Genomic DNA, 144,179 nt, shown 5'->3' on the forward strand with positions numbered 1-144,179 from the left:
TCTGACTTCACTGGAAGAACAATAGCCTTCAGGTCACCTTTACTGTCAGCCTCTCTTTATTGCTGGAATAATGTTGAGAGGAGTTTGGTTTGATGAGACATCAAAGCACATAAAGTTTAAATAATTTAAATATTTTATAATCGCATTTGAAACTTGAGATCAAACCTAAAATTCATTGTCTGCCAGTATATAAGGCACAAATCTCAGAGACAGATTTGAGTCACAAAATAAATTCAATACAGTCTCAGACTGGCAGCTTGCAGCAAATTAGAGGGAACTACTTTTACTGATTTTAATTGTTTCAAATTGATAAAAAATATTTTGAATTCACTGACCATGTGGTATTTGGTTGTTTTTAAAATCTTTTTTTTAAGCTCTGCTCACTGCATAGACCAGTTGCTTATTTATTGAGACATTATCTCTGATACTTGGTTCTGTGCTAAATACCTGTAGAACAAATGTGAAAAGCAAAATAATAGACAGCAATAAAAAGATTCATATAATACTGTCGCTTGATATTCAGACTGAATTACAGAAACATCGTCATCATGAGCTTTGCCTTTTATGCTGAGATAATTTGTTTACATTATCGTCCATGGTGCTATCAAGGTAGAAACGACTCTCCTCCCAACCTATTTCCCACCAGAGAGGCAAGAGGAGAGAACACCAAAGATGCCTTTCTAAAGTATAGCTTTCAATGTACAGTGTGATTTAAGAGTTATTATTTCAGATAGTTAATTCACAACAGCCTTAATAGCTACAGTGATTCTCCATTCATGAGAGGCAACACTAAGTCGTTGAATGTGAGGTGTGGGAAGCAGTTCGGAAGATGGGACGCGACTGTTGTTTTAATTAAGTAGATCAAAAATGGTGGGAGAGGTAAGGCATTTTTCAATAGCGATTTTTCTCAGCCACTTGGGGGCAGCAGAAACAATTGGTGAACACAACACTGACATTATAATTTGTTAGCATACAGCTGCCTACACATCCAATAAAATCCAATATTCACTCTCCTTTTTAGCTCTTTAGCTGCTAAATGCTCCACTATGTTGAATGTTCACCGGCTAGTTGCTAACTTTGCCTGATGTTTGGTGCAATGAGGGCTGTAGAGCTGAGGGGAACTGCAGAAACGATTGATAAGATTGATAATGCTCTATAGGTTCATCACTGTGCTACTCCTTTTACATACAAGTATAGTAGTAGATGTAGCAGTGTGGTCCATTGTTACTATAAAAATATTGATCATTGCAATTGTATGAATACGATAATCTTAGCATAATAAGTCAAGCAAGTTTTTATAGCAGTGATGCATTTGAGGCACATAGTAGAAGCCGCCTCTGCACCAGAGTTAATATTCATAACTATATCTTGACCGGAAGAGGAATGTCAAACACTTTGACAGTGTGTCAAGTAGACAAACCTATATGATCAACTTTCATATCCCACAGAGATATCACTGTCCTTTCATCTGCTAGGGGAAAAAAACGATGTGCCTCTGCTGTGAGGTAGCTTGTTGAATAAACATAGATGAGTCTAAACATGCGGACATTTTTCTGTCATGGCTTGGGACAGGAGTGTTGAATCAATCCCCCCCCAGGCATTGAACAGCCTCAGGTTATTTTATGGAGAGCTTTTACTGTCAAATCCAGAGGAGTAACAGTGCAGACAACGGTACTATTGAATCAGATGCCCAGCTAAAATGTTGACGGATTGAGCATCCCTTTTTAAATACTCATGTCGGCAGCACCCCACACATTTTTGCACCTTCACTGCAGTAAGCATACTCTAAGCAAGATTAATGGATTTGAATATAGTGCCTTAGTTGCATGTTGACTTTTAGGGAAAGTGTGATGAAATCCAGAGAAATCTTGAGAGCAATCTTATGCATGTTCACAAAATGTGGTGGATAGTTCATTTGCTGCCTTTTTTTCCAATCCAAAGTATTTTTGAAGTTTATAATGAGGGCGCCAGGGAAACGATTCTAATGCAGCAATCGAGATCAAATGAGAAACAGATGAAAAACAGCACACAAGTCAGCATCATATGAAGGCCCAGTTGCCGAACTGAAGGAGTTACAGGAGTGACTCTTCCATCAGTGACATTGCAGGACATAAGAGGGGCTCAGTTCTATGGGGCTCAGTCATAGAAAGAGCAAGCAGACTGGAAGTCAATTTGTTGCATCACTTGTCACATTCCATGACACTGTCATTGTCATGGTATTTTAGTGAATACCTGAACAGATAACTAGTGAAACCATAATGGTTGAGGTTTTTCTCATTGTTGACCTAAACATGACTGAAATATCGTCCAGGCTGCCACCATTGTTTTCTGTTTATTTTATGATTATTAAAACTCAGATAGGACATATCATATTTTTGTTTTATCTTTATTGTTATTGCCGTGTGCTGCAGTTGTGATCAGCTGTGTTTCAGGCAAGCTTGTGACAATCAGTGTGCTGCTGTAGAAAAGATTAATGTCGCTTTTTTAAGTTGCAATGCAGTGTTCGGTGGGGATTAGTTTTCAAAAAAGTCTCGGTTCACAACTGCAACTAACTTTTACACAAAAACGAAGGAAGTAAGTTGTTTACTGTGATGGATTGCCTATCTAAAGCAAATTGGGTTGTTTTTTTTTGGATGTTGAAATTAACTGAAACTAATGGCTGTCTGGCAGGTAGAAAATAAATCTAGAAACTTGGGGTGTGCTTTGGAAAATGGTTGACAGCAATGTAAAGTATATGCAATTTGTAGTTAATGGTCCAAAACTTGCAAAACCACTGGTGAAGTCTTTTAAATCCACCTGGCTGATCCATTATTAGTGAAAACAACACTACCACAGTATCAAGATTTGTTGACATTTCTATGAAATCTTTAGTCAGCAGTTTGCATTTGTTCCCCAAGGATGATAATGCACATTGTCAACAAAAAATAAATGAATACAAACTTTGACCACAAGTGGGGCTGAACAGTGCTGGAACATTTATTGTAACTGAGAGATATGTCCCTTTAAAAAAAAAAAAAAAAAGTCTTATATTCTTTAAATCAAAACCTTTTACGACTGTAATATAGGTTATGTGCATAGATTTAAGTGTGTGGACATCTATTCTACCAGTTTTGATACTTCCAGCACCTTATTTAAGATAAAGCCGGGTGAAGCGGTGGTTATCCTGCATTTACCTAAGATTGTAAAATAGAAAAGATTGAGATGATGATTTCTTACTTCAGTCAATGGAAAGAGAACTCACCATCATCTAGTTCTATGAGGCTGTGAGCCCGTGGTGTAAAATCACATCATGTCTTGAAAATCAAATAGATGATAAAGGAAGAATCGGGTGACCATGCAATCCGACCTTAGTCTATCCATTGCGCACATCCCCTTATTTTCCCTTTGATGTGCTCCAGTGTCCAAGGACAAATCTGTGAATCATTCCTCCTGCTTGCCAAAATGGACATGGCTTGAAAATACCGATTTGATGTGTGTTGCTTAAAAAGTCGCTCTATTTTAGACAAATTATTGTAATGCGTATGTATATTTTTTTCCATGTACTTTAACTTTATTCTTTAACACTGAGATATTCAGCCATCCATTCGGACGACATCTGTAACTCCCCCCAGCATTTTAACAAGTATCATTATTATTATTATAGTTATTGTGCTGTTAATAATAAAACTGGATTTACAACAATTGTTGTCCTTTCTTTTTTCCTTCCAAAATAGCTGACAATATTTCTGGGAGGCTTTGTTTGCAGAGAGACTTCTTCTATTTTAAATTCATCCAGTTTTTCCTTCAATTGTTTCTCAGTTGTTCTTTACTCTCCACTACAATCTCCTCTGTGAACAATTAACAAATTGTATCTGGGAATTGTCTTTTTCTTCAATACGTTGTCCTTGTCTTGCCTTGTCTTATCGCTTCAGCATCATTGTGTTTCTCCTCTAAAATAATTCTGAAGTTATCTTATACGATACTCTTGTTATCTGATGTCTCTTGTCGCCTCTTTCTCTGCCTTCACATGTGCTTCACTCTTTCTCCAAATCTGCTTCCATAAGTAGCTCTCTCTCAGCTCTCTGTTACCTTTCTATTTGCTTGACATAATGACTAGTTTTCAGTTTCTGCTCTCTGTGTGCCTGAACATCTTGTGCCAGTGGGTTTTCCCATTTCCGTCTTTGCTGTTCCATTTTCCTGCTCACCTGATTCTGACCTTTACCACATGCAGCGGTTTATTACCCGGAAGGCCGTTTCTATTTCCTCATTTTGATTATTTTCTTGCAGTTTAACACCTATAGATTTCCTCCCAGGTTGCTCTGTTAACAAGGCAGTCAGAGGATCTCATGGCCTGCTAACATGCATGGTAAGCCCATAGGTCAAAGTCTTGGATTTGATCATATCTCAAAGTCCCACTGAGCATTCTGATGCATTTTGTTGGCTGACTCTGTTAACATTTTTATTTAATTTTTTTTAAAGCCTGAGTGACTGAAAAATATATGCATTTGATTAAAATTAATTTAATTATTACTGTACTGACTTTTCAAATATGGTTTCTGTTTTTCTTTCATTTTCATTTCATTTTTTCATTTCACTATTTGAAGTGATAGCTGTTGTTTACATCTATGGCATATACAGATTAGTGCTGTTATTTGCTTCACATGGTATTTTATGATATTGTACAGCTTGCTAAAAACTTGCTATCAGCATGAGCAGCCACACATCTGCGCCTTGTTCTGAAAAGAATGAAGAATATCCTGCTGTTTGAACAGGCTGTCATTAAGTTGCACCTGTTATTGAGCAGAAATTGGCAGGGATCCCTTCAGGAACATTTGAAAACAGCTCAAAACTGTTTAATGATCTCTATTTAACCATTTGATGTATTTAGTTAATACTGCGCTAATCAATATGTCTATATTAACAATGGAAAAATGATTATGAGTAATGTCAAAACCACAGATAAATATTACCAGACTTTGCAGTTTCCTCAGCTCTGTCATTTAGCTCATTGTTTTGGGTTTCTGCAACTTTACTGTTTATTGATTACTCTATTTAAAGTGTACATATTCTATATTAAGTCTGTGATGCAATAATTCAGAATCTCTATGTTCTGTCTTCTGTTCTGCTGCTAGTTGGCCATGACACCCCTGTAACACAGATTAATCTCGGTGAGGTACGTTCCTGTTAAATACAAGTTATGCATAGTATTCTAATGTAAATCCTCTGTGTGAGGCAGGTTCAGTGAGGATGTGGAATTTATGAATGGACATAAATAATAATTTTTTTTGCAGGTTTCATAAAGGTTCATTGTTCCTCTAATCACCCTGGTAATCTTAGTTTTTTTTAAATTGTGAACCAGGTCCAAGATGAACTCACCTATTTAGTCTGGGCTCTTAACCCTGTAAGATCACAAACTGATGAACTGATGAATGTGTTCATTTATATTTAGATGTGTGTAATCTGAGTGTTAGCATCCATCCTGTTGTCTTTGTTTCTAATCCTGTCCCACTGTAATAAAGACAGATTCATGAGGTATCAAACCTTTTTATGAAGCTTAGCTTAAGTTCAGTCAGGAAGACTCTCTTTACACTTCTTTTCTTTCATAGTCTCTGTCTCTCTCCCTGTGACTATTCTATCAGCTGATTGTGGGCGTTCACCAGTTAACCAACCAGATTTTGCAATTTCCTTAAGCCAATCACATCGTTGCTGTCAAACTTTAAAAACGTTCTCCCTGCTGCTGTCAGTTGTCGTTGCAGCACAATCGAATGCGACCCTCCTCCAACCCACTCACCTCCAGTCGGCATCACAGTCATTCTCCTCATTCATCATCGGATTGCAGAAACTCCCTTCATGACCACCACCACCAGTGTCCTCCAGGGGGATTATGCCTTATCTGACCTCAGCATCCCTACCCCTCTATTATACTACTTCACGATGGAGTCCAATCGCCACAGACTTTTCACTATTCATTTATTGTGCATGTGTAATACATTATTGTTTATCCAAATGAAGTCTCTCGAAATGGCAAATGTTGATAGAACAGCATAAAATGACATCGTGTTGGTAATAAATATACTGCTTTATGTCTTCCAGGAGAGGTTTCTGTCTCTTGCATTGGTATTGTACCTTTCATGGATCAACAGGATCATCTTTCTTTTGAAAGGAGTCCCCAGCGGCCATGCTTGTGTACATTGCAGTATCTACTGTAGGCTGTAGTCTCAAAATTAAATCGAATGAAAACATTTTTCACATATTTTAAACAGATTTGCCTATTTATGTATAATTGATACATAAATGACTATATTTCCCATGTCCTGTGCAATTTCCTGGATACCCTAAAATTGACCATGTTATGTCCATTTTTGCTGTGTATGTACATAGATCTAACATTAGCTGATTTTCTTTATTCTAAGCTAATTGCCTGGCTCTATCTTCATACATGATGTTCAGACATATGAGTAGTATTGAATGTTAAACTATTCCTTCAGTTGAATAGTCAGTCCCCTCTGAAATAAAAGCTGGCCCCATGGCTGGCCCCTTTGGTTTGAATGGGCCACAACTGCCACTGACACACAAACAGAATGCAGTAACTAATCATAACCCTGAGAGAACAGACAAAAAATCAGTTTGTCTCTGAATGTAGACACAGTTGTGACAAATCTCAGGTCATCAGCCAGTTTGTTCCAGAGAGCATGAAAGAAAGACGAAAAAACTATCTTCCTCCAAAACCTCAAATACCTTGAGGACCCATAGCAAGGAATCAAACTGATCTGGGAACAGTGCCAGCCATTGAAAGTCACGCTAGGGGAGGCTCCTCCTCACACCTGGCTGACTATGGGTCTGATGGAGGATGTTGAGATTGCCTTGGTGGCCTGGCAGCCTCATAGCCACAGAGATCATAAACCTTCTCAAGCCTACTGTGTGCATTGCTGCAGACACCAAACCTGGAGAATGGACTCTATATAACCTTAACATTCCCATCAAAAGAGAAGAAAGGAAAGTCAAAGGAGCTGAAGATGTGTCTGCAGTAGAAGAAAGCAGAAGCCAGAGAGAAGGTCTTCTCTGCAGAGATTGTTACAGAGCAACCAACAGCAGCAGAGCCTGAAGGGAAAAAGAAGAAGTCGAAGGAAATACTCCCTTGGTTCTATAAAGCAGGCAGGTGGAGGAAGACACAAAGGCAGCAACCCAAAGCATCCAGAGCTTTCCACACGTTAATAAACATGTTTATAGTCAAAAAGTGCATTAAATACGTTGATTCGGATTTGCACTGGGAGCTAATGACTTGAATGAAGCTCTGGAGTAATATGTTCAGATTTGCAGTGACATACACATAATATCACCTCAACAGAAGATTAAAGATGTCGATACTTCCTGCACTGATTAGATATTGATAGGTACTAAAAGCTAATTGTTTCAAAGACATGAATTATTAAGTTGAAACGCTTTAAATTGATATATTTATAAAGGTTTACAGCTTCACTAGTCAATATGTATTTGTAGGTTATGGATCAAATGCATAGTGTGCGATTCCCTCAGCTGTGCAAAGCATTGTATCATCTTCCAGCTCATTAAAACATGAGTCCAAATGAATTCATCACAATCCCTTTGTGAGGTGATATTATGTCAGACTGTGTTTATAGGTTGTTATATTGCCCCAAAGGGGCCAAAAAAAAACAATCATTGCTGGTTTAAGAAATCATTTTAGAGTGCAAACAGTCAGCTCTACTGGTTATCATGTGAAACATGTCACTATACTGAGCCTATTGATTCATTCATCTACATATATTTAGTCTAACCCACTTGCCCTCAACATGATAATTGGGAGAGGTAGGGAACAGTCTGGAAAAATCAGCATTCTATCTCATGGCTGACACATATAGATAGACAACTCTTACATTTACATGGACACACCAGAAACTCACCTAACCAACATGTCTTTGGACTGGAGCACCTGAGGGGGAAGCCATGCAGATACAGGAAGAGCATACAAACTTCAAACTAAAAGGCCCCAGTTGAGACTTGAGTTGAGGTGTTTTGTAGCGTAGACTGCTTTCTCAGTTGCTTTGACTGGAATAGAGGAAATGGGATGCGATAATATTAACAATGTTAGTAGTACTATGATGTCAAATGAATACTTATTTCTTGTCATGCAGCTCTTACTGTAAGTATACATCAATTATGCACGCAATCATACAGCTGTTTTACATAATGTAATTATTGTTGTGTATTGGATTTGATTCAGCCAGAATATACCTCAGCAACAAACTTATCAGAATCTGTGGTTTAATGGTCTGAGCATTTCTCTACATATTTTTTTTTTCTGTTGGTGATTTCAATTACTGATTAAAGTTTCCATTGAACCTTTAATAATTTAGAGAATGAAAACAACATGAGAACAGCAACAACAAAACAATATCTATTGAACTCCTGTACACTACGTTTTAGTGATTACACACTACCAGTAGAGCTAATCATTGTTATTGCGTATCTCTACATGGAGGTACTTCAGAGAGTCCTAGTTACAGTAAGAATTACAGTTGTCAATGTAACAATTGACCAAAACCTCATTTTTACTTTACCAGTGTAGGCTGTAGTTATTGGTTCAAGGGAGAACAGCTCACAAGAAGAAGGAAAGCAGGCATAATAGGTTTATTGTTATTGACTCAAATCTTGTAAAAGCTGCAGACAAAGAGTCCGACAAAAAACCCATTGTGCCACCACACCACAAGGTCAGAGCTAATGTGTCTCCCCTTCAGATTGGCATGTGCAAAAAGTAGACTCATTGACTGACATACTGATCTCAGCTCTGCCTAGAAATCAGAAACAATATCTGTCTTGCTGCTGCAGATGTCACAGATCATTTTAGTCCTGTTGAATAATTTAAACTCATCCCAGTAATATGACATGCACACATGGCTAGTACCTGTAAAGGTAATTAAGGAACTGCTGTATCTATAAATTCCTGGTAGTTGTCTTGGCTTATAAAGTGAAAGTCACAGACCACTAACCAGACTCAGGCAAGCTAGCAAGTTAATATTACCCCAGAGCTCTATGAAAATTGTAGTTAAAGTAGTAAAAGTGGTAATACTTACTGGCAATACAGTTTTGTCATTTACTTTCTTTTGCTTGAAAATGGAGTGGAGCTCCATTGTTGAACGGTTGAAAATGCTTAATAAAATGAAGAGAAAATCCCCCAAAACAAAGTCAGAATTCTATCAAACCCACACATACATATTATGATCACTTTGTACGGTAAAAATCATATTTATTTTTACTGAAATTGGAATTATTAAGGATAAACATGAAGGAGTGTAGATAATGCTGTTTACGCTGCCGTAGCTGCTGTTTGACATGAAGTGCTTCACTTGCACTGATACAGTCACTTGACTGGCTCCAAGCACAAATACTGGGAAAGAAAACAGCCTAGACATTGAAGTGCTGGATTTCTGGCTCTTCCGTCTCTCATCTTCTGCTCTCTTCTGTCTAGTGTACACTTATTAAAGATAATATGATTAGATTTTATCTCAAGCAGAAATTGTTTGGAATAAATCAAGACCAAATAAATAAATCAAGCATTCAGTACCACACCGCTGTATTCTTGACAGCATGGCAAGAGCTCTGAAAATGCATTAATACCATTGGTAGGTTAGTCCTAGGAAGTCTAGGAAGTTTCCTGGAAATAAATACAGTTTGTAGTCTTGTACTAAGTATAGGTAAATAGTGACAATGTTCTGAGATAGGTCTTTCACTGTGAGCTAGAGACTGAATTTATAAGCTGTTGATTTATATTGGACGGTGTAAATTATATATTCAAATAAATCTTACAAAAAATGCAACCGAACATATAAGCAAATTTTCCAAATAATAAAGAAACCATTTTTATTGTCATATAAACATACACGAAATTTGCCTTCTGCATTTGACCCATCCCTGTATATAGGGAGCAGTGGGCTGCCAATGATAGGCGCCCGGAGAGCCGGGGGTTCAGTGTCTTGCTCAGGGACACTACGACACGTGACACGTCCCAGTCAAGGATCGAACCGTTAACCAGACAACCCTCTTAACCCAGTGAGCCACGGTCGTCCCCATTGCAATGTATGAACAATCCAAATGGTAAAGAATGGGACTTAACACAACCTCTATCCCCTGTATGTAGCCATTCTGGAGATCATCTCCATTTTATCCAAAGCAAGTTCATTACTCAGTCAAAGGAGCAATGATCCTGGGGTCCAGAGGCTGTCAGGTGCTTTGTCCTATAGATTCTTCAGCATCCACATAATCAACGAACACACATAGATGTGTACTGAAATCCATTCTACAATACTCCTGCAAGAATCCGCTGCAATGTCTAAATAAGTAAATACACTACAAAGCAACACGTGACCGAGGTTGTGTGTATACACAGTGAAGACACATAGGCCCCACACAAATCACAGACAAAATCACATGATCATAAAAAAGCAGAAACAAAAGGATGAAGATGGACTCTCTTGCCAGATTTGAGGATTGTCAGTGGTGGGGGGGGGGGGGGGGGGGTTACGCTGGTTCTTCTCCTCCACAGTCTGGGGGCTGCAATAAAAGGTTTATAATGGCTGCCACTGCAACTGATTATTCTACCATGTGTCTGGAAAATGAAGATGACATTACGGGAGTAAAACAAATGAAAACAATGATGTGTGAGTTTGCAGTGACACGTCGTAATATGTCGACTGATTACTTGGGATCTCTTGCGCAGCAATAGTAATATCTTTTCCCTGTAGCTCTGACAAGACAACAAAAAGCAGCGATAACATCCCTCCTTATGCAAGCCTCATATCTGCAGTTAATGTGGGGAAACATTTACTTTGTCTTTGTTCTGATGCAGACTTCAGTGAGCAACAGACAATATCGTCGCAGACTCTATTGTTTACCCAGTGCAACCTTCTCCTGGTGATTATTTATAATATTAGAGAGTATGTTTTTTATTTTGCACATTTGATGGAGTCAAATGTTATCAAAAACAATGCATATACAGTGAATGAGCAAACGTAAAGCAGCAGCTAGCAGTGATTTTTGCAAAATATCAAACATATTAAATAATGACCTCTGCATCACCTCTTACTTATTGTTAGATCAGGTCAGATTAGCTCAGGTTCGTGTGTGTATTCTGCAAGAACCAATACGTTTTTGGCTGATATGGAATTGATTTAGTCTGCATTAGATGGTGTTGGATCAGGGTACTTTAATTATTTTCATCTGCGATATGTTTTGCAGACTGAACACAAATGAATCACTCTGACATTGCAGGGATTGACTTGCATTGATATTTTCCATGCAAATGGATTTTGATTAAGGGTATTTCACAGATTTCTTTTTAACAACCCATTAGCTTTCTAAAAACTTGAATGAAAGGTTGCTTTTATGATTACATTAGTGTCTTGCCACTTCATTTATTTCTTCACTGGCGACGTGGAGAAAGAATTCTAAACAGAAGTATTACGCTACGCTGTGGAAACAAGAAAATATTAAAAAACTTTCAAAATGTTCTACTTCAATTCGACATATAATCCAAACTCCTTCGATGATAGATATTCTTGATTTTTTTATTTTACCTCCTTATTTATGCATTACTAATGTATGCATTGATGGAGTGAAAACTACAATGTTTACACTTCATACTTGACTGTTTTGCATCTTTATTCTAATACCCACATATCACATTCCTTCTAAGACAGACATTAGTAATTACTATACAAAAAATTGATAAAAACAAGGCATAATTGTCTAATTTATTTCATCATGTATTATTCTCTCTTGGTATATTTTCTTTTGATATTACTCACTTGTATTTTGTGTGATGATGCAATGTAGTCATTACTCTTCGGTATACTTGGTTCATAGTAGCCAAAGTGGAAATTCTCCTCTAGTAATAATCAAGTCTCATCCTGATCAAATTCACTTTCACCTGCTGCAGACATTTCACTTCAGTCCACTTTACTCAATCTAAACATTAAGAACAGAAGAAAAAGGTTGGCAGAATAGTCGACCTCGCGAGTTAGAGACTTTATGAAAGATGATCAAACAGAAATACATGAAAGAGAGCAATTTAAGAATTTAAGAGATCCCTGGTGTATCCAATAACTGATTCTGCAGGACACCTGTATTGGCTAGTGCTAGGTTACCATCTCCCCCTACTGGAGAAACACAATTTGTACTTGAGAACACGATCAAATAATGTGCAGTGGACCATACAAGACTAATATATAGTCTCTCTACTGTAGATTACTTTATAGATTGCAATTTGCAGCAGGCACACTGCAGTGTAAAGAGGTTGAACAGCTAAATTGTTGGACAATACAATTTATAAATAAATGACTTAAAGTTTGCACCAGTTTTAATGCGATACAGACTGTTACACATCAGGCATGGCAACTACCGTGTTTATTTGTATTCCAGTCCATGCCTCTGTAACCCTTCAAGCACTGGCATATGAAGCTCACATGGGGACCAGGTGGGAGAACTGCTGCTGGGCCTCTCACCTTTCTATGTCACAAAGTGGGTGGACTGCAATCCAGTTAAGGAATAAGTTACAGATTTTTAATTATTAATGTTTTCCTGGGAATACAAATTGAAACTTGTAAGACTATAATTATTAAGGGAGGAGAGGGGAGTTAATGATGTGGATGTAAGGATATGATTTCTATTTAAATATCTTCTTTTTTCCTTTGCCATACATTTAATAGTGACAGAAACAGCTACATCAAAAAGACTACTTTGGTTCATAAAGGTGCGCTTAGCCATAGGCAGATGGCAATAGTTGTGTGTCTGTGCTGAATCAGGGTTTTTATATTGAGTGCATTGGTTGTGCACATTAGGAGGTCTATTGAGATAGTAAGTCCCTAATTTGATTAGTCTCCATGGTGGCAAGCCCATGGTGCAGTTGCACCGTTTGGAAATTAGAGTGGTGCCTTCATGAACCCTTGACGAATAAATGTAAAACACTTAAAAGGTTTCCACTCTGTAATACCTTGTACGTAAACATCAATGCACACACACGTCTCATACACAGTGCATTTTCTTCAAGCATCACAACAGTCTCCCCTACATTTAACTTCAGGGGCTAACAGATAAGTATGTCCTATATGTACTTTACAGACAGATTCTTCCTGAATAGCCTCAGATCTCGGCAGGGAAAGTGAAAGGAGACATCCCGCCAGCCAATATCACACCCCTTTACCCTGCTGTGTGCAGATTGTATTTAGTCATAGCTTCCAGTCCTCTTTTTTTCCAAACTCCACATCATGATACCATACTGTGGGTTGCTCATTTCGAGGGCCTCCCAAACTACAATGAGATGGCATCCACAGAGGTAAGATGGCGATGCAGGCTGAGGGGAAAGTCAATAATGACCCACCGGACCAGCAGGCGAAATGCCCTGGCTGTTGACTGCAACTTCTGCTCATAGAAGGCAACTGAGCTGTAAACTGCTGAGAAACATTAAGGCTGGGTCACACAAATGTTTCCCTAAAAGGTTCTCCTCATTTACAAAGTTATTAATCCACAAAGCTATAAGAATATTACATTTCAACTATATTAAAGGACACAACAGTCTTTAAAGATCACTAAATCCCTGCTGATTGAATTGCATATTTAAAAATACCAAAAACTGACAATAAAAAGGCAAAGACCTGATTGCGGTGACTTTATTGTAAAGATTTATGCATTTGGCTTGAAAGCAACCCAAAAATGAATCATCCCAGTACTTGGTCATTAGCTTAGTGGCTTAAGCTTTTATGTGATGGCAAATTGGAAGTATACAGTGGTAGATAATGATCAGTGGTAATGGTCCTACTGACCAGCAGAGGACAGTGTCAACCTACAGGGTGGAAACCTGTGAGCACGTCAGAGGGTGGAGGAGTATCCAATATGTTTTGTATCTGGAGTTAACCTCCATTACTGTATAGATTTACCTGACACTCTCACGCCATGCAAGGAACGCACATGGAATCTGAAATGGACATGTTTGATCCTCTGGGAAGCCTAAATGTGTTCAACAGGTTTTATGATAGGCTGCCTGTTGGATTTTGATATTTGTCATGATTGTGTTGCTGGAGGAAAGGTCAGGGCTCATTCCAGATACCTTGTCATAGAAGGAAACGTTGGTCAACTTAACTTTGACCTGATGGTGGTGTGAGACAAACGATCAAACAGGACACTGCATAGATTTAATCATAGCCAGACAGTCAGAATCGACATTCCTTTAGCAGTCGCTCAGGTGCGAGTGTCCTGAAAGAGTTAACATACAGTAGCTTATTTCATTAACGACTCAGTTGCAAAAGCAAAGCAAAAGCTTTCTTGGATCAATCTATTATTAATATCTGCTATAATTAGAAGTACAACGTGTATTATCATAGAATCCAGGTAGCTACCTTAGCCATGCCATTTCGAAGTCATTTGTCATGCATCAAAGCGCCACAAAGCTACAGCTACGTGTACCAATTAACTGCTATCATGCTTTTTCAAAGAGGTCTCATTTTAAAAGGGTATGGTCTCTAATTTACAAGTGCGCCTGAAATATAATGTTGATTCATTTCACACAGAGTCCACAGAAAGATATCTTTTTGCTGTTTGAAATTGCATAATGCTGCTGTTTGTCATTGAGGTATTTTTAGTTGAGGCTGCACAAGAGGATTAAAATGTCTGGATGTTTTGCCTTCCTTTCTCTCACATACATATGTCACAGAGATGTATCCAAGGAATCTTCCTCCTCTATCCTGACAATGTCTACATTCACCAACACATGTCTCCTTGCTGTCAGTCTCTCCGACTCATTTTTCACGGTATCCTGCCTGCTTTACATTTGCCTGAGGCCTTCAGGCTTCCGTCCAGCTCCGTATCTACCCTTTTCCCCACAAATTGAATCCCCTCAGGCAGCACAACGACAGAATGAATACATGCTCAACTTGATTTTCATGGTATGAATCCACTTTTGAAGGGGAGAAAATACAGCTGAGCAAGCAGAGGTGAAAGACTCGAGGGCAAAATAGGCTAAAAGAAAACCTCACCACGCAGGTAATAAAAACATGAAATGCAACTTGAAGACATTTCTCATCAAGGCTGTGTATGACAGCTGAAAACAGCACTTTGTCTCTGAGACAAAACAGCTTCAATCATTCATAATTCAGTCATTTGTTAGTGTCTACTCATATCTTAGCTCTAAATACATCTAATATAAAGTCATTAGACCATAAACACTCCGTCAATACAGGTTCAGCCTGGTTCTAGCTGTGTATACACACACACACTATGTTTAGAACAGACACTTAAAGTTGTTTCACTGTAACAATCATCTTGTTGCCACCCTCACTGTTTTGGGTGGCCTCAAAGTAAAGTCCAAATGTGCATTAAGCTGATAAAGCTTGTACCTTTCTTAAGTTAAATGCACTGAAATGGAGATAGAGGCGACTGAAAATGTACTGTAGTCTCTCACATTGAAGAACCATCAGTTATGTATCTATCCCAAGTGCAATCGTAGGCTACAAATCCCACCTCTTCTTTTATTCAGTCCAAACAAAAAATGTATTGAACACATTGCATCAAACAGCAAGTATAATAAGCTCCTGTTAAACCTGCTAAAAAAAAAGCTAAACCCACACAATCTATTAATAAATGCTCGCTTTCAAGGTGAAACGCTACACACATGAGAAAACAGTAGAAATAAAACCAACACAGAGGGTCATCGCTGGAATGAGAAATTATGGGATATGTGATCGACCCTGAGGTACACAAAACACCAGCAGGCTTTCTCCCATTTCTTAAATTTTACAAAGACAGAAGAAAACATGAACTAGAGTGTCCAAATACAATGTCTGGGTGTGTTAGAAACACCTGCTTCTCAAAACTACATTAAAGGAACAACTGAGCACAAAAGAACAAAGAAGAATGCTATCGGGTTCATGTTGCACAACAATGGATCGCAAATGCTAGTCGGCAAATTTCCATCAAATTTGCAGTATTCATGATTCCCATAGAAAGTAAATTATAAAGTTTTAGGTGACTCCCATGACAGGATTATTAAACGCTAATGGTCAGCTTATCATTAAATTCCCTGAGTGCCTTCTCATGAGCCACAGACTTCAGTCTTGTAATCCTGTTAATATAAGAAAATTGATGTCCTTGTTGTTTACAGCGCAGTTCACCGTCTTTCATAAACTGCATACTGCAACTTTAACTTCATGCATGCTTATGCAAAGTATACATTTCCCTTTTAGATATGCGGAGTACAGTTTGACCCCCAGTAGTTCCACCTCTCTTGTGTGGGGTATTTTAATGCTCAGTCCAGCCCTGGTGGGCTCATCTTCTGCTGACACAACTAAGCACTGCAGCTGAGGATGAAGGTGGTTCACGGTCCAGGATTACATTAATGCAATTGACAAATATATTAAATGTTTGGTTTTTTTGCATTTTTCACAAGTGGATTTAATCAAGGAATCTATTTGCTACACTTGTGTTAGTGCACTTTTTTATTGGGGTAGTGTTCCGAAAGAGATTTTAAACTTTTGTGTCATCTATCATCTACTGTTCTTCCAATCTTCAGCTGCCTCAATTTCAGGTAAGTATCTGCTTACTTGAGCTGAGTTGGACTCTGCCAAGTGCTTTTCTCCAAAGATACAAACAGAAAAAAGAGATAGGAGAAAGCAGCAGGAAGCAGCAGGAAAGACAAGCAGGGGGGAGAGCATGTGCAGGGTTTCTGGAGTGCCTCTAGTGATTCTGTGTCCCTGCACTATCGAGAGAGAGCGAGAGAGAGAGAGAGAGAGAGAGAGAGAGAGAGAGAGAGAGAGAGAGAGAGAGAGAGAGAGAGAGAGAGAGGAAAGGAGGCAGGGAAGAATAAGGGGTCAGTCCAGGGATTGTCCTCGATAGGAGAGGAACTACTTCTGTATGTGTGTGAGGAATGAGTTTCTGTGTGTGCGTGTTGTGTTTGTGTACTGATGTTTAAGGTCATTTTTCACCCTGTACACAGAGGATATAATAATAATCCACCGCCATGAGCCGGACCACCTTTTTTGAGGTAAGTCTAAATGTAAGGTATAAAGCTTCGTGCCGTAGAATGCATTTAAATGAACTGAAACTTTTAATTGCCACTTTCCGATAGATGATTTAAAGTTTGAGCTTACTTTGCTTCACAAGGCCTCACTCAAGTATGACAGTCACTTTGAGCAGTATTTGGTAGGGAGATCAAGCTGAATTTGGGAAATCATTAATAAGGTTGCATTTATAATTGAGGTGGGTTTTTTTGCAAACACTGTTCTGTCAGGTAAACTCAGACATTTGCTTGCGGAGCATCATTTTGTTTTTTGTTAATGAATGCCTGTCCAGCTGACAAACTACCACATGTTGACTCTCATCTGATCAGACACTGAGGACAACACATGGAGGGATACTTACAGTGAAGAGCTAACATCGTGACTTATAATGATATTAGAGCAATCCCTCTGCTCAGCAGCTTTAGGATACATTTCTGCGTCAGAGTAAACAAAGCTGAGCTGGGGCCCTTTTCATGATATATCTATTGTCTTTTAGTCTTGTCTCACAGGGCCTTATGAGCAGCCTAGTAATGGAGAAGTAGACAAGAGGCCTTTCAATTCAAGTTCATTTACAACATGCTCTGGGATGTGTGCCATGCTCTCAGTAACTGTCACATAAAGGCTGCATGCCAAAATTAGCAAATATTTAGATTAAGATATAGATTTACAGTATTTTTCCAAAGTCTGATCTCACAAGTTTTTAAATGAAAAAATGGATACCATTCATGTCTGATCTTCTCATCGAACTCTCCAATGAATGTGAACGTGTGTGGACAGGCAAGAACTTTTCAGGATTTAGCATTTGAACATTTTTTAAATCCCCCTCACCTACACAAAACCCTCACAAGCACGTACACATGTTCTGTATGACCTGTGATGTTATATGCTGTCAGCAGTGCCCTGTGTTCCCAAGGGAGTCTGATAATCACATTTACAAGGGCACAGCACAAACGAGTGCACACCGTTTTACAGCACACAGCCCTAATGACACCCTTGATGCTCTCCGGGAACACGCAGATGCATCAACATGTGCCTCTAGAATGCAGTTGGGAAGGTTAGCGGATGGAGAGCAAAACAAACCCGTCTCCCAGGATGCCCTTTACTGAGACGTCAGCATGCCGTGCTCAGATCCTGCAAAGCATGAACACACACCGCAAAGAGTGACAAGATGTCATACTCGTATTATAAATCTATAGGCGCATTGCAGGGTATTTTTCAGAATCAAGAAATAATTAATGAATATTGTAAAATAACTCCTGGCACAAGATTAAATGACTTACCAAACTTGTGTTTTTTGCAATGCAAAACAGCAGATGGTATAGAGCTCTTTCTCTCCCATTCTCATTCTCTCTTTCTCAACCGTGCACTCAGCAAATCTTTAGGTATCCATTAGCGGGTTATTACACTGTCCAGTAAGGGAACCAATTTAGCTAGGACAGCTCTGCTGAGCAGCACAGTATGGAGTGCTTTCAGGGCAAATTGTGGGCCGCCACCCACCATCCTCCTTGCATATGCTGTACGTCACCACTGACATGGTCTAATTAAGATGAAAAAGATGTGTGCAAGAGAGCAGCCGGACAACACAAATCCTTTCTTCCTTCCAGACTCAAACAGCCTCATCATTCATATTGAGATTACTGTACTTGGTCAGGGAAACTGGACACACTTGGCAGTAGGGCCACTGAGAACAGTGTCAGCTGTGCTTAGCAATATCATATTTCATTCATATTTCTTTGGTTGATTCGAGAATAGTGAGGAATCGTATTGCTTTTAGAAACAAGTATTTCATGCAGGGGACAATTATTTTTTCAATTGTCCATATTATATTCATAGGGGCTGTGATTTGATTTAGAGTTTTTAAAATTGAGACCACGTTTCCTACAATCCCTATTGCTTGCTCTTGCAAAAGTAGCAATCTAAAGTCAGTTAATATGTCAATATGTAGTTCCATGTAGTTCAAACCGTGTATGTTCTTAAGTGACAAAATTAATAGATTTTTAATTAAATATTTGTGTTTGAAAATATGGAGGTTTTATAAGAGAAGATAAAGTGTGGCTTATGAGAAAAAGTGATTGTATAAATCATCAAAGGTGTATATATATATTGTGTGATAGAGATGTATATAGAATCAACTTCTTTACATACATACGTATATTTCCAGCCTTCTGGTAATGGATAGGCCCACTCTTTACAACTTATTCTGAGAGAAAGGTGAAAGTAAGTCAAGCGTTTACTGCCTGTGGCTTTGTTGCTGAGGTGGCATGTAGAATATACAGATCATCATTCTATTTAGCACATTCTGAATTTTCAGTGAATGAAATTCTCTCAAATGTTTGTGTGAAATCTACCTGTTGTGCTTTCTAAAGGCGGTGCATCTTGTGTTTTCTTCAGGTGAGGGTCCTGGATGCCAAGACCAAAGAGCAGCTTTGTTTTTTAGATAAGGTATGCTGACATATTGTCATGGCTACACTTTTACCCTTTGGTTTCTCCTCAGGTAGCCTTAAGGTTGGAAAAATAATTTACGACAATATATATTCTGTATCAGCTTGCAAATCTCAATAAAACTATATTACGTTTACACTGAGTGAAATATTCCATCCCCAGATTAATGTTTTCTGGCATCATTTGAGATACATTTCTGCACATTTCAGCCTGACATATGTGCTATTGTTGGAAACCTTGTGATCTCCACTAGAATTTGAAATAAAACTATTTGAGTTGGAACAGTTTTCGGCTTCAGTGATAACACAACAAGGGTTTAATATTTGGTATCCCGTTTAGGTGGATCCCCATTCAACAATAGGAGACATCAAGAGCCTCTTTCACAAATCATGTGAGTGTTCATGTGTAGTTCTATAATATATTGTTCAGTGTTTTTTGTTTTTTGCTGGCCTTATGTTTTATCTTGATCCCTGATAGTGACAGTAAAGATATCTTGTAAAGAACTTGCCGGATTTGAAAAGTTAGCTCATTATCCGAGATATCAATTTGAATTGATATATTACTGTATTGTTTTTTTTTTTTTATTTTATTGCACATTTACTCTAAACTACAACTTCAATATATAACTTAGATAAAATTGACAAATTTGCCAGTCTATTGAGTGAATCATCGTACAATATATCATATCACACCACCCGAGAGAGAGAGGCCCTCTTAAAAACGATTTCTTAAAAACGTCTTCCTCTGAAGCCTGCAGTGGTTCTGTCACCAGTGTGTCTGGTCAGAAAAGTCACCAAATGTTTGCCAAAGCCTGACGCCATCAGAGCAGCAGTGCTCAACGTTATTCCGTCGTGATCAATTATTATTGGGCTTGAGGCCAAAATCTGTGTGTGCAATGCCAGCTCTATCCAACCCTGTATCTGTGTGTGTGTGTGTGTGTGTGTGTGTGTGTGTGTGTGTGTGTGTGTGTGTGTGTGTGTGTGTGTGTGTGTGTGTATATGCGTTCGTGCGCATGTCTTTGTTCTGCTCAGATCCTCACTGGTATCCAGCAAGACAGGCCCTGATGCTTGATGCCAGTAAGTAGCCATATTGTGATCATTTACTATATTTGTTTGTATTAGTGTCGCATAAACAACATTGAAGCGGCACTTGGCAACTAGGCTCCAAATTGCAGTGGGTGGTAGCTATTTATGTTTAATACTGAACAATTTGGACTTCATCAGCCACAAATACTTCATGGTGGTATCAGTAAAATGCAGACAGCATTCGTGTATTTACCATCCAGTGTTTGATGCTTTGTACAAAATAAAAGGGGAGGTGTTCTTGCTACTAGAGTAGAGTTTATGTTTCGTCTGTAGACTTTTCCCCAGGATAGGACAATCTATTGTGTGGGAATATGATGCTGTTGTAGTCCCATAATGTGATTTAGCATCATGATTCCAAGATCTTGTTTATAGTCTTTAGTGTGTTTATACTTTGACTTAAAAGCAATTATGTTCGATTTTTTTTTCTGCAAAACGCAGCTATAAATGTCTTGTGTAACACAAAACATGTTTCTATGCAGCTGTAATAATCATTAGAGAGCAAATCTGAAGTAAGCACAGGCATTAAGTTTAGAATACAGATGGACAAGGGACAGTTATGCTTTTGTTGTTTATAAAGAGTTGACTGTGAAAAAGGGGTGCAGAAATTCAACGGCATTTTTAAAGAAATGTATATGTCCCATCGGACAAAGCACTTCTGTTTTGTCATGTGATACTGATGCAATTTGTGTCATGAGACATGTTCAGCTTCGTACACCAGTGCAGCAGAGATCCAGCAAAGCTACTGAAATAACCGGAAAATGCATCCAATGTAATCTCAGGCCTAATGACTCCACAAGCCTAATATTGATGACAGCTTGAATAAAACCTAGATGTGATCAACTGAATGGGAGATTTTGAAATGAAATCACCCAGAATGTTCAATAACATTTGCAATGACCTTCACTCTGGAGTGGAATAAAAGCCTTAAAAAGCGCCCTGAATCATTACATAGCCACCATTACCGTGGATACACTGTCTGTTCTTCCTTTAGTTTCACTATAAAAGGTAGACTGCTTGATGTTAATAATTTTTTCATTAATTTTAACCTAATTAAAACAGCAAAAGCAAATGCAGCACATTAAGTACATAAAGAGAGACCTAACATGAGGTAGGTAATGTTGCAGGGCTTTGAATGGACTATGAGGGTTATCTTGTCAATAAAAAGCACAGACTTTGGTTAAAAGCCATCTGGGCCAGTTCCCCCCTGATGATATTCTAAAAATGTCATCCAATTAGCACAATATATTATCTGCGGCCGTGCCCCTGTGAGCTGCAGGTAGAAAGAACGTGTGCTGAAAAACTGATCACACATTCATTAGAAACACTCTTTATTAAACCACTATGCTTTGCACTCGACTGCTTAAATGTACATATTCATAATGAAATTCAGTATGACTTTTGGAATTCTGTCAATATGGTGATTTCTTAATTCTACAAAGCTTGATAGTCTAAAGACTAAAGATTTCCACCGGATAGCAGAACTATTTATAGTACAATTTCTGTTAAAGTTGAATTTGTACATACAATATTTGCCAGTGGTTTTTTTTCTTCCTTCTTTTTAGAGGAAAAATCACTCAGAGACGAGGAAGTCTTGCAGAATCTACCTGTTGGGACTACTGCCACGATGTACTTCAGAGATCTTGGTCCACAGTTAGGTTGGACCACGGTAGGAAGAGTACACCCAAATATTACTGATGTAATAGTATCGAGAAAGCTGAACAAAGAGATCAATGTCTGGAACTGCAAGTTTATATACTTAGAGTCGGCTGACATAATATATTGGGGTAGTTTATTCTGGGAGCAGCTGGCTGATTTCTTGTTTGTAATGACAAGACTATATCAATCAAGTGATTCATCATTGGTTCAAGATATCTCAAGGTTTAAAAATGTCAGTAAAGGAGTATAGAGCCCGGAAAGTGTCATGGAGAGAATATGTATATATATATGGGCTCCACAGTAGTAAGATAGTATGGTGTTAACTTTGTATCTGCTCTTGTTTCCAGGTGTTTCTTACAGAGTGCATCGGGCCACTTCTCACCTACCTCCTCTTCTATTTCCGAGTCCCATGCATTTACTCATACAAGTATGCCTTTACCTCCAGTCCTCATCCTGTTGTCAGGTAAGTGGAAGAAATATACTTCCAACTATAGCGCAGGTTTTTACAGGCTGTGGGTTTCAACCTGCAGACAGTAGGCAAGTCTACTTGGATTTAATTTTTTCGAACAATGACCACATTTAAAGGAATAGTTCCATGTGTTTAGAAAATATGCAAATTCACTTTCTTGTCAGGACAGATGAGAAGATTGATACCCCTCTTGTAGCTGGTTAGCGTAGCTTAAGCTTAGCAGAAAGATTGGAAAAAAGGATCAAGAGCTAGCCTGGCTAGCCATCAACTAGTCCGGTACATGACCAGCATAAAACCGCAACACTTTTTTGTGCATATTAAATAGAGCCACAGAGCCAGGGTATCTGTCTCTCCCTGTTTCCAGTTGTTGTGCTAAGCTAAGCTAATTGGCTACTTTCTCTAGCTTCATATTTATCATACAGACATAAAACTGCTATTAATCTTCTCATCTAATTCTCAAAAGGGGAATAATTAGTATTCATTAAGTCTTTGATGTTGTGTTTTTTACTGCATGCTTCACTACATATGGAATTACATCTATTGTGGAGTAAAGGTCTCTGTACAATGAAATCAGCATCTGACAACTAACTGCATTAGCTCCTGTCAGTGTACACTGGCAGGAGATAATATGACTTTTGAAAAAAAAATCTATATTTGATGCTGCTGTTACAGGATGGTTTGGACAATGTCTTCTATTCATGTTGATTTGCTTATCGATCTACACTCTCTCCCTTAGGGTTTGTCATTTTATTGTAGTAGCCTACCTCAAGGAAACCTTACAAAAAAGGAGTTTTAACTATTGCCATCCATTTTTGTTTGTTTTGACATCTTTTATACTGTATCATAACTCCTCAGTCATTTTTACAATTATTCTCGATATTGTAGTCTTGAATCGAGCTGCGCATGTTTCTATTATTCCAGTGTGTTCTATTATTTAATGTAGGTTGCACTTTCTTTGCTGAATCACAAAAGTGTTGTTGCAACAGTGACCCACTTTGTCACTCATGGACCATTTGAATTTAATCTTTACTCATTTCAACTTTTAAATCTGCTGCATAAAATAGTGTGGTGAAGTCGCACACTACAACAAGAATGTAAGCGCCTGAGTTAAATGTACATACTTGTACTTCCTACCTCATCCTCACCTCTCTGTCTCTCAGACTAGCCTTTGCCTGTCACACCTTCCACTATATGAAGAGGTTGATAGAGACTATCTTTGTGCATCGTTTCTCCCATGGGACCATGCCTCTCAGGACAATAGTCAGGGTGAGGACATGACTACCCTTGAAAAGAAGAGCCTCTGATAATGTGCTCAACTCTTTCTCAATGTGTAGCCCCTTTTCCCTGTCCCATGCAAGCTGTTGTGGTACTGATTTTAGCCTCAGGACAACCTCTGATACAGAATGCTGCTCACAACAGTCTCAGTGCAGTGTCCTGATAAGGAGAGTTACTATAGGTCTTCTATTGTTTGTCTTAGTAATTAAAAAATAGAAATTGTATCAAAGTAAGAACATGTTAAGTTCAATTGACAGGTTCATTGTACATCATATTTATTTTTTATTTTTCATATATTCATACGTCTGTTTGTTTCCTCTCTCAGAATTGTGTCTATTACTGGGGTTTCTCAGCTTGGTTGGCCTACTATATCAACCACCCTCTTTACACACCGCCATGTAAGTCAACCCATGCGCGCGCGCACACACACACACACACAATTTTCTGCAGCTTTTCAACACCAGTCTATCTCTCTTCACAGCATATGGAGAACTACAAGTCAACTATGCATTAGTCATATTTGTGGTACGTATAGCGGTATTCACTCAGGACCAACTTACATTAAGTGCACATGTATGACAGTAAGGTGTGAAATGCTTATTTCTGATCCAGATGTGTGAGCTGGGAAACTTCTCCATTCACTTGACTCTTAATAATCTCAGAGGAGAGGGTAAGTTTTTATTCTGTTTACTTCCACACTACTTAAAGGAGGAATTCATCACGTTTTGAAGACATTGTCCAATACATCAGTTTAGATGTGATAAAATTATTAAAACCATCTTAAACCATTCACTTGTTCCCATTTGATAATTTGCTCAGTACTCCATGCCAACACTATTTTGGTTGATCCATCATGGAACATGGATATGGGTTATTATATAAGTTCTATTATTAACTTAATCATACATTTTTCACAAAACCATTTCTCAGGATCCAGTGGCAGACGGTTTCCTGAGCCAACAAAGAACCCCTTCACATGGCTATTTTTCTTTGTATCCTGTCCAAATTACACGTATGAGGTAATAGAAAGCATTTATAGTCATTCATCATGGCAATGAATGTCAACCATACTTGTGTGTTTACCTCACTGCCTGCCTGTTTATTTGACACATACCGTAGGTTGGAGCTTGGGTGGGCTTTTCCATTATGACCCAGTGTCTGCCAGGTATGTACAGCACATTATGTTCTGTCGATATAAATCCACTTACTGCACCAAAATGTGTTTGTTTTAATACTTCAATGGTTTGTATTCCAGTGGCGTTTTACACATTACTGGGGTTCATTCAGATGACCATCTGGGCCAAAGGGAAGCACAGAGCCTACAGCAGAGAGTTCAAGGACTATCCCAGCCGCCGGATGGCCATTATCCCCCTGATTCTCTGATAGAGATCAAAACAGGAACTATTGTAGCATATACCGCGTGTATAGTCACTCGCCACAAGTGTTTTTCACTAAAACAAAGAAGTTTGCTGCTGCTGAGGCCAGCATTATGCAAGTTTTTTATATCTATAAACTGAGGACTAGGAGTGGAAATGGGAGTGATAATAGTGTAGCAATGTACTGGAGTATTTAAACATAGCTGGGGTCATTTGTTTATTTGAAACAATGGGTTTTAGTTTCTTCATGGGAGTTTGATTTGGCATTGTGATTTGAAGTTGATATTAGATATATATACTGTATCTTCAATGCTGCCATAGACTATTTTGTGTTAACATTGGTTACACCATGTTGTTTTATATTTGGCTTTTTCAGGACGTGACTTAAGGTTGAAAATGGCACCTCAGCATTTTAGCAACCCTTATTCAAACAAGTGAATAGTTCTCATTGCAAGTTGACTTATTCATCTACAGGTTGTGCCACTTCTTTTCAATTTTGAATGCTTACAGCACTGACAAACTTTTCAGGCTAAGTGAAAGAAATAAAACATAATCTAGGTCATAATGAAGTGCCTGTCCAAGCAATCTAACAGATTAGAATTTAAAAGTCATGGCATCCAATTCAAAGTGCAACATCACTTTTAAGCTCTCAGGAGGTAAACTGATAAAGCAGACATTTAATTATGCAAATATTAAGCCACCATACATCTCAGATTGTGTTCTTCAGAGAAAAGGATACTGTAGAAGTGTAACTTCTGTCATTAATGTGTAGAGGGCTTATCAAATAATCAGTGATAATTGCTGTTGTTCTTCAGCCCTTACTGTCTAATCTCAGGTTTTATTCAACTGTCAAAAACTGTTTTGTACAAATGTGAACGTGAGTAATCTCAAGCAATTTTCCTGTAAAAGAAATCAAACAGAAAATCTTAAGAAAAAAGGGCCACATCGTCCGGAAAAATGTTACTTTATTTGACGTGATGCCCCTCTCAGAAACATCACTTTTGTGCAATGACACCAGGTGTTGGTGGAATGCAGATCAAAGTTGAACATATATATGATAAAGCGCATTGACTGAAAAGACATTGGCAAGAAAATATCACACAATATCAAAATGATTGCATAGCAGGAGGACTTTGTAAAAATCATTAGTTGTATTGCACTAGCAGAACATCTTTGTAAGAATTATGAAGCTTCAGTTAAAGCTGCCTCAATAAAGTGCTTTGACTATGCTTCTCTGAGTGCTTATTACACCCATCTACAGAAGGCAAAAATGATCTTGCTTGGCAACTGAAAGCAAAAAACACACAGGACCTATGCCTTATTAACTTTTATGAGATGTCATCAATCAAAGTCATGGTCATAAATCTCAAGCTGTTTCATTTAGTTTGCAAGGCCTACAAGGTGAGCAGAACGTGGAACATATAGCAGGCACACAAATGCTCCACACTTTCCAAATTCACAGCCCACCCCAGTTACTAGAAAAGCTAAGTATTGCCACATGTCGAATCATCAGTCAGACATGACATGTGTCATGTCCCATTTGCTGCCTCATTCACAGACTGCCTTTCAAGGCCTAACACCACACAATAGATTGGCCCATTCCAAAGGCTCGTCCAAATGCAGATAAGAAAACCTGTTCATCCTCTGGGTTTTTAGGATCCCCAAACTGATCATGCACCAGTCGCTTGTCTCTACCAGGCAGGACATCATGATGACACTGTAGAGAATCTTCTACTTTGTTTCATTTGAGGAGAAAGTTTTGCCAACTAACTTTCAGTCCTTGGAAGCACACATACATACCGCGTAGGGTGCATTCTTTCAACAGAGCGGCTTCTAAAATGAATTGAAAACCAAAGAAAGTCTTCCAATTGGGCTCATTGAGATACATTCACTTCTCCAAAGACTTGAAGGGTGTGGCTTCAATATATCGCTGTGCTCCAGCAGCTTTTGGATGCAACACAATGGCGTCATCCTCTCTTGGCTGTTGCTTGGCGAAATTCACAAAAACCTACAAGTAAGTACAGAGAAACATTAGGATCAAGCTATACTATAATATTTGCATGATATACTATATTATGACATTTTTTATGAAATACTATGCTATGACTTTTTTATGATTTTTTATATTTATTTACATTAACATTATTAACAATTTGATAACATCAAATATAGTACGACAGTATTATGATACTTTAAATTGGTATTTTATGACATAACTATAGGACTGTACCTAATACCATATTGAGGGCTTTGAAGCTTCAGTGAGAATTATTCAAAGATATTCAAAGCCTTTGTTTACTTTAGTTGTTTGGCTTCACAGTGGCCTTTGACCAACCAAATGTAATCAGTTCATCCTTGAGTCCAGGTGGATGTTTGTGCCAAATTTGAAGAAGTTCCACTGAGGCATTTCCAAGATATTATGTTAACGTGAGAAGACCGGACGGACAACCCCAAAACATAATGCTTCCGGCCACAGCTGTTGCCGACGTAGCAAGATTTGTTTGAACTAAGTTGAAAGATGACGTATAATGAGAAATTCTCAATATCTATCTCGTAAAAGAGCTAATCAAAAAACAAATGGAATGAAATATAAGGCAAGTGGATCTGTGAGGCTGTATTTCGGCATTGCTGTGTTTCAGCTAAATGCGTAGAGCCAGGTTAGCCCGGCTAAAAGTAAAGAAATAGTGAGTTATTCACAATTTGACTAATTTGACTGGTTTTAAACTGAGCCATCTGATCATCCTGAAAGAAGTGTGAAAGGAATAAATGTAAACCCCTGTTCAATTCCCATTTCATAATTCGTCATGTTTTCCTATATGTATTTACCTGGTCAAGGGTGGTTTGTGACACTGAGTAGTCCTCTATCTTGAGCTTGTCTTTGTTAGCAAGGACCATTTGAAAGACCCTCCCGAGGGAGGAGGAGGAGATCTTGTACTGGAGAGTGTTGTAGTGTTTCTCTCTCTGGATGCAGCCAGGGAAGGTGCTCTCCATGAAGGCTTCGGCAGGGTTCAGATCTGGAGCACACCCGGGCTTAGCTGCCCTGATCTTCATGGTCACCACGTAGCCATCACCAAACCTACGTTAACATTGATGTGAGACAAAAGAAAAAATCAAAAATCGGCAATTTCGTAGAATGCTAATATGATTGGATTTGTGTTTAATTGTTACATGAATGTTGCAGAAATTTAAATATATTTAGAAATTTGATACGTGATATGGGATGAAGTAAAATCACTTACTTGTACTTAAGGTGCTGAATGCTTCCCAAACACTTAAAGGATCCATTAACCATAATTGCTAAGCGGGTACACAGCGCCTCACATTCCTCCATACTGTAAAGACAGATGGCGAAATTAGAGCTCATAAATGTGCATGCACACACACAGTCAAACACCCACACCAGAGAGTTTACCTGTGTGAGGTGAGAACCACAGCTCGCCTATCCTGGATAACACTCATGATGGAGTTCCACAGAAAGCGTCTGGACAGAGGGTCCATACCTGTTGTGGGCTCATCCTAATACACAGTAATAGTAACAACAAATACATTAACTTACACACAGAAACACTTAGCATCTTGTCTATCACCTATCCCCGTTCCCCATCCTAAACCTCTAATCCACACCAAGCACTGTCATAAGTGTGCGCCTCACCAGCAGCACCAGTGCAGGGCAGCCTATCATGGCGATGGCCGTGGAGAGTTTCCTCCTGTTGCCTCCACTGTAGGTTCCAGCACTTTGGCCTACATACTCTGACAGACCCAGCTTCCGGATGGCCCACTCTGCAACCTGAGCATGAGGAGGATACTGTAAGTGCCTCCTGTTATAATTAAGTCAAACCAAATGTGTCAGACTTATGGATTTAGACGACACTATGCACACTATGTAGTTTCCAAATGCACAGGGTTTCTACCGGGACTTGTTGCGTTCTTTGAACGACAGTATTACATTATGACTAGCTGATCATAATGGCTGATTGCTGGTATCTCTCCTCTGTCCAAATCTTGGCATTATTGAAATTATATTGCTGCTTTAATGCCCCCCTACGCTCCTCTCTTTATCAGACCGGCAAATTTTTTCTTAATGCTTACAGTGAAAGGATGTGCTACTTTACTCTGCCTGCAATGCAAATAAAAATATCACCTGTTGTATTCGTCTTTCTTTTTTAATTGACATAATTACAAGGGGTGCCCAATAGTTAACAAGTTAGGCTCGTGGACTGTGTTAATTTTACACACAAACATTATATATACTATGTAAGATACAGTCATCACATTAATCATTTCACAGTGCTCTGTACAACTGTTATATCCTGGCAAAAGCTGCATCTCACCTGGCTGATCTCCGACTCAGGAACTCCACGGAGGCGGGCGTAGAGGTGCAGATGTTCTCTACCTGTCAGCAGCTCATCTATGGCATCAAACTGTGGGCAGTATCCCATGTTCTGGTGGACATCCAGGATGTTGGATAAAATGCTGAAGATTTAGGGGAAAACACTTGCAGTAAACAAAGAGAATGCTGATTACAAGCGTCAAAATGTCTATCAAATTACATATTTGTTAGTTGCTATATGTAAAAATAATATATTACTAACCTGTGACCAGCAACTGATGCGGCTCCTGAGGTGACATCAATGTCTCCAGTCAACATTTTAAATGTTGTGGTCTTCCCTGCTCCATTCACCCCAAGTAGACCAAAACACTGCAGAGGGTTAAGAGAGAAAACATGATAGATGAACAATGAAGTGACCAGAATAAGTAAATTGCATCGGTTTAACCACACAAACCTCTCCAGGTGATACTGCAACACAGATTTGGTCCACTGCAGGGATGATTGTTCCTATGTATGTCTAGTAAGGCGAGATGAAAACAAAAATGCAAGTATATTCTTTGGCGTGAAATCTTTTTTTTGATCATCAATTTTAGCATTTTGTCCAAAGACAAATGTCTCACCTTGGATAGGTCTCGTATGCGTAAAATGTCATTTGTTTTTTCACTCCTATGGAGTCGCTCTCTTTCCTCTGCCACATCTACATCTTCGTCCACAATAGGAGGCTTTGGGCGATCTGATATCCTGCCAATAGAAGAATTAAAATTCAGTGAATCAACTTCAAGTCATTCTATGCAGCAGTCACATCACAATTAGAATGTGTTATCTTGGAATTGTATTACACACATTGTAATTTTTAAGGAGCAATTACTTAAGTACATCTGGCAAATTTTGTTTCTTAATCCAAGCACTACTACACTTACCAGTGATCCATGAAGAAGCGATACTGGAACAAAATGTTTAGGATGAAATAGACAAATCCCTCAACAGCCATGCAAAATAGGTTCTTCCCAATAAAGTCCCAGTTATAGGGGTCTGGACTGTAGTCCTCACCTGATGAAACACATAACATACCTTTCAGTCACGCTTTCACACTTTTTCATTTACATAATGAAGTTTCAATACAATCTTAGAATAGTTTATCTTGAATATATAACAAATTGGTGATTGTAATTGTATTGTATTAATTCATATCTAGTCCTTTCAACTTCCGAGAGTTATTCTTCACCGTTACATAATCTGTTGCAGAGCGTTTGGTGCAAAAGTGGAGTCTTGAGTGTGACAACTCTGCAGCTGTAAGCAATCAGATTTGTGATGCAGCCAGTGACCCAACATTCATTCAGAGTGTTGAGATGGTGGCGGACAGCTGGAGGCTGGTCTGTGAGGTGTAAAAGTAGCTGTGTGTACTTACCAAAACGAGCGTAGATATCAGTAACAGCCTGGTTCATGGCCATGTCTATGAGACCTCGGCCCAGGCAGTAATGGGGGAAGATGAGCAGCACAGCCTTTAACAGCTGGTTCAACTTGTACAGAGCCTGAACAGAAATCCAAATTAGGATGATGTGGTGATATGCAAGAGGCATGGGAGATGGGATTTACAGAGACACGCCCTGTGGTCTTACTGTGGTGCTCTCAAAAAGGTCCAGGATGAAGGTGAGGGCACTGCTGTTGATGCCAATGAAGAGGTTGATACATGACAAAGAGACGTAGGCTGTGCTGGGGACACTGAATATGAAGGACATGGGGTACATCATGGGTGTCACAGACCATCTAAAAGAGAAAGAGATCAAAAAGAGCATCAGTTAAGCACAATGAACATCATGATCACCAGACACCAGTGATTCCTTACACAATGTTATACTAGACACACTTGTTTTTTGCAAACCAGCTTTGAGCATTACTGTAAAAGAAATAAAGAAAAACAGGATGCACATTTTGTAATATGTATACATATGCATGTGCAGTGTAAAAGTATAGATTTTATAGCATATATCAAAGCTGATATTTTGACTGTTGCAGGCACTGGGCTGGGTGTGTCGGTAGCTATCGTGAGCTTTGGTGTAAACTTGACCCACTGGAGTGTAACAATAATCCGGCGATGACAGTAGCTCACATTAAGGCTGGATGGTGAAAAATATGCGTTTAAGAGAGGCATCTGAAAATATCCATGTGTCCAGAACCAATCAAGCCAGTCAAACAACTGATCGTTGTGGGAACAGAAAGAAAAAGGGTAGTAAATCCTGTATTACCTCGTTAGTGAAAAATCAGCCAGTTTTTGTAGAATCAATTCAAGCATTCAGCTTTAAATTTCATTTAAATGGAAAGATCATTTGTTCTTGATTTTCCACAATATTTCAAAATAGAACAGACCCAGTAAAGCTAACAGAGGAAAATGCTGGAGCTTACAGACATTTAATTATGTAGCTTTTATAAATGACAAGAATGTGAAAATATTGCATATTGGCAGAAAATATGCAATATTTATTGGCAAAGGTTATCGACAGTGTAAACATAGAAGCAAGGCTAGGATATTTTAATTCAGCTTTATAGTTTGGCCCCATTCTACATCCTTTTGACTGAACAAATACAGTTAGAGCTTTAGAAAGATAAATACCTACCCATAAAGCATAAGCAGGGAAATAAGTGGTTGGAGGTTGGTTGGAGAGGTGTAGCACTTCTTATCAAAAAAGATGAATATTTCCACCACCATCGCTGCACTGATGGAGTAATTCAACTGGAGAAACAACAATAAAAACAATGCTCATGAAGAGCAGAAAGCCTTTTGACATGTGGGTGTCTTTACCTTGGTTGTTCTTATAAACATCATTGTTTCATGTAATAGGGTCACTGTACCATGTCCCAGAGAAAGTTGGCCATCCAGTAAACCAATGGACTGACACCACTGACAAACTGCAGGTGTTTGGCCTGGGTGACCCTCTCCTGAATTAAATAGAGGACAAAGCTGGCTGGAACGAAGGACATGGCAAAGATGACACAGATGGCCACCACTGCATCCACTGAGGTGGTCAGGCTGGGGAAAGGACAGAGGAAAATTTAAAAAAAAAACTGACTGGATCACTCTGAGCTAATCTAGGTGTCACACCCATGTGACACTACTTATTAGAAACTCCTTACTTTTCCTTGCAATCTCCTGGAAAAGTTTCAGACTTTGAAATGTAATTGGATACATGTCCAGCCATTGGTCACTCACACAGTGATCTCAGAGAGCTGCTCCTTGGTGAGGTTGAGAGGGTGGTTGATGGCAGTGATTCCATATTCGTCCAGGTTAGCTCCTTTGGGCAGGTTTGTACGGAGGATGGCGTTGTTGGCCACGTTCATGAAAGAAACCATGGCATGCCAGCCCTTATTGTTGTACCAAACCTGTTGACGGATGAAATAAATGTATGATGTTAATAACACAGACATTAACTATAGCATTTACTTTTGAGAAAATGATGAACAGTCAATGAGGCAGATGGATCACAGTGATGAAGGTTTCATCCTGATGGTGAGGCTTTATTGGACTGACCTTGACACTGTCTTGAGTCTCCATGTACTGGAGGAATGCCCCTATGTCCTTCAGCATTTGTTTGGAGTAATTGCCCTGCAACCAACAATTGAAGGCCCAATTCCAAAAACAAATCACAGAAAAGCCAGGTGATGAACACAGAGAGACCAGGATAAAAGTGCACAAAGACATAAGCATACACATCATTTTGCATTTTAAAGCCATACCCCAGTAACATTGAGCAGTCGTCCGAGCTGTGCTGCTAGATCCTGGATGGTCTTTGGCTGCAGCTCTAAAACAGGAAGCCGTCCTCCCACTGATATACCTCCATACCTGGACATCACAGAGAAAACCCTGCTGACATCTACAGCTACAGCTACTCAAGCCCAAAGCTGTACCAGACCATAACAACCACTGGAGGGAGCACTGCACCACCACACATAACACATCCGTCCATGTAATATATTTTAAAATGCTTATAAAATAGCCCTATTTGGACCCAACTGTAATCCGACAATAAAGCTAGATAAAAACGTGAAATTACCTTTGTTCGTTCACCCAATATTTGCTCTTCAAGCTGAAAGAGATAAACATTTCAACTTTACAAAAATACTTTAACTACTAAAATGAAGACTTTTGTACATTTACATTAACAATACTGTACATTTCTTTGTTACATCTTAGATAAACCTTTGTGTCATAGAATTGTAGTTTTTCTCTTATTATGCAACAATAATTTATTTCAACATTCTAAAAGTTAAGATCCATATGGAGGAGAGAATGTATAGTAAATCTGTGATTTTTGAAAAAGTAACATGCATTTCATCTCAGTTTGCATTCAGTATTTACTTTTTGGACAAGAGTGTAAGTTCTTCCTTTTGAATCGGTGCGCAGAATCTCATACCTGGTTCTGATGAGGCTGGGGTAGGTCTTCACCAGGTAGTCAGAGATGTTTCTGCCTGTTAGGTCCATGAGAACATCTCCTGTTGACTGGATCCTCTAATACACCAAATAACGCACAGTGTATATTTAATATGAGAAACTCATCAGCAATGGTGGACCTCCAAATGTATGATTTCTGATACAGATGTTTAATGCACAATACAGAATGTAATAATGCACGGTGAGGGTTGATGGTGTGTGTCTGTGTGTGTGTGTATATACGTTTATTGTGGCCGTTTTCAATATTAGTGAGCCAACCTGTGGAGGTGGCAGGCCTCCAGCTCCTGCAGGACACACGGGGAGCATGGTGAGTTTCCTGGCTGTGCTGCACTGACAGTTTGGAGATGGTCGGAGGAAGTTCCATTTTGGGCTGGCCAGCATATCTATTAGGACAGGATTTACCAGGGGCATCTCCCACTCCGTGGTGATGTTGTTACATGGGAAATCTCTACCAGTGGGAGAAAATGACTGATGTAGTTAAACAAGACAGCAAAGAGCATAGTCTGGGTAAAAAATGATCTAAAGTTATGAGGGATACTCACTCCAGTGGTTCATCCGCCAAGCAACGTGTCCCAAAGCCAGGCTTGTTCAACAGCACCTCACCAAAGTATCTCATCTGAGCATCCGTAGGACGCTCATTACTGCAATGGACAAAATCAGAAGGTGTATCTGGAAACATTTTTGTCCAATTCAATAGAAAGTATTGTTCTGATCTCAATAAATTGGCAAGTCTCCTCATAACAGCTAAATAGTGCTAGGTGACCTCATGTCCATTATTCCCACCTGAAGAAGGTATACTGTCTCCCATACATCCAGGGACTGAGAGTCAGACTTTGATACTCTCCGAAAGGTGGAACGATCAGCGTGAAGGTCAGTGCCAGGAAAACAAAACTGGCTGGTAGCACAATCTACCAACGACAGATACATAACCGCCATTTAAAAAACAGACAAAATATGCAACTCTGATTAGGATCAAGGCCCTGGTAGTTGGATATTCAACTCAAACTGAATAGCAATATAATGCGGCAAGTAACTATGTGTATACCCCATTCCCAGCCTATTTTTCAAATTTAGATCTTATTCCAGTAAATACAAGTACAACATCCCATATAGCAACTCTTAAAACATGAAATGCTATCAAGATTATTTACAGTGCTGCATTAGATTAATTAGTTTGATCAATTATAGCAAGGTTACCTGGGCAAAGAAGTCTTTGTAGGAGCGTGTTGCGTGATGCAACCTCTTGATCAGCAGAGCAAAGAACTGTTTGATGGTGAGACACAGGCCTCTGACCTGGTGGGATCCCCTGCCTGCAGTACCTTCTGGGACATCACACGGGCCCTGGCCATTGGTGTGCAAAGCCCCATCTGTCTCTGGAATATAGAGCTCAAGTCAGGTTGCACAGTCTTACTAGCACAGGGAGTGTACATGCTATATTAAATAGGCCAGCCAGCAAGCCAAGCACGACTTCTGCGAATAGTGATCAAAAAGCATTTACCAGCAGTGTTCTACTAGCCTCAGGGATGTGGTTCATCATCTTAACATGTTACTAGTGTGCCAGTGAAAGCTCCGGAACAAAATATATATTTATGATGAATAGCCTACATCACCAAGCATAAGTTATCTGCATTACACTGTTGTCAGGAAAAACACATTTGCCAAAACATGTTTTCAGGAATGAATTAAAGAATGTATAAAGCAATAGTTTGACATTTTGGGAAATATTCATTTTCTTGCGGTGGGTTCGATGAAAAGATTGATTGCACATTGTGTTTGTACAATAGATATGAAGCTAGAGCCATCAGTCGGTTATCTTAGCTTAGCACAAAGACTGGAAACAGGAGAAAACAGCTAGCCTTGCTCTATCGAAAGGTAATCCCAAAAAACTGCCTGCTAGCAGCTCTTACTCATTTTGTTATATTGCGTTTGTTAAATACATTCAACAACAAGAAAAGAAGTGCAGAAACGTTATGTTGTACCTTTACAGGGTGCATTTTTTGGGAATAATAACTTTACAATACACAAACAGTTTTATGCAGAGATTAATAAGGAAAGAACTATACCAGCTAACAGTCGGTGGCTAAACTAACCAGCTACTGGCTGTATCCTCATATTTACTGGAAAGACATGTGAGTGGTATCAATCTTCTCATCCAACACTTGCAAGTTGAATTTAGAGGGCATTTGCAAAAGTGTCAACTTCTAAGTTGACCTTCACTTATTCTTGTTTTTCAACGAAGGAAGGTTGAATGGTTTCATTTTATGATACATTATGTTCTGCAAACCCTCTTAAATCGCATAAATCAATTTGCTTTTCCCACAACAGCCATTTGTCCAGAGCTGTTAGCTAAAAGCTGAATGTCACCTTTTGGTGGTTCCATATCAACTGCCACTCTGTTGAATCCACAGAGACTAGCTCGACAGATCTGAGCTAAGAAAGTTAGAGAATGGAAAACAAAGCATGTAGTCCACATTAGGGGGCTACGAGAGCTACAACTATACATTCAGACACACAACAAATTAGCACACAACACAACAGCACGAGAAAGACAACTTAAGGAAAAGTGCTACAAAAACTTTGAAGATTTTTTTTTTTTACCTGGTATACATTTCCTGTTGGTTGCATTCCCATTACCAGTGACCTTTAGGAAAATCTACAAAGAAATAGCTTATTTTAGTTGTCAGGATCCAAGATTAAGAGATGCTCTTCACTACATAGCCTCATGTAACGGAACCTAATCGCTGTAAAGGCGAATGTCAGGAAGAGTCTGTATGACAGATTGTCCCAATAAAACTCTCCTATCAAATTGCCGTTAAGCAGAAAAAATACATAATAGTTTGTATTTGTAATATAAATCATAATCTGTGTTATTCAGGGGCAGTAATTGTCAGTTTGATCTATTGCCTCGTTTTTTTTTATTCCTGGGACTAAAGTGTACATTTATAAACATAAATAACCTTTTTTCATTTTCCTAATGAATCACAATTGCATGTCGTTTTTAAATACAACGCAGTGTGATTACTACAGCTGCTCCCATTTCATTTGTTATTATTTTCATGCACCTCCTCCAGTGATGTGTCAGACACACCAAAGCTGCTGAGGCCAATGTCCACCAGGGTTTCCTCCAGCTCCCTGAAGAGGCTAGCGTAGGCCCTGGGCTGGAAGTTTCGGTTTGGCAGCAAGTAGGTCAGCTCCTGGCCAATGGCCTCGATGAGACGAGCCTCTGGCACGTGATGGTGGATCAGGGCTGTGATGTTTTCCATGTTACCTGGAGATGAGAGTTGGGAAATGATTTTGCTTAACTTCAACTTCCATCACACATTAATGGCTTTGATTGTTTAGTTTAATATCTTATTGCCTGCCCTTTACCTCTCTTATAATGAAAATGTTAAGCAGGCCGCACCAACACTATTAGTAAAAAGATGCAACTAAGAAAACAGAATATCTGACAACTGACAGGTGACGAGTAAAAATGTGGTGTGAGAAAATTAAGAGTGTCCAAAATCACAGCAGTGAATGAAGAAAAACGCATTACATTATTAATAATAATAATAATAATTATAATAACTTTATTTCAATAGCACCTTTAAAAAGAGAGTTCACAAAGTGCTTTGACAGACAAAGCAGCAAAAACAATACAGCATTGGTTGCGCAAAACTGATGTTGACCTTTAAAAGGTCTACAGTAGTACATTGAGTACAGTCAGTAGGGTGTTAGGTATGATGGCAGCAGCTACAGTAAGTAGACTGACTACAATCCAGTGCAAAAGAGACAAAGGATTTGTGCTCTATTGCAAGTTGACAAGACTAAAAACAGGTTTAAGGAGATTGACATGAACTTGGCATAACACAGTGATCTCTAAAATTACAATAACAAAATAATTAAACCTACCATCCATCTGTCTGTCTTGAGGCTGGCTCTCTTCCTGGTCCACTTTAAACTTTGAACACTTTGAACATGTACAGGAGCAATCATCTGTACAATCACAGCTGGCCTGCAGGACAAAATGTTATCAGAAACCATAATATATTGTATATACTCGTGTATTTCTGGACTCATTAACATACAAATCATTAAATGCTGTTTCATATACTCTTCTAGCCAGATAAGAATTACATTCTAGCACTATAATAACTACATCTTCAACCCAAATTCATCATTCCACTTCTAAAGCTACCACTCTGGACCATTTAAAACCTAATGCACAAAAGCACACACAAAGCTCCAAGCTCGCACCTTTGGAGTATTGTCTTTTATTCGTCGTACAAGAGTGAGGTAGAAGCCAGCGCCAAAACAGTTCTTGAGAAAGATGGGGGAACCGCAGCAGTAGAGGCGGCCCTGAGACATGATAGCCACCCTGTCACTGAGCATGTCAGCTTCATCCATGTGGTGGGTGGACATGATCACTGTGCGCCCTGCAACGTGAGACAGACAGGGATGATGAGGAACGGGTAAATAGAGACACATGAAAGAAGGATAGATGTTTGATGATTCTGATTTAGGACAATCTTTCTGTTTTAGCTCAATCCAGACCATCAAGATTAAAGGCAGCTGAGCTGGCCTGAATATGGTATCTTAATTTCAGAAGGGCAAAGAATATATGACATAATTGCTATACTGAATGCATCTTTCACAATTTTAAGACAGAGTCTTTTATTGTGTACAACAGATTAAGTTCAGAACATTTTTAGAGATCAGGTTTCGTGGAAGAGCTGTCAGACATGTTGTCGACAGTGTCATCAGTGATGCGATGTTTAGTTTATGACCCAGGTTGAATTATTTTTGGCCTGACTAGACAAACCTGTCAGGTTTGTTCATCATCTCAGCTCTACATGTCATGTAATATAGCATGGCAAGCTACACTGCTACTTTGTTTATGATTATTTTCACCCCAGATCTCTTCTAATCGGTTTATATGCAAGGTTTAAAAGTAGTTGGCAAGGAAACCTGATAATGCCACATAATTCATAATTAGAAGGTATAATTAAGCATACTAATATCTAATAAATGATATTCACTTAATTATCTATTTTCCTGCCAGACACCATTTAGCCGACTACACATGTTTGGCAGTTATTACAGATACACCATTGTGTTAATGGGACAAAAATGAACACAAATTTTTGAAAATATTTTAAATAATACAAATAACACAATAGCATTATGAACTGCAACCTATTTTTAAAAGATGGATGGTGTCCATGGCAACTCACAACACATTTGGCGTCTAACTGCAAGTGCATAATGATTTCATATAGAGGATAATATAAGACAGTTAAAGTTGGTGATTTCAAGGAAAAACTGAAACAGTTTTTTGTCTTTTGGGATTGGAAAACACTTGTGTGTGTCTATCTGAGGGGGCAAGGCCTCCACAGCACCATGACATTAGGGTTCTATACCTTCTTCTAGCCAGCAAGGATCAGTCTTACCTGCACGGTATTTGAGCAGCAGGTCCCAAATGGAGCGCCTGGAGTAGGGGTCCACCCCTGAAGTGGGCTCATCCAGGATCACCACCTTGGCCCCACCAACAAATGCCAAGGCAACAGATAACTTCCTCTGCATGCCCCCTGAATTAGAACATCATAAAGTACTAACAGCGCTCATATCATTGTGTGTGTGGTTTGTGTGGTAGTAAGCATAAATACATTTGTACATACAACTGTTCATACACCAGCATCCTGCACACCAGCTTTTAAAAAAAGTACTTTGCAGCTGTTTTGATGAAGAAGCATCTTTACAGACCTGAGAGGTTCTGGGTCAGTTCATCTCTCTTGTGGGGAAGACCCAGATCCTGCAGCATGTTCTCCACTTCCTCCTGGGCCTCTGCTATTGGACGGCCTTTCAACAGCGAGTAGAAGAGGATATGTTCTGCTACAGTCATACTGACAGAAAACAAATGAAAGATGGGGAAATAATAATTCAGTTACAACAATATAATTGTGTAAACGATACACAGCAAGCATGTTTTTTTGTTTTTTTATCACAATGTGTTGAGAGTTACATACTGCTGAAAAAGGATGTTGTATTGAGGGCACATTCCTAGAGACAGACGGATGTTGTCCATGTCTGTGCGGATGTCCTTGCCATAGATGGTGGCTGTCCCTAAGGTGGGAGGGAACATACCGGTCAAGATGGACCTAGGATGAGGAGACAGAAAGAGAGAAGTAAATGAAGACTACTTTAAAAATGTTCAGCTCTTGCAGTTATTGTGTGTGAGTATGCATATGTGTGACATACATGGTGGTGGTCTTCCCAGCACCATTTTGGCCCAGAATGGCAGTAATCTGGCTCTCATAAAAGCTGATGCTAAGGCCATCCACGGCCGGTGTGGAGCTACTGCCGAACACCTTGACCAGGTTCTGGATACAGACACCCTTCACCAGGTCAGCTGGCTCTGCTTCAAAGAATGGCTGACCTGCATAAAGCAAAGACAACCAGATAACCGACCACAACCAAACCATATTGCAAAAAGTGACAATTGCGTCTACATATCATATTTCTTTCCCTTTTGTGAAAGTAAAAAAAAATCTAATTTGATCTCACAAATGTTTACGAAAGACACAAATGAGATCAGGGGACTGGAATGCCATAACAGTTAAAAGAAAAGTTCCAATCACTTATTAACTAAGCATGATACTGACAAGTTAGCAGTATGTGTGTTCACATATACCAGCAAGTGCAAGCACACACACACAAGGACACTGAGTTCCCACACAATGACTCTGACTGGCAGAGAGGGAAAGTGAGAGCAAATAGAGAGAGGGCTTGAATCCCAAGTGAGATAAAGTGTTGGCTTGGAGAGATATTACATCTACATAATCAATATATTATGTAATGAATTATATATGGAAGAATGCTGTAATTGCTTTTTCAGAATCAAGCAGAGATGCTGATAGGCAATAAAATGCAGCTGTAATGTGCAATAATGAAATTGTGATATAACTGTGTATCTATTATACCCTGGGGTACAATGCAGCCAGCTTTGTACACACCGTCTTTGATCTGGTTCTCCTCAGCCTGGCTCTCCACCAGCCTCTCACCCTGATCCTGGTGATCACATGACACTGTCTCTTCCAGAGTCTTGGGTTTCTCTCGGTCTTTTTCCTGATCTTGGTTTTCCACCTCTTGCTTCTGCTGCTCTCCTTGGTTTTTGTTTGTCAGGTTATCAAAGCCTTTTGTATTCATCTCCAGTTTGCTGTTGTCTTTGGAGACCAAATAAAGGATTTTAAAACTGACTTAGGATTGATATCGGTACATTATGTCACGAGATAACAGTCTCTCCTCTAAGCATACATATTTTATTATGCTCAGTACGTGAACAGGAAAAATAGTAAGCAAGTAAGCTTACCTGAAGCAGGAGCCACACTGTTGAGCCAATAACAGGGCAGGAGGGGGAAATAAAATGGTCGACCAATTCCATACTGGCCTGTAATAAAAAAAGATATAATACATGAGCTACAGTAAATTAATCAAAATAGTATCAAACCGTTCATTTTTCTGCTATACACTGACCAGGGAAGACATTGTCCAGGTACCAGGCCAGCACAGCATACAGCACAGCATCCAGGCCCATCATGCAGATGGAGGTGAGAAAGGAGAACTCGTCCCCCTCTAGAGGGCTGGTCTGGATGTTGTCCCACTGCAGACCAAGGCCCTGCTCTTCGTACCGCGACAGGTACTCCGTCCCAAAGCCAAACGCCACTTGGGACAACAGACTCTGCGAGGAGAGGCAATGGTAAACTCATCTTTTTTCTACATTTAAGGCTCGTACTTCTACCAACTGCCTAAAATTAATTCATTCTGTGTTTAATCTAAGACTGTGACCAAGAAGTTTAGACTGTGTGAATGTGTGATGGGCCTCTAAATCACGTTTAGTGTTGAGTTTGGCATAGGTATAATGCCTTGGGATCTAATAAATCTGTGATACAATTAAGGAACAACAATTAGTTGTGTTTTAAAATGTTGTGGTAAAATCCAAAGATCAGTTCCTGTATTTGATAATACACGTAGAAGAGTCAAGAATTGAAGATTGTGAGCAGTTAAATCCTGTGCTGTAGCTAAAATTGATTAATTACTGTATATATGGTATTTTTGGTACATTTTTCAACTGAAGCATGTTCCTTTTATAGTGAGAGATGCTGAGATGGGACACCCACCACCAAGATCTTCATGTCCTTGGTGATGTGGTCTTGCCAGGTGAAGCAGAAGACGTGCGGGAGGTAAAGTGCAAAGTAAATGATGCCGCAGCAGGCAGCTGCTAGGTTGGCCTGGTTGAAGAAGACACTGAGGAGGAAGCATTGCATGATGGTAGCCGTGGTGAAGGTGAGCAAAAAAAGGAAGAGGATGACACCGTTGCTGTAGTTTAGTACCCTTCCTCCCTATAGGCCGGAGACGGAGAGAAATTGGGTTTTCAGTTGCAATTCCCTGAATCTGCATAGGAATTATACCAAACATACATACTCTGGATGTATTTGAAGGCATAGGGATTAATGTTGGGAACCAAACATTAAAGTTGTCTTCATATATAACTGATTGGTTGTTCAACATTGATTTTCAAAACAGAAGATTTTCCACACTGTATGACAATGTAACATATGTGAAATATGTTATTATTATGTACAAAACTGAGTGAAATATACCAGTCCAGGAAATCATGTTTTACAATCAATGTGGAATAATCTACAGTGTTCAAATGGCTTTTGCATAATAATTTGAATCAAACTAATTTTTGTTCATAGTCTACTTTAAACATATAGAAACCTTGTAATGTTTAACAGCATTGTAAAAGTAGTTGCCATGTGAAATCAGGGCTAATAAATACCATATTGGTCATACACAAATATACATTATTTGGGTAAACTTAAAACATTGCTGAACACTTATCGTCCGCTAGAGGTCAGAATAGCCCATCTTACAACAATATGTCAGTTGAGCCACTGGCTGGCAACAAGAGATGACTTGTGACTCTTACAACATAGAGGAGTTAATTATTGACTAGTACATTCCTCCAAAGCTGTTGACATAATTCCCATGATGTCATGGTATTCACAGTTTTTCCATCAATGATTTACATGTATGCAATCAGTAAGCCACTATCGTTATTAGTTCAAGGAAAAAGATCTTGTAATGCCTCAGAGTAAAACTGGGTGATAGTTATCATGATCATGCTGAATTTTTTATTTTAACAGACTGATTAGCTTCACAGAAAAATTTGGTGTTTCTGACAAAAGATGGAATGTAGTCCAAAATGGTATAGCAAAAATGGCAACGAAATGTAATTTAAGTGAAAATGAAGGTAATCAGAAATGTCACAGGACATAGTAGAGGATAGCCTGCACTCTAGGAGCTCCATTCATATACTGTTTACTTTGCATTATCAGTCTTCCACCTACAGTGGCATCAGGTCTTCTGCCCAAACATACAGTGTCTGTATGGAACAAATTAGGTGGCGCAGGAATGAGGATCTTTAGAAGCTTTTTTGGAAAATTCTTCCTCACCATGATGATGGCGGTGAGGAGAGCAGTGCTAGTTCCCATCATAAGGAAGCTGTCAATAAACCAGGTGGACCAGATGACGCTGTTGGTGACCCCCATGGCCTTCATGGTCTCCTTCAGCCGGAGTTCCTTCTCCAGGACAATACTCTTGACAATCATGGACACAGAGTAGACCCAGGCCAGTACCATAAAGATGGGGAAACAGCGGTTCAATGTCAGCATGAAGCTGGATAAAGAAGGGGAACGAGAAATAAGATGAAGGAGAGGGACACAGTTACTGAGTTGAGGAACCAGAAATGTGTGATTCTCAAAATCTATCAGGTTACTATAAAAGAGTAGTTTACTAAGTGACGAAATGCTAAGTTGTGACTGTACCTTGAAAATCAAAAACTAGAAGAAAGTCAACAAAACATCTGCAATGGCTGTTAAATCTGATTGAATTTTGTTTAAATTGACTAAATGATCAACTTTTCCACTTACAGATCATCGACATAACAAGGGTAGGGCATCTGCTGTAGGTAAACACCTAGTGGCCACTCCTTTCCCGTCTGAGTCTTGATGATCCCATGTTCTATTATGTCCTGGAGGTAAGCAAAGCCGCCCCAAACATAGCGGAAGTCATCCATAGGATCAGCTCTGGGGCCAGGATCCCAATACCTGAGCAATACACACATAATTAGTCTTTACGCTTATCATTATACTAAACCCATCATTTCCATTTGACTTTGATTCTAACCTGTCTTTGACCTTATTGGTGCGCTCCACTGCATCAATATCCATACGGATCTTGAACTTAACATGAGGTGGGACATTGGTGGTCCAAGGGTGCATATTTACAAAGACAAGGCCTGCCCAGAACTTGCTGTCCTTCAACAAGTCCAAGGCCCAATAAGTGACGGTGTCTTCGTCACGCACAGCCACAAACTTATCCAGGAGCACACACTGAGTGAGGGAGAAGGAACAAGACAGAGACAGTCATATCTGTTTAACAGAATATTGGATTTTACTTAAAAAGAACACAAAATCAGTTTCCCTTTAGATCACTTACTTGAGTTTTACATACACTGTATCAAAATTGTAGCCATGAAGGTCAACAATCCAGCAATCAAAAGCAATTGTTAAGGATTTTTAGAAACATGCCTAACCTTGATAAATGAAACGTATAACAAGTAAATTGACTTTTGAAAATGTACAGTATTAAATGTAAACTGATATGATTACATGTGAAACAAGAGTTTCTTGCACAAAAAGTACTCCGAAAGAAGACCTCAAAATGCCCTCAGTGGTCAATTCTTTGGTTGTAGAATTTAGCTAAACCATCGGTCATTGTGAATTGTCTTAACAGCCATGCTAGCACCTTTGTGAGGCTGTACTTATTGTAGGCACAGAGGTGCTGTGAGCTAAATGCTACTTCAGCATGATAACAAACTGACAATGACAATGGTAACATGTACCAGATTTTATATTATTTATGCATCCAACAGTTGGCAAAATATTTCAAGAACACTAAAGTCAATAGAAATAATATGAATGCCTAGAAATGTCTGTGCACATACATCCATCAAGATGTTGAAATATATGATAAGTGGAAATTGACTTGCTGGTGGTGGTACAGAAAGTTCAGGGGATCACTAAAGTCATCATGGATTCATTATCTGGGAACCACGAATGTTTGTACAAAATTAAATGGCAATCTATTTAATAGTTAGATATATTAAAGTCTCTATTAGAGTGGTGGACTAACATTTCCATCGATAGCGGAATGCTGCTAGCGTGGCTAAAAAGGTGAAACGCTGAGAACTGCCAGTGTTGGCTCGAGTCACTGTGATCTACACTCCAAATCCACATTTGCAAAGAAACTTCAGCAGTGGTTGTCTCTTCCCTGCAAAGCGTGTCTGATATAGCCATTCACTGTAGCCTAATGCAAATAGGGAGGGCCGTGATCCAAAAAGAAACACTCCAAACAACAATTCACCCTTGAGATTCCATGGAAAAATACCCACCAAAACCAAAACACACATTTGCTTTGAAAAAACAGACATGCATCCAAAATGCATGCATATATGCATTCACAGATACGATATACACTAAACACACCCAACTAATTATTCAAATCTCAAACACTGCCCCTTAATTTGCCCAAGCATTCACCTACTAACACTGCAGCCCCACTGTATGGTGTGTTACGCATGCATACCACCAACGTGCAGCCAACCAGCCATCAAGCCCACGGTCATTGTTGTCGCTTTATAATGGATGGTGGTTGGAGTGACAGCTGTAGCTAATCGGCCTCAATCGTTCCCACTCTCCCTGTCACACTCAAGTGCTGTAAGCTTCAACTTGGACAAAAACAAAGAGCACCAACCATCCACCCAGCAATGCCCCAAGGTGCCCCCCATGTCACCCCCCAGTGTGATAGGCCCCTCATCCCGATTAGCCTCCACAAGGAAAGGAGTGATTTAAACTTTGTTTCAAATGCATTGGTCCACTAAATGTGGAGGGCACTCACAAGAGAAGGTATATGATGTTTTTCTGTTGTTTTTTTTTAATCCTCCACTCCATCAGCAAACAAAAGAGACTCGACAGCTAGTTTGCTGCTATGGCTCTCGCCCACCTGGGTAGATTTCACAGTCTCTGAGCGGGCAGACAAATTGCAGAGCCCGAAGACAGCTCATCTAAATGCTTACATAACATCAAGACTTGTATTGAGCACATAGTGGTTAGCCAACCAGGGTATTGAAATCAACAAGTGACAAGACTTGGCTTCATTGGATTATTTCATGAATAGGCCTGTCCTAAATCTTGACATCTCAGGTGGAGTGAAATGTGGAAAAACAGCCCACATTCTTGCCTTCAGAGCCCAATGGGAGAAGTTGGCAAAAACAATCCTGACACCTTATTCTCATCTGGAAATGTGGAGCCGGTATGATTCTGCATTCTGACACATTCCTCAAAATCTAGGTAGCGTTATTTTAAAGAGGCAAGTAATGCCTACTGCAAGACAAGGAAATGCTAAAACGATAGATGTGTTTTACTCACATCCCCATATTGGTTGAGCATCCGAATGAACCGGTCAGTGAGGTTGAAGATGTCTTGCCAGTCAAAATCAGGCACGTCGGCCGGACGGTCCTCTGGTGAGCCATTGTACAGGAAGTTGAGGATGTGTTTGGAGGAGAACGGGGCCTCCTCTAGACTCCTGTCAATAAAATCCATCACCGATGGATTGCGGATAGTGTCCTAAACACAAAAGGAGGTTGGGGAATAGGCTTTATTTCCCCTGTGTTTTTTTCCATTAAGAGCAAGACTTATTTTTAAGGATGATTTTTCTGAGACACCAGTACAAACACAACAAACATTTCACAAAAGCTAAACCAAGAGGAAAAGTGAAAGAAAAAACAGCATTAATGAAACAAAAATTAACTTATTCAAGGCATTAACATTGGTCTGACATTTTTCTTTCACAAAGGAAAGGGGGTTAAGAGAAGGGTAACTGATTAAAATAAATACTACAAAATGTATAGTTAATGTGAGGTAAGCGAATAAGGACAGTCGATGGGGTTTACAGGGAAGTCAAAAGGAGAAAATAAGAGGAGTGATAGACACTTAAAGAGAGGCGGAAGGGGGAAGAGATGGCATATTTTGGTAAGATAAGGTTCTATATTTAAGCAGGAAACTTTCAGTGAGGAAACGATCATGATAAAATAACAACATCATCAATCACCGTACTCAAGGGGAAAATTGTTTGGCAATGGATGTCAGCTGAATGGAAACACATTGGTAGATTCTGATCATATCTACTGTAACAGGCACAGTAGGACTGGTACGTGGATGTCATTTTACACCACAATTGAAATCAGCTGTCAGTTTTAAGCAAGTCAAATCCAGCGATCTTGCAAGCAATCTTGTGTTTTGTTCATTGATTCTTCCGATATTCAGTTGCAGTTTTAAGAAGTTTTTACAACAAACACACTTTATGTGTCCTCATCAGTGGTGGGCCGTCAGGGCCAGCAAGCAAAGCCTTCTCGGCTGGCCTAGGTACTGACGGAATCCCAAAGTTATAACTATTTTATAATTTAATCATTTTTCACAAATACACTACATGTATTCTAAATATTTTTTCCCATTAGCTTATTATCTCATTGCACAGCTACTGTCTTCCTCAGTTGCCCTGCTTCCAGCACAGCTTGTTTTAAGTAGAGCTTTTATCCAATCAGATTTTGCCTCTATGCTGTCTCTAGGTAAAAGCAATCTGCCTGGAGGCCTGCAGAATTACAAGTGAATCCCTTTGCAGTTTAATTAAGTAAATGGGGATGATATTGTTGATTGTCATAGTCTTCAACCAATCAGATCTTTAGTTTGACATTTTGGGCGTATTCTTTGACGTGCCAGAGCCTTCTAGCTGGCCTACAAGTACGTCAGCATTAACGTGCGGCTTGATTGGTCAGTGGGCTAGCGTGACTGTTGCGAAACTAGCTAGCAGAACTTTGTAGTAGTAAGAGTTAAATTTTAAAGATATGTAAGAAGTTTTTAGGTGACATTACATTGTCATTGTGTTAAATACATTGATTTTGACTATATGCATTGCCCGTTAATTAATTACGAAGCATCCCGTCATGCTGCGTCATAATGAGGTTATTAGGAGGTGGTTCAACTGTAGTAGGACAGCACTGAAGGCCCAGGTATAAACAACAGGGCCCGCCACTGGTCCTCATTTCATGTTGTAGTATTTAAACTATTTAGTCACATTATATTGCGGTCCTACCCGGATCATGTTGATTTGGACTCCATCTTGGAAAAAAGCCCAGATCTGAGGAGCCACTTCTTCCCAGGCCTTCCCCATCGTCCTCAGCCTCTCCAGCTCCTCAAATGTTGTGTTTGCCTGCAGGAGAGATAGAAAAGTGTGTGTACATGGGTGTGTGTGTGTGTGTGAGTGGTTGGTGTCTCAACATTGGAAGGACAGGAAATTGTTATCAAAAATAAACATGCACACACAACTAGTCTCACAAATGCTCATATCTGGGAGCACAAAATTCAGAAATATGGGACCACATGCCAATAAAAACGTTTTGCACACATGTATAGAAGAACATGTTGGGAGGGGGAACTTAAAATCCCCTTGTGTATACGCATGCACGTGTAGGCCTACACAGCATTTACAAACTCAAAAACACACATTGTCACTGTTCTCCTAATCTCCTGCTACATACCATTCCCACATTAAACTCTCTGTGAAAACAGGCTTTGCAAAGACAACACACACATTCTCACACAAATAATTCCCGCGGGCCTGCTCAGATAACCAGCAACTGTGCAACAAATGTACTCTGTGCCAAATCGTCAAATATTTACTGCACGCTTATCATTAAAACCCTGGATGTGTGTGGGTACAGTGCCTTGTGTAGAAATACCAAAGGCTGGCTATTTCAGTATTCAGTCATGTGCAGTGGGGGATGAAAGCGCTCAAGAGTACACCCAATTAAACGCCTTCCTCTTGTGTGTGTCTGATTTTGGGTGACAATGGGGACAATGGAGCCGGGGTGACAATGGAGGCTGTTGGTGACAACTGGCCGAATGCATTCAGCCTGCCCAGTGAATCCCAGTCAGTTTCCCACAAGTGAGTGCCTTCTCATTCTCCGGGGCAGTTTAAAACAGCAAGCAAAAGCAGGAGGAGGACTGGGGTTTCCTTGAGGTGACTTCTTAAAAGGGGCAGTGGGCCAAGATGTGTGGTATTTTCTGCCTGTATTTTGTACCCAACTTATATACCTACAGTACATACATATGGTGCAACAAAGTGAGCACTTGTGGAAAGTTTAGTTTAGTTAAGTATTACCTACTAAACTCAATGAAATACCCTGACACACACACACTACTAAACAGATGTATATATCACACCAACATTACACTATGTTAGGCCACTGTTGCCTTAACCTCTTAATCTCGGAGCCGTTTTTGAGGTCTCTGAGCGAAAAAGCATAGCCCTACAAAACTGACCATAGCTCTGTAACTACAAGGTCGATTTTAATAATTTTTGTTGATATAATCAGATCACAACACCTGTGACATATTTTACATTGGTCATATTGTGAATATGTTGCTGGTTAATATAGAGAATAAGACATAACACAGCTGAAAGTGAAAATATTCAGCCTCGCCTGGGAAAAATGCACTTTCAGTGATAAAAGGTTATTGAAATAATGCAGCTAGCTCCCTGATTCTTTCCCAAGTCATAGCATAACTGATCAGTAGTTATTAAAAAAAGGTTAAAGTGGAATAAAGTGGAATAAAGTTAAGAATAAGAGGTTTTAGTCAGGCGAGGCATCATTTTCGAACCAGCTGTTGCAGCTCTTACATTGTACTTTTATACACTATATAACTATATATTTCACTTTCTTTATCACTCATATGATTCAATACATCCAAATACAGATAATAGGAATCATATTCATATTCATAACATCATCAGAGCCAGTTTTGGCTGTCATCTGTAGGATTTTCTCAGTTCATGTGTGGAAATTCTGCGACGTTATTATCCATATTTTGAGAAAACTTGGGCGCATAACCACGATTTTTGTCGGCGAAGTTCAGCATGAAGGTACGTTTGATCATCCACAACGGGTTAGTGCTTCTACGGATCGTAAAACAGAAGTTAGTTACGTGTTCCGCCACGTGTGCTAATGCTAATAAATGCATTGTATGACTGGGTAGCCGTTAGCATGAGGGTACAAACATTGATTTACTGTACTCATAGCGCCGATTTCGGGCCAGGATTTGGTGCTTTTATGCCACGATATTTTTGTGCTTATATGAGTAGCCTATAGTTGTCTTTGGAGTTTATAATAAGTGACTTATATGATGTTGTTGTCCACACGTTGCTGGTTCATCGAAAATAAAAAGTGGCCGTGTCCACACTACTGGCTAATAATCAGGCTATTTGCTGCATGTGAGTTTGAGGGGTTCTGAGCCCGAGAGCCCCCAAATTTGGGGGCGTCGTGCTCAAGAGGTTGTACCACATATATATTTTGGTTTTCATTCCGAAAATGTTCAATGTATTAATAACTGTACTGTGAAGAAATATCAAGCTTGGTGCATTTATGCAAATCTCAATGATACGGCCTTTGTGTGCCTCCACTGCTTGTTAAAAGTAAAATATCAGTGATGGCAGACCTGCATAGCTCATCATCACACAAGAGCAGTGAAAAGCATGAAAACACACGTTTAAATGCTTCACTTGGAGTTTCTTCTGAAACAAACCGATGCATGTTAAAAGGAAGATAACAAAGAGCTTGTAGAGGCCATGTTTTTGGTCTCGTAAAGTAATGGATTAACCCCTTAGTCATTACTTTCTAAGTGCAATTAAGATCCCAATCTGAGGGAAGAGGAAAACAAAGAGGGCATTACAGGTCAGGAAAGAGGAAACACAAGTGTGTGTGTCTCTCTTTGTGTGCGCGATCACACGTCTTTAAGGACAGACTCTTTCTGCTTACATAACACTGAAAAAGCTGTGGCGCCAGTGGACTGTGTGGTAGCCGATCAGCCCGTGTTCTTCCATTGCAACCAAGCCATCCATGACTGCTGCCCCCCTGAAGGGCTTTGACCAACACGTATCGACATCTAGATACAAAGGGCTGGACATGACATGAGGAAAGCTGATCCCCTTTTGAGGGTAATGCATTGTTTACTGCAGTAGGCTTGCTTGCGCACAAAAAATCAAAGATACGGATGTCATGGAGTAACAGACATCATATAAAAGGTGGTAATCTGGGGAATCTGTATCTATCTTTATACATTTTTTTATTTATTTGCTCAATAATACCAACAACTATCTAGTTCTTCCACCATCTATTGAAAATAATACCCAAAAATGAAAATGCATCATGTCTTCATCGGAAATTTCAGCAATAGAAAATCACTAATTTGAGGCCTGCAGAATCCTGCCAAAATGAGTTAAGTGTATGAAACCATGGTTCTACACCATGCTTGGGAAAAATGCATCCACAGAGTGGCCAATGCTGATTACATTTCGTATGATCTGCCGGACAGCCTGCGAGTCAGGAGCGTAGAGGATCCGTCCCATCAGCATCGGCTTGACAGAGTTCCACACAATCTTGGTGGCAGGGTTGGACTCCAGCTCTTTCATCAGATCATTGCAGAAAGGAGCTGCAGGGAAAGGTTATGCATTACCTATTAATTAATACATTCTATTGAAAGAGAATATGGGAAGTGGATGAATAATTTTTATGCTCATCCAAATATACTATAATTATGTATCATAATTGGCAGTGTGAAGATCGGATGAATAAACTGTTTTTGAAAAAATACTAATAGTCAATCTTGAAAGAAGGAATAAAGAAAAAAGGACAAAATGTTTATTCCTATACAACATATTTCAGGAGGGGGCCACAATGATTGAGCCATAACAAGATTCAGAAATGCCCTCATCGTGATTCTACTTGATCTTTGTTTTGCATATAGCCTAACCTTACACTAAATGACCAATTCCTACTCTAACATCTGACATACTAACATACTAGTAATATATGTGTCTACTCACTGGTGCTGTTGTCGTATGTGTAGTGGCCCTGTGCCCTGTGGCTGCTGATGCCCATGAAAGCTTTGTAGTTATTGTCCTCGTACCAGTTAAAGGAGGTGACTCGGGAGAAAGCGCCCTCAGTATAGCCACATACCAGGCTGGAGGCAGTGGCCATCACCTCCCTGAAGGACAGACTGTTCTGGAAGAGAGGAGTCATGACCTGGAGAAGCTCCCTGGAGCTATTCCTCTGGTACAACTGTGGAGGGATAAGAAAGTAAAACAGAGCGTAAATAAGAAAAGATAAATGTTAAAGATGTGTTAAGAAGCAATCCCAGTGGATTGATCGATACAGAAAATAAGCAACTGTGTGGACAAAAATCTGGTTCATTGATAAAAAGCCAGTTCAAAATTATACTTTTAATTACTACAGTGCAAGGTTTTGTTCCTGATTGCAGTCTCTGATCCAACAATTCAATGTTGTGCAATGTGTCACAGCTCTGTTTAGCACCTCTGGCTGATCACAGAACACACTTGTATATTTGCATGACTACCTGTTTGCCAGATAAAGGAATACAATGTATGCATAGGAATGGGGACAAAGACAGGGGGGTCACTCTGATGCTATGCCTTTTTTTATCTACATTTTTAGATAAACTGAAGCATGACATGTTCCTTTATAAGTTATGAAAAGCCTTAACCTCACTTAATTCCTTACTACACCCCCACTTATCTGAAAAACACATCGTCACAAAGCTGAAAATGATGCTGTTGTTGTTGTTGACACTATGGAACCTTAAATACAATTATGTATATTTATTTTTGGCCTTGATCGGTCACACAGTTTCACGTCGTCTGTCTCTGCTATAGACAGTCTGTGGTCAAGACAAAGACAAGTGTCGTGCCAACAGGATGTCAGACTGTCAGCTACACTAACTATCCCATGGAAACATCCACAACAAACAAAACAACTTTTATAGACACACCCACTGAATGTTTAAAATTACGAGTACACCACAACTTATATGGATACAACTGCACATATATATACTGTATATATATATATATATATACACACACAAACAGATCCCTCAATCACCTTTGACGTTTAACCTTTTCCATGTATAGAGGCTTCACCTGTTCTTGCAGCCACAGTTGTTTCCATCGGGATGGTCCCATAATGATGATGTATCTGTTTTTTTAGGCTTATCAGGCCTTTTCTGGATTTAGCCTTCCTATTACGCACTAAATGATATCCCCCTACTGTCTGTTTGCACATGAAAAGGCAGGCAGGGGAAGCAACTGTTTCCTGACAGCTAAAATTAGCAGGCGGTGAACTTAGGCCCTGTCCACACTACTCCGTTTTTACTCCGTATTTGCTACGTTTACACTGAGCGGCCACACTACGCCGGAGTTTTGGAGCACCCTAAACGGAGGAATCTGAAAACTCCGCCGAGGTTGGAGGTATTTGAGAACTCCGGGGTTGCGTTTGCGTGTGGACGGTCGGATACGGATGTGCTTAGAAAAAATTACGCCCACACCCGTGTTCGCTACTGGATTGGTTCTTGGCAACCATGATGTCTCCGTCCCTGATTCGTCACACTCACTATCACGTGACCCATACCCGGAAGAAAACAAACTGGGCTACCAGCGATTCATTTCAACATGGATAACTAATTGCAAGCGTTGCTGCTAGCACAACAGCTACATGATGTTGCTGCTAGCACAACAGCTAGCAGCAGCTAGCAGCTGTTGTGCAGTAAAAGTCTGCATTTCTGTGGAGGAAGCAGCTGTTATTGGAGTGATTAGCGAGCGGCGTGACCGGCATCAGCCCTATGGAGCAGCTCGTTGTTTTTAGATTCTAATGAGAAGACACGCTGCACTAACGTTTTACTTCTTCCGTTTGGTAGCCTTGAGAGACCTTAGTCTGTAAGTATGTCTTTATGAAGCATGAAAAGATGTACGTAGATATATTCTATTCGCGTGTTTAGTATAACATTTGTGTTGTATTAAATGCAAATCGCGGTTAGCATTTCTCCATTGGCGGTAATGTTAAAATTAGCTTAGAAGCTAGCTAGGCGGACATGTTACATGCTGGCTATATCATGGATTGTTGTTTTGTATTCATGTATGTGTATAGGGACAGTTTGTAAAGCCATATTTCATATTGTGTTTCCACAGTTTTACAAATAAGAAAGATTCACACTGAAGTCTTGAAACTCTTCTATGGATTCCATGGTCTTTATTTCACGGATCTACTGTTAGCTATCTGCTAAGCTTTCCTGCACGAAGCAAGAGCAGAATAGAGTGAGAGACGTGTGTTGACCACATTTATGGACCCATATTCTAGTAAACGTTTACGTGTAAGTGTTGATTTTAAAGTAAATTTGATGTGAGAGAGAGATAGACCCGCAGCGCTGTAACTACGTCTGAAAAATAAAACTTCTAAAACTTTCCACGAACTGTGTCTGTTTGAGTTTATAGAGGGAGATTTTAGAGGAAGATCTTAAGTATCAAATATAACCTTTCATTATTAAAGACTACTTTATTACTCTGTCGTATTTTTTTTTTTTTTTAACTAAGCAACCAATCCACTTCCTGTTTACACCGTCACGCGCATGCCCAGTGTACGTTAATGGTCACATGCTGTCCGCCTTCGAAGGCTGCAGTGTGGACGCAGATCAACTCGAGAATGATGCTGAAACTCCCGTGTGGACGGAGATCGTTTCTATTTGACAAATCTGCATCCAAGGAGAAATGGAGTAATGTGGGCAGGGCCTTAGAATGGTGCTAGACTGAACCATGCCTTACCTCTCGCAGTTTGTCCGAGACAGCAGAGACGACCTGTACCCAGATTTGAATTTCAATGCCTTCAGAGTGATTATCCAGCACAAGAGGAAGCTGAAGAGAAACACAAATGCATTATTTTAATATGAGTACTTTTCTGTTTCTCAAAAGTACTAATTTCTCCTAAACACAATTTCTTCCTGACACAGAGGAAGTTACTAATATCCTGCCTCCTTGGCGTCACTTTGTTTGTTTTCAAGATCAAACAGGAAAGGATGATACCGGCCCTTGATGACAGACGATTTGCAGTCTAAAGTATTCGGATACATAGTGTTATTAAAATGAAGTTCTGTCTTGTAAATCAATTGAAACTGATGCAGTGAAGAGACATATTTATCTAAGTGCCGATCTTGTTTCTTCTATGTCAAATATCATAAATATTTGTCATGATTGATGTCAAAACACTTTTTTATAATAAACGGATTTATACACAAACTATTTTATTAGAATAGGTGAAATTAGGTGATGAAATATGTCGTGACCTAAACATGTTTTAGTGGACCAGAGAAAAACACCCGGATCCTTCATTATTCATATGTTATATCTGCTGAGCATTGCTTTCTCTTGAGGATCTGCTGGTTTGCCCAGAGATCTTCCCGCCAACTCACAACACAATAGGCTGAAAGTTCCAGGAAGCAGCACGAGGCCAAGACACAGAGCTGCCAGAGGAGTCATCCTCCACTATTACGGGATTAAGGGATGTCTTTAGTTTTCAGTAGTATTCGCGTTATCAATATACTGAAACGTCCCTGCGGTCTGGTGTATATCAGCCAAACTAAACAAGCTCTTAAATTGAGAAGTGCCAAGCATAAGACTAAGCACTAAGGATCTTGAGTATGTGATGGCACGTCATTATGAACGCAAATTATGGATCGGTCTCTACCCTGAAAATCTGGGGTATTGAAAAGACGTCCTCGTCCGCTTGGGGAGGGGACATTGTAAACAAACTGTTTCCACAGAGAAAGCTATTGGATTTATACACTGAACACAGATCACCCATATAGATTTAACGAGGAAATACATTTATATTGGGATAGAAGATGGCATTGTATGATGGCAAAATGCATTTTAGCCTTTCGCTGCTGTAGCAGAAGACAGAGACAGACAGAAGACTAAACATATTTGACCCAGTCCCATGTGATTGTGCCTGGATGAAGCTGAGGCAGAGGTCAGCCATTGTTGCTGTCTGTCTCATTGTGGCATGTGTTTACTTAAAGTGCCCTGTGATTACTAAAGAGAGGAGTGTCTCTTCACTAAGTTAATTACAGACAGAAGCCCCGTCTGCCTGCTCAGCTTATGCTCACGGCTGTTTCATATCACCCGTACCTGTTTGAAGCATGTTGGCAGAACTTCAGCACAGTCTTAATTAAGCCACTTGATGATGTGATAAGGTCTTCACGGCAATGTATTCTACTAAGTGATGTTAATTCAATCATTTTTTTAATGTTTGAAGATTGAAATCACAGGTAAACAACTGAGTTTGACCTGCACTCAGTCCCTAAATTATTATTGCTATTAATATTTCGATAGATAGAAGTTTTTTCATTTTAAGTTTCCACATAGTATTTTTTATTTGTAGTAAGATTATGATTGTGTATTTTACTTTTTATATTGTTATAACCACTTTGCATATAATCCTTTCGATACAATAACCTGCAGCATGTTAATGCAGGGTGATATCAATATTTTAAATATTCTAGCCTTTTTGAAATATTAAAATAGTGTCACTTGAAATGCATATTTCATGCTTATCTACACATTTGGGTTCTTGTATTGCAAAGTTCTTTGACATTCCTGGAGCATAGTAGACTTTATTTACTTAATAGGCATGCCAACTTGCATTTCTCTGAGAACTATTTGTCCCACCCTGTGAGTCAGAGTCCTTATACAAATATTACCAGCTGTTTATCAACTGGGACTCCTGAACATAATTGCAGTATGATAGGCCTGTGTGGACTTGTTAGGTTTCGTTTCAGGAGTGATTTGACCTCAAACTGCCAGTGTGAAGTCAGACATAAACTAAACTAATCCCTGAATGTACTAAATATGACCGACATTTTCTGATACGGCGTTAAAGCTGTGTGGCAAAGCAATAAGGGATATCGTTAAATTATGATGACTCTAAAATAGTAGGTGTACATCTTTAAAACCGTTGCTTTAAAATGCGGACTATAAAAATATTATGTTGTCAATCAGGAATCTAAACAGTTTTCCTATTTTACATGATGCATTTTCAATTTCCAACATGGGGATGTGATTTATATTCATGGCTCTGCTCCATCACTTAAAAAACAAATACTCCATTAACTTGTCATCAAGATTAATTCATAAATTAGACACATAAGTTCACGCTTACATGGCACTGCTTGATAACTATTTTGCAAATGTCATATTCTGCCCAATACTATATTGCCTTATGACAGCTTAACCTCAAGTCATTCAGCCAGCAGTTGGCTCAGTCTTCGGTGAATAGCCATTGAAAATCTTTGCAAATAAGCTAAAAAACATGGCAACAGCCCAGATGGGACCCGTCCAACCACAGCTCTATACTGGCCCTATTGATTCATAAACTAAATGGATAACCAAGACCATGGTGGATGGCTGTGACTGGTGTGAGCAGTGTGTAAATGTGGAAAAAGGGCTCCCAATTAAATTTTGGCAGAATTGAGTTTTTGATTGTACAGCTATTTTTCAGAGTTAGTAAAAATGGTAAACCAATAAATAACGGTATGTAGCTTTTAGCAATAAGCCTTGGCACATAATATATTTTGGTATCACAGCCAACACTGACCAGTCTGAAGAGCTTGAAAAAGTCAACATTAGCATAGAATTTGTCCTCAATGATCTGTAGCCGTTGCGGGGTAAGGATGCACATGGCATTGCGAACAGCGTAGAGCCCTCGGCGGCTGGGGAAGAGGAGGAATCGCTCCAGCAGGGTCAGGCTGCAGGCAATGTCCTTTAAATGCAAGGCTGGAACCCCAAAGACAAACTGCAAAAAAGTTGTAAGTGGACAGGAGACGTGCGTTAGTTTACTTTGCAAGGACTGAAGCATATAATTCTGAAACAAAGAGGACAGCACATGGGTGTTCAACATGGCATATTAAATTTATACAGAACAGCTTGAGACAGCATTACTGACACCATTGAATCAGGGAGCACATGATCCCAGAGGCACTACAAAGGGAGCAAGTCTTTACTTGTAGAAGACTTTCTAGTCATAAGAATTGTCTATAGTGTGGTGTGTAAGATAAAATGTTAGGTTAAGGCTGGCAGATGGTGACAATCTTCTCTTCATCAGTTGTGTTTCCAACACTACACGAATGTTTCAAAATAATGTTGACACATGTATCCTGAGTTACCGAACCCTGTCGTGCGTGTGCGTGCCTGTGTACCTGTTCAGGCCTGATTTGGGCATTGACTAGCTGATACACTACAGACTCTGTCAGAGGAATGTCTCTAAGCAGGAATGATGTCAGAGTCTCATCGTCCTTCAGGATAGTCTCCACCTTTACTCCTCGGCCTACAAAGAGAGACAGAGGGAGTTCATGTGAATGAAAATGCTCCAATTCGAATGACAGGAGACCAGTCACTACTATAAGAATTTACCCAAACTCTTGTTGTCTGTGCTCGACAAAAGCAAACTCTATTATCAGGCAGTGGATACTGGATAACTTGAAAAAAATCTGGATAGTTAGTGCCACAAATTTTGGGCAAGTTTTGACAAATCTGTTGTATTACAAGGTTACAACATAGGATGAGGACACTCTACCTCTGCACCGCCTCATTATTCAGTAGCCTGTCTGTGCATGAATAAACTTTGCTCTGTGATGCAAAGTGCTGGCGTGGCCTGCATCCAGGTTCAGCCCTATATAGACTTGTAGTTTCTACAAGACTCTAGTTTCTGTTGAAGTTTTCATTCACCCACTTGAAACCACAAAGAAGCCAGAAAGGGAGAGGAAATAGGGGTGAATATTTATTTCAAACGCCCTGAAGAATTTTGAAACTGTACCTGGATACACTTTTTAAAGTCCTGTTCCTATCCAAGAGATGGTGGGACAAAATTACCTGACAGACCAGTGACAACCAACATGACAAAGGACAAAATTATACCTTCTCTGTTGATGATAACTACTTGTTTTTGTGGTGAGCTTGCGCACCCCAAGTGAAAATGTGTCACGCACTGATCACTAAAACAAAAGTCCCTTTACTGTCATTTGTACACTTTGATTCTTATGTGGATTAAACAAACAAGATAAAACATGTTAATTAGTGAACTTACCAGGTGCTGGCCGGCTAGCTGTTTCCCCCTGCTTCCAGTCTTTGTGCTAAGCTAAGCTTCATATTTACGGGACAGAGTGGTTATTGTTACTGTCATCCAACTCTCTGCCAGAAAGCAAATAAGTGTACTTCCAAAAAAATCTATTTCTTTAACAATATCCAAAGTGCCATCACTGGCCATCAGACAGCATGCCTTTCTTTAGGGATAGATAACTATGGGGAATATAACAATAGACGCATGGACAAAGGTGCATGTACAAATAAATTGAACATGTACACCCACACACACACCTGCTCACAATCAGGGGCCTTGCACATAAAACACACATGTTCTTATGAGTCTTTTTTCAACAGTTACATAACTTGGTTCTCAACCAAATTCAATTTTCCTTCCTGGGCCTCATGGGAACTTGTGTGGAATGTGGATCCATATCTCTGTTAGTCCATCTACATATTTCTCTGTGAGAGTGGCAGCATAGGGAGCAACCAGACGCAATCATTCACAGGCTGGAATGCACTCAGCCTCATTCCAATCCCATCATAAAGGTTTATTTTGCTGGGAAACATACTGTATGTAGACAGTGTAGATGTATATATGATGTATATATGATATGTTGACATGAACAGAATTGTTTGCATCTGTGTTTTTTCATGGTGAGAGGAGCGTGGATAGAGGGCGCGTGAATTGCTTTCCCACCAAATAAACAACACACTGGTGGTGAAAGTAAGCAGCTTACATTCTGGACCTTTCTTTAACCCATGTTATGTGATTCTGCTACAGGCTTCACAGCTATGACTGATGGGAAAATATGTATGTAGACTGTGATGCTGCTTTTGACCAGATGATGCTTCCATGACTTGACATTTATTGTCCATTCTCCTCACCAGTAGCCCACTAAAAAACCGTATACGTTTTATGATATCAAAGCCAAACTCTTCATATGTTCTTCCAGGAGCAGGAGACTAAGAATGGCTTGCAATGCTGAGTCATGCTGTAAATTAAGATTTATACGAACTTCCAACTGAAAAAAACCTTACTGGGTAATCCAGAAGTCACATCTGCTCCAGTGAAACAACTAACCAGAATGACCTTGGGTTTACCTCTACAGACAATGATCTTTTTGCAATTTGTTGATGAAAGGCTGGAACACTGACCTGAGATCTGTTCAGGATGGGTGCGCAGGGTGTCCATGAAGTTACTCATAGCATTCAGTTCTTTCCAGAGGCGCCCGAGCTGCCGAAACTCTGGGTCACTAAAAAGAAGCTCCTGGGCATCCGCGTAGAAACGAGCCAATCTGAGGTCAATAACAAATCACCCACATTATTCTTGTTGGACAGCAGATTAACAGCATATCATATATGATTGTATGCACACACAGATGCTTTGAAACAACTAGATCATAATCCAGAGACATTTAAACATATTCTCATTGACTTAATTACATAATTCTGCCCTTTCATCTCAGATCAAATGTTGTATAGGAATTCAACACCTCCGGTTTAAAACAACCTCCCTCTACCAGCCCAGGGTGACGCTTACATGGAGTTGTTGTAGTTGGACACCAGGCCGGGAGATTCACCCCGGGTGGGGTATTGAAAACAAGGGTTGTTGGCATTACAGAAGATTCCCTGGATCCATGGCAGGACACCTGTGGAGGGCATGGCCTTGTTGGGGAAGTGGCCTGGGTTAGAGGAGGTAGTGTTGGCTTTCAGTCATTTACACAAGTAATTTATGAATATTTGTGAATAAGACTTCAAATATTTTTATTTTCTGGTAAAAAGACGTTTACATACATTCATGTTGACGGTAGAGTGGATTCACTCGTCTTAGCCACACTAGCCCCATGAACAGCATAACAGGCCACATAATCTCCATGAAGAAACGCATCTGGTCGGAGAGTACAACATAAACTTTGTAAAACTGCATATTTTTCTAAATGTTGTTTGAAGGTAGTCAAACAGAAGTTTAAGTGTTTGTTGGATGAAAAATAGCAAAAAAATTGACCTGGACAATGGATATATCTAGGCCTATAGTTTAATGATTAGTAAACTGGTGTAATAGGCCAATAATGCTCCAGCACTAAGAAATAGCTGAAAAAATAAAACACGCTCAGATGAGTAGCTACAATAGAAAGTACGCTACATGATATGATGAAAAGCAACAAAATGAATTGATAGTTATTTAATATATCACCACAGTAATGTGTAGGTCTATAAGATATTTTCACGTCACATACATTTTGGAAGCCAAATATTTCTAATGTCAGTTTTCGTTTTAAGCATAAAAGACACATTAAAAAGGATTTGTGGCCTTTAAAACATATCTAAGAAGTAATTCCTATAGTTCAAGCATTTCAGCTGCAACCCCCAGAGGGATAAATGGAGTGTATAATTGATGGTGGAGTGGATTTTACCCTCTGCCTCCTGCGGATGGTCCAGTTCTTCCACAGCAGGAGTTTGACCTCTCTTCCTGCCCCCATGGTACCTCTTTTTCTACCCCCTCAGGGGCTGCCACCGGCCAACAAACCTGTATTCAACCAGTCCACATTACTCTTACGAGCTTAATGAAGCTACCTCAAGTTCTAGAAAAACATTTATGACTTAAAAAATGATTTGTATTTGGAAAGCTAGATTTTGTGGATGAAGTCCTGTGTCCGTCCATTCGTCCTGCGAGTGCGCCATGCTAGCAAAAGCTCTGCAAAAGCTCTGTAATGAGGTCAATGAGCTCAAGACACTTCACATGGTCAGCATAACAAGAATAGACCTTTCTATTGCTCTAAACGTCCTCTCAGCACTATTCATGGTTAAAGTCACTACACTGAATATCGCACATTCCCGGTACATGTAACAAAATTAACTTTAATCTCGGTCAGGAACAACTATTGTTCAATGTTATGGCTACCACATTACTAATTAAATATACATTGAATAAATCCCAACGCATGGCTATAGCCCAGAATGACATAGCACTTACCTCAGAGGAACACTTGCACCGTAGAGCGATACCCAATACATAAAGCGTAACACCGCATATTCTACCGAGTGCTCCTTAGGGTTGCTACACACCTAGAATCTAGACCTTGTGAATAGTTAAGCAGATTGATTTTAATCTTCTCTCTCAGTGCTGGGAGACTACAAGCAGATGAGAGTATTAGCAGAGGCCTACATGACCTAACCACCTGGCCTACGTTATACTGCATAATCCCACTTGTTAATAATAATCCCCCAACTGGTAAACAATTAATATGCAACTTTTAATTGTAATTTAACAAATATTAGCATCTCTCTAGATCCACAGGCTGCCATGCGGCTTGGTAAATCAATCAGTTTACTGTATAACATACAATACGATTGCCTAACTTCGAGTAATCATGGAATTAATTCTTCTTGGTTAAAAAAAATTGCTGCAAATTTTACATTTCTGAAGGAAAAAGACAGACTATCATGGAATTTTTCAGATATATTTTAATAAGTTACAAAAGGGTGTTTCGTGTACCTGCTTTTTTTTTTATTTTTTTACACTGAACCTTTCAACATTCTGTCAACCTTGTACATTACCATGAAAAACAGATACCATTTAAATAAATGATGCACTTCCTGTTACAGAGAAGCTGTAAGGTTTAGGTTACTGATAAAACTAATTCAGTTGTAAAAAGAAAAAAACAGCTTTGGCTATTAAGAAATGTAAAAGTGATATCAAAATAAGAACGATAATACCATTATACAATCCAGTGGCATTTCTAAAAGCTTTTCAGATCAGTGTATGTTGACACCATACAAGTTCAACAGTATAAAAACAAGTGGATGTATACCCTTTGCAACTGGTGCTTCATAACATTACCAAATGTCAATGCAGATACCCAGTACAGCATTTAACAAAGGTCATTATATTGCTTTATACACAAGCTATTTGCAACATTATTAATTACAACCGAAATGTAACAGTTCAAAAAACATTCTGACTCCAAGTAGGTAGAAACATTACTCAGAGAGAGATTTGTGGAAGAGTGTTGATAAGTGCACCAAACCTTTTTTCAGTGTTGTGGCTACATGCACTATTGTAACAATTCATAAAAAACATAGATTTTTTTTTTTTTGGTATATAAACATACATAGTGAGCCTGTAAGGACTTGGTACAAAATATTCAAATAAAAATGTAATTGCACAGTTTAAATTTTTTTTAAAATAAATATTCTGACCAGGTGCCAGAGTATACTGGGCAAGGGATTGGTAAATGAAATATGTGAATCATGTTAAAGAATATACAGCATTTTAAGTGCATCTTGTCTGTTGAGAACCGAAGGTACATTTAATTGTCCCAACGGTGTCCACCATCAAAGCGCATCTGGAAATTGCAAAGTCAATTGCAGATGTTTGTTACTCTTTGTATATTAGAATATGGCACACATTGTTCATGTTGGAGCAGTGTTTTTTTTTTTATCTCTGATGACTCACACAAAATGAGCCTCTCGACGTTCTACCTCTTGGAGGCGCCTGGGCCTTAGTCTCTGGTACACTGGTTTGGCCTGGTCCGGGCTCAGTTCCTCAGGGCTAGAGCTGGGAGACTGTGACATGGCTCCCTGCTCGGCCTCATCGTCTTCCTCAAGAGGCTCATCTACAGACACCTCTATCTCAATCCCCAACTCCTCCTCCTCCTCATCATCATCATCTTCCTCCTCCTCCTCATCTTCTTCCTCTGCACTGTTAGCTAATGCACAGTTCTGCAGCTCTTTAACTTTGCTCCCCGACGGGGGCTTGTAGAAGGTCCCTGGGGGGGGCTGTAGAGTTCTGGGAGCCCTGAAAGCTGTTGCGGCAGGATTGTACTTGATTACATTGTCCTCCCTTCTTAAAGTCCTGCTAGGTCGCACTGCAACAGTGTAAGGCCTGTTAGGGAAGATGGTGCTAATGCTCCCAGTAGTTCCAAGGGAGAAAGATGATGAAGATACGGGTACAGAAGGCGATACGTTGCTGGCATCCACTGCTGTACTCTCTGTGGGAGAACTGGCGACAATTCTGACAGTCCTGGAAGCAACATCATGCTTGTACTGTTTGTCCCAAGTTCTGCGTAACGTCTGGGTGTCAATAAACGTACCCCGGTAATGTGTACCCGCTCGCAATTTTGTATTCTCAGTTTCGTCCACCTCTTCAATGGATTGGTCGAAACTACCTCCCTTCCTGTCATCTTGGTCGGTGCTGTTCCGCGTGTTATTCTCGTCTACTTGGCCTCGGTTGAGTATCCGTTCAGCCGGCAGGCTCACTGGCCGGGAGGAGAGTTTGTTGCGAGGGTGTCGAAGCTGGACCCTGGCGACGACGCTATGCTGAGAACGACAGAGGCCAGGTTTCGGGACCTCTGGGACGCCTGATGACAAAACCCCATTGAAGGCCTCAAAATCCACTTCATCAACTTTGAATAGAGAGATCAACAATAGGTTAAACATTAACATATCAAGTAAAATGCTGTGGACATATAGACAATATCCAGCAGCCAGTGTCAAAAAATAGAATTATTGGGTTACCTATCTTTGTAACAATACTGACCAGGTTCAAAGTCGCTTCCATTGAGGCGGGGCATGGTCTTCTGAACCTCAGACAATAAGTGGGAGGAAGGAATTATCGAGGATTGCCTCTTATACACCTTAGAGCTCTGCTGTAATGGTAAGACAGACAAGAATAAGGACAGAAAACAAAGCGTTAATCTATCATTTAATGTTTAAAGACAAATTGACAAATGTGCTGTATATGATATTGATGTTGAAACATGCTACACGCACAAAAACAAATTACCTCCTTAATGTCTCCCAGCGACTTTGAGTGCCTGCTCAGCTGCTGCTCCTTCTCCTGGTGGGCGGGGCGGGGTTGAGCGTCAGCCTCTGTAGGCGAGGTGCGACTCAGTGGACTGAGGGGGGTGTCAAAGATCATCTGGTAGTGTCTGATCAGAAGTTCAACAACGAGCGACTGATACGGGTAGTCCACCAGTGAGGAGAGGGAGACTTCGGCGTCCGCCTGCCTTGGTTTGATCAGGGTTGGGCCAAAGATGATACCCAGGTTGCTGGCTGTCATCTTATTCTCCTCCGATTGCTCCGTCACCCTGGAGAGAGGACGGGATATTGCTTTCACATTATATTTTTTAAATCCTGACCTGTCCAAAGTCATCTTTTCTCTATTGAATGGCTTATTACATATTGAGATCTTTAAGCATAAAATTCACATCCTTACTTGTAAAATGACCGATTAAATAAATGCATTTATCAAAAACGTGATTTATGGGTTATTTGACTGAGGCTGCTGTACCGATGCAGATGCTCAATCAGGAACTGCAGTGTCTTGTAATGAACTGGTGGCAGCTGCCTCAGTAGGTCCTTGATCTTGAAGAGGACCCGGTTGAGGTCCACGCTGACCTGGGCCGGGGTCACTGGGGTGGGACTGAGTCTTAAAGCTTCCAGTTCCTCCACAATGATACTCTGACTTTCCTTGGCCAGGCCGATGAAGTCGTTATAATATCGGAACAGGATGAGCGGCTCTGGAAGCTGCAGAGGAAAGTATGAGAGGAAGAAAAACAACAGATAAATAAATGAAACAAGGAAGTTAATTATAAACAGAGACAATTGAATCATTTGAGTAAATAGACAAGTGGGACAGAATTAGAAAAGAGATAAGCAATTGGGGGATGAGAGGGGGAGTTATGTACCAAAAATAAATACAGACAAATAAACACCACTGCAGTGGTTTTGTTCTAAAGCACACATTTAACCAACTCGTATCCTCATTTGGATGACCCTCTTTGTGGGTGTAAGTAAATTTACAATACCCCAATATTTATTATGCGAAGGATAAGTTTTCAAAAGCAGCCCACCTGTCTCAGATAGAGTTTGAGTACGTTGCTGATGTCGTGGGGATAAAGTTCGGAGAGCTCCACCAGGTCCTTTCCATTCTCAAAGGCCTGGCAAAGTTTCTCTACCCGAGACTTGGCACCATTCACTCGGTAGATACCCTTCACAGCACAAAAACAAAAGTCATTCAACGCAGGAAAATTAGATGAAATTTTTAAGGATCACCACGGCACAACTGGGTTATCACTGCGGCTTATTATTAATACGATACACTGTACATTATTCAGTTTATGGATTTACAGCAAATGGGAGCAAACTTCAGGTTTAAGAATGCAATGTGGGTCAAAGAATTATACAAAATAATTTGAATTGAGGACGAATTTTCAGTTTTAACAAGGAAGCTCATTAGCATTCATTTGGTGCAAACAGCAATCTGGTGCCAGGATTTGCAAATGTAACTAGTACGTCATTATTCCTTAGAAAACAACATTCATCTTGAAACATTATAATAATCATTGACATTAACACTGGCAGCCTCTATCGGCCCAACCACTGCATTAAATACATTTGTCACAGTATCCTTTTCAGGGAAGCCAAAGAGAAACCATTAGAAGAAGCAACATCCTAACAACAGGATATTAACAGTGAACAACATCATCACACGTTATTATCGCTCATATTTTACTGAAACTACCTTTAGGTTGAGAGCTCGGTTCTCAATTTCTGATGTACACTTCCTTATGATGAAGGGGATGCAGTCCCGACTGTTCTTAGCTGCCTGAGTGAAGTCAATGCCGAAGAGATGGAGCTTCCCCTGGAGCTTCTTATGGCCGCACTGGATGGCCAGGGTTTCCAGACACTTCTTATGGCAGGCTAAGGAACACTGCAAACATGTTGAAAAGTATCTTGGTTATAAAAGTGAAAGACTTTTTCACACTGCTGACTGGCAGAGATGAAAATAGACGGTGGAACTGAAGTTTGATCATTATAGTAGCAAAAGCAATAGGATAAAACCAGGATAAAGTTTTAAGTTAATAGTTACACAACCATATCTACTCTTTATAGCTTGGGTACAAAGATGTGCACTCAAAAGTAGTTTCGTTGTGAACTACGCCTTAAAATGAAGACAAGGAAAGCTTAATGTCTGGTAACCAATTGAACCAATGCCATAAGAATTCCAAAAAACTGCAGAGCCATATTCTTACGTCTTGTCAATGTGTCTACCACCATTACATAACCCATTTTTAAAAAAAAAGACGTTTCCAGTAACCGTTCTGTTATGGTCTTTTGTATCATCAGTGTATCTTGTAAATATGGAAAGAAACTGGATCTAAAATAAACAGGGGGGCACAGGGGAGATGGAGACGACCCCTTTCGAAAAGGAACAAAAAGTCTTCAGTTTCCACTGCCCCGACCCCGACTGAGACCAGTTGGTGGATTTGGTCTCTGAGGAGAGCCTGTAGCCACTTTCAAATGTTTCCCTTTATTCATAAGTTTTGATGAGGGACGAGGTGGTCTTGCTCTTTTGTTTTTGTTTGATTTTTGCTCACCATGAGTGATAAAGACGCCATTGTGAAACTTTGGCAATGTTCATGTTGAACTTGAAATACTCTGAATGACTCACTACATTTAGTGACGGTCCAAATAGGGGCTCATGGTTGGTGTTTTGTTCCCTTAGTTCTAAAACAAAAACCAAAAGAAAAAAAAAAAAACAAGGTTACCTCCTCACACTCTGCTCCATGAAACACCACCAGGCCATCGCACTCTCGACACTTGGATGGCGCTCGAAGCTTCCTCAGCTTGTGGGTTTGAGCCGCCTTGGACATCTGGGTGTTTCTAAAGGGACCTGGGGAGCTGGCTGTTTCGATTGCCATTTCACTCAAACCTGCAGAGTGGAGGGAGAGAAAGAACAATTCATTAGAAGCCAAGTTCCTTTCTTCTCGTATTTAGTGTATGAACACATTTAAATCCCACTGAGAAAGTTTCCAGTTTTCCGTTTGACTCACCGTTATCAGAGGGTGAAGGAGGCTCTCTATCATCCAGGTCATCAGCAGACGACATGGTGCCGGTGGAGGGGGTTCTGGGTAATCTCCTCTTGAAGTCTCCTGAGCAGTAAGGCAGGACACACCAGTAAGTCACCATCTCCACTGTTATATAAAGACAATTCTACTTGTTTCTGTCTCATGTGGTCTACGGCGCAGTGGTGGGACTGGGAGTGAGAACTCCTGAGAGCTGGACTGGGACAACTTTCCTGAATTTAAAGTGCCAAGAGAAAAGGCGTGGTCAACTTCATGTTGTTGATAATCAATTTACCAGTAGGGGATGGTTGGCGATTCACACCTCCATGGATTGGTCAGTCATTTCCAATAGGCTCCATTTGAATAATGTGGTTGATTTTCTAATGAGCCCAATAAGAAGGCCCATCAGGGATTCTTGATGTATTGCTAATTTATTCATTTAATATTTAATCAGTGGAATTTGTGTATCTTTAAGTGTCAGCTGTAAAAGCCCACCTGATAAGGGAACACAATCTATGTGAACAGACACTAATTTGGTTGAAAACCTCCTCTGCAAACACTTGGAGGAGACCTAACTCGTCCTGATTTTTAGGAAGCAGATTTGTACAAGGTCATTAAACTGTCTGTGACACATACGAACTGTTGCACAGCAACAGAGGAAACACTGAAAAAAAACTCAACCTGCACCAAAACTACCATTTCATGTGTTTGCGTGCGTTGTAGACTAGCAGAGTTGCTTACTGTTCAACAAAGAGGCACCATTGTCAGTAGTTGCTAAGCCACTTGACTCTGAGATAACATACTAACAAAGTTGGATGAACATCAAGTTCATAGAAAAAGAAATGTTTGCAAGCCCCAGGGGCAATTGCAGACAGTCAGCGCTGAGGAATGCCCATCTTGTCTATGTTCTGCAATGTGTGGTGTCTTTGGCAATGACACAAGGCCGACACTACCTTAAGATTTAGAAATAGGTGTTGTGCAACAACCGGGGTAAACCAAGTGATTTGGCTTTCTTGACTAGGCGGTAAATGTGTTTTTCTGTCACCTCAAATGTAACAGCATGTAAAGATGTATGCAGAAGATCAATGTAGTTATATAATTATTCTCTTCATAAGCCATCAAGAAAAACAAACCCCTATTACAACATAGTGTATAATCCAATAATCAATTAATAAACAAAAATAAATTACAAAAATACTAGTTTTAGTCATTTAAAAAAAGCTAAATTGAACTTATAGGTAGACAAAAATGACAGTTTGAGGTAAACTTTGGGTAACTCTTAAATTAAAGCTGCCGTCCTGAATAACCCTACCTGGGCTTGCAGTGGGTGAGTCCATAGACCGGGATTCACTGCTCCCTCCAGCACTTTCCGAGTCGCTGCACATACCTCCACCCTGGCTGGACGAGGCCCAGGGACGAAACGAGGCCTGAATCCGGAGTCCTGGATGAAGACAAATTAAAACGCTGTAAACGCAATATTACAGCCCACTCGTGTTGTAAAAATTTAACTTTTGCATTTCTTCCTTCATTGCAGACAAAACATAAATGTTCCTGAAATCTTGGTTTCTAGTACAAATAAATGACTTAAATTTGTCTTTAATGAAGTATAAGTCATAACTGGACTTGTTTTAGTGGGTATGCAATGTGCATATCTCTGTTTTTATTGATTATGTTTTCTGGTTACAGGCCTACATAGAGTTCCTCAATTTCTTTCATTTGATCGGAGTGTTGAATCTCTAAAACAACACCTAAATGACCAATAAGCCTCCAGAGTGTGATGGCCAATTGTCAGTAGTTTACAACTGCTATCTTTTCACTTAAAATTGGCCTAAAAGTCAAGAGCCCATTAACCACTGATGCAACTATTAGCGTAAAAGGCACTGCCTAAAAAGATCTGGGGAGAATGATACTTGCATGGACAAGAAAAACAAAACATAGGGAGATATCAACACAAGCAAACTGGCCACAGTATAGTGCTTTGGTTACCTTCACACTTCACTTCCTATTTCAAAATGTTTGCAAGTTACTCATAAAGCATTACTCATAAAGTCTTGTACATGGCTGCACAACATGTTGGCCAATGTAGAAGATATTATCTCTGTCTGTTCTTCAATGGTCTCTCTAAACTAAAACAACAGGTACTTGCTTAAAAGATTACAAGACACTATACAAGAACAGGAGCTATTAGGCTAAATGTAAACCTGCGTACCTTGGATGTCAATGCTACTGTTGGAGTGCCTTTCGGCAATCTTGGCATGCTGGGCAGTGATAGGACTCTCCATGTCATCTGCACCGAGGAGGTCAGAGGTCACAGATGCCTGTGACAGGTTACTGTGGGACGAGTGGCTGCCACTTAGCAAGCGCTTGTTGAATAGCATCCTTGGGAGGAAAATGATGGAATGAAAATAATTATTTAACTATATTCTTTGAGACATTCTACATGGAATAATACTAACTATAATCATTTATATAAAACAGGTTAAGTCAATTTGGACAATATAGAATAAAATGCATTTGTCACAGAGGGCTTTACACAACGTATACATCAACTTAACAGAACAAAGTAAACAAAAGTACAATTAAATTTAATAAAATTTCTTACTGTTTTATGTCAAAGTATATGACATTTCACAGCATTCACATTGAAGACCAGCAATAATACAGTCTAGAATTCTTGTCTTGCAATTACATCCCTCTCTAGACTAATTTAAATTAAAACTGCATCTGTAATTCCTATACTGCGGGATCAAATCACCGAGTATATTTCCTAATTCCGTCAGTACTGGACAGAGCACTGAATAACGATGATATCCTGAGATCAGCCCCACCTTACTGCCAAAGACAGCCGTTAATGTGTGTTTAACGATGATTAGCTGATAGGCATGTGAATGGCCGATGTGCAATCCAGGCCAGTCATTGTTACCAAAGTATCCTAATGTTTCTCACAATATAGAGTATGTAGGTCAGCGGTCTATAATTAACCTTTTGAAAAACAATGCTGTGGATGCATGTGAGCATGTGTGTGTGTGTGTGTGTGTGTGTGTGTCTGAGTTCCATTTCCTCTCAACCAAGCTGAATTCTTTTGATCAGAGGGATCAGAGTTGAGGGGTGGGGGGAGAAAACTATGTAAGAACAAAGCAGTCTCTCATTTCCATCAGTCTGTGTGTGTGTGTGTGTGTGTGTGTGTGTGTGTGTGTGTGTGTGTGTGTGTGTGTGTGTGTGTGTGAGACAGACAGACCGAGAGAGAGAGAGACCACAAATCAGTGTCAACTCACTCAAAAAGAAACAAACTGCTATTTTTAACCACGTACCACAAGAACTGGGTACTGAAAAATACCCAAATGTAAAATGACCACCATGTTTTCCATGGTGGTCAGAAACAACGTTGTGTATTTAACTTGAAAGCTACTGAAAACGAGAGGTGGTCACAGAGTTGAAGCCAAACTGATGGTAAGTCCACTGCTCCTCTCTCCCGTGACCGCAGTCATTTCCGCAGGAAGCCCTGGCCAACACAATTGTTTTACGCTTTCCAAAACAAGCTCTCTCACTCAATCACTCCACCTCTCACCTACAGGGCTACAGTGTCACAGGCTGTTAGTTATTTGACTGTATCTACAACCACTTGTTTACCATGTTTCCACAGAATCCTAAGATGCAAGCTTTAAGCTGTTGATATAAAAAAATGACTGAAAATCTTTTTAAATTGATAGAACATTTCAAATTAATTAAATTACATTGAAATAAACTGTTACGCCCTCTGTGAGCCACCAATGTATCTGTCTTACACAAATAACTAATTCCTTTATAATCAGAGAAAGTAAATATAAACACTGATAACTAAGAGGGCTTACTTATAAGCATCTGATATTCCAGTTATGTTCATTATTGTATACCTACCTACTTTATAATATGATGGACTGTGATTAGGTTTACACATATACGTTCTCAAAGTGAAAGATTAATTTTACTGCACGGTTTAACTTTCAGGAACGGAAAAAAACAATCTTTGAGTTTAGTATCTGCTTAAATGGCCTGTAAACCCCACAATGATAACACGAGCCACTGAACCCGTGTGTTGCAGCAGCGTCTTGATGTCTCACCCTGTGCTTTGTGTGACGGCAGAATCAAACGAGTGGGACTCCAGGCGAGGCCCATCAGTGGGTTGACCCCTGACAAAGTCAATGTAGCACTGGCCCGGCTCGTACAGTTTGGCATTTTCACACAGACTCTGGTGGTTGACAGGAAGGGACACAACCTGCGCCTGCTGGAGCTGGAACCAATTGACCGTCATCTGAAACAAGGACCATGCAACATTAACCTGTGCCTAAGGTATTGAGTGCCACCTCCTTAGTCTGTCCAAGATTAAGTATGTCATTTCTGTTATTCAAGTTGGTCTAAAATTTTAAAAACAACATTTATGACAAACATTTTCAGTAAACAAATCGGAACTTACGGCCTTGAGGGTGAGGTCGCACTGGGAGACCATCTCTCGGATCTGAGTGATGATCTCACTCTTGGTGTTGGCCAGATCGACTCTCTTGTCCCCAACATCAATCTGACATGCTTTGCAGTGCTCCCTGGCCTCATCAGCCTTCAACAGAAAGGAGACAAATCAGTAAATTCTCAACTCTATGACTGATCACATTAATATGATTTGACTTGAGCCAGTTTAGTTCCAACTGCTGTAAGTCACATGGTCTAAAGTTGATGAAACAAATAAATGACTAAAGATCTTGAGAATGAACTTCTATCTTTAGTGTCACAGGAGAACAATTCCTTTAAGTCCGATAGTTTGCTGACCAGACAGATCCATTTGTCTACACTCCAATGTCTGTTTTGTTCTTTGTCGTCAAAAAACGGAAAACTGAGAGCTGATAATGAGGTCATAACGAATGCAACAGCTTGTATAAACTCTGACCTGGCTAGCAACAGTTTAATTGACATTATGTAATTGACTAGTGCAACTGGGATTGTCTCTGTGGTCTGGGGAGCCTGATTTGTGGCAATGGCATTAAATGTTGGAGCTTGGCCCAGAATCCTTGTTATGACTTTCCACCTTTTTCTGTCTCTCTGTACTTTCAATGTCAAATACATTTCAACAAAGAACAGCAAAACATGAATGTGTGAGTAGTACTTGGGTTCCTATTTTGTGTGTTTAGTTTCTGTCAAGTTGTTGTTAGCAGCTCTACCGGCCACATCACTATGCTTCTGAGTAAAATGGACTTTTGAAATGCCAAACAATGCTACTTAGGTCTAATCATATCATTAAAACAAACTTCAACAAACAAAAATGTCATTCAGAAACAACATTTTTAAAGAAGCCTATAAGATTAACTCAAGGGCCATTAGAAATCTACAATGTACGACATTAACAGGGCCACCGGGCAAGCAGGGAGAGGTGCTGTACCTTCTGCTGGGCCTCCTCCTCCAGCCTGCGCCTCTTCTCTAGCTGTTTGACCGCCGCTGCTCCTCCTCCTCCTCCTCCTCCGATCTGTTCCTCCTCAAGGCGGCTGGTGGACACCTTGGCCTTCTCATACTCCTCCTGCCGCTGGACCTGCAGCAGCCGCGCCTTCTTCAGAGCACCGTCTGCCTCGTTCTGGCGACACACACATATTAAGTTAAAACACAGATGGACAAACAGAACTATATCGCTGCCTCTGGATACGTCCAATAAAACAAAATCCACTACTAGTCCAACAATGCTAACAAAAATACAATTAATAATAATCTGTAATAATTACTTAACCATTGAAACAGTTCAATGTTATCCAGAACCATTGAAATGTATACAGTATTACATACAGTACGCAATAATAGTTCAATGATTGGTTTTATTTTGTAATGACAAGTGTGGGCGCTTAACTACCGTATTTTCCGCACTATAAGGCGCACTTAAAAGCCTTTAATTTTCTCAAAAAACGACAGTGCGCCTTGTAATCCGGAGCGCCTTATATATGGATCAATTGGTTAATTGGTTGATCCATACTGGTTGTACACGGCGCTTTGTCAAAATGTTTCAGTACGACTGGTAAACTACAAAGCCGCACCGCGGTAAACACCGGTACTGTGCTTACTCCTAGTCCAACACCACTTGTGTGTATAAAGACCCCAAAATGGCACCTTTCACGAGACACGCTTACGACGCTATTCTATTCTATTCTATGCGCCTTATAATCCGGTGCGCCCTATATATAAAAACAGTTCTAAAATAGGCCATTCATTGAAGGTGCGCCTTATAATCCGGTGCGCTTTATAGTGCGGAAAATACGGTAATTAAATGTTTAATTTAATTGAATTAGTTAAACACTAATCATTTACAATTGCCGAGTGTTATTAGCTTAGTTAATGATGCTTATTCTGTCATATGTGGAATGGAATGATTGTCTGGCAGGCTGCAGGACTATAGGGCAAACCAAAAGCTTTTGCTTGCATTGCATATGTTAGGTTCAGGCATTTCAAGAGCTACCTTGGACCGAGCCCCCGGGTCAGGGAAAGATTCTGTGTGTGGCCCTCTAGAGAATAAAGCCTTCATGGCAATCGACTTACCATTTTCTTTTGCCCTCTCTGCCACTGCTCCTTGACCTCTTTTCGTAGTTTGTCCAGCTCATTCTTTCTGGCCAGGAGAGGCTGGAAAGAAAGACACCACACACAGTCAGTCTGTCCTCTTGTTTCCATTATACAACCCCAACAAGTGCCCGTTCAGAAATGCAGCTGGATTTTACTTTGCTGGATTACCTGCATGTATTTGTTGCTTTGGAGTACTGCTGCAGTGTGAAGTACCAGCTGGCTGTATTCAATGTCATTTTTGAAGGCAGCCATGTAGATCTCACGAAAAGGCATGAATTCCTTAAATGAGAAGGAGAAAGTCTAAACGTTAATCCCTGACAGCGAGAAGGCGGCAGCAAAACTGTGATGCCGGTGCAAGTCAAATTACCTGCATCATCAAACTTACCTGTTGACTTGCAAGCGTCTTGGCAGATTCGGACATTTTGGCGTAACTCTTTGCACACTCAATATCTGCAAATAGACCACAGGAGTTTAGTTGAATTTCCCAACATATACAGCACTCTCTACCGGCATACAAACGGTCATTTATGTGTGTGCATATATTTGCAGTGTGCTAAAGTTCTGTTATCGTATCAACTAGTGGAGCTTCCTTAAAAACGACTACCTGAAAAAGATTTAAGCATTTGCAGATTAAAGCACACAATGTCCTGGAGTCATGATACAAATCTATATAATTAATCAGTACATAAACCATTAACCAACGTTGATGTCTTCAAACAAACAACAGGTATGTTTGCCCGATAACAAATGTTCTGTACGGCTTGACTGAGTGCTTTGTGGCATTCATTAACCGGAGAGCCGAACAAAAGCCCTCACACTTCACACTCAACCTTGAGACTTGATAAGTCCAGCTCAGGTGATCGAGAAACATTTCTCAGGAAGTTGGCCCCTAATTAATCCTCACATTTGTGGCTCTGGCTAGTTTAAAGGGATAGTTGGGATTTTTTTGAAGTGGGGTTGTATGAGGTATTTATCCATCGTCAGTGTATTGCCTATAGTGGATTGCGGTTGGCATAACCCTAATTTGGAGAAGTATTCAGGAGTAGCAGCAAAGTTATAATTAGAATATTTTCACCCCTTTACCTTGCAGACAGCCCTTTCAGACGGGGAACATAAGTCGCTATCTATGTCTATTCAAAGCCACCAGACAAAGGTGGTACAAAAACAGTAATTTCACCTCACAGAACACGGGAGACGCTGGTATAGCGCTGCCTCGATGGGTTAGTTGTTTTTTGTTATTTTGTGACTTTAGTGAATCACCTACTGTAGGTAGTAATACACCGATTATGGATAAGCGCCTCATGCAACCCCTCTTGAAAAAAATCAATGAGCAATGCTCGCGACTAACTGAACAAATGAACCAAAAACAGCTGAAAAGTAATCGTCTCGGAAATTGAACAAAGCTTAAAAAGAATAAGAACATTTTAATATTTTAGATAAATCCAAAAGTGGGTTTCATTACTGAACTGCCGGTAAAAACAACTCCAAACTTAAAGGACAAAGATGTGCTTTGCTTATTGTTCCGTCACTTGGATGTTTGAGCTTCACGGTGCAGAATGCTGTACTTGCAGTTTGAAACTAGAAGGATGTTTTTAAGTCTAAAAACACATCTGTAATGGATCATTAAAAAAAATTGTTGTTTGAATCTTTTGAATTAGTCCCAACAATGAGAAACCTCTTATTACTTTTACTGTAGTGTTTAAGCTGTTGTGCATGACCTACACATGAAAACATCTCGTAAAGATTCCCTGACGTGACTACCCAGACTTATATAATGACGTACTAAAGTTAAGTACATGGTCCATGATACCAACACATGATAGCCGCTACTTCACTGTTGCCTCCCTTACATGTCAGAAATGCTGTGCCCCAACTCACCCATGCTGAGACGCTTCTCCACCCACGCCAGCAGCTCTTTGGTGTACTTGGACCAGGCCTTGGCGTAGAGCAGCGCCGACTCCACCCCGCTGTCCTGCCGCTGCAGCGTCCTGTCCACCTCCTCTGCCCGAACCGGCTGTGACGGCCCTGTGAAAACCACAGCGACCCCCACCAAGGATGTTGTAAAATCTGGGCTTTAGCATGACGGTCAGTGACCACCGCTCATGCAACTGTCACCACTGCTGCATCCGTGTCAGCGAGTCACCTTGGGTGAGCGTCATATGAGCTAATACCATTTGAGGATAATTAATGCTGACAGGACACTGACTGCTGGATGTATTAATAAGTGATTGAGGTGGCTGGAAATTAAGACTTGAGAGTTAATTGTGCTCTTACCCCAGATAAACCCACAACACTTCAGTGAAAGTGAAACAGCCCAAACAACACAGAATGATGAAGCAGAAACAGTAGATCAACGAATTTCATTTGCCAGGATTACATTCTTCCCCCCCCTCCCTCCCCCGCCCAACACTTTGGTAGAGCAGTGCCAGAGTACAGAAGCCGTGTGTTATAGAGATCTGTCTTACCTGGCGGATCATCTTTCTCAGGGCCGGATCCTCCAGATTCCGCAGAGAGATTCTCAAAAGACTGAAAAGAAGACGGATAAAAATCAATCAACAATGAGGAGGATTCATTTCCTACTCAAAGCACGATACGCTCTGCTAACATACTTTAAACAACTCTTATCAGAACAATGACCTCTCCTTAGAGATGTTATGAAACCTACAACAGGAAAACAACAATTCAAAGCATCAATTCATCATTTCCAGCTAGACCATTTTGGAAACATGCGTCAGCCAGCAAGCGTTCACTTAACCCCTAAACTCTGAACTCTGCCAGCTCATTTTTCAGATATTTCGCTTGACAGTTCAGGGGCAGTAGGCCACATCCTGGAGTTCATGGGATATTGAATGAACAAACAATAAACGTATGTTTAAGTATGAAGCCAATATGAATATACTATTATCAGCCTTTGAGTTGGGATACCACGTAGAGTTCTGGTGGGTGGTTAGTGACAATTTGATACCTCACTTGTGCTGAATTAGTAGACCGTTTGTGGGTGATGGACAGAACTACACAACATATATTGTACTTTTCTTACCCTGCTTCTTTTAGTTAGGGGGAGCCCCAACACCGATCCATTCTCTACATCTCCCATAAGGAAGTCAGACACTCTGAAGGAAAACAGACACAAATCAATAAACTTTATGAGTTGAGAAAGTATGAAATTGATTAAACGAAAAGATTTCCAGAAATCCGTTTATGTTTTAGTTTAAAGGTGGACTCCATTGATCTTCGATAAAGTAGATGGACTCACATAAGAGAGGTTAAAAATGGTCTAAATAGATTCGGCAGAGGCTGAGATATGCTGTCTCTAGCATAAGCCCCCAAAAACATGGGATCCTACAGTGCCCATAATGCCACTCAATAGCATCTTTCTTTAGACCTTCCCTGCATTTTCAAAAGATTTCTGTTTAAAAATGTAAAGCTTTATCCCAATCCGAAATGACATGAGGGTTATTTTAACTTTGAAAAGCGTAATGTGTAAAATCGTTGGAGTGCCACTTTAATTCTGAAATGAAGAAACATGTAAGATATTCATTAGCCTGGTATTTACACAGAAATATTTTTAGTTCATTCATTAACGGCCATATTAAGGCTCAGTTCTATTTTCAATGTTCTCTATATCTCTAAAAAAAAAAAATGTTGTGACTATTGTGTATTAAATATTTGTGCTTTTATGTAACCCGTTTACTGCCTTGCTCTGGATTGTTTACAATAAGCTATATGAATGCAAAGTTACCTAAATTAATAATGCAATTCCATAATTGAGAGGGAACAAATACATTTGGAACATTAAGAATAAAAGTACAACTTGTCTGCAGTTTGATTGCATAAGAAAGCCCACAGAAGTGAAGTAAGTAATAGTAATTGCAATCCCAGTTATGACATAATACTTACACATTGCCAAAGGTGAACGCCAATGTGTCAATAGCAGCGTAGATCTCTCCGAAAAGCTTCCGTTTGTTCTCCTCGTTCACCTCCTTAAAATTCACCCCTGTCAAATAGTGAATAAGTAGGGTTGAGCAGGTGGAAACCTGAACCATACATTCAGAAGACATCTTGCACTGGCACCTCTGATAAAGCTGTGTTGCAGGTATGAATCTCATGTTTCATGACTCAACAACCTGTACATGACGTAGTATGGAGTCAATACAAATATGTTCTTCAAATCATGCTAAGATCTCCATATCTCAAATGTACAGACATTTTAAAATTGAAAATCCCTCAGAGACATTCCAAAAACAACTTGTGCCTTAATTCAGAAAAGATAAGCAAAGATAGGCAAGTGTATATATTCAGCTGTAATCGGGAGAGGCAGTAGTTTCCTGCTGTAAGTCTAAACACAGTGATGACTGAAGACAGAATGGGGGGAAAACAGCAGTGTAAATACGGCTGTAATCAGTCTTCACAATAAACTTCCTGTCCTGACTGAGCAGAGAGAAAATAAACTGGGAGAGAGATGCTCAGAAAATGCGTCCAAACACCGAGCAATAAATCAGTGATGTCACTGACCACTCTGCTGCCTCCATGATTTCCTCAGCCTTTCCTTTCCAATAGAACAATGGAGATTTCTAGAGTTCAAAGACCCACAGAGTAGACATTTTAAATAGAAAACCAGCTGTCTTCGGTTAGCTTAGCTTTGACCCGTTTGGAAAGTATCTTGTCTTTGTAACGGAGGCAGAAAAAAGGAATCAGTTGAGAAACCTCAAGCTGGGACGAGTCCACCTCCAACTTATCTTGAATCGTTTCTCAAATATCTAAGGAAGACTGCTCCCAACAGCATCAGCGCTTAAAACCTTCACTCTTTAGCAGAGTCCTTGAAAGTTGAAGAGCACCTCCCTACCAACACCTATCGAACGCTAAGATGCTTCCTCAGTAGCCTAAACGCATCGAATCCAAGTCTTTCGGAAAGAGTTTTATACTGTGCTACAAATGACAAAACTACCAATTACCCACCTCAAAACTTTCTTCAGCATTTGTCCTGTTTAACAGAAACAAGACGCCTTGATCATAACAGTAACCAATACTTCCAGGTGATTTTTCTGTCCAAACACTTTAAACACGCCACCAAACAAGTTATTTTTCTTTACGGGAATCCAAAAGTTGGCTGTTCCTCTATCCATCAAAAGGAGCACTCGACAGAAATAAATCCAATGTATAAATTCTTCACTCAGAGGCACAGGAAGTGTTAGGATTATGTCGGAAGGGTGCAAAAAGGATCCAAAAAGGAGGTCCAGTGTCCATGGGGCCCCCAGCTACGGTAGCCACCACCATTCAAAGCACACAACTCTCTTGTGCGGTTACATCTCCTCCTCTTCTGCCCAACCCCTACCCCCAACAGGACATCCTGAGGCTTGCTGGAATACAATGCTCAGGCCCCAACCAGTGGTCCAAACGTGGAAGTTACATCATCGGGGAAAAATGGTATTGTTTCAGTGGAAAAGCACAACACTCTCGAAAACGCTCGTCAGCTGCAAAGTCCTACGCGGAATTCAGGTCCAGGAGGAAATTCTCCTCCAATGCAGACTAATGTGAATGTGCAGCAACTTGGGCATGGGACTGGATATGAAGTGTCACAGGATGGAGGAAGTGATAAAACTTCCTCTTGTGTTGAGGTGCACCTTGGAATGTGATGAAGTAGAAATGCAATCCATACTCCACTGGAAAAAAAACTAAATCACAGGATTCTATTATATGTAAAATCACCTGGTTGTGATGTGATTTTAATGTTAGAAACACAGCCTGCTGATCACATGACACACCTCCATGAATAGAGACATATCATTATACATCAACACGTTGTCTAACACCTGCAGTGTTGAGATTTGGCTGTGAAAAATATTGGCGCGTACATCTGATATCACCTTGTCCCTGTGTGAGGGTCAAGGAATGAGCGGTTCAGGCCACCTAGTGGCAGAAAAGACGTCATAGCACGCTTCACTGCACAGAATTATGAAAAGACCACATGATTACAGATAGTGTAACTGTTAAACCTGTTAGCAATATTGGCTGTTTACCATAAGCACTTGTTCAATTATAACACTCAACACCTGTGCCCTTAAACCAGTTGCTATTAATATGACAAGTTTGAAAAACAGCTGAAAATTTTACTCTACTTAATTAATTCGATATCAAAGAGCCGAAATCAAAAGCCTTTACAGAACGCCTATTAAGCTGTCAATTCTAAGGCTTCGTTATTGAAAAGGTCATACTCTTGTGCATCAACATATTTAAATGGCACACAAATAGTCACGGTACTGCAAAATGTGACTTGCGTGCACATAATAGTTGTTTATGGCACACATGCCTGCACACACCCATGTGTGTGTGGACATACTCCAAATATTTCAGCTAAGGTGAGCGTCATTCATACACAGAGCCTCTTCAGGCTTTGTTCACTTCAACATGTCACCATTCCCCATTAAGTGAAAGCTCTTCAAAAAGCCTCTTTATGCCCTTCTTTGCAATGCAAATTGAGACGAGGTACACTCGGGGGAGTCTTGTGTGGCGGCCAAGTTAAGAATTGACCTGCACGCCAGATCATAATCTCAGAGAATGAGATTGAATAGGATTCCTCGCTGTAGTTCCCTCTGGACTGGCAGACAAAGCACAAAGGACACCCGCTTCTCCCTGCCTCCTCAGTGAGGTATCTTACTCCCAGATATTATTTTCTTACTCTCTATATGGGGTTTGAAATGCATGCTGCTGCATTCTAAGCACTTGAGTGACTTCTGAGGGGCTGCATTGCTTTGAAGCTATAGGAAAACTATTCAGAAACATTCCCTGGGAAGTTCTTTGTAAGACTTGGGAAGACAGTGTGAGAGAGAGGACATGGCAATCGTGAATGTCCAGGAGAGAAAACTGCCATGAGAGAAGGGGGGATTAGATAAGCAGAGACAGAAAACAGGCCGAAGGAAGAGTGGAGGAGTGGTTGGTATGTTTCACAGGAAAGCTGTGAGTTATGTGTGTGTGTTTTTAAGGGAGATCTGGTGTTCATAGCTCACCTTTGACCGTGGCGATGACTGTTCCAGCTGTACTGAGGATGTCCACCGAGTTGAGGCTCTGGTGTTTGCCGATTATGGACTTCAGAACTCGCAGCAGCTCCCCGAGACGCTCGTGCGCCGCCTGATGGAGGCAGTCCTGGTGCTCTGGAAAGTTATAAAGACACTTTTAGCGTAACAGTTAATGTATACGTCACATTCAGTCTATCTTGTAATAAGCACAGTGGGGCTGTCAATTACCCATTTAACATGATGGAATTGGTGAAGACAGTAAAAACATTGTCTGACAGTGTCCACTGAAATATCATTGACAGCTACTACATCATTATCCATCAGCCTGGTTAACCTTCGACCCATGAGATGATAAGAGATCAGTGTCGCCCAGTGTTTCTCTGCTACACGTCATTGAGCAATTGGCCAAGTTTGTTATGCTATAGAACATGGAGCGTAAATGGTCTTTCAATGTACTATTTCCTGCCATGAATTGTGTCTTCAGTCTGAAAAATGATGGGACTTGTACCGTATTTCAACATTGAGGCTTAACAATGACTCATGTGCTATGAAACCTGAGCAGACTGAACCTAGAACCCAGCTATTTAGAACTCTCCCTGCTTTACATGAATGGTGATCATTGGAAAAGAGGATTACTACATGACATTCCAGCTTTGTTGGTTGAAAGAGTGACTGTGGCAGCCATGACAGATTGCTTTATGGTGTAGTTGCACAGACAAATAGTAGCGACGGCATAGGGATTGCACACAACTCAGCAAACCTACACAAAGAACTGAAATGGTGCTAGCCTAACAGCCAAGTGCATAACTAAACACGACCTACTGTGCTATCTGTCTGCAATTAGCAGTTGGTTAGCTAGTTAACCAAAGGAAACATGGCATCTCAGGTATGTGGTTGAGTGGAGTAGATGTGACTTTACTAACAGTGAGTCACCACCATTTACAAAAAGGGACAAAAAGCACTTTGCTATCAGTTGACCTTTATAATCTGCTCTTGACATTGCTGAGGAATGAGGTCATGAATGAGGAAATGGAAATGAGTACATGAACTACGGTTCAGATGTTTTTTCTTGTTTTTTTTTACTACTCATTAGAAGCATATTGAGTACTGCAGGGTAGTGTCACAGGGGTCCGACACACTAGCATGGCTGACTTTACCAAAGATGACCGATACAAGAGGGAACTGGAGACACACACAGATATTATTGCCATTTTGCTCAAATATGTTCCGGTCCTATAGCTGTAATCTCACTTAATACACAATAGGCTGCTCGGCAGGTTGTTTGTCATGCTTTAAATGTGATTATCATCGTTATGTGTATAAATGAGTTTATTCTTAGTCAGATCTTTTTCTAGTAAACAGAAAAAAAGTAAGGTAAAACACAGACACACACACACACACAGAATGGTTACAGGCAGTCAAAGCCACATTTTGTGCTGACGATCACCCCTGGATTACCCCTTCATGGTAGGGGGATCAGAAAGACTTTAGCTGTCTCCCATTTAGTCTTTTATTCATTAGCCCTCTTTTTTGGAGTGGGACAAATAGTGCCGCCAGTGGGGCTAATAATGCTGCGTCTGTGTGGCCGCCATGACAATGCTAACTGAGTCCTGTCCTGAAAATCCAGCCAACTGACCACCAACTGACCAGCAGGTGACAAGTTCAAATTTGACCAACAGGTCAGAACAATAACCAGAACAACCAGTATGAAGCGCAGAAAATGTGCAAAATCTCCGCACAAACTGTCAACAAAATGCTGTAGAGCACCGTACTTATATATTTATATTTTCATGTTTCAACTTTCTTATAGCACTATGGCAGGCAGCCTATTTTTTCTCTCAAGGAATGTGAATGATAATGTGCCAAATGGCTATACATGTTGCTGCTTTACTGACAACTTCAATGCATTCAGTCAACACACCCTGCAAATCAACAATGGGCCACTTAACATAAACCCAAAGAGCTGGAGTGATTGGGTACGGTGCAATGACTCAGAGAAACAGTACTACAAGGTGGCCACAATGTAATTCCAGGTGAAGATCAAGCACTTGCAAAAGATCAACACACAAACACACAAACTGAAATCACAGGACACACCAAAATGATTACATAAGACAGGCACAAATCCCAGACTGTTCCACTACCACATGAACTACCCCATGCCAACATGCGCTGTTGCCTCTAGCTTGCCAAAAGCTTCAGGACCTGGAGAGTCCTATCCTTCACCATAGCGACCATCTTCATCCATCTTCATCAGATGTCGTGCACAGCTCCTTCTAGTGCCAAGGACCTAGTGGTTTTTGATGATGAAAGCCTCTCGTTCTTTTGTTTCAGGTGCCCAACTCCCCACGAGGCAGGAAAAGGGCCAGCGTTGTGCTTCTGGCATAACCACACATCAAACGGAGACTCAAAACTTCTATACAATCAATGCAAATGGGCGTATAGAGAAGGTCATTCTCTTCACTGGTCCCTTGGATGACTATGTACAGATTCAGCCATTTTCCAAATACAATCTCGCATAAAAGAGAAAGAATGTGCCAAGTGATTTTGTAGTGGTATGACATGTACTCTTGTATTCAGCTCCCAAAACAAACCTTTTGAATGGTGTTTTCTGAATAATTTGGCTCAAATTAAACAAAATCGGAACAGGAAGTCTGCATTTACATAAAACACACATTAGGCAGATTTTATAGTTGTTTAATGTAAAACAATTACATTTCAAAACAAACAAAAGTATTTTATTTAATATTAGAAATACATTTCATCTACATTTCCTTTAACTTACTGTTTTTGCAGTGTTAATCCTTTACTGTAACAGAACCAGTCTTCCCACAGCCTTATACAGAGACCTGGACCCACAAAAATTTGATAAGGGTCAAAGTTTACAATGAGCCGCTTCAACCCTTAAGCCCTTAATTGGTCCTGGTCAGTTTAGATCCCATTTATGGACATTATCCTTTCAATGACAAAAACACACAATGGCCTAAATCATCCCTACACAGGCTATACACCCTATTCATCGACCGAGTAACTGAATCCAGAGTCCTGGAGGCACCAAGCCTGGGCAAGCTAGAGGTTTATTAAGGACAAGCCTAAACCATGAATGCCCACGAGACAGAGGGTCTTCCTTTGCAAAGCTCCATGGGCTCCAGTCTTCAATGGCAGTTGTGTGGCCTATTGGACCATCCTAAATGAAGGCTAATTAGCAAGACATTATGGTTGCGTCCACCGGCCCAGCAGGACACAGGATAATGTACAGAGACTGATGATTTAACCCTTCAACTGCCATTCTGCACGAGACACAAAGAAGAAGACTCGTTCCCACCAGGGAGGGGCGGTTAACGGAACATCTGACTGGCGCAATACGTTTCAGCAGTGGTATTGCCAGGAAAAATAAAGTTTGGAAAGGAACATTTGGTGGAAGAAGTTGCAATGACAGAAGATGTTTCAATTGGCAAATATCAGCTATCTGAAAACTGGAAAACAAACAAGCTGCTGGGAAGATTGTTCTGCTTTCCCCTGGGAAGACCACTGAGTTTTGCATGAGTTGTTTAAGTGCCGAAAACTCACTATTGTCCCTGGGGCCACTAGCAAACAGTGGCCTGGTCGCCTCATGGGCCTGCCACATGAAGCATTTATGGAACAATAAATCACAACGGCAGCTTTTCACTTTTCACGGGAAAGAGGGATTGGAGTGTGTGTGTTTGTGTCTGTGTGTGCGTCTTTGTCCATGTGTGATGGTTAGTGGTCGGAGTGATAGGGGAGGAGTTTTGGTTGGTATTGGGGGGGTGGGGGGGGTATTTGGGGTAGTACGCTCCCTTGGGATTTGTCCCAAATTTACCCCTGCACCCCACATCCCTGCTGTAGTGGGGGTTATGAGAGAAGGAGCGAGTGAGAGACATTCCTGGGCATAATAAGCCCTGGTGAATGAAGGCTACAGAGGGATCAGACCTGATGAGAAGGAGGCCGCGGATCAGGAGCTGCTCTGGGGCTGCCAGTAAGACATTGCCAGGTTTTTACTTCATTAGCGTCATGGAAACCCAACATTCCAGCCTCTTGTTTGGGAGTGGGGACGGGAGTTGCAGGAGCAAGGGGGATCCATAATGAAAACATTGTCGGATCACTCACCATCGAGATGACACCTCAATACCAAAACATTCTGATGCTCTTCTGGAGCAGACTCTAACAGTTAAATGTTATGGAGCTACACATATACAAAGATAAGGCCGTAGACTCACGATAGTTGATTTAGTTTATGCAGTATTTGGGGAGGCGATGTTGGAGAGCATGAAACCTGGAGCCATAGTCATACTATTCTCTAGCTCTATATTTTTGACCACTAACCGACAGGCCACTAGAGTGTTATAATGTAAAATTATATCTTTGGTATCTCACCCAAGTACAAGTCTTTCTGCAGGTCCAATATCAACCTGCATGGTTGTTGTTGTTTTTTGCATTGGGTCTATACACTGTTGGTTTGTTTAATGGTTGTGTTTTGTTGGTACTTAGGCAAGGACAAAGTATAACAAAGTATATTAGACCCAAGCATTCAATGTGAAAAGGTTTTTAACACTTAAGAACTGCCCATAAGGTGTAGACTACCATATAAGAAATATAGTTGTTGTTATTGCGCAAGGCCATCAATGCTAAAAAAGATGCCGTTGCTTTTTGTTGATGTGCACCATGAGGAAATGTCTCAGTTTGGAGACTTAGCATCACTGACTTGATTCTTTGCAGCACAAAACTTCAATTAGGGCCTGACACAATATGACTTGGCAACATTCCTTTCGCTCTGGCCCTAGCTATGCTCAGTCATGCATTGCAAATCATGGGAGCAATGTATTATCTATGCTTCAAAACATTTGATGGAACGGAGGGGTGCTTATTTTTGCAAAGCAAGTGTGAAATCACTAAACATGTCACAACTGGGTCTGCAGAGGTCCAATCAAATGGAAGCAGTTCGTGGCAGAGGGGGCTAAATAGGATGTTGGACAGGCTAGCCATGACCAATGTCAATCAAAACCTCTCAATGTGTCCTATTGAGTCAGACCACAGCTGGACATTCCAGCTACTCACCCCTAAATAACCAACTAGAACTCTGTAGTGGCAGTTGTTTCAAAGAAATTGTGCATTCATCAAAAGCTGTGGTATGGCTAGGTTTCAAGGGGCTCCTTTGAGACTTGCCCCCTTCTTCAAAAGACAAGCAACCAAATGTTTCAATCAATCACTACGTGACTCAATAACCTTTGCTTTGTTCAAATGGATTCTTCTTCAATGGGCTAGGGTGAAATGCCACAGTCTTTCATATTACCCATTCACCAGTACTGCATCCTTAATACGGTATTTATGTGCGTTGCTAAAAAATTCCTTATTGTTTCAGTCCAAATTTGACCTATTGTCCGGACTATAAGTGGCTCTCGCAAAATGGGTCCACTTAACCTTTAACACTTGGGCAGGGTCACTGCAATGGGTGGCCCATACAACCCTTGATATCCTCCTCCTCCAACATACTTCCTGTGGTCAGTGGCCCTGGTCTACCTCTGTCGACAGACCACCGGCGGTCCACTCAATGGATTAGTAGATTACATGCAGCTGGTAAAAGGCAGGAGAACTTTGCCTTCCCAGACTTCTATGCTCATGCCAAAGCATTCCCTGTTGTTTCACCTTTGAAGCTCTTTTTCCCATGACTGCATGCACAAAGAGCTGGTGTTTAAAAAAAGAGCCCCAGGCTAGACGCACAGCACCTTCCACCTAGGTGGGGGGCTTTTATGTTCCCACTCTGCAGGCTACTGCCTTTGTGAGGCTTGTTAGCCGTTAGCTCAGAGGACAAAAAGTAAATGAAAAATTATGTATAATGGAGGCTGAATTTAGGAAATGCAGTGACATTAAGTTTGACTGCGAGAGAGGAACACAAGATATAACGACACATTGCAAAATTCAGTAATAAAGATCCAATAACCAATTGACAATCATCCTTAAATCCAAGGGTGGCCAGGCAAAATGTTCCATGATCTCTTTCTAGTCAACAGACACGTTTACCCTCGGATATTTCTCTCTTTAGTTGTTTGCATATAAATGAGATACCCAGTGCAGAGTGAATAATTTGTTTTCCCCCCTCTTGCATTTCTCTTTGGAACCGTCTGTCACAGTGAGGAAAGACAGGCAACCTCTCTCTCTGGATATCCCCCCACATCACCATCTTCACCACCACGCCTACTGTTGATGCAAAGCTCTGAAGTTTGGCATTCCAACTATGCTTTCTTTAAGAGAAACTGGAAATCCCCCCACTGTTGAACCTCGAGCTGCCAGCCAAACTGGTCAGCCATTAGGCTGAAGAGACTACAGTTGCTCCCCAAGATGTGTAATGCAGGCAAAGGAACATCAGCAGGCCAGAGAGGTGGGAGGTGCGAAAGCTGTCCACCAAGTACAAAGATGGGCCCCTTTAGTATACCTGTCAAGAGGCAGAACTGGGAGGTGAGGGGGCTGAGTTTGGGGGAGACAAACACAGCATTGAGAACAAGAGGACACTGTTTAGCTTTACTTGTATCCTAATCCTGAGAGAATTGGCTTTGTGTGATTGAAAGCTTGCACTAGAAAAACTTACTCTCATAACTGTCAAGGCATTTCATTTGGTAAAATGTTTATAAGAAGGGAATTGGGACAGAATTTGGGACAGCATTTTAAGGATAGGTTCAGTTCGAAGATAAAAAGAATTCAAGAAAAACTAGTGCACATGGCAGTGTTTTGTTTCTTACCATGGTTACAATTAACAGCTTGAGCAGACAACGGCCTTACATGGGAGTGAAGGTATTCAGGGATGAGGAGGCACTGCTGATCGACGCCCGCTAGTCCTGTGAAAGGGACTAAACATCTAAAGCCAGGTGGCCTCCTGCATATATGAGCCCTTTCTCCATTCATTGCTAGTTATGAAATATGCAGATTGAGAAGCTCCTACATTCTGTCCTTACAATTGGTTAGATGAAAAGACACGGTTTGTTCCAGGAAACCATAATCAGTCCGGAGAAGCAGATTCATGAGAGTGACAAGGGTATTGCTGCGTGTGTTTCGTACGCTTTGGCAAGTTCAATCACACCCCAATAGGTCCACTTTCCTCCCTTGCCCTTTCTACACCCCAATGGGGCCTAATTTGAGTCTCACAGGATAGGACAGACTCCAATTGGTCCTGGCTCTGCTTCACGCTCAGTCTGCCTACCTCCACATCAAACAGGGACTCTGTTCCTTTCACTGAGCACAGCAACTGGGTTCCTAAACTTACAGAATGTTGTGGACAAAGACAGCGGTTGGTTATCCTCCTCTCCTCCCCATCAGCTCCATTGGTCTTTAACGAGTTATGCGCTGTACACAGCATGGGGCTGCCCCTGGCACATGCAAGCATGCCCTAAGGTTGGCTCTGGTGAAAAACAAGGCCAATTATGCTCAGAATAGCCCCTCGCTACACAACAGATTACAAACTATTTACCAAAATCTCACTCCAACGCCAGCGAATACAGAGGCTGCGATGCTTGTGTCATGACCAGAGTAAACACAGTTAGGCTAATGTCTGTGTTGTTTGGCCGTGTGGTTTTCCATATGACATGAGCATGATAAACCCCATTACTTAACTCAGTGACATGCTGAAACTGAAAAAAGCAACGGTCAGCTACACCATCTAACCAGTGAACTATGACTGATGACTCTTCTGCACAAATTCTCCCTTGCGAAGCTGACTAACCAAAGACAGTTATAGTGAATAGACAGTGGACTTACCTCTCACCACATGGATATGCTCTTACACAACAAAACGCATAAACTTAAGGAGATCAGGGCAGCCCATGTTTTTGCTTCTTGATATAGGCATTTGTGATCTACATCACTTTTGCTGATCTAAGAATGAGTCAGGCTTATTTCAAGTGTAATGCATGTTTAGTGACCTCTACTTTATATACAGAAAAATGTGCATCTTCTACAAAAACCTAATCTGGGATGGCCAGAACAAGAGCCAGAGTAGCTATTTTGAATGTTTGTTGGATTTAAGATTCACATAATTTAGCTTCGTTTCAAATTGAGGTTTAAACAACATACAAGAAAAGATTTGTATGTTTTGAGCTCTTAATGATAAATGAGTTATCAAAAATCACAAACATTGCCAAAAGCAAATGAAGGACATTCCATAAGCTTTACATCCCTACCAGTGGATGTTTCTAAATCAAATGAATGTATAATTTGCACCACAGATGTTTAAAAGTGCAGGATGTCAAATAAAGTCTGCCTTGTCTAATCCTAGAGGACTTTAATCCAATGCAAGGATAGAGGCTACAGATTCAAGGGCTATTTAATCTTATTCAGAGGATAAATTTTTGCCATTTTCGTTTCAAAGCCTTAATCCAAGGAGGAAGAGGGGAGGTCTTCTGATCACACAACCTATCTGCCATACCCAATACTGAGAATGCTTCCATATTCAACATCCCTGTTACTTCACAGAAGCCTCCAGTGCCGGGTTTCGACAGTACAGCCCCTCATCAGAGCCCCCCCCCCCAAATCCTTGGCTTCTCATTTGTAGTGTGGGAATCCTGAAGCGTTATCTTAGTGTGGGGCAGACATCGACAGCCTCCTGGAACAAAGCTGTCCCAGCGCAAAAAAAAAAAAAAAAAAAAAACAGTGGCCATAACCGTAAATCTTACCAGAGGGAAGGAAGGAGAGAAACACACAGAGAGGGAGCTCACTTGGGTTACAACTTGAAAACAACGTACAAATCTTCGAGTGCAGTCGGGCAATTAAACTTGACAAGTCAACATGGTTCTGCCACCTGTATGCGGCGTGACATGATTGCGCACATTGTGCATTGCTACAAGAAAGATTTTCAGCTACAGTTTATGATTTCATGGTTTCTTTCCTCAGTCAGAGGGGATTAAATAGACCTGCCATATGTCACAACACTCTGCACTTTAATCCCAGGCGGCAGCAATCCAGAGATCTAACCCTAGCACGGCATCAACTAATGTTAAGACAATAGCTGTGCTTTTAAACATAGATCACCCCAAAACAATTAAGGTAAAGTAATAAATCCTGTTAGGCAGCTTAGTTGGCTAGATAAGTGTACAGAGTATGATTAAATCAAGACTTCCAAAAAAAAACAATGTAACTTGATCTTCAAGAGAAGACTTTAAAAGTAAGGAAGGCTAGTTGTGCTTGAGGTAATTTACAGGAGGCTTTAAATACGGGCGCAGTAAAAGAACCATAAAAGGAACTTTTTGGAGGAAAGAAGAAGCTTGCAGTGCTTTACAGTGGATCCCAGACCCAGTAGGACAGACTGTCTAAACAGAGCAGTTACAGCCATTAAGAAGGCCTGGAATGGTTAGTGAAAAGCCCAAGCAAGGCTAATTTTAGGCTGGTATTTCACAAGGGGTGATTTAGGATACAAATCGCTAAAATAGCATTTAGGCATTCTCTCAGAGGACCCAGACCAGAATCACTTTCCCACAAAGCTTTAGCATCTTTGCAAGAATACTCAACAGGCTTCCAAAAAAGAGAAAAAGCGCTTATTTCCCACAGCACATTTCAACAAAAGCCACAACAACGAAGCCAAAAACGCAACTAAAGTTGAACATCAATGTAACCATTGTACCATTTTCTTTACTGCCAATGATCTGAAGATTAAGAAAGTAAAAAAAAAAAAAAAAAAAAACATTCTGGGCTCTCTGCCATAAAGTTGTAGCTCAGCGAGTGGTCAGGTGCATTACAGTGAAGAACATTACACGACACCTGCGGACCGTTTTTAGTAGAAACCTGTTAATCATTAAAACCCAGAATCTTCCATTCACAAAGCCATACTGATTTACTGGGGACACGTATGAGTCAGTGCGTTGTGACTCAAAGTAAAAACACACAGCTGATATAAGTACGAGTCACACTTTAAGGCTGACAAATTAAAACTGTGAGTAATGATGATGGAGCTGTGACGGTGCCTTGCTTCCCATGTATGTTTATTCCACAGCCATCCTTCCTGGGAAGTAGGCCTGGTGGGATTGCACAATATTTAGGAGTTTGTGAGACGAGGGAGGTAGAAGGTGCCGTGAGATGAAACAACTGTGGCTGTGTGTATGCAAATTTAAACAACAGAGAGGAAAAACAGGAATAGCATTAAGTTATTACATTGAAAAAAACCTGACAAGAATGTCACACATCAGACCTGTTTCAACTTGATATCAATATCCTGTAATCATACAACTGAAACACCCCGTCCACATTTATTGGTGCGGTGTTAAGCAGCCGACGCACAAAATTGGCCATCATTCTGTTTGGCAGGGCAATGAAAGCACCGATGACACACCTGTCCCAGTCAAACAGCCACAACAACACAACCTCAGTCCCAAAATAGACGATGTTGAACGGGGACACGCTAGGGCCAGATGTTTACTACGCTAATCTTATGATGGAGGTGCTTCAGAGGACTCATTCACCGCCAAACACAAAGGCCACACAGGGACCAGCTCCACGGCTCGTCTGGTCTCCAATCGTCCTCTGTGACCCCAGTTAAGACCAATCTTCAAAATAATAATCCCCTCCACACAAGGTCACGGTCACATCAAGGAAGAACACAAATATCTGGGAAACACTGGCCGGACAACATTGAGAGCGCATAAACAATTTCTTCTCAGGGAACACAAAAAAAAAAGAAAACATCCAGTCATGCGTCATTGCCTCCAACGACAAATGAGCAGCAACGATACTATAATTGCCATTTAAGGTTGATGTTCGTTGATGTTCATTGCTGCCCCCCCCCCCCCCCCCCAGGGAGAAATCCCACAGGCCACAGCTATTCTTGACTTGGGAAATAATCATTTCTGCAAAAGCTGCCGGTTAGCAGCAGCATGCTAGTCTACCGATGCCTGGGACAATGGGTGTCTGACTCACATCGCTGACCGTGAATGCAGGCACTGTTGCGAAGGGTACAAGGCTCTAAGCTGAATATTGCGCTCGACTATTGGCCCTGCGTTGTAAAAAAAAAAAAAAAGAAAAAGCAGGGTTCGGTGAGCGGCCAGGGTAATGAGAGGTTTGAGCTATTGTGAGGCGCTGCAGAGACAATACGGTCATAAATTAGAGGGGGATTTAAATCACATCCAATCACAGCACAGGTCAGTGACTCCCAACAATCTGTTAGCAGGCCCTTCTAAAGCCCAACAATGACACTTTGAAGATGCTTATTGACAACAAGCACAAACCTCCTCGATATGGCCGACAAAAAAATGAAATCCACAGATCTCAATACGAGGTCTGCATGGGATCAAGTGTGTCCCAATGTCAAAATCCCAGATTTGTCAAAACATTCTCCTCAACTTAACTTGGTTTTTTTTTTCCCCGTGCCGTTAGAAATTCCTTGGAGACACAATGGTCTCTTTGCTGCTTTCCTCAATAGCAGACGGGTCTGTTTTCTACAACGTAATCAGCCTATTTCCCCAAATCTGCCCTTTCCTGTATTTAGCCAAAATAAGCCCGCTAATGGGAATACTCTTACAAATCATGTGTTGGCATCTCAGCAACAGTATTTGCATAATTGAGCTTGAGCGTACACGTAATTGTGTGCAGCAGACAGTCGCTGAACTGTTTGTCCTGAGTTCATTTTTTTTTTTCAGCCCATTTAAAGTATGATGTTCTTAAGCTCTATGCTATTGTTATTTGGAGACGTCACAAATTATAAAACCGGTTTCTTAGTGACAAGCAGCGAGGGCAAAATGTCTAGTATGACAGCTATGCAGCCTTGGCACAGAACAACAACCTGTGTGTGCATGCTTTGGTGTTGATCACTTTGAACAGACCAAAAGAACAACTGTATCTGTGGTTCGTTAACGCTCGACTAAGTCTGAAACGGAAAATGTGGAGCCGGGAAAGCTTCTTGCTTAGATCAAGTCTGCTTCTGTTCCGTAAAGCTGCAGACGTGGATCTCTTGCACATGATGACTTGCCGCTTTGATCCTTGGCGTGCTGACAGGTCACTGAAAAGTCTCTCGAGCTTAAAAAAAAAAAAAAAAAAAAAGTCCTATTCTCTGTAATGCCGACGAGTCCAGCCGGGTCAAGCACCTTCACTGACCTCTCCAGACAAAAAACAAAAGCCTGGGATTCCTTCTTCTTTCAGGGCTTGGGAGTCATGGCGCGGTGGTAATGGGGGGGGGGAATAAAAATTAAAAAAAAGGTACCACCAGCACCGCATGCATCTTCACCTCATCATATTTAAACCTGCCTTACCAGATCTGGGTCTGATCCAAAAGCCAAACGCTGAACATGCAAATTCAGGAATGTGATACTCACCCACGCGAACGTAAACCGCCGCACAGACATGAGTAAGTCTCTAAACTCCACTGTGGTTTGGAAATGATTTAATCACAGATGAAGAGAAGCCTATTAGTCACCGCCTTAGAGGGGGTTTTATTCTGTCGAAAAAGCTTCGGGAGTTGAATGTTCCTGCTGCTGTTTAATGAGGCTTCCGTGTAGTTTTGAACATTTCAAAGAGAGCATGGATTTTTTATTTTTTTTTGCACAGTGTAAAAAAAATCCTTATGTCACATTAAAATGTCTTTTCAGGGTAATTTACCAGAAAAAGCTCACCAGAATATTGAGAATTCTTACCGTGTAGTAATTTATCAAATCCTCCGTTAATAGCTTTTAGATAGACTTCGTAAATGTTTGTATTTTTTTTTTTTTTTTTTACAGTGCAGATAGAAACACGGAGGGAAAGAACCAAAATAAAAAGGGAGATAAGGCCGGTTGACTGACCGCTCAGCCAAGGATGCAGCGGGACAAACCAGGTAGATAGACCTGCGACTGTGTACATTGTGCTGAAAGCAACAGTGTGTACACAAGAGCTGACCGGCAGCTGTGTCCCGTTAGAAATCCCTTTTGGCTGTGCTTACAGTATAACCCCGTTTTTCCCCCCTCTACACTGCCACAAGCTCAGATTGTAAGAGACGTACACATCTTATTTATGAGTCAGAAATAATAACTACAAAGCAGAGAGGGCAGAGTTTAACCACACTGGTGTTTTCATGTTATCACAAGCAACAGGGAAAGAATTTAGGACGTTATACACGGAAGCCCTTGCAGGTGTAATTATCTAATAGGCAGCAGTTAGTATCTATTAGTGTGAATAGGATTAGTTAGAAGAGCATGTTGTGTTGGCCTCTTTTTATCATCAGCAGAAAGAGCAAATAACAGAATAGGACATAAAGCTGTGCGGCTGTTTGCCACATTCGCCTTAATGCCAGTGTCAACTCTTTAAAAACATACCTTTGGAGTTGAAAACTTCTTTGAGTTGTAGAAGCACGTCAGCGAACTTGCGCACATCGCTGACCAGCTGCATGATATAGATCGGGTCCGAGGCGGGGACATCTGGGCTGTCCGAACTCCCCGAGCCGCCCTTGGAGACCCTGGCGGGGCTTGTCGAACCCAAGCTGGAGTTGGAGAGTCGGGAGATGCCTAGAGAGAGTTTGCTTCCACCACCACCACCACCACCGTCGTCGCTGCTGTTGCTGCCGCCGCCTCCTCCTCCTCCCGATCCTCCACCAGAACTCTGGCGCAGCATGGCAGCCAGCATGTCTTGTTGGTCCAGGGGCCCTTAGGCCTGGAGACCGTTATCCTGCAGTTCAGCTCCCGTTCTCAGACCCAGCACTGCACCACAACAGGGATGAAGGCGTCTGCCGAAGAGAGAGAAGACCATTTGGAATAGCACGACATTACTGACTGCATCAGCGACATTACTGACTGCATCAGACGTGACGCGTCACCAGATGTGTTTTTAGCAGGACAACGAAGCACAGCTGGACTGCTCGTCATCCTGCTCACACACCTCTGAAGTAAATGAGGTGTGTGGCTCGACAGTTCCTGAACAGAGCTGCTGTATGCCTGGGACATTTCACAAGCAGTGTAGTGTTTTGAACAATGTGTGAGGTAACACAGTAAAGTAGTTGTTGTACTGCTAAACAAGTCCCAGCATTCTTGATCTTAATACAATAAAGATACCAATTACAACCCCAAACATAATCTGACAGAGCCAACCAGTCTTTAACTGTGATTTACCTAATTGGCTTATAAATACATAATATATTCAATTAGGACATACATTTGAAGCATTCATATTGTATTGATCTAAAGTCTATGTGGCCTTTAATGATGCAAATGATGAAAACATGTTCTGCACTTTAATTCGATTATATTTCAAATACAAGCCAAACATTCGTTGGCAAAAAACAATGTTTCTATAGAGCTAGATGAAAAACACAGTAGATAAAACGACTTCAATGCATCTGAGTCTCAGCGCACCTCCCCGCGCACAGGTAACGTTCAACACGAGAACACGACACTGCGGGTTAAAAATCCCAAAATGGGATGATTTCTTGCTTATTGTTGAGTACAAAGAGACGAACTTAATCCCCATTAAAACCTACCGGGTCATTAAGGTCGGCTACTTAATTCGGCATCAACACATTCTACCAAGCAGCACTTTTTGTAATGAAATATCCGAGTTTTGCAACCAGACTAACTGCTGGATCTCGGTTAACGTTACCGTCTGTGTTCACTTAGCTCGGACTCGAGGAACAACCTTAACGTTGGGCTTTTGTGGTAGAAACACATGCGTGGTGTATTTAAGTTATGCCGAAATGTTGTGTTCAGAGGAAGCAAAGTTTTTAAGTAATTCCACCTCAAAAATAAGTATATACTTTTACCGGTAAAAAGGCAGCACTGAAGTTACTTTAGGCTACTAAATATGAATTCTGGTGAAAAAGTAACACTAGCCTAAGTAACGTAACTAACTTACACCGACTATAGGAACATCTCTGTCCTCAAGTGTGTGCTCGTCAACAGCAATTTGTTTTGTAGCAACACAAACAAATGTTGCAAATGATCAAACAGAATTACACACCTGCAGTCGGATCCTGAAACATTTCAGCCGAAAGAAATCCTGATGCTTGAAACTGTCCGCTGGCCAGTCTTCAAAAAGACTAATTTATTCCACAACCTCTGCGCTATCCTTATCTCTCACAGCCGTATCCCAAAACCCCTCACTGTCCTGCTCGGCTCCACCGGCTTGAATCGCCTCCTCTCTCCGTGTGATGTAGGCGGTAACTTGTGATTGGTAACTCTGACTCTGTGTGTGTGTGTGTGTGCATTTTGTTTTAGAGATTTCGTGCGACGTCCTCTCTTAACAACAGGTGTCTGGAGTTTTAAAGTGTCAAGGAACCCTCCATACAGCGTTGAACATCCGGTTATGCCTTTCAAAATAAACATACAGCAACACGCTGCATGCCAATATTTCACTGAAAGAGAGCAGACTTGATAAAAGTCCAATAATATGCAGTTAGTAGCCTGATCAGCATTTACTTTACCTTACAGAGATAGAGATGCGTGCACTACTGCTACAGAGGCTGCAGGCAGTTGTTTGCCTTGGTTGTAAATCCCTGCAGTTTATATAGAGGACTGCTTGAATAGCAAGTCTGTGCTGCAGCCACAGTTTGCACCGCTCTGCCGCCTGTGCTGCGTTTCTTTGGAGCAGAAGCGCAAGGAACTTTTAGATATGGGGACATTCTCCTGAGAAAGACACAACTCTCTGTCCTTTCTAAAAAATATAAAGGAATGACATTTCTGATTGCTTTTTAATTTTTATAGCTTCCTCAACTTTATATGGCAAAAAAAATAAGTTATTTAGTCTTTCGGTCTTTTATCCAGTTGCACTGAAAATGAATCTGGAGGATTTAAGTAACGCAGTGCACATAACTGACATCAGCTGGTGAAATTAATGTAGTGCAGCCAAATATGGCAGAAGCTCATATTGTCAAGTGAGGGAATCTTGATATTTTACAACAAATCAGGCATAGCTGTGCTTGGGATATATGTCATATATATATATATATATATATATATATATATATATATATATAGATGTAAATTATGGCAGGTCATCATCAGCGTTAAACCAGCAGGAAAAAAAGTGTTCACGGTTTTGAGAGTGATTGTTATTCACCTGAATAACTGTTTTATTATTTTTTTATTCTGGTCAGTATTTTGTATAACAAAACAAAAATTGAAACCAAATCTCAGACTTGGTTGAAAAGAAGGTTAGGGTCACGCAAAAACATGCTAATTTTAGGTAAGTATGCTGGCTAAACAAACAATTGTTGAGAATAGTCGGCGCCAGTAGATAAACTCACCAGCGACAGCCGCTCTGTACCCGTCATGATTGTGAAATAATGAGTGTTTAGTGCCCTCCAGCGGCCAAAGTGTAGAGCTGCAGTATATTAAATTCATCAAGTTAGCGTCAACGCTGACATGATTACATAATAGTACTTCTGGTGAATATTTTCAAAACATAGTTGTCAAACTGAATCAATAAGAAATGAACTAACAAATTATGATAAAACGACAATGTTAATGCTTCTTGACAGTGGTCACACCTTCCTCAGTGGAAATTATATAGATATTGATACCGGTTATGCTATCAATATTTATTTATATTCTTTAGAAGTATCCATTAGTGTTGATAGTGCAGATATTACCGCTACATTTTACAAATAGTGTTTTAGATTTGTACTTATCAGACAAAATAAAGAACTATAATATTTAACATTAGTGCAATAAACAGCCCTGAAAGGATTGTCCCTGCCTTTTAGGGGTTACAGTACATATAATACCACACTAATAAAATATGTAATAGAATAAAACTTTTGACAAACAACGCTGTAGTTGTACACTATGACCGCTGGGGGGCAGTGTACACTAATGATCATGTTAATGCTTTGTTTCTCAGCCATCAACAATCCATGGATATGGTATCCGCAGACACAATATCGTGCTACGTTTTCCGGTGAATATTTCAAAGTAAAACTGTCGATGTGGTAGATGAATTGCTATAGTGCGACAATGGGGCTTTTAGTTCACCGCAGGAAAGATTGCGTTTTCCTAAAACTATGCTGATGATGTAGTAGTAAGTAGCAAATTGATTTTTAAATTGGTGTTACGTGAACAGAGTATTCACTCTGTGCTCGTTACAGTTGTAGCACCACCGAGTAGACAGATGCTTTTTTTGAAGCACATTTATTTATATTACATAGAAAATAAGAAGGCTACAGTGACAAACTCAGTGCTGTATAATTCAAGCAATGATTCCATACCAAACTAAAATCAAACGTAAAAAAATAATTGACAACGTAACGTTACGTTACACTAAACACTTTTTTACGGCCACTAGTGCAGTGGTTCTCAACAGTTGAGAATCACTGATGGACCGGATGATGGACCAGTGTATAATCGTACACTACGATTCAAATATTCTGAATCACCGTAGTACAAGACAAATTATGGTGTAAGAAAAGTGTAAAAGCCACTGAGCTTCACAGTGAATCTGTAGTAAGTGGTGGATCACTTTTTCCAAACCTCCACACCTGAGTTGGGGAACAATATGATTGTTTTCTTTAAAGTGAGGAGCAACAGGAGAAGCATTATCGGCATGTCTGATTTATGTTGTGAGATTGATCTTTATTGGTAACATGGCTGTTCATTATGTAGTTGTTCTGTTGTTGTCCATATTGGTTTGAAATTGTTCTAGATTTGTCCTTTAAGTCAGTTTCCTAAAGGAGCCGTGTGTAGGATTTAGTGGTGTCTAGTGGTAAAGTTGCAGATTGCATCCAGCTGAACACCTCCGCTCACCCCTCCCTTTCCAAGCGTGTCAGAGAACTACGGTGGCCTTCCGGTAAATAATATTCTATGTATAACGACTTTAACACTTTCTGTCTAGTACAGATTTATTGCTCGGCTGTTAAGTATGTACAACACAAAAAATTTTAAAGCGCACAAATACATTTTTTGTAATTATGAGTCACATTCAGGGCAAAGAAAAAGTGCTGGAGTCAAAGAGCGGTAATAAAAGAGGGCTCACTCTTTGGAAAGGAAAAAGGATAAAATAGAGCCATCTGAAAGTTGCACATGGGAACAATGTCCACCTGGAACGAGGTTTCACTTTCAGTTTTCTTCCGACAGAGCTATTACCTACTACCACTGAAGAGAGAGGGGAAAACATTGGAGAGCCAGCTCATTAAGCTAATGTAACATTAAACCATGATTGGTTTGTGAAAACCAACGTTGTCCTGTGCGTATACTTTGAAGTTAACCAGGCCTGCCGTTTTTATTTCTAATCCAGGATCTGGGTCTTTATTGTTTCACTATCTGATGTCAGTAGTTACTGTACGGTCCTCGGCTGTGGCACGGACCGGCCATACCCTCGCCACCACAGACAGCACCGCGCACAACGCTGACTTTTTCCACTGGGCCGATCTAATACTCTCAGTTACTCTCAATATTGAGGTGGATTACAAGCGTCCCCCTCCCAATTTGGACTGATCTTTGTTTTTGTTGAAATCTGATTGGCTGTCGTTTCCATCGTGAAGGTGACCAACGCGGGACCTCGGCTTTCCCGGGCCGCTCTTGTTTTGATCCAGTGCAGTGACGACACGCTGCTACACACTAATGAGGCACGTGTCAGGAAGACATCCTAAATAATGTTAAAGGTCCTTGGCGTCATCAGATCGTCTTTATACCAATAAAAACTGTATTTGCGTTAAAACTACTGCCCCAAACCTTTCTTCTGAACCTCTACATGACCTCGCATGTTAGACCTCTCCATCTCAAAGTCCTAGACCAGATATCAGTCCCAGTGCTCAGCGTCCCTGCTGTGCACTGCTGTCAGTTAAAAAATATTTGCACAGCTTTGCGTTTTTTTTCCCCTCCAAATAATTTATGTTGTTTTAGTTGAATGAGCTACTATTTATTTTAATTTTTTTTAAAGCCATCATCATGTGTCTGTCGAGCTTTCCTTCTCCATGGTGGCTGAAGGCTATAGCTGGCTTAAATCAGGTTTTTTGTTTTTGTTTGGCTGGGCGCCTCTCAGGTGGAGGGCTGAAGAGCATGATGGATCAGCCTCTAGTGGGACGACTGCACTGCAGGAAAACCAGTCTTGGCCTGGACGGCTCCTGACTGCCGAGCGTTCGTTCAGATGCAGAAGGCGCCGTGTCGGTGTGCCGGCATCTCGTCCAAAAGATATGCTGCTCCTGACGAGGTGTTTGTTTGGCTCCGCGTACAAACTCGCTGTTTAGCCACAGCAGGCTAAAAGAAACCTGTGAATTAAAGCATTTAGTGTCAGTGGGGAATGTCGGACAAGGCAAATGCATAAATGGTGTTCGTTGTTAGTTTGTTGTTCTTTTGCTTGTCTGTAAATGCTTTTTTTCCTACCTGCCTTTTTAACAGTACAAACTAAATTGTTTTAACATTCGATAAAGCATTCTGAGGATTGTACAGCACTTTCGTCGACATATATTCACTCATTCTTTATAAATACCTGACAGAACTATACCTGCTTTTGTTATTACCAAAGACTGATGCTCTCCCATGCAATGTCTCTGTGTACGTGTGCTACACATCTCTTAGTTTGACTGGTCGTGTGAGCCAGGCCGCTCTGCAGTGCTCTGCTTCTGGTGAGCCAGCAAGCAGAAAAGATCAGTTCCAGTGTGTCTCTCTAACTTTATACGTAATAACGTTATCAATGACTGCATTGATATGAAGAGCATGTTTGTTGTACTAATCTATCTGTTTCTGTTTCAGCTGTTTGTCTGAGCAGAGCTACCAGGTCCACAGCAGCCCAGCACCAGTACCCACCTCCCAGAGCCCCCCCCCCCCCCAGACCTGCACCCTTAATCCTGCGTCTCTACAATCTAGCCCTTTACACTAACTACCATTCAGAGGAGCATCCTTTGTGGCCAAGTTCACTTATTTAACTATTATTGTGTCATTATTTGTGACATGACTTTCCCCGTGCATTATGGAGGTCGTTATTAGGTTGGAGAAAAACTAATTCACGTACACAATCTATTGACAATCTTCTAGCCATGAGTTATTATATCCTTTAATTTGGACTGAAAACAACTTGAACTTTTTATGTTTCTCTTTGGACACTCCTTTTTGAATAGTTAAGTGAACTGACAGGGTAACTTATTTTTTATTTTTTATATAAAGGAATTCATCCACACCCATGCTTTAAGTGATTGTCTTAGCTGAACTGAAGATATCATTTCATCAAGAAATAGAAGTCTGGTTATTACGGTTGATTTGCTTTATTCTTATTTGTGTATTCTTGCAGGGGAGTTTGGTAGTTTATCATCTTTCCTGCATGTGTACTTTGTAGCGTTTGACCTTAACTGACATCGCTTTGTCAGGATCCAAACATTCCAATTAAACAGACTCTGACCGTAACGTACTTCTTTTATTTATAAAAGAAAAGCCAAACCCTATGCTCGCTCTGTATTAAGCATGTAATATTATTAATGCTACTTCTCAAGTTGTTGTTTTTTGTAAACTGTGCTATGCATAGTGTTTTGGTGACTACTGTTCATTTTTGACTCGTGTTGAAAAAGCATAAATTCCTATATTGTGAGGTTGCCTTCGATCGAAGTAATCAAAGTGCTCTTGTTAGTTGACAGTGGCTGTGATGGTTTTGAATGTTGCCTTTGTCAAAGTCTAAAGGGCTGGTCACATCAGAGTTTTCCACAGATCTTAATCCATTCCAATGTAATTTTTCTCCTCTAGCAGTGGATTTGCACCATCAAATTTAGTTTAACCTGCTCTGTCCAAGTATAAGCAGTTCCACAAAAGAACAATGGTTTGCAGACAGTAAAGAGACTGGAGTCAATGGTGCAAATATGTCCTTTGAATAAACTGTGTGGAGTTATTATCCCGTTAGCAGCTAGGGGGAAATCAACAGAGCAGTAGAGGGAAAATCTCCAGCCGGTGGGGTTAGCTCCAGAGTGTTGCTCTGCGACACTGCCCTGCGGTTATAGTCACTGGAGCTACGTTAGCTAGGTTCTAAAAACAAACACTTTGCATAAATGCACAGATTAGTTTCACTGCACCTCTTTCTGGAGTGACCAAACCTAAACTGTGAAATCATGTCTGTCACAACTTGGCTTCATTCAATTATTGCTAAAAAGCATCTTAAACTTAAGATGATGATTTAATGTCATTGAAACCTTAACAAAGGTTGAATAAACTGTAGTGCGTATGGCTGGTGAATTATGAAATAACTACATGTACAAGTATAGATTTCTGAATGGCATAGCTGTTAGAACAAATATCTTGATTTCTAAATATGTAAATATGATTTTATTCATGTTTTGATTTAGCTCATACTTTATTTATCTGGACTTCTGTTAATTAGACTTTTCTATGTTCTGTTTTTCAGTTGAAATCCAACATGTTATTAATCTAAAACTCGTATGCTAACAAATAAAATGTGTACATATTTTACATGCTGCTGGCTTCTCTTATTGCACCTTTTATGCGGCCATTGACTGCCTGCTGATCCTCACTCATGACTCTGAACGGGCCGCTAGTGTTAACACAGCTGAAGCCCAGCCGCTGACCAGAGACACAGTAGGGGGAACACACGGTTGCTCTTTTACCTTTTTATTGGACATCAACCTCGCGTTAACACAAGTATTGACGAAAATTGACTTAAAGCCTAAATAAAGGCTTTTAAATGAAGCTGGTTGTGTTCATTCAATCACACAACCCAGCAGCGGTTGTTGCAGACACACCTGGAGAAGATCTGCTCTCAGCTGACTGCACCTTTCTACTTTCAGATTTTAAGGGCGATATTTTGTGTCGTCTCTTAAGCCTGTTTTCCACTGAACAAACCCCCTTTCTCCAGTTTGTTTGATAAAACTACAAGTAATTATTGAGCCTTTTTCTTTTAAATTGAACTTTATATATTTACTTTATATATATTTATAGTTTGGCTAATGAAAACTATATTCATTGCAGGCTGCATTAGTCTCTTCTGGTTGATTCTAGTGTGTTTTACAAACATAAACATTTCGGATGAACTTATTTTAACAGGCAACAGGGCCGACTAAGTCTGCCCTGTGTGGCCATTTGGTAGTCGAGCACTGCTCTTGGATGGATATCAATGAAAGGTGCTTATACTTTTTTAATCAATATCAATGAGCATATCATTAATAATTCCTAAAATCAGAAATTAATTACTATATTAACAAATACATTTCTGAAAAAGTTGAGTTGAGTGAAGCATCAGCCTTGTATTCTGCAGAACACTGCTGTTGTTGTTCTGCACTCTGGTTATTAATGTTTCAAAGAGTACTGTCATTCATGTTGATGATTTAATAAGCCTGTATTGTTGTTGTGTACATTGACAGGAGGATCAATTCCATGAGGTGAGATTCTATTTAGAATGTTCCGTGTTGAATGTTCCATGTTGAATGTTCCATGTTGAATGTTCCATGTTGTGGTGCCATGACATCAACATTCATCACAAACTCTGTGTCTTTAGCCATAACCAAACAACCTTTGGATAGAGATGCACCATTATGTGAGAGAACAACTTCTTTCCACTGAGACAAACGGATAGAGACACAGCTGCTCATCTTCAACACATGGAGGAGATCCAGATGATCCAGATCTTCACGCCTCCAATTTGGAGAAGCAGACAGGAGTATCGGCAGGTAAGAAAAGTGTACTGCTGCAGACGGGGGAAATCAAAATGTATTTTATGTTAGACACCTAAAATAAAATGAATATGCGAGTGTACACTATATTTAGGACATATTTCGGATATAGTAGCTTCTGTGGTCTGCAAGCTAAAATGTCAAGAGTGTAGCATAGCATCTTGTATGACAAGACATTTGTGATCTTGGAAGGAACCTGTTAAGATTTTTTTGTCGATGTTCACAATGAAGCCGACTGCAGTCAGTACACAGACTATCAGAGCAGGTTGGTGTAGAAAAACTAAGAGAAATCCTATTATACTGCGATTTACGGGCAATGCTGAAATACATACAGTATACACCTGAATCAAGGAATTACATTTATTCTCTAGGAGCAGCTGCTTAATTAACCTTGTTGAGATCACCAATTCTCTAATAATGATTTGAATGCATTTGATAGCTTATTCATTAATGGGGATAAATGAAGCGGTTGACCTGCTGTGGTTTTCAGAGACAGCAGGTAGGACCTTGTGTCCCTCAGGACATGGCTGATGATGGGCCATTTCTAATGGCGGCCTATGGTAGATACTTCTTAGATTAGGACTGTACATCACTGAGTCATTTGTGGTGGGTCTGTCTTCAAAAAGGCCTTTGTGTCCAAAACATCATTACTTCAATAATTCAACTGCAGAGCTAATAATTTGTGTGTAGGAATTGACACTTTTTCTTTAGGTTAACATTGGAATTCTAACCTTAATGCATTTCTTGTTGCTTTTCTCTCACTAACTTTGGATCATTGCTCAATGGGAACACAGGATGTCTGGGACAGCCAAGTTTACCTTCATCTTTTGATCGTCAAAGTTGACGGGTCGCCGTGTCAACCAGCCATCATCTAACCTGGAAGTTATGCAGATCCTCCAGAAACTGCCAGCGGACCGGTGAAGTCTCACATCCTAAAAGCAGGTTCCGTATCAGCATCCACATGTAGCCCAAAGGTCACACACACACTTAGGCGTGCCCACCATCTAGTATTCGGAGGAGGAAGTGAATTCTGTGTTGAGTTGATTGTGCAGAGAGACTCCTACAACCAATACAATGTTTAGAATCGCGTCATCTACCAACTGTGCAACAAATATACTGATTTAGTTAGTTAGAGGTAGAAGACAAGGGATTTTATCATTACTCTGATATGAGACGTCATGACATTCTGTGCTAGCGCCACAGTATGTTATTGTTAAAGACTACTCAGCACAAAAGCTTTGGAAGATTGATGGAATGCATGGGGGAAGGACATTTTTTTGTCATAATATATTTGACTATCTATCCGTCTATCTCTCTTTCATTCTCTCTCTTTTCTATCAGTCTGACTTTTTGTCTGTCTCTCTGTTTTTCTGTCTGACTCTGTCTGTCTCTCTGACTCTATCTGTCTTACTTTCTGTCTGTCCCTCTGATTTGTTGTCTGACTTTCTGTCCTTCCGTCTGTCTCTCTGACTTTCTGCCTGACTCTTTATTCATACCATAAAGGAGAGATTGATAGTTGATAAAGGGTTGCATATGACTCCCTATTAAGTCCCTGGATGAACTTCTATGAGCCTCTGGTGGGGGTAGGTCGGATAAAGAGGGCTTTTGTAACTGTTTGATAAACGGCCCAATGATAACAATCTCTCTTTGACTTTCTGCCTAACTCTGTCTGTCTCTCTGACTCTGTCTGTCTGACTTTCTGTCTGTCCCTCTGACTTTATGCCTGACTTTCCGTCTGTCTGTCTTTCTGACTTTCTGTCTGTGTGATTTTCTGCCTGACTCTGTCTGTCTCTTTGACGTTCTGCCTGACTCTTTATTCATACCATAAAGGAGAGATTGATAGTTGATAAAGGGTTGCATATGACTCCCTATTAAGTCCCTGGATAACCTTCTATGAGCCTCTGGTGGTGGATCGGATAAAGAGGACTTTTGTAACGGTTTTATAAGTCCCTGGATAAACCTCTATGAGCCTCTGGTGGTGGATCGGATAAAGAGGACTTTTGTAACGGTTTTATAAGTCCCTGGATAAACCTCTATGAGCCTCTGGTGGGTGTAGGTCGGATAAAGAGGACTTTTGTAACTGTTTGATAAATGGCCCAATGATTACAATCTCTCTTTACTTACTCCCTGACCACCAGCATTAACGCATCATTCGGCCTGACTCTGTCTGTCTCTCTGACTTTCTGTCTGACTCTGTCTGTCTCTCTGACTCTGTCTATCTGATTTTCTGTCTGTCCCTCTGATTTTTTGTCTGACTTTCTGTCCGTCTGTCTCTCTGACTTTCTGCCTGACTTTCTGTCTGTGTCTCTGTCTGTCTGTATGATTTTTCTGTCTGTCTCTTTGACGTTCTGCCTGACTCTTTATTCATACCATAAAGGAGAGATTGATAGTTGATAAAGGGTTGCATATGACTCCCTATTAAGTCCCTGGATAAAATTCTATGAGCCTCTGGTGGTGGATCGGATAAAGAGGACTTTTGTAACGGTTTTATAAGTCCTGGGATAAACCTCTATGAGCCTCTGGTGGGTGTAGGTCGGATAAAGAGGACTTTTGTAACTGTTTGATAAACGGTCCAATGATTACAATCTCTCTTTACTTACTCCCTGACCACCAGCATTAACACATCATTCTGCCTGTTGACGTCTGCCCAACATCATATAAACAAGATACAATATAAACATGTTGCAACAGTAGTAACAATCGAATGATATAATATGTAATAAAATACATATTTTGCCTGCATAGTGGGTACTTTGAATTCTATACTGAAAGGAAATCGTATACTTCTGAGTTTTTTTATCAGTACCGTTTTTAATGCAGGAAAGGATCTGATACTTCCTTCAGTGTGTTACATAGATCACTGTTGTGTAATGCAGAGTTTATTTTATAAATCAGTCTATACTTGTGACTGAATGATCATGCATCAATGCAAATGTTACAGTGTATCAACGTGTAGATTATATCAACTAGACTGGCTATAAATATTAAACTATTTACATTTTAACATCCTCTACTTCCAGTCCTCTTCTCTCTGTGTTCAGCAGCCTGACCAGCAGCCTGACGTTCACTCAGATGAATCAATCATGACATAGCTTCACTGAGGAGCTCACAATGTTATGTTTTTTTTACACAATCTGATTAAAGTAAACGGTTTATATGTGAAGAGATGTTAAATTAGAACATGTAGAGTAAAATGTTTTTGATGAAATATCACAGTTGAAGCATTCGTCACACATGATGTGTTCAAGGATTGTCGGAAAGATGACAATCTAAAATAGACAAACTCATTTAATACGCTCATTGTGTCCTCCAGGTTATCGTCTCCCTCGGTTCAGTCTGACAGGAGGAGACGTGGCAGGCCCCGCCTCGGCAAGGAGCCGACCCACCACGTCCTCGGAGTCTGCATGCTGGAGGATTCCCAGTCCGACGGTTGCCCAATTTTCTCGTTTCCTGGTCTGAGGTGACCCGTCAAAATTGACATAATTTTGCATTTCCCGTTCTGAGCGAACCCGGTCAAGTTGTTCTGAGGCATTGTGACCCCCAACTATTCTGTTCTGCGGTCTAACATGACTTCAACCTATCCTTTCCTGCGGTCTATAGAGATCCCCTCTATCATTTCTGGGATCGGTTGAAATCCCACTATCCTGTTCTGCGGTCCATCGAGACCCTACTCTATCTTTTGCTTTGGTTAACTTGACCTCTCTTAACTCTGGTTTAACGTCCACTCATGAAATATCACCCAAACAAGTTCTACCCTTCAACTTTCTCTCATGACTAATTTTCTCTTTTGCTTAGGAATTCTCTGTGGCAGTAGGTAAGGTATTTATTTCATTTATTCATTTAAAATAAATCTCTTTTGGGGGATTAGGCTTTATCTGACTTCAGCATCACTACCCCTCGGTTATCCTACCTCAGGATGGAGTCCAATCGTCAAAGACTTTGCACTATTCATATTTTATGCATGTATAATAAATTATTGTCAAATTCTAATAAACTCTCTCCTGATTGAAATAACCATAACTTGTCTGAAATTTCCTGAATGATTGTTTGTGCTGGTTTCATCAGATCATAAAACAAACTCTACCATCACATGTTTGATCTTTCTCTTTATTTATTTCAGGAAAAAGATGTTGAACTGTATGCTGACCTGTAGACAAAAGTAAAAAAGACACTTTTCCAATGATAACTGTCGGGGGGAAATTGTTTATTGTTTCTATGTGACTTATTCTTGACTTGAATCTGTTCACATGTGTTTTCGGTCTAGTTGAACTTTGGCCTTGGGCAACAGAGAAGGGGTTCCTGCCTCTCATGGGAACCAGACTTAGGGCAGCTTCTCAAATGTGGGGGGAGCCTTATAATAAGCAGATGGTTACCTGATTTTAATAAACATCCCTTCAGACCACAGGAGACTGACTGCCGGGACTTTGATGGACAGGCGGTTTCCCGCTGGTGGTGAAAATACGTCCCTCAGACGTATATTTAAGGAAGCCTTTCCTTGTCGAGAGGCAGAGTCTCTTTTCGTCCGCTTAGGGTGAAGAGACGCTCTCTGCTATTCAGCTGATGGCAACCTATGATTCTGTTTTAATCTGTTTAATTTGTTAGTGCACATTTGAGCTGTTTATGCTTGTTTTTGTTTTGATTTGTTTGTAAGCTTTTTATAATCTTTTCTATATTTTATCCTGTAATAAATACTTAAAAGACAGAAAGCTTAAGATACTTTTGATTTCTCTCAAGGAAATACCTTCATTTCCACCACAATAACTATCATTTAGGGAGTTATTATTATTAGTTACATTTCAGATTTCTAGGAAATACAAAAAGCTACGAGTCTGTAAAAATAACTTTAATGTCACACAAATACATTTTTTATTAGTTAACCAAATAATAATAAAGTTATAACTGCAGTTGTATGATATTGCTAAAAATTAAACAGAAGAGAATGGGTGTAGCAAAAGTAAGTTTTACTGAGGCTTGGTCTCAAACAAGGCAAAACAGTCATCCAGCGGAATACACACGCTTAGTAAAGAGTCAAAAACAAAAGCCAAACAATGTAACAAGCTCTGCACCAAAGACACAAACTGGTTTAAAGAATCACAGGAATTACATTTCATCAGATTTCTCGGAAATACAAAAAGTTATGGGTCTGTCAAATAAAATGTTACAAAAGGTTCAGTCACACAAAGCACTTGCCCTTTCTTCTCATTTACAAACAAAGACGAAAATATAAGACAATGAAAAATGTAGTGGTTCCAGACAACACATTTATGTAATTCATCTTTCACAACAAAGTGAAAAGATACATTTTTATCCTGCGTGGATTCTTGAGTGTTTCTTCAGACTTCCCTGCACTGTGAATCTTTTCCCACAAACTTCACATCCAAATGGTTTCTCTCCTGTGTGAACTCTCATGTGTGTCTTCAGATTTCCCTGCTCTATAAATCTTTTCCCACAAACATCACATCCAAATGGTTTCTCTCCTGTGTGAACTCTCATGTGTGTCTTCAGACTTCCCTGCACTGTAAATCTTTTCCCACAAACATCACATCCAAATGGTTTCTCTCCTGTGTGAACTCTCATGTGTCTTCAGATTTCCCTGCACTGTAAATCTTTTCCCACAAACTTCACATCCAAATGGTTTCTCTCCTGTGTGAACTCTCATGTGTTTCTTCAGACTTCCCTGCTCTATAAATCTTTTCCCACAAACATCACATCCAAATGGTTTCTCTCCTGTGTGAACTCTCATGTGTGTCTTCAGATTTCCCTGCACTGTAAATCTTTTCCCACAAACATCACATCCAAATGGTTTCTCTCCTGTGTGAACTCTCATGTGCGTCTTCAGACTTCCCTGCACTGTAAATCTTTTCCCACAAACATCACATCCAAATAGTTTCTCTCCTGTGTGAACAACCATGTGTTTCTTCAGACTTCCCTGCTGTGTAAATCTTTTCCCACAAACTTCACAACCAAATGGTTTCTCTCCTGTGTGAACTCTCATGTGCGAATTCAGACTTCCCCATTCTGTAAAATTGTTCCCACAAACATCACATCCAAATTGTTTCTCTCCTGTGTGACCTCTCATGTGTTCCTTCAGACTTCCCTGCACTGTAAATCTTTTCCCACAAACATCACATCCAAATCGTTTCCCTCCCGTTTGGACACTTTTCTGTGAATGAAAACCCTTGTAGAAAAATCTATTACTACACTTGAAGAAGCTGAAGGATTTCTTGCCAGTGTTACAGACTACATCCCTTACAATTGTTTCCTTAACTTTCAGAGCATGTGTAGCAGAATCTGGTGCCCTGGTCTCCTTCCAATCACTATCACTGTTCTCTGTTTTTGATCCAGAATCTAACAAAGGCTTTTGCCAATCATCAAAACTGACTTCCATCTCAGAGGAGTCAGAAACCATTTCATCATTAGCATTCGGTTGTGCAAGACGATCTGGATCTAAGTTCCCGGCTGGTCCTGATCCTCCACAGTCCTCTCCATCAGTAGCTGAGCTGCTGGCTGGAGGCTCTGCCTCTCTGTTATCCTCCTTTTGACTATGATGAAGCTGTGAAGACTGAGGTATCTCATCATCATCTTCAATCTTCACAGGAACAGTATTGAATAGGAACCTGGTGACATCTGCCTCCTCCAGCCCTTTGAGGTGCTCTGCCTCCAGACTGGTCCAGAGTTCCTCTGGTTCCTCTTTTATGCGGAGGGGCTCTTGGTCCTCCTGCTCCTCTTTTATGCGGAGGGGCTCTTGGTCCTCCTGTTCCTCTTTTATGCGGAGGGGCTCTTGGTCCTCCTGTTCCTCTTTTATGCAGAGGGGCTCTTGGTGCTCCCGTTCCTCTTTTATGCGGAGGGGCTCTTGGTGCTCCTGTTCCTCCTTTATGCAGAGGGGCTCTTGGTGCTCCTGTTCCTCCTTTATGCGGAGGGGCTCTTGGTGCTCCTGTTCCTCCTTTATGCGGAGGGGCTCTTGGTGCTCCTGTTCCTCTTTTATGCGGAGGGGCTCTTGGTGCTCCTGTTCCTCTTTTATGCGGAGGGGCTCTTGGTCCTCCTGTTCCTCTTTTATGCGGAGGGGCTCTTGGTGCTCCTGTTCCTCTTTTATGCGGAGGGGCTCTTGGTCCTCCTGTTCCTCTTTTATGCGGAGGGGCTCTTGGTGCTCCTGTTCCTCTTTTATGCGGAGGGGCTCTTGGTGCTCCTGTTCCTCTTTTATGCGGAGGGGCTCTTGGTGCTCCTGTTCCTCTTTTATGTGGAGGGGCTCTGGGTCCTCCTGGTCCAGGCTGGGGCTCCACTCAGGGGGAATATCTTCCTTCATCATCAACAGCGGCTGAACATCTGCAGGGAGAACATTATAGACAACTGTGAGGTCACACTCATGTCTCTGGTATCATTACATTATGTTACTGAGATCTAGTGTCACACATCATACCGATACGAAAGAAGTGTCGCAATACCCTGCCGTTAAAAAATGGTTCAATACCCCATTTCATTAGTACCGTTACTTTAAGAATGGCAGTACTTTATTAAGAGCCGTATTTTGGAGTTGAGTCGATGTGCGACAGCAGATATCTGCTTCCACTCGCTACAAACGTAGTGGGAGTGTTTTTCTCCCATATGTAAATACAAGTGTCCTTATCTAATGTCCACGGCTCGTCTACAAATACGACAAACAGTGAAATAGGGCTCTAAAGTGCTGCAGGGTTGTAATTTGTGTCTATATTTATCAGAGAGGTTCCATCGTCCTCAAGAACCAGAGAATCAGACAGCTTTACAAAATGGCAAACACATGGTGGACTAGTGATTACTGAATGTCTTGGGACACAGTCTACTGTACAGGCCTATTGTACTGATCATTAGACTCATTTACACAGTAACACAAGCTGTGTCTCAGTTCAGGGGCTGCAACCTTCGGAGGCTGCATTCGTAGAGCGGTTACGTCACAGCGCTGCGACTAGGCTGTCCCATATCGCATGTTTTCGAAGACTCCTTCAAATGCAGCTGACGAATGCGGCCTTCAGCCCCCAGATTCGGAGGACACAGGATAACTGATGTATCCTTCGCGGCCCACCATATCCCAAGATGCATTGCGTGCCGATGAAAATGTTATTTTATCCAACATGGCGGCGAGTGATGCGGGAGCCGGAGAAGCGACAGGATTCACTTTTAAATGTAAGTATTGGGTTTCAACTCACTCGAATGTCACCGATACTAATGTTAAAGCAAAATAAGAGATCTTATAACATCACATGCATGTTATAGTGATCCGTTAAGTCACGCGGCGACATCTCATTCGAATGTCTGTCCTATCAACTTTCGATGGTACTTTCTGTGCCTACCATGGTGACCACGGGTAAAGGGGAATCAGGGTTCGATTCCGGAGAGGGAGCCTGAGAAACGGCTACCACATCGAAGGAAGGCATTACAAGCTAACTAACGTTAGCCGCTGGGCTATTAACGCCCGGCTGCCTGCATCCGACTGTAGTTAAGCCTTAAAGTAACTTTTAATATCTTCACTGTCAAACTTCAGAGGTTGAATAATATCTTACGGAGTTTGTGATGATTTTACAGATGATTTCTACTTCATATCATGTACATAAACGGACCAACGTGAGCTCAGGTAGACAGGTTGTGAACCTGAAATATCACTTTAAGTCCGGTTAAGTTACAAATGTTGAGATTAACTACACGAATAGAGTGAATTTGAGTATTTTGCTGATTCTGTTCGTGTTTTGTTACAGGGAGCCAGGAGCTGAGGGGAGAACGATGGACAAACATTCAGCAACCGTAGCTTTGAAGTAAGTCATTAGTGCATTTGTAATATCTCCATTTGACCATCCTGTACTTAAGGTTACAGTTACATGAGCTCTCATCCTGTACAAAGCCTTCACTAATAAGACAAACAGTAGATCCTTCTGGTGTGATAATGTTGCCGTCAGAGAGATGACAGTTGTGATGTCATCTTTTTATTTTATTTATTTAAATTGAAATAAGACATCCATGTAAATGATTTCTGTGTGAATTTGTGTATATTCTGCTGTGTCAATCTTCGAGGTTTGGATACTTGTGTTAACATTATTGATAACTTTTTAACTTTTCATCATTTTGTCAATGTGATTCGGACAATTTTTGAGAAAAATGCCTGCAGGGGGGGTGACCTATATAAAGTGTGTTACTGCAAGTTCATAAACACGTTTGATGACATTTGTTTTGCTGCTGTTGTTAATGTTAACTGTCTTGATTGCTCCATCTTTGCACAACCGAGTGAAGAAACGCACGAAACCAGCAACTCTACTTCCGCTAAGACACACTCTGATTATCACAATGTTCCTGCTGTTATCTGGAGATATTCATCCGTGCCCCGGCCCGCTACACACTACACCAGGGAAGGAAGCCAACTCCAAAACGGATGATACACGGATTACATCCGTCTCACCTGGCGCTGTTTGGAGAGCGCTGCCTTCTCGGAATGGAGGGGCTGGTGCAGCGGCCGATGGGCCATCGCTAGTTTTCCAGACAGGGTTTTACGGTTGCGTCCAGGCCGAGCCGCAGCATGCCCTGGGGGGGACTACCGGCGCTGGAGCCGAGCCTGGAAGCTAAACTGAAGGCCGGGAACACGGCGGGTTTGTCGCAGGCTTCGTGCGTTTCGACATCATCGAGAAATGAGGCGGACACTGCACTGACTGAGCCACAGTGTTCCGACCACTAATGACATCTGTTCAGGCAATACTACAAATTATTAGTTAGTTCATTTAAACTGTGCACTACTGTTTAGTTAGTGTATTTAATATTATTATATTGTATTGTATATATTGTGGTGCCTTTTTTAAGTTTAATATTATTTTTCACTCTGATTGCTTACCTGTATAATAAAGTATCTATCTGTCTGTCTTAATTCACTTTGTTGTCACTTTGTTGTTGTTGTTGTTGTGCGTGAAATCACACCGGTGCGTGTGTGGGGGACACATTTAAAATATGTTTTACTGGATGAAGAGGCGCAGCGACTCCGAGACGCTCGACATGTCTAAAGCCGAGATTCTGAGAGGAATTGTTACCGAGAAACTCACCACGGCCGCGTCGGGCTTCAGGCGGGAGATCGACCGGTAGAAGAAGCAGCTGGAGGTCCTCCTGCAGCCTCGTGTCTCTCTGGAGAGATGTCTGTCGCGGAACTCCGTTCATCATTTCACTTTGTTTGCTTCCTGACGAAGCTGCAGACTTCAGAGCACATCAAATAAAACGCGTACACACTTTGTGATGATGTGGTTCACAATTCGGAACACATAAAGTTTAACACATTAAGCTCGTTTTCCACTAATCAATGCGCTAATACGGTGAAATACCTTCGTGTGTTTCCGTTCGTTTTTAAATGTGTGTCTCACTCTCTTTTACTTCCGGTTGAAAACACGAAACCCTGGTTCCGGATGAGGAAGTTAACGAGGTGGTTGTTCTGAGTGAGGAGGAGGAAGGGGAGGAGTCACGGCAGTCACGTGAGTTACTTTATAAAAGTATTAGTGAAACTATGAAAATATAAATAATATATAATGTTCCTTCACCAGTGATGCAGGAAGTATTCAGGGCCTTTACTGCAGTAAATGTACAAATACCACATTATAAAGTAAAAGTACTAGTACCACACTGTACAAATATTCTGTCACAGTAAAAGTACTAAAACCACACATTTAAAGTACTCTGTTGCAGTAGAAGTACTAAAACCACACATTTAAAGTACTCTCCATCCATCCATCCATTTTCCACCGCTTATCCGGGGTCGGGTCGCGGTGGCAGCAGGGCAAGCAGGCCGACCCAGACCTCCCTCTCACCGGCAACATGTTCCAGCTCATTCTGGGGGATCCCAAGGCGTTCCCAGGCCAGCTGGGAGATGTAATCTCTCCAGCGTGTTCTGGGTCTTCCCCGGGGTCTCTTCCCAGTTGGACGTGCCTGGAAAACCTCCAGTGGGAGGCGTCCAGGAGGCATCCTAATTAGATGCCCGAACCACCTCAGCTGACTCCTTTCGACGCGAAGGAGTAGCGGCTCGACTCCAAGCTCCCTCCTGATGACCAAGCTCCTTACCCTATCTCTAAGGCTGAGCCCGGCCACCCTACGGAGGAAACTCATTTCGGCCGCTTGTAGCCGCGACCTTGTCCTTTCGGTCACGACCCAGAGTTCGTGACCATAGGTGAGGGTCACCCGTTACAACGGGCGATCCGGTCTCTGTACGACTGCAGTAGGAGCTGTGTCCGCATTCTCGGCAATAAGTCAGACACGTTCCCGGTGGGTGTTGGCCTCCGCCAGGGCTGCCCTTTGTCACCGGTCCTGTTTGTGATTTTCATGGACAGGATATATAGCCGCAGCCTGGGGGCGCAGCCTGGGGGCGGAGAATGTCAGTTTCGGGGGTCTCGGGATCGCCTCTCTGCTATTTGCAGATGATGTGGTCCTGTTAGCCTCCTCGGATCGTGACCTCCAGCATTCACTGGGACGGTTTGCAGCCGAGTGTGAAGCGGCGGGGATGAGAGTTAGCACCTCCAAATCTGAGGCCATGGTGCTCTGCCGGAAACCGGTGGATTGCTCCCTCCAGGTTGGGACGGAGTGCCTACCTCAAGCGAAGGAGTTCAAGTATCTCGGGGTCTTGTTCACGAGTGAGGGTAAGATGGAGCGGGAGATCGACAGACGGATCGGTGCAGCTGCAGCAGTAAAGCAGGCGCTGCACCGGACCGTCTTGGTGAAGAGGGAGCTGAGCCGGAAGGCAAAGCTCTCAATTTACCACTCGGTCTACGTTCCAACCCTCACCTATGGTCACGAACTCTGGGTCGTGACCGAAAGGACAAGGTCGCGGCTACAAGCGGCCGAAATGAGAAATGAAAGTACTCTGTCACAGTAAAAGTACTCTGTCACAGTAAAAGTACTCCATCACAGTATAGGTACTCGGACCCTCACTTAAAATGTACAGTAGAAGAGTTTTGAAGCAGTGAAAGGAGTTGAAGTGTCTGTGATGAACTGAACTGGGAGTTGTGGTCTGAACTGGTCCAGCTGTGGAGGATACTGGGAGTCTGGGTCTCCTGTGGTTCGATGACGAAGACGACGAAGATCAGAGGCGACAAGCTCCAGACCGAGACGAGAAGACCTGAAGGACCCGGACTACCAAACCACACAGTATGTAGCATGCTAGTTAGCTCAGCACGATGTTAGCATGCCAGTTAGCTTAGCATGCTAGTTAGCTTAGCACCATATTAGCATGCCAGTAAGCTTAGCGTGCTAGTTTTAATGTGTATTCAAATAAGTTACAATAAGTTCACGTTCTTTTATTTTGTTGTTCAGCGGAAGGTTAATTTCCCTCAGAGGCCGGTCTGACAGGAGAAGGCCCGGCAGACCTCGAAGCACTGACACACAGATCCAGCTGGTCCTGAGGGTCTGCGTCCTGGAGGACTCTCGGACCGTCGTGCTCTCGAACACCGGTTTGTTTTATAAGCCAGCAGAGTGTCTTATTTTTACAGCCGTGGTGATAAAAGTTTAAAAAATATCTTTTTATATCTTCTTCAGTTTTTAAGAAGTCCCGGTTCAGGAGGTGAGGTGTCCTCGAGGACTCCAGGAGGAGGACTTCCTGGACCTGCTGAGGTCCACGTTCCCTCGGCTGGCGAATCAGAGACCCTTTGACGTCTTCACGTCTACACTGTCGTGAGTGATGTTGTTTAGAATAGATCAGTGATAGACCTTTGATGTAGGGTTGCAGATAGTAATCAATGAGTGTTTAGCATGGAGGTGGTAAACCACAGGATGTAGAGGAAAGGATCTGTAGCAAATGGTTTATTAGGTGTACTATTGTAAAATATGTAGATTAGAAACAAACCAGACGTCTTGGAGAAACACACCTTCCCCCCTTCTCTCTTTGATGCTCTGAACCTTTAAAAGTGGGACAGAGATCACTCTCTCCATCCCACAGACAACACAGGGACTCTGTGTGATGATTGAGTCTTCTCTGCGCAGAGAATAAATACTTTGAAGGCTTTTGTTTTTCTCAGGTTTCCTTATTTCAGTGTTATAGGACTCACTCGGTACTATTGAATAGTTTTTCCACCACACTCTGCCCTCTACATCCGCTTGAAGGTGAGTCACGAGTCAGCTGGTTTACTAAAACATATGAAGATTTAGCTGTAATTAAATCACAATAAGCAGATAAAAAAGATGCAGAAATGTTGACGTAATGATGTTGATTTGTTAAAAGTCTGAATTCATGTTTTATATTTTCTCTCTGCAACACGACAAGCAAACAACTTTTAAACTGGTTGTTTTCTGAATGGAGTTTGTTTGATCCGTGCTATGCTAAGCTAACATTGTAGCAGCTCCAACAACACTCAAAATAACTTAATCTAGACTTTTTATGAATGTTAATTACATATAAATTATACAGTTAATACATATACACAGTTTCCTCTTGTCTGTGTACTAATATGAGGTAGAAAATTAGCTCTCTAGCTAACGGTGGAACATTGAGATACAAACTGAAATGTTGATCTAATGTGCACTTTTTAATTTAATTTGATGGACATTCAATTTAAATTTAATGTGATAGACATTAAATGAAAATGAAATTAATGCAAATTAAATTAAATGAGACCAGTGGGTCTGTGGGACCACAAGAATCTTTTTTTCGATCATTTATAATTCAACAAAGTCAGAATGTCAAAGATGAGAGCTGAGACTGTGATTTCAGGGAAAAAATAAATGAAGAGAAACCGGCCCGATTGTTAAAATGTGAGATATGAACTTTGAATTCTTGTTTCAGAGCGGAGGATCCTCAGAGCAGCAGTGAAGACCTTCATGGTCTGCAGAGACCTGCTGGGTCTCCGTCCTGCTTGGCCACGACGTCGGCTGATGAGACGGAAACTTTCAGCAGGTAAATACAGAGAGACTAGACCTCAGGTGTCAGGTCACAGAGAGGAGAGACCTCAGGTGTCTGGTCACAGAGAGGAGAGACCTTAGATATGCAACCCTTTATCAACTATCAATCTCTCCTTTATGGTATGAATAAAGAGTCAGGCAGAAAGTCAAAGAGACAGACAAAGTCAGAGAGACAGACAGAAAAATCACACAAACAGACCGTTACGTTCCCCTTTTTGGCATCTAATGCTACATCCATACTACTCCGTTTCTACTTGGAAGCAGAGTTGTCAAATAGAAACGATCTCCGTCCACACTGGAGTTTCAGCATCATTCTTGAGTTGATCTGCATCCACACGGCAGCCTTCGAAGGCGGACAGCACGTGACCATTAACTTACACTGGGCATGCATGTGATGGTGTAAACAGGAAGTGGATTGCTTGCTTAGTTTAAAAAAATACGACAGAGTAATAAAGTAGTCTTTAATAATGAAAGGTTGATACTTAAGATCTTCCTCTATAAACTCAAACAGACAGTTCATGGAAAGTTTTAGAAGTTTTATTTTTCAGACGTAGTTACAGCGCTGCGGGTCTATCTCTCTCTCACACACATCAGGGGATAAGATGGGTCACCCAGCAGAAAAAAAGGGACAGCATCTTCGCCCTCTATCAATTCTTTAGGGCATGGGGGAATTGCTCCATCTTTTAGGGCACAACTCTAGCTCTGAACATCATGTAACATGTCCGAGTAGCTAGCTTCTAAGCTAATTTTAACATTACCGCCAATGGGGAAATGCTAACCGCGATTAGCATTAGCGAATATAATATATCTTCGTACATCTTTTCATGCTTCATACAGACATACTTACAGACTAAGGTCTCTCAAGGCTACCAAACGGAAGAAGTAAAACGAAGCAGCGTGTCTTCTTATTAGAATCTAAAAACAACACTGTTGTTGTAACTCGTAGCTCTGAATAGCATTTACGGCCAACTGGCTTGGCCATAATAGGGCTTGTGGAGAATTTCAGTATTAAACGCATTATTAGTAGGATTAAATAACACCCCTAGTGGTGAGTAGAAGTGTCACAATAATAAATATGTTAGTCACAATATGTTTCCATATGGAATGCATTATGTTTATAATATCCTCACTTATAGAGGATATTATATGTTACAGTATATTAACTCATTGAATGTATTAAATCATAGAAGTATAGTCACTAAAGGTATTAAAACACTGTATGAATAGTTTTGAGGGTCAGTAAGGGATCATTTTTGAGTGAGCCTTTTCAGAGGTGCAGCAGGGGGACGGACAACTGACCAGCAGGTCAGAGAGGAGGAGTTCAAGATGTTTGCCACAAAGGATCGATCCAGGGAGGGGACAGGATTCAAATGGAGCCAATCACTGATCAACGGAGGATCATTCACATGTTTTAGGACAGTTCGGACACTTTCCGACTGTCAGGGTATATAAAAGACAACGTTCGAGAGAGCATTCCTCAGACCACTTCTGCTCTCGTTTTTCAGAACCTGAATTCAGACCTGTGAGTGAGGTGCGTGCATGTGGTCTCTGTTCTCGAGAACATTACTATTGATAGTTAATTCAGTTTGTAAGTGAACTTTGTGTAGTACATTAAATATTGTTTTAATTTTAACCGGATCCAGCTCATTCTTCTGATGCATGTGCGCAGTAAGAAGCTCGCAGCAGAAGTGTACCTGCGGCCTGCAGGCTCTCTCATCCTTTGTTCTTAAAAACCTAACAAATTGGTGACCCCGACGTGATAATTGCTGGAAAACGGACTTACACAATGATATGATGCCTCCTGGTGAGGCTCTGTGCATATATATCTATATGTCATACATTTCTCCATTAATAATTTGTCAGAAAAAAAACATTTATTTCAAAATGATATGGTTTGCACAGCATAATGTCTGTCAAATAATTTAACTGCACAAATGTGTTGACTTTCAACTCTTTAGTGAATATTAGTAAACCACAGAGAAAGCTAGGAAGTATATGTTCAGAGTTTATATTGTTTTTTTAAACGACTATTCAAGGGGAAGAATGAACTTACACACTTCGTGTTACAGAGAATGTGACATGTATTACTAAAGTGTTACGGGCAGCATATTAATGGTGATTATGTTCCTCGTGATCTTTGCACCACTTTCATGAGGTTTTTCTTCTTATGTATTTGTTTGTGTGTCTTTTACTGCCTATGCGTTTTATTTGACTTACAAACCCTTAAAACCCCAAATTCTGATCAGCTGACAGTGAAGTTTCAGATGAGTTTCTCCCTCCCTCTGTGCTTATTGTGTAAATAGAACCAAACCGGAGAATTAAAAAAAGTGCCATTTATATTTCCGTCTAATCCGTGCTTTTCAGATATGCCACGATGAAAATGTGACAGTTTCATAAATCATCCTTGATATGATTCATTTATCAAATGTATTACACAATGCACTGTATTCTACATGATCATGAGGTGAATCACCCCAGCAAATGCACACATAAAGCATTACCTGATTAAAAAAAAAAGGTGACTGTGCTTTTTTCCATTTAGTTTCACATTACAGGTGCGGCAAGGAAAATGTGTTGTCTGGATAGGAACCAAGTGATTGGAGTCGTTGTCACTGTTCTCACGTCCTGTTTGATGTGTAATTGTATATGTAGTGACCGTTGCTTCCCAATTAAAAAGTCACTACGGTTGCTGAAATGTTTGTTCTGACACGTGCCATAAATAACGAAGTCCAGTTTCCAAAATAGGCATTTTATTTCTCACATAATCAGAGTTCCACCACTTTCTCTTCAGTTATCCATTTTCTCCATAAACCAATAAATCATAACATTTACATTCGTTAAATCTGCACGGTCAAAAACTGCTTGCTTCTACCTATTAGCAACAACCTGTGTCTAATGACCCCACTGATTATATTACCTGTGGCCTGATTCACACCGGCACTACGCCCCCATGTGGTGGGAGGTTGTACAAAAACAAAACAACATGGCTCTTACACACCGGCCCCTAATTGGTTCTGGCAGTAGACAAAACAATTATTTATACGTTTTACGTAAAGAGCCATTAGAAACAAAAAATGTACCGTTTTAAACAGTCAATTTCATAAAAACGTCCTACAATCGATAAAGTATGTTTCCATGTCTTGAAAACATGGTTGTGGGTTTTCACCATTATTCTTACATGTCAGTCACTTCACAAAGCAGACAACCTTTGTCCTCCTAATGTGGCTTTGCATTTTTGCATCTCCAAATTGGCATCCATTATTTGACGACCATTGCCACTGGCACTTGCAGTAATCAGCTGCTTCTATTTCTTACTTAAAGTCAGCAAATTCATCTTCAGCATGAGAATCCAACCTACTGCAACTTTCAGTCTTTTCCAACTGGAAAAGTGAGTAATCATTTTATGCGTGGGACTTGAATCATCTTCAGTGACAATTGCATTTACTGTGAAGTTCCTTTTAACTTCCGGGTCCTCAGCAATGTCCAAATCCAAGACGTGCGCTGGCCACTCATCCTCTGGTTTCCACAGAAACTTTGGACTTTCAATCCATCTCTTTTGAACCAAATGTTCAATTTTCAGTCCCCTTGAGGCGTCATCTGCTGGATTTTGTGCTGTAGGAATGTATCTCCACTGTGAAGTGTGAGATGCCTCTCTAATGGTTGATATTCTGTTTGCAACGAATGTTTGGAACCTTTTGTCCTCATTTTTTATGTATTTTAGTACTGATGTACTGTCGGTCCAGAATTGTGACTTCTCCAAAGGAAGCTGTAGCTCCGATTGTAGCTTTTTGTCCACTTTAACAGCAAGAGCAGCGGCTGTCAGTTCCAAGCGAGGGAAAGTCACTTGTTTTAGTGGAGACACCCTGGCTTTGCCAAGCATGAAAGCAACATGTACTCTGTTCTTGTTGTTTTGCAACCTGACTTATGTAACAGTTCCATATACATCTTCACTGGCATCAGAGAAGTGATGCAATTGAGCAGATGCTGTGTATCCAAAGTCTGTCGGTTTGAAGCATCTGCTGACCGTGAAACTTTCCACTCTTTCAAGATCTTCCAACCATTTTTTCCATTTCTGTTGAAAGAATTGGGGTACTGGATCATCCCAACCACATTTCAACCGACACAGGTCCTGCAAAATCATCTTAGCTGGGATTGTAAAGGGGGCTAAGAAACCCAAAGGATCATAGACGGAACTGATCATAGATAACATCCCACGTCTTGTGTGTGGCTGTTCTCGGATGTTAAATTTGAACTTGAAGGTGTCCGTCTCAATGCACCATTGTAGTCCAAGAGCCCGTTCAACTGGCAATTTGTCTCTGTCAAGATCCAACTCCTTGAAGGTCTTGGATCTATGTTCTTCTGGAATTACCAATAGCACCTCACGACTGTTGCTGATCCACTTGGTGAGATTGAAACCTCCCAACTTTAGAAGGCAAACTTTTCAAAAGATCATCCACATAAAAACTTCTTGTGACCGTGTCAATTACTTCTGCTGGAAATCTGTTTTGATTATCATCAGCAATTTTCCTTAGAGCATAACATGCACAACTCGGAGAAGATACTGCTCCAAATAAATGGACAGTCATACGGTACTGTACAAGTTCTTGCACCAGGTTCCCTTCTGGCCACCACAAAAACCTCAAAAAGTCTGAATGTTCTTCTGCAACTTTTACTTGATGGAACATTGCTTGCACATCAGCCATGATTGCTACAGGTTCCTGCCTGAACCGTGACAAAACTCCTAACAAAGAGCTTGTCAGGTTTGGTCCTTGCAGAAGCTGACTGTTCAGTGAGACTCCTTTAAATTCTGCTCCACAATCAAACACAACACGTAAGCTTCCTTTCTGTGGATGGTATACACCATGGTGAGGGAGATACCAAGTTTTTCCATCAGTGCGTTCCAACTGATGCTCTGGCACCTTTTCAGCACATCCTTTTCAATGACATCAGTAAGGAAGTTTGAATATTTTTTGTGGTAACTGTGATCCTTCAGAAGTCTCCTTTTCAGTGAACTGACACGCTGTTTAGCAACAGAAAAGTTGTTTGGCATGTTTACATCGGGTGTCTTGAAAGGCAACTTAATCTTGTACTGGCCATCTTTAAGTTGTACTGAACCTTTCATTATTTCCATGAACTTTCCTTCTTCTATTGACATCTCCTCTTTGTCATTAGAGACATTTTCACTGAAATCCTGATTGTACTGTCTTATCAACAGTTCTTCCAATTTGTCAACACCAATCCGATTAACAGTAACAGCAGGGTAGCCACTCTCACACTGCTTTGCACTGTTTCCATGAAGAGGTCCATTAATCACCCAGCCCAGTCGAGTTCTTATTGCATATGGTCCCTCTCCTCGGCTGTTGATCACTTCCCACAGTTCCATTAACTTTGAGGCGTTTGTGCCAATCAACATCAGCGTTAATATGGGGAATACTGTATGTACATCTTTCAGGTAAGTCCACTTAGACAACTCTTCTTCAGGAATGATATTGTTTGTCGACACGGGCATTTCCTTCTGAGTGAACATACTAGAAAGCTCAAAAAACTGCTTGTCAGCAAATTCTGAGATTTCCAAACCTTTGACAATACAACTTGGAACAGTAGTACTGTGACCCATTGTACGTAGATTAATCTTCGTCTTTCTTCCTTTGATGTTCAGCCTTTCCATTAGACATTCAGAACAGAAAGTGTCAGTACTTCCTGGATCCAGAAATGCATAAGTTTGTACGATTTTGTTTCCCTTTGTACACTTAACATTGACAGGTAAGATTGAAAGGATGCCGTTACTGCCCCCGGCCCCTGTATGACCACAAGTAGAGACAGCCGTGCCACTCACCGACAGTTCCTTTGGCTGATCTTCGCCTTTGCTTCTTTCCTTTTTCTCAATGTGAAGAATGCTGGGATGACTTTGGTTGCAAACTTTGCAAGATATGCATTTATTGCAATCCTTGCCCATGTGTCCTATGCGCAGGCAACCAAAGCAAACTCTTTTCTCTTTCAGAAATTCCAATTTTTCCCGATGTATCTTTTTTTGCAATTGTGGACAATGCTCCAATGCGTGTCCTTGCATACAATACAAACAGGAAACAACATTTGAAATTGTAGGTGACATACTTTGCGTTTGAGTCTGAGTGTCTTGAATGTTGCCAAAGATTGGATCCGAAACGATCTTGACTTGGTACTCGATGAACTTGATAATGTCTTTAAAGCCAGATCTGCGACCTTGGTTTTCAGAGATGTCACACGCAGTCACTCTCCATTTTTCTCTCAGCTTGTAAGGAAGTTTCTGCATTATTGTTTTCATGTTTGCTGGCATATTGAGTTCATCTAAATATTGCAATTCCTTCATAGCGTTGTAACACTCTCGTAAACACAATGCATATGCTTGTAGCCCTTTAACATCTTCTGCCTTAACAGCAGGCCATCCAATGATTTTATCCACATAGGCAGCTGTGACCTTTATTTCATTTCCAAAATGTTTTCCAAGAAGGTCTTTGGCCACAGCATAGCCCGTCTCTGGAGTCATGTGCTGGCAGCTACGCACCAGATCTCGAGGCTGCCCCCTAGTGAATTGCTCAAGATAATACAAACAATCTCCTCTGTTGTTTGTTTTAGCTTCCACACAATGTTCAAAAGCTCTGATGAATGATCTAAATTTGAGCGGATTTCTTTCGAAAATAGTAATTTCTCTGCGTGGTAGAAACTGAGAGTTCTGTGTCTGTATAAGGAGTGCTGTCACTTCATTTTGTCTCTGTAACAGACTGTAGAGATCTCCAGTTACTTGATGATTACCTTGGGATTGTGTTGCTTGCTGACCACCAGAACCCACTGATTATATTACCTGTGGCCTGATTCACACCGGCACTACGCCCCCATGTGGTGGGAGGTTGTACGAAAACAAAACAACAAAATGGCTCTTACAGTGGCAATATTTGTCAGTTGCAAATAGATGACCAAAGTGTTCATGCTATTTGTACATCAGCCTCTCAAGCATCTTCAACATTTTTATTTCAAACTGAAGTTACAAGACATTAATAAATGACGGTAATGGTTCTCTTCAAGAAGAATCTAAATCTTTTTCCAAAAATGTTTCCAGACTTAAGATTTCTTGATTTTAAGTCAAGTATGAGATAACATGCTGATCCTGCCCTACAAACTCTGCCATAACACGATATATGAAAATGAGCCATCACAGCTACCAAAAGAGGAAACATTTGACATTACAGGGAACTTCTTAAGACCACTAAAAAATACATCTCCTCAAATGTATCTTCCCTTTCTTCACATTTCCCGACCCACGGCTGCTCACCTTTGATAAGATTTGTTTCCCAATTATTGTGAATGACTATTTCACATACCAAAGAATCAGAACCATGCCTCCCAGCCCACATAAACTCTGCCAAGCACATTTCGATCCATGGCTTGGTCAAGCAGACAGTCCACCTGCTTCTCCACCGATAGGCCTGCAGCTGGAAGCTGAGCACGAATGTTGTGATCCTTACTCCCCAGGGCCACAGACTTCATCCCCGGGAAGGCAGCGTCCTTCTCAAACCCCAGCTTCAGCTCCTCACTGACCAAAATAAAGCAACATCTAATCACACACAAGTACAATTCAAATGATGCCAATGAAGACCAGTTACAGATTTTGGATTGAAACTGAAAGCTGAAAATTGAACATTGTGTCACATAGGTAGTTTTGATTTTAGAGCCGTCATATCAGATTGGATTATGTGACAGATTACTTAAACTTTCCAACCCTTGTATACATCAACATTCGTGTAGAACTTGATAAAAGTGTAATTAGCTTAGTATTAGGGCTTTCTCAAGGCCGCCGATATAACATTTTTGCAATTGTGTGATTTTGTAAATTACACAATTGGAGCAATATTTCCACCATAATAGATATCAACAATGCAAGTCTCATCTTTAATTGTAAAAACCCTCAGTGTGGTCTGACATGAATGAAATCCTGTTGATTGGTCTGCCATGTTATGATTTGATGACATACCTGGTTATAGTCGCTGGATTTGCTCCTTCGAGTTTTCTTCTGGCAAAGTTCACCTTCTGTAGGGGATACCAGTTGATTTCTTTGGTGTTTACGCTGTCCGTCCATGTGCCTCCTTTCTTCATCTGTTTCAGCTCAAAGTTCTGTTCAGAGCAATGGGAAACATTGTTTGTCATAAAGGTTATTGACAGTTTACTGTATGGCGAAGGTCTTAGCTTAAAGCTACTGCCACGTATTTCAAAAACTCTAAAGACAAATCAGATTCACACATTACATTCTGCCTGTAACACATTTAAAATGTCCATTTCTACTTACATCCCCGGAGGTATTATCAAATGTCCTTACCTCTTTTATCTGTGGTTCAAATACCGACAGTCAGAAATTCAATGTTAAATGGGATTTCTGCAGCTGGAGTGATTGGTTACCTTCCAGTCCAACGAGGGCTCCTTGACGAACACATCCATGGTGTTCAGCAAAAGGTCCGGCTCGGCACTGTAAGCTCGGAGGGAGTGGACCATGATGCTCTGGATCAAACCCGACTCCCTCAAGGGTTGCATTAGATTCACAAACTGCTGGGTCAGTCGGAAAGGCATGAGCTCAGGCACATGGAGAAACTGTGAGGAAATACAAGATTGAACGGAGAGGGAATTATTTATACAAGAGATGGTGGTGTCTTTTTCAAACAAAGTGCTGTTCACATTTATATAGCTGGACACAGTAACACCTAAGAACCTCATGGTCTTCTGTTTGTTACATTTTCATCCATGCTAGCGGTACGTCTCTATGGATGCCAACGTCGGTCTGTCCATTGGTCAGACCACCACTTTTAGTTAAATATTTAACATTCAGTTAAAATACATGTTTCCACTTCTGCCCTCAATGAAACAATCATGGCCAACCTGCGTGGCTGAGCCGAATGCATGACCAAAGTCGATGCCAATCATGCCTCCCGTTTCCATGTTGATCATGAAGTTGGAGAGATGGCGGTCACCAATTCCGAGAATCCATTGGCTGACACACAGCAAGGCATGGGAGCTGATGAAGTGGGAGCGCAGGGAGAGAAATGCCTCAGGACTGTTGCACATCTTCAGAAAAGCTCTCCTAGACATTGAAAAAAAGAGAAGAAGTTGTTTTTCTGAAAGTGTTAACCTTCATCAGCAGTTTTAGAATACAGAGATTCAACTTACTTCAGGAGATCACTGGGCACATGCTGCAACACTTTCTCAAAGTTGTTGACCGTCTCAGTACGTTTCGCTTTCCTGGCAAAGGGTAAATATGCTGTAGCTCACATTTGATAAAACAGTATTTCCCCCTGTGGTATTGCCTAATGTTAAAACAGACTATAACAGATTATATATGCTGTGAAAATGTAACTACAATCAACAAAATTCAGCTGAAACAGTTAAGTTAAAAGGAACTAAAATGAACATTAGGGAGACTTACTGGTAAGCGCATCCATACAGTGCATTACCAGTATACTCTGTAGAAAATGTTTGGAGCCAGTTTTTGTGGTCTTCAGCACACCTTTAAGAAAGAGAAATCCACGTTTACATACACCGTTTTCAATAAATCTGAAGATGACATATCAACCTCACCACTGGACAGTGGGGTTATTAGATTGAAATATATACTGTACCTCCTTGCCCTTTGCTGTTCCTCGTCAGTCATTGTGTTATCCAGGAACTCTTTCAGTGTACAGGTATTCTCCATCCATTCAATTAGACCAATTCTGTAAAGGCAGTGAAAGTGGTCAATTACGTTACCTTACAGTCTATGATCCCCTATCCCTAACAACTCATTTAAAGAATAAATAATAACAAATCATTATTATAAAACAAAATGAATCTCAGGAATCTGTGTTGCGTTTTATGTCTTATTTGCTGGATGCAAAGAAAACAGGAAACAAGTCTGTTGTAGTTCTACTTCGACTCGTGTAATCAGTACATGCATTAGGTTTAACTGGAAGGATATAATGATGGATGGACAGACAGGCCTGGCACCTTGTGGTTATGGGAATGACTTGATAGGTGTGCAGCTGCATGCCTCTGTGTGTGCATGCGGCGTCATGACTCAGCAGAATGTTCATGACAGCAAAGAGCTGCTCAATGCGTTGGTCCTGGCGGAGGTCTTCTCCACCCTTCACCAGAAAGGGGTGGTCCCGTTCATCATCCCCGCGGATGATCAGGCGTTTGGGCCGACGGACAGACGACATCACCTTCACCTGCGGGGCATAAATCCACACTGATATACTGAGCAGCCCACAGTGGGATTTCAAACTTACATAGGGCTGCTATTAGAACAATTAAATTATTATTTGACAGTAAACAACAATAAAAACATACCCTTTCGTCAAAGCCTGTTATTTTTGCATGATATTCTGGCAAAGGTTTGGATCTGCCATCATATTGTCCTACGAGAGGAAGGAAAACATCTTCATTGGTGAAAAGGATAGGATAGGATAGAATATAAGAATATTATATTTTCATAACTGCAAACATGATGTTCTCTGAATCAGTGGCTCCCAACCGTTTTTGTCGGAGGAACGCAGCCCTGTCAGATGAAATCAAGTATCCCTTTATTCATTTCCTCAATTATCTACAGCAGACTCAATGTGAGGAGATATATATATATATATATATATATATAATTATATATATATATATATATATATAATCATATAATTAGAATATCATCAAAAAGTTGATTTATTTCACCAATTCCATTCACAAAGTGAAACTTGTCTATTATATTCATTCATTACACACAGACTGATATATTTCAAATGTTTATTTCTTTTAATTTTGATGATTATAACTGACAACTAAGGAAAATCCCAAATTCAGTATCTCAGAAAATTAGAATATTACTTAAGACCAATACAAAGGTGTTATGAGAGCCCAGGTTGCTCTGATAGTGGCCTTCAGCTCTTCTGCATTGTTGGGTCTGGCATTTCGCATCATCCTCTTCACAATACCCCATAGATTTTCTATGGGGTTAAGGTCAGGCGAGTTTGCTGGCCAATTAAGAACAGGGATACCATGGTCCTTAAACCAGGTACTGGTTGCTTTGTCACTGTGTGCAGGTGCCAAGTCCTGTTGGAAAATGAAATCTGCATCTCCATAAAGTTGGTCAGCAGCAGGAAGCATGAAGTGCTCTAAAACTTCCTGGTATACGGCTGCGTTGACCTTGGACCTCAGAAAACACAGTGGACCAACACCAGCAGATGACATGGCACCCCAAACCATCACTGACTGTGGAAACTTTACGCTGGACCTCAAGCAACGTGGATTGTGTGTCTCTCCTCTCTTCCTCCAGACTCTGGGACCCTGATTTCCAAAGGAAATGCAAAATTTACTTTCATCAGAGAACATAACTTTGGACCACTCAGCAGCAGTCCAGTCCTTTTTGTCTTTAGCCCAGGCGAGACGCTTCTGACGCTGTCTGTTGTTCAAGAGTGGCTTGACACAAGGAATGCGACAGCTGAAACCCATGTCTTGCATACGTCTGTGCGTAGTGGTTCTTGAAGCACTGACTCCAGCTGCAGTCCACTCTTTCTGAATCTCCCCCACATTTTTGAATCGGTTTTGTTTCACAATCCTCTCCAGGGTGCGGTTATCCCTATTGCTTGTACACTTTTTTCTACCACATCTTTTCCTTCCCTTTGCCTCTCTATTAATGTGCTTGGACACAGAGCTCTGTGAACAGCCAGCCTCTTTTGCAATGACCTTTTGTGTCTTGCCCTCCTTGTGCAAGGTGTCAATGGTCGTCTTTTGGACAACTGTCAAGTCAGCAGTCTTCCCCATGATTGTGTAGCCTACAGAACTAGACTGAGAGACCATTTAAAGGCCTTTGCAGGTGTTTAGAGTTAATTAGCTGATTAGAGTGTGGCACCGGGTGTCTTCAATATTTAACCTTTTCACAATATTCTAATTTTCTGAGATACTGAATTTGGGATTTTCCTTAGTTGTCAGTTATAATCATCAAAATTAAAAGAAATAAACATTTGAAATATATCAATCTGTGTGTAATGAATGAATATAATAGACAAGTTTCACTTTTTGAATGGAATTAGTGAAATAAATCAACTTTTTGATGATATTCTAATTATATGACCAGCACCTGTATACACTGTATATATATACTATTCAAATTAGTTGAGCTACTCTTGATGCCACAATGGGGCCTATAAAGAATTGATCATAGCCAGCAATGTGCAATATTTAAAGAGTTCCGATTGCACTTAATTTAACAGCACGAGTGTCCAACTGCACTGACCTGGGATCTCCAGCTCATTGCTGAATGTGTCTGCTTTAAATCCACTCAGCCAGGGCGAGTATTCCTTAAGGTTCCCTGGTTCCTTCTGAAATCCTTTCATGGATGCCGCCAGAACATCCACCCGCCGCACAAAGCTTTTTTGTTTCCTCATCTCAAACAGCTTGCTGCCGTTAGATCCCAGCAGTTTCTCCACATCTTTCGCAAATTTCTGTTAAATACAAATAAATAAAAAAATAGATTGAAAAGTGCAAATTTTTGTACATGACACATGCTTTTGCAATACAAGATTAAAAGCAAACTACAAACTTTGATAAATTTCTTGCGAAACATTCCATGACCGCCTGTGTTACAATCTCCGAGAGAAGAGTGCATCTCCTTATACATGTCGCCCATCCGCTTCTTGTCAAAGCCTGGTTTATCCAATTGATTTTTCACACAATCCCACCAATCCTGTGTGGACCAAACGACAATAATCAATGACAGGCCAATAACCAGTAAGTGGCAGCTTGGTTAATTCATGGCTGAACTTGCACTCATTACCTTAAAAAGCATTTCAGGGTTTGTCAGCTGCTGCAGTGCATCCACAAAGTTCTTCACATGTCCTCCCTTATCCAGCATGCTCCTGAGCCTGTTGAAGCACACACAATACCAATAAGCAGACGTTTACATATATGTCATATTGTCATTTTCCTTTCTTCCCAAAAGAGACATTAGGCAGTTTACTTGTTGACAAATCCCTGCTGATGGTGGCCTGTAGTAGAGTCCTCAAACTGGTAACTCTCACTGCTGATCATAAGAGCGTAAACCAGAGCTTGAGGGTAGCACTCCGCTATCTGCTCAATGCAGCGCTGCACGGCCACAGCTTCCGGCTTGTCCAGTAGGGCGACCATTTGACTGATCCAGCCAATCAGCATCCAGCAGGGAACTGACACCATCTACAGGTGGCAAGAAAGTCACGACACACACTTTTGATGTAGTGTTTCACTTCCAGTGTGTGATCATTTTCACAGTCACAGCAGGGGAAAATGGATGGATGGAACTGATGGAAGTGCGCTAAACTGTATTAATGTGGCCTTAGCTTCCATAGCATCCATGGTCTTCACATACTAACCTCTTTCATCATGAGGTCCAGTGTCTCAGAGGGGTACAACTCAATGATCTGCAGCAGACGAGGGAACTTGAGGCGAGCTTCCTCTGAGTTCATCTTCAGTGCTTTAAACATGCTCTCTAATACATGAACAGACATTGCCAACAGGTCTGGAAATTGGCTTTCTGTAACAAAACGCAAAATGCATCAAGTTAGATCACTGGGTTACTGGTGCAACAAAGGCACACAATCAGTCAGTATCGTTAATTATCCATATTGGATAACCCGGACCACCCTCTCCACCACCCACTGCAGGGACAGCGGAGCACTTTCTCCAACAGACTGATCCAGCTCCGCTGTCACAAGGACCGATACAGGAGAACATTCCTGCCCTCTGCCATTAGACTCTATAATATATCACCTCTGGCCAAATCAAACACAAGACTATAACACCGCTACACTGTTGTTGCTGCTGTTGGTGATCCTTGCACTACTGTTTTTCACCTAGTTAGTTAACTTAATACCATTCTATTTTATTGTATATACTGTGCATTTTTTATTTTCTTTAAATTTTATTCAAATTGTATTATATTCTGCTCTGTTATCTTATTGTATTGTATATTTTGAGCATCTTTCATATTTTTATGTTTACTCTGTAACTTTGCTTGCTGCTGCTACAAACAAATTTGTAATAAGTATACATCTATCTATTTATCTATCTAATCACCAGTATCACTCTGCTTCTCCTCTCGCAGCCGTTTGTCACAGAAGTTAGCCAGAGTCATGTATGTCTCAATGATGCTGCTGCTTTCCACAAAGTCCCGAGTATAAGACTGAAGCTCTTCATCAGCCTTTCTGGTAGCATCACACAGCAATGTCAATGCTTTCAACTGCAGCCCCACTTCCACTTTCTGCAGGGAAAAAAGATCTCTCATTTACATAGACTGTTTGGACGTACTCTAGTCATACTGTACACTATACAGTATTTTATAAATAACTTTGAAAGTAATATATTTAGAGTACCTTTGGATTTTCAACCGGCCAAGCAGCTCCAGAAAGCTTTGCAACTGCCTCTGCTTTCTCAGCTTCAATAGTTCCCAGGACAGAGGGGCTCCTGCTTACAGCTGTGGCCAGGATGTGGAAGGATGTACCCTGGAGTATCTTTTGGTCTCTGAATACTTTAGCTGTGGCACTCTGACAGTCAGCCTGAAGGTCCTCTGCAGAGAGATGAGAGCTGACATGAAACATCTCAACTGCAAACAAGAGCAGCTGAACTCACACTTATCGGTTTGTGCATGTTGTTGCGCCTTAACGCCTTAAGTTCAGTTCTAGTTAAAAAAAAAATACTGTGTCTCATTAAGTGAAATCTTCTCACCAATGTCAAATAATGATTACCTTATATCTAAAAGTTTTTTTATTACTGAATATAAAGGTCACTATAACTAACCCACCTCACTAAATTCAAACATGTATAACTAAAATAATAGATGTCTTTTCAAGTGACTTTCAAACTTCACACTTTTAAATGTTAATATCAATTAGTTGACACGGTGACAAGAATATTTAAACTCACATGCATAAGGATACCCTGTTTAGTTTTTGACCACTGGAAGCGCTGTTTTGTTTGCATTGTGCAAGCACACAAGCATTGCATTAACACATGCACACATGCATTAAAACACAGGCAGTGCAAGTCAGATTCTGCCACTGGTTTCCCGCTATTCTGCTGATTGACAGTTGGTGGCTGTAACGAACCGAGACGCAGCTATGCACCAACAAAAGCAGTGAAGAAGAAGATCTCTAGCAAGGAAACATGAACGTAAACAAAAATGTGCTTTGCAAATATTTTATGGTGGACATCTATGATGTTCTTTAGACTTCACAAACACAAAACATGTGTTTTGATGAGTAATACTGAATGTAAACAGACCTTTTGTTTGTTTACAATAAAACTCCACAGGGCACCTTTAAGTTTCACATTACTATAGTAATCACATTGAGGCTGCCTATCCTTCCCCGTCTTGTAATCCTCAAGATAATGTACATGAGTCTTTTCCCTGCTTACCCAGGAGTGGGATAGTCTCCAGGATGATACTGATTTGTTCAACAGGACCCTGGGCCTGGCTGCATTTCTGGTTGTAGCGGCTAAAACTGTGGACCCACCGCTGCAACCAGCCTCTGTTTGTTTTGGCTTCTTTGTGAAGTTCCTTCAGCAGCTTGGTGGCCACAGGAAAGTTATTCTGAAAACAACATTCGTGTTCCAAGGTGAGTTTGTGGTCAACATGGGACAGCACAAAATAAGTAACTTCCACAGGTTGTTTCGTCACCTGCTTCCAAGCGCTGTCGGCCATTTGTAGCTTCATGTTGAACTTGCAGTCATTTACTAATGTGTCAATGTCTCCCGCTGGGTCTTCTGAATTGTCCACCTCCATGCTGTCACTGGGAGCGTGGCCTCTTAGCTTTACTCTGATCTTGTCCAAGAAGAAACATCTGAAACGTAGAGATCAAATATGACACCGCATCACAATGTGTTATCTGATCATTTAAAAGATTTATAAGAAAAATATTATATATATATTTTTTTCTGACCGAGATGTAATGACGTCATCCCATAAATTCACTGGATCCGCTTTGGCATCAGGATACCGCTCGGTCCATAGTCTTATGAGCTGCTTGAGCGAGCTCACAGACACTAGCGAATGAAACACAATGAAAGTTACTAAATGTTGAGAGTGGGACAAAAACATTGTTGTATTTATGGTATTACACAAATACAGTTGCAGGGAAAGCATTCTGCAATTCTTGCAAGACAACATCTCTGCTCACCGTCTCCTTTAATGAACAGCAGGAAGTCTTGGATTTCAGTCAAGGACTGCACTGACTGCAGGATGGTCAGCCGACTTTGAGTCAACAACGTATCCACACTGGAGTAATTCTATGAGGCAAAAACTTTTTGAGTGCAAGCTGTAGTTGATTTGCAGGAAGTATATAATTATATATACACAACATACTATACATTAACTTTTGTTTGCTTTTAAAATAAGAATGAGTTAATAATGATCTTTGTCGTTCTGAAACTCTGAGGCGATAGACAGAAAGGACGTTTACAGCAGACCTGCATAAAGAGCTGCATGGCATAGTTGGTGTAGTATGTCGCACGGTCATAGTCCTCCTGCAGGATGTAGAGCAAGCTGAGCTCTTGGCTGTAATGGCTTTCCAGCAGCTTTTTGCGCTCCTCCACCTTCATGGCTTTGTCGATGAAGCTGAGAAGAGTTTGGTCCACCTCACCCAGCTGCAGCTGCTTCAGCATGCTGCGAATCATGTGCTGCAGGTACATTTCCTGGCACAAACGCAAGAGACTCTCGTGAGAAAAGCACTAGAACTTTCACATGTTCATTGTGCATTGCATCACAATAGGACTTATATCAGGCTATGATATGCTACAGAATTCTTTAACTTTTTGGTGAAATTCAAGCGAAAATTAAAGGTGACTGAAGAGTCTGGGATGGTCATTTGCATGCCATGGAGGCCTGAGTTAACGTTCATTCAACAAGACATGAAGAATACCCGGGTTGGACTCAAAACCTGCAGGACATCAGTTCTCCCTGGTGCATAGCTGAGAATTCCTCGACTGTGAAAGGTAAGATCTAGTACCTGGTAGAGCGGCTCCGACCACATCCTCTCGAGGTTGGGTGGGGAGTTTTCATCTATGTACACGGTGGAGCAGTACTGAAGAGACTTCCACTCAGTCAGCTGACTGTAGGCCTGCATGGCAGCTATTTTCCAGAAGTCCTTCTCAGAGTCTGTGGGATCGCCATCACTCCATTGTTCAGTGTTCAGGGCCTGCCAGTATGGAAGAGAGTAAGCAGTTTGACCCCATTGTGCTGCACACACAAGCTAGCAATCTGATAGAACTGCACCAATCCACATGCATTGACATGCTACCTAAGCACTACGCTAGATTTATTGTAAACCTATACCTCATTGTAAAGCTTCACAGCATCTGCAAAGTCAGTGTTGGCTTCAGCTTGAAGCGCAGCGCAGGTGATCGCCTTGGTCCCAACTTTACCACCAAAGATGCCGCGCACGACATCATAATCCTCCAAAGATCTGTAAAGCCTGGAGAAGACCGGGAACAAAGACTGGATTGAGTAATTAGTGAAAAAATAAAGCTAACATTCAGTTCCAGCATTGATAGAACCAGTATCAATGGTCAACAAAGTTGTAACACCTTGCTAGGTGGATCCATTTATTGGTGTCCGGGGGGATTTCTTTGCGTCCTCGTGACCGCTTGGCAGAAGGCTCATCCTGGCCACCGGCATGCAACAACAAGCCCTCTTCCAGCAGCAGGATGCCCGACGGCTGCTGGAGACTCATCAGGCAAGTGGAGCTGATGGCTGCTGGATCGAGCAGATGCAGCTCCTTATGCTGGTGGCACATGTCCTAGCAACACAACCAGCAGAGTATCAACTCAACCCATCAGCTTTCAGCCTTGAAGTTTATAGTCTTGAGTTTGACTCTAATAAGCTATAACATAGCGAGGCAGCTACAGTATTATTGGAGCACTTGCATGGCAAATTGTATTTCTTGCTAATTTGTTAGCTGTTCTACAAAAAGGTGGACGGCCTGATATGTTTGGACTTAAAAACTGGTCTTGCTCGTGTGAGACTCACAACGATGTGTTTTTCTATAAATGCAAAAATCACAAATATTATGAAGAAGAAGAAGAATTATTATAATTATGTCACCCCTGACAAAGGCTACCCTCCAGAGGAAACTGGAATATTATTGTTAAGATCCTAAATACTTACTGGCCATAAAGTCAGTGGTATTGTGGATGTAAATGAAATGAATACAGGCGCTACCTTCATTTTGACAATATCAATGAATGCTATTCAGTTTTCACATTTAAGACTTTGCAAGCAAAATATTAAAATAGTTTTTCAAAGTTATACCTGCACACATGCTATGAATGGAGGGAAGCAGAGGGTGCTGTTGCTCAGGAATGTATTCATGCTGAGACGCAGTTCATCTTTAATCCTCCCGCTCTCCACTCTTGTTTTGTGTGTTTCCATTTCTTGGAGGATTCCAGCAAACAGGGAGCTGAACAGCTGTTTGGCTAAAATTGGATCTCTCTGAAGGAACATGCATAGGGGGGAAAAAAATCCATTAGCTGCTTGTTTTCTGTTCTTTAGGGTATATGTATTCATTTATATTTAGAGACGCAGTACTTTGTGAGAAGGGCACAGAGAGCAGTGGCAGTCTTACCTGGGCTAGTGCTTGAAGGGGGGCGATGAGGCTACTGTATGGGATCTGGATGTCTGGGAAGTCTCCCACTCTGTAGTTACGATAGAGAGTCACCTGAGCCTCTTTTCGCAGCCTTTGATCAGCTTTGTCCACCTGTGGGACACACAACAGAACCACAGACAGTAAGTAAGACTCACATCTTAAAAATGTTTGTGCTGCCATCCAGTCATTGACAAATTAATTTCACTCAGGATAAATGTGGATCAGCATATTGCTTGTTGCGTGTTTGATACCTTTTTCTGTCTTTGCTGTTGGATCTCTTTATGTGCAAAAGTCAAGCTGACTTTCTCCTGATCCTTGAGAAATCGGCGTCTCAATCTTAGGATGTTACTGCGTTGCTCATTTGCCGCTGTTGACATAGAAACAACAAATCACATTTACAGAATTACAATCCATTTGAAACACTGTTTCTCTTTTGGAACATACTTAAGAGTCACAAAGCATTAAGTCAAGGATGGAAAGTGAAAACCAACCTCTAGTGCGACTGTCCACCTCATCGGTTGATGCAGTAAGGCGCCTGAGCCCAAAGCCTTCTCCCACTGGTCTCCTTGCTGTAGTTTGTCTCTCTTGTTTCTTATCAAACGCCAACAATGAAGACAGAGACTCAGAGCCAAGTGTGTACTCTGCTAGTGTGTCCACACTGCTGCCCGTCAGCCAGTTATATGCTGTACGTCGACCTGGGGAAAAACAAATAAAAACAAAACAAGGTAAGTATACATATGTTCACCTACAAATTCTCTGACCTCAAAGCTACAGGTACAGCAAATGCTTCCATCTTTAGTGCTGACACCAGGATATTGCCTTATAGCAGTACCTGCTGTTTGGGTTTGGCTGAACTCTAATGAACTCTGAGTGGCTCGGAGCTTCCCCTTAATGCTTCCAGACTGCGAAGCCGCCACACTCTGCGTGCCTTGAGAGCTTTGGGTTTCAACAAACATGGGAGTCATCACCGTGCTCCTGAAGCGCCAGTTGGAGTCGATCACATAGTCCTGGAGAGTGGAGAAACATAATGAACACAGCAGGCTCATCAGTAACATACAAATACAAATCTCAAGTTTGAAGTAATAGCTAGTAGTAGTTCATTTGAACTAGCTCATTTCTTAAAGACCCCCTGAGAGAAATAAATGATTTTTAACTGACCTGGAAGGTACACTCTGACAGCGGATACTCAAAAATGTTTCGTATGAAGTCGGGACTCTGGCTGGTCATTTCCAGCAGAAGATTGGTCGCCAAGCTTAAGAAACACTTTTCAATTTGACAGGAGTACAGAGAACGAAGCACCGTCAACATTCGCTCAAGGGTCGCAGTTGGGAGGCGCTTCTCCTGACTCCAGAAGTTACGAACATAAAGCCTACAAAAGAAAACGGACAGGGATGTTGTTGTTTTTCAGTCAAAACACTGAATATTGTATTGTGAATTGTTTAAATTGCAATACCCTGATTAATATGCGAAAGGATAGAATTAATAAAACAAAAGAGAAATAGTTGCTTCTTACTGAAGGCCTTGGTTTTCTTCAGACAGTCCCTGAAGTAGTGTTTCTTTAGCTGCGTTCAAAACCTCTAGTGAGGTGTTGTCCTCCATGCTCTCTGCATCACTGGAAGAATAACAAACAGTATATCATTAAAGTTCATACCAGAGACGTAACCTGTCACTGCTCATGTCCAGTGCTAACAAAAAGCAATATAATAAAAGTTATACTGAAGAATTTGCAGGATTTGCTACTCGTGCTATATGCAATTTATTTTGCCCCACATTGATTGATTGTTTGAATCATGCAGTCAAATCAGAAGAGAGTTACTAAAATCAATGCATTATGTGAGAACAGATGCCAAAATGGCTCACAGTACCTGTAGTTGTCCTGGATCCACATGAGGATGTCATACATCCTCTCTCTGCACACTGGTGAAGGATGGGAGATGAAAGCTGTCACAGCTCCCAGGAGCTCCTGAAGCTGAACCGGACTCAGGCAGGCAATCATCTTGTGGATGATATCCAGACACACTCTCTGCCTGGCTTCATCCCTGACGAGTAACATGCAGAAACATGGTTGCAGCACAAATGAGCATTCAAATGTGTTATTCATTTAGATATGAGACAACACCACTTTAAACCCTCTGCAGCTACCTGCAGCAGAGTTTTGTCAATCCGGAATGACAATAAGCATGCAGATCACATAGAGTTGCCTGGTCAGGACTTACCTGTGGCCCATCATTTGAATGAAGCCTGTGGTCTTCAGATGCAGAAAGATGTCTGGGATGACATCCGCACGGCTCAGCACGCACTCCAAACAATGAGTCTTTAAGATGCCGTGTAACTTTGGCAGGAGGGAGAACACATGGTTGACAAACCTGAAGAATAAAAAAAATACAGCTGCAGTTACAGTAAGACTGAGACAGGTTAGAAAATGACTTAGTTTCTAAGCCATGGATCAGTGGATCAGGTCAAAGGAAATTGACATACAGTAAGATCCATGAAATGATTTATATCAGAGGGGAATCACATTAAACATAAAGCAGAACTACAAACTCACCGGTCCATAAATGGAGGAAAGTGCTTTGAAACTTTGTTCAAGCAAATAATGAACTTGTCATCCATGTCTTTCTTCTTCAGGTTCGTTATTTTACTTGCAGCCAGACTGAGAAGCTCTTGACGATGCTGAGACAAGAAACAAAAATGACACAAAATCTGAATAAATAACATGAATTAAATATAAGAGTATTGCAGATAACAGATAACATTTGAAGAGCGATATATATCTACTGACTTTACCAAGGCATTTACGTCTGAAAATAAATATTCTTTTCCAATATGAGCTCTTTGCTACTGAGTTGATTTGAGCTCTCCTCAGACATAAACATAAATGAAGTGTCACTGTAATTCAACCAAACTAGGGAAGGTCTCATACATCGTCCGTTTCAGTCATGTTCTTCAGGATGAGGCCGATAATCTCAGCAGCAGCTGCGTAGACGCCTTTATATCTTACGAAGGACACGTTGTTGGTGAGAGACTGGATGTACCTGAAAAAAAAACCAAGATGGCAGTATGTGAGCAACAACACGCGTGTACATGTTTCAGAAGAAACCATCAATGTCTGAATATATTGCTCTCTATTTTTCATTGATTGATTTCCCCCCCCTGAACTTAAACCTTGGATAAATGGCAGTTGTGTTAGCAAATTAAATGGTGGTTTCAAACAGTAAAGCTGTCAGCTGACACGTTGCATAGTATGTTGCCATTTAGCTGCTCTAAATATTTTACCCGTCGTATTCAATTCCACATGAGGCATCGTAAGCAGGGAGGTTGTTGCCCAGGATGATTCCCATCAGCTGAAGTCCAACAGAGTTGTCTTTGCTATTTGGGTCGGTGCCACGAAATCGGTCGTATATCAGACTACAAGGGCAAGAAAAAGATAAAGTCAAGGACCGGTTCAATTCACAATACAATTTACAGAATGACAACACATTTCTATTATTTTCCATCTGGCTTTGAAATCGCACTTGTCCTGATCTGGCCATTCCCACTGAGCTACAGGCTTGTGTCAAAAGCATTTGTTCAGTGAGAGCATTTGAGAACTACCTGTAAGGCACATGCAGACAGTCTTTCCAGCACTCAACCAGGGTACGAATGATCTCCAGATTGTGCCGGAAAACTGCCCTCTTGGAGTTGAAGCTATGCTTCATCAGGAACTCTAACAGCCGGTTGGCGAGCACTTCATCTCTGGGGTTTCCCTAGGACAAAAGAATCCTGTTACTAACAGTAATCCACCAGTTATTTCATGTGATAAAAAGACAACAATAGGCTAAAGGAAAACTTGGGGATACTCCCGCTCATTAAAAACAGTTTAAACTCGTTTATATGGTTCTTATACCACTTAAACTGGAAAATTCATATGCAATATATTGTTATCAAAATATTGAAAACTGCACAGCAATGACAAAAATATAATAATGATTTATATTTGCGGCCTTTAAAATGTAAGCATTAGCCACCTTGGGGCTGACCAGGCTCGTCCAAGAGAGCACCGTGACGATGATATCCACCACCATGAAATGGATCCCCTCTCCTCCGTTGTTTCCAGAAACGACGACCTGCAGGAGCGGCCCCAGCCAGTGCTTGGCATATGGTCGGAACACCTGGAAGGATCAATAGCAGAGATTGAATCCACAGACAAATAGTGAACACAAGAGGAGCAGCAGTATGAGGTGTCACATACGGGTAGATACAGCATCACCGTATCTATTTCTTTCCAAAGACACTAACTGAATGAATTCACATTGAGCGGCATTTACCTCCTCTGTGTTGATGAGCAGCTTTGAGATGAAGAGTCGAATATTCAGATGTGTAGCTGGATTTGATAGTTTGCCATGTAGAAATTTCATCCATGGAGGAAGTTCACTCGGCATGTTTCCCTGTTTCATTAACAAAGAAGAGAGCAGTTCCAGAATAATATTTGCATACTGATCATATTCATAAATTAGTGATTTAATCAGTTTCCTGCTTTACTCTTCCTCGGTGCCACTGACCTGTTCAATCTTGGGGGTTATGTTGTTCCTTAGCATGTGTCCAATAAGAGCAGTCATGGTCGCCATGCATTCATGCTGATTTAGCTCATCCATTTCCAGATCCACCATTGCATCCTGGGAGGGATTTGTCTCCTCTGTCTCCTTGATGTAGAAACATACAAACACTGTTGAGACCTGTATATATCACTCAAGCATGTTACAAGCTTGGTGCAGTGTTATAAAGGGAAACATAAAAGACTAATGACTAACTCTTTTTGCAACAGTGCGTCTTTGTCCTTCAGGGTTTTGGGAGCTGAAGGAAAAGCTTTGGACTCCGGTGGAGAAATCGAACTGGCTCATCTCCTCACTCAGGCTGCTGTCGGCCATGTAAGACTGGGAGGACAGATACACTGGCGCTTCTGTGGGAACCAAAACGTAGATCTCATGAACAGCCTCTACTGGAGATGCACTGACCTCTATGGCCAACTATGTATCTTTGTTCGACCCATCGCATCCCATTTCATTGTAAAAAGTAGGGCATTTTTATCAGACTTAAGGCAAGTCTAATAATTAAGCCTAGAGACATAACATGCAGTCAGGTAAAAAAGAAAAAACTAGTCTGTTGCAAAGATTGCTAAATTCCAACAGTTTAAAAACATTGCTGGTAGCAGAACATACCTCCGTTCTCCTCGCTCACTTCTTTCCGAATCATCACGTATTTCTTCTTTCTCTCAAGTGGGACCTACAGTGATATATAAATATATATATATGTATGAATAAACCACGACTGCAACTCTGAGTATAGTATTAAACAAACAGTCATGTTAAAAAAAACATACCTCAATTTCAATTGGAAAGTTGTAGGTCCTTTCAACGTCAATGATATTCTCCAGAATGAACTGATTCTGGACAAGGAAAGAAAACCACAACCAGTGAAGTCCTCAGTCACTAAAAGACACCACCTCTCATCTCTTATCATGGATTACACACACAATAACCTGTAGTGCTTGGCTCCAAAATGAAAGATGGCTGCAGTGCTGAAGAGGGTTGGATATAATTATACAATTACCTTCTCTGGCTTCTCACTGAAGAGGAAGCCATAGTAGAATTTGGGGTCATTGAAGCTGCAGCTGATGGCTGCGATGGCACAGTTGTACGCAGCACAGTGATAGTGTCTCCTGAGATCAAGGAGCTGAGTTTCACCGGCCATGTTCTCAGTGAACGCTTCAAAACAGGACCTAATTAAAATAAAATCAGCATTCATTCGTTGAACAATAAGGACACTTTACATCATTGTCGTGACGCTTCTTGAATCGTGAAAGTGTCCTACTTGATCACGGTCTTGGACAACTCATTCCCCTCTGTTTTGTCTGAACGACAGTAGGCTTGATTAATGCGGGATTCCTTGGAGTAGACCTCTTCTTTGGGAAGCAGAGAATACAGGAGCTCCATCAGCTTGTAGCAGCCGTTCTTCTTCATCAGCTGGATCTCAAATTCCATTTCATTTGACTGAAATTGAGAAATAAATTAGCCTTAAAAACGATTTTCAATGTGCTCCTCTGACCTAAATAATTCAGCACTAGCTGTGGCCTATGAGGACAAAACAATACAACAGTTAAGTGTTTGATTAAAAGCTAAACATGCCATATAAATGAACATAAAAACATAAAAATAATACGGTGAAATAACAAAACACAGCTACAACAGCTATTAGCGTTCCCCAAAATGTTAAGAAGCAAACCTTTGTGAAGCGGCTGAGCAGCAAAACTATTATGTCAGAGACATTCGCCACAAAGAAGTCATTCAGGGCCTTGGTGCTACAGTGAGAGGCGAGAGGTAGCAGGACCCTCTCCATCATGGCCTGCAGCATGGAGCTCATCGGCACATCCCCCTGCTGGATCACCCGGTATACTGTACACAGTAGCTGCAGCTGCCGCTCACTGCTTGACCTACATGTAGTGAGACATTGACAAACACAGGGAGTGGACACAAAATAAGAGACTGCCGTACGTTCCAATAATGCATATAATATAACGGACCTTGTTTAACCCACCAATTCAAAACACTGACACTTCATGTGCAACCTTACTGTCTCCCTTGAATGAGGCTTTACTAACCATCTAGCAATTCTTTGGAAACAAGTTTGGAAGGGCTCCTCCATGATGTGCTTTCTATTGCGACACAGAATCCCTGCCATCAGTTTGAGAAGAAGTGGGCTCTGAGAAAGCTCCAGGGCATCCAGCAACTAAAAGACAGAAAGAAACGATTGGTCCAACATTAGAACCTTTCTTACATGGTGAAACCTGCAAGAGAAACACACACACACACACACAAGAGTCTTTGGAGACAGGTGAGTCTGCTTGTTCTTAAGAGAAAAAAAAATCTATCAATGATGTCCCCCCCCCCCTTAATCTGTGTTATCCTCCTTAATCTCCAAAACCCTGACTTCACCTTTCGGATACAGTCCATGTAGTTGTTGCGGTGCAGCGAGCCCTTAGGGAACTCATCGGACTGCATGGGGAAGTGGGACGCAACCAGGGAGTCCAGGGCTCTCTGCAGATCACCAAGTGGCTCCTCTGGGAGGGTTGTGAAGAAGGGCAACACCAGCAGAGCCTGACTCTGAAGAGTTGAGGGAATCCAAGAAAATTAAAACACACAGATTCCTGTATGGTAATTTGAAGCGATCCACTACACTGACTTTCAAAATGTATTCCATTCCCATTACCTTGAGATTCAGTGGCAGACTCATGTCAACCAGCAGCATGGTGAAAGTGGAAAACACCGGTCTGAACGCATCGTGGTTGGTATCAGAGCAGACAGAGGAGTCAATCTGATGACAGAGGGGAAAAAAGAGGAGGACAGAGGAA

The 144,179-nt window shown here is 40.9% G+C and overlaps 4 protein-coding genes and 1 pseudogene across 6 annotated transcripts in view; 1 reads left to right on the forward strand and 4 right to left on the reverse strand.

Annotated features, from left to right (window-relative positions):
- Positions 1-16,960: 16,960 nt before the first annotated feature.
- Positions 16,961-25,352, forward strand: tecrl2a (trans-2,3-enoyl-CoA reductase-like 2a). Its single transcript, XM_076099198.1, has 13 exons — positions 16,961-17,026; positions 19,434-19,484; positions 19,824-19,875; positions 20,516-20,560; positions 22,132-22,235; positions 22,573-22,688; positions 23,855-23,960; positions 24,295-24,367; positions 24,451-24,494; positions 24,582-24,639; positions 24,900-24,988; positions 25,089-25,134; positions 25,225-25,352. The coding sequence occupies exons 1-13, from the start codon at positions 17,003-17,005 to the stop codon at positions 25,350-25,352; spliced, it is 936 nt and encodes a 311-aa protein (XP_075955313.1). The 5' UTR covers positions 16,961-17,002.
- Positions 25,353-27,233: 1,881 nt separating this feature from the next.
- Positions 27,234-61,748, reverse strand: abca4a (ATP-binding cassette, sub-family A (ABC1), member 4a). The gene is made up of 49 exons (XM_076089253.1): positions 61,683-61,748; positions 61,063-61,156; positions 60,809-60,950; positions 60,424-60,563; positions 58,383-58,510; positions 57,782-57,979; positions 54,955-55,044; positions 52,168-52,402; positions 51,634-51,773; positions 48,379-48,495; positions 46,656-46,853; positions 44,353-44,558; positions 44,097-44,273; positions 43,620-43,842; positions 42,279-42,500; positions 41,635-41,839; positions 41,471-41,548; positions 41,115-41,324; positions 40,360-40,537; positions 40,128-40,259; positions 39,865-40,004; positions 39,552-39,689; positions 38,359-38,537; positions 38,014-38,116; positions 37,185-37,390; positions 36,721-36,775; positions 35,320-35,495; positions 34,906-35,030; positions 34,665-34,763; positions 34,381-34,570; positions 34,085-34,179; positions 33,725-33,757; positions 33,408-33,513; positions 33,202-33,276; positions 32,884-33,053; positions 32,526-32,703; positions 32,291-32,406; positions 31,295-31,442; positions 31,084-31,207; positions 30,596-30,725; positions 30,296-30,416; positions 30,130-30,192; positions 29,938-30,044; positions 29,677-29,818; positions 28,998-29,132; positions 28,758-28,861; positions 28,585-28,677; positions 28,172-28,421; positions 27,234-27,353 (listed from the first exon to the last, which is right to left on the reverse strand). Exons 1-49 carry the CDS (start codon positions 61,746-61,748, stop codon positions 27,234-27,236), a joined length of 6,900 nt encoding a protein of 2,299 aa, XP_075945368.1.
- A 1,746-nt stretch (positions 61,749-63,494) lies between these two features.
- Positions 63,495-95,287, reverse strand: arhgap29a (Rho GTPase activating protein 29a). The gene is made up of 22 exons (XM_076099809.1): positions 94,981-95,287; positions 81,692-81,835; positions 78,585-78,681; positions 77,725-77,797; positions 77,150-77,210; positions 76,563-76,709; positions 75,070-75,134; positions 74,853-74,963; positions 74,664-74,744; positions 73,525-73,713; positions 72,571-72,708; positions 72,218-72,408; positions 70,327-70,496; positions 69,430-69,558; positions 68,106-68,204; positions 67,821-67,984; positions 66,794-66,982; positions 66,123-66,260; positions 65,561-65,796; positions 65,054-65,357; positions 64,808-64,916; positions 63,495-64,673 (listed from the first exon to the last, which is right to left on the reverse strand). The coding sequence occupies exons 1-22, from the start codon at positions 95,285-95,287 to the stop codon at positions 63,721-63,723; spliced, it is 4,095 nt and encodes a 1,364-aa protein (XP_075955924.1). The 3' UTR covers positions 63,495-63,720.
- Positions 95,288-109,199: 13,912 nt separating this feature from the next.
- On the reverse strand, positions 109,200-114,616 carry LOC142959229 (uncharacterized; annotated as a pseudogene).
- A 10,511-nt stretch (positions 114,617-125,127) lies between these two features.
- Positions 125,128-144,179, reverse strand: part of LOC142947634 (DNA-dependent protein kinase catalytic subunit-like) — a 35,054-nt gene continuing 16,002 nt past the window's right edge. Inside the window, exons 38-86 of one of the 3 annotated variants that reach the window (XM_076089377.1) lie at positions 144,038-144,142; positions 143,764-143,931; positions 143,430-143,557; positions 143,054-143,261; positions 142,643-142,821; positions 142,382-142,550; positions 142,152-142,217; positions 141,991-142,054; positions 141,583-141,731; positions 141,334-141,474; positions 141,100-141,219; positions 140,800-140,943; positions 140,387-140,538; positions 140,069-140,200; positions 139,716-139,827; positions 139,341-139,465; positions 139,009-139,158; positions 138,658-138,831; positions 138,306-138,404; positions 137,951-138,161; positions 137,625-137,799; positions 137,284-137,487; positions 137,044-137,159; positions 136,772-136,903; positions 136,459-136,638; positions 135,735-135,946; positions 135,484-135,622; positions 135,158-135,346; positions 134,619-134,843; positions 134,330-134,438; positions 134,093-134,195; positions 133,831-133,993; positions 133,569-133,743; positions 132,527-132,720; positions 132,231-132,414; positions 131,528-131,688; positions 131,140-131,351; positions 130,957-131,044; positions 130,723-130,866; positions 130,417-130,624; positions 128,484-128,551; positions 128,142-128,362; positions 127,778-127,870; positions 127,585-127,665; positions 127,329-127,400; positions 127,041-127,242; positions 126,567-126,755; positions 126,145-126,284; positions 125,128-125,706 (exon numbers count right to left, since the gene is read on the reverse strand). In XM_076089377.1, the coding sequence (XP_075945492.1) occupies positions 125,502-125,706; positions 126,145-126,284; positions 126,567-126,755; positions 127,041-127,242; positions 127,329-127,400; positions 127,585-127,665; positions 127,778-127,870; positions 128,142-128,362; positions 128,484-128,551; positions 130,417-130,624; positions 130,723-130,866; positions 130,957-131,044; positions 131,140-131,351; positions 131,528-131,688; positions 132,231-132,414; positions 132,527-132,720; positions 133,569-133,743; positions 133,831-133,993; positions 134,093-134,195; positions 134,330-134,438; positions 134,619-134,843; positions 135,158-135,346; positions 135,484-135,622; positions 135,735-135,946; positions 136,459-136,638; positions 136,772-136,903; positions 137,044-137,159; positions 137,284-137,487; positions 137,625-137,799; positions 137,951-138,161; positions 138,306-138,404; positions 138,658-138,831; positions 139,009-139,158; positions 139,341-139,465; positions 139,716-139,827; positions 140,069-140,200; positions 140,387-140,538; positions 140,800-140,943; positions 141,100-141,219; positions 141,334-141,474; positions 141,583-141,731; positions 141,991-142,054; positions 142,152-142,217; positions 142,382-142,550; positions 142,643-142,821; positions 143,054-143,261; positions 143,430-143,557; positions 143,764-143,931; positions 144,038-144,142 (7,380 nt within the window). In that variant the 3' untranslated portion in view covers positions 125,128-125,501. Of the gene's footprint in view, positions 125,707-126,144; positions 126,285-126,566; positions 126,756-127,040; positions 127,243-127,328; positions 127,401-127,584; positions 127,666-127,777; positions 127,871-128,141; positions 128,363-128,483; positions 128,552-128,994; positions 129,468-130,416; positions 130,625-130,722; positions 130,867-130,956; positions 131,045-131,139; positions 131,352-131,527; positions 131,689-132,230; positions 132,415-132,526; positions 132,721-133,568; positions 133,744-133,830; positions 133,994-134,092; positions 134,196-134,329; positions 134,439-134,618; positions 134,844-135,157; positions 135,347-135,483; positions 135,623-135,734; positions 135,947-136,458; positions 136,639-136,771; positions 136,904-137,043; positions 137,160-137,283; positions 137,488-137,624; positions 137,800-137,950; positions 138,162-138,305; positions 138,405-138,657; positions 138,832-139,008; positions 139,159-139,340; positions 139,466-139,715; positions 139,828-140,068; positions 140,201-140,386; positions 140,539-140,799; positions 140,944-141,099; positions 141,220-141,333; positions 141,475-141,582; positions 141,732-141,990; positions 142,055-142,151; positions 142,218-142,381; positions 142,551-142,642; positions 142,822-143,053; positions 143,262-143,429; positions 143,558-143,763; positions 143,932-144,037; positions 144,143-144,179 lie in introns of those variants that run through there. The other 2 variants (XM_076089459.1, XR_012953411.1) reach the window with 2 other exon arrangements.

This window comes from Anarhichas minor, unplaced genomic scaffold, assembly GCF_050575085.1.
Source record: "Anarhichas minor isolate MPS153535 unplaced genomic scaffold, ASM5057508v1 ptg000001l, whole genome shotgun sequence".
In the NCBI taxonomy this organism is placed as follows: Eukaryota; Metazoa; Chordata; class Actinopteri; order Perciformes; family Anarhichadidae; genus Anarhichas; species Anarhichas minor.

What these genes read in the sequence shown, in the direction of transcription:
- tecrl2a (XM_076099198.1), top strand. Translation starts at nt 17,003, where the DNA reads ATGAGCCGGACCACCTTTTTTGAG. An exon ending in TAATAATCTCAGAGGAGAGG is followed by an intron (nt 24,640 to 24,899) that starts GTAAGTTTTTAT and finishes ACCATTTCTCAG; the next exon opens with GATCCAGTGGCAGACGGTTT. An exon ending in GTCCAAATTACACGTATGAG is followed by an intron (nt 24,989 to 25,088) that starts GTAATAGAAAGC and finishes CACATACCGTAG; the next exon opens with GTTGGAGCTTGGGTGGGCTT.
- abca4a (XM_076089253.1), bottom strand. Translation starts at nt 61,748, where the DNA reads ATGGGGGCAGGAAGAGAGGTCAAACTCCTGCTGTGGAAGAACTGGACC. An exon ending in CCTTGTTATGTCGATGATCT is followed by an intron (nt 43,843 to 44,096) that starts GTAAGTGGAAAA and finishes TTCTTTATCCAG; the next exon opens with CTTCATGCTGACATTGAACC. An exon ending in CACAAACCACCCTTGACCAG is followed by an intron (nt 27,354 to 28,171) that starts GTAAATACATAT and finishes ACTTACTTGTAG; the next exon opens with GTTTTTGTGAATTTCGCCAA.
- arhgap29a (XM_076099809.1), bottom strand. Translation starts at nt 95,287, where the DNA reads ATGCTGGCTGCCATGCTGCGCCAGAGTTCTGGTGGAGGATCGGGAGGA. An exon ending in AGAAGTTTTCAACTCCAAAG is followed by an intron (nt 81,836 to 94,980) that starts GTATGTTTTTAA and finishes ATAACTTTCCAG; the next exon opens with AGCACCAGGACTGCCTCCAT. An exon ending in ACCGAGCTCTCAACCTAAAG is followed by an intron (nt 66,261 to 66,793) that starts GTAGTTTCAGTA and finishes TGTGCTGTGAAG; the next exon opens with GGTATCTACCGAGTGAATGG.